This window comes from Zalophus californianus, chromosome 16 (assembly GCF_009762305.2).
Source record: "Zalophus californianus isolate mZalCal1 chromosome 16, mZalCal1.pri.v2, whole genome shotgun sequence".
In the NCBI taxonomy this organism is placed as follows: domain Eukaryota; kingdom Metazoa; phylum Chordata; class Mammalia; order Carnivora; family Otariidae; genus Zalophus; species Zalophus californianus.
Window position 1 is genome coordinate 26,370,947 of NC_045610.1, and position 138,652 is coordinate 26,509,598.

General features: G+C 36.8%; 1 protein-coding gene across 2 annotated transcripts; it reads right to left on the minus strand.

Moving 5' to 3' along the window:
- Nucleotides 1–538: 538 nt before the first annotated feature.
- MED13 (mediator complex subunit 13) lies at nucleotides 539–100,885 on the minus strand. Of its 2 annotated transcripts, XM_027624481.2 has the most exons (30): nucleotides 100,669–100,885; nucleotides 98,435–98,669; nucleotides 90,117–90,285; nucleotides 69,946–70,091; nucleotides 68,961–69,158; nucleotides 67,309–67,503; nucleotides 66,595–66,757; nucleotides 66,296–66,406; nucleotides 54,775–55,458; nucleotides 44,203–44,416; nucleotides 42,773–42,854; nucleotides 40,888–41,009; nucleotides 39,229–39,319; nucleotides 38,885–39,099; nucleotides 36,320–36,516; nucleotides 34,663–35,576; nucleotides 24,614–24,775; nucleotides 21,924–22,147; nucleotides 19,605–19,794; nucleotides 18,203–18,665; nucleotides 16,776–16,995; nucleotides 15,598–15,789; nucleotides 15,177–15,400; nucleotides 13,198–13,340; nucleotides 12,535–12,693; nucleotides 12,231–12,419; nucleotides 10,131–10,279; nucleotides 8,051–8,224; nucleotides 5,293–5,393; nucleotides 539–4,561 (listed from the first exon to the last, which is right to left on the minus strand). In XM_027624481.2, the coding sequence occupies exons 1-30, from the start codon at nucleotides 100,732–100,734 to the stop codon at nucleotides 4,429–4,431; spliced, it is 6,525 nt and encodes a 2,174-aa protein (XP_027480282.1). In that variant the 5' UTR covers nucleotides 100,735–100,885; the 3' UTR covers nucleotides 539–4,428. The 2 variants fall into 2 exon arrangements, with proteins under 2 accessions (XP_027480282.1, XP_027480283.1); XM_027624482.2 differs by lacking the exon at nucleotides 12,535–12,693.
- Between the last annotated feature and the right edge of the window lie 37,767 nt (nucleotides 100,886–138,652).

Below are 138,652 nucleotides of genomic sequence, written 5' to 3' on the forward strand. Positions count from 1 at the left end.
AATATAAACTGTGAGACAAAGAATAACTTAAGTACAAGTTCCAACCACATATATCCCCTTTAAAAGGCTTATTTTAATATTTTTGTTGGCACAAACTATTTCAAAATGAACACAACGATTTTGGGGTTTGTCCTTACTCAGCTTAAGTTTGTACAAAAATATTTAAAATGGGTGCTTATACAAAATATTTTTAATGGATTGTTCATATCTGAACCCCTTTATGTTTCAAAAACATTTATGTGATCAAAAAAATAGGATTGAACTAAGCTTTAAATATTTGAAAGTAGCTTGTTTAGACTAGAAAATGGATACCAAACTGATCAGCCTAACAGGAGTATGTACATACATATATAATTTTCCTGTATATTAATCACTGAAACAGTTAAAATCTTTTTTTAAATAAAATACCACAGATGGAGAAATGAAAAGTCCCATCAATTAATTTTTAGGTTACCCCTTTCCACTTACGATGAAAAAAAATACTAATTTTTACGTAAGTTTAAGATGGAAATATTTTGAACAGAATGAGACACCACAATGAAGGCTTCATGAATAATTTATTCCATTTGAAGTTTTTTTTTTTTTTAAAAAGTATAAACCTTTTCATTTCCTCAATCACAATTTGTACAACTCAGTGTTATGGCATTCGGCAGCAATAGTGTTTGTTCCTTATTCTTTTTTTTGTTACATTAAAAAAAAAAAGCAATTGGACCATATTAAATGTCACTGCTAAACAACAACTTTAAAACGCCCCTTCATAAAGTGACCAAGCTATTTTGAGAGAGTTGATGCTGACATGTCCAGTAATGACGTTACAATTTGTAGTTTAAACTCAGTAACTTTAAGGTCCACAAATCCAGTTACTTTGAAAACTAAAGCTATTTTAAAACTTCATGAATACATCAACCTGAGGAGTATTTTAGGTCCCAAATCCAGTTTTTTAATTAATACTCCACAAAAGAGAAAACACATATGAAAATTTAAACCACAGTTCTGGGCCCATTAAAACACCAAGAAAAACCAGAAGGTTAAGATTTCCAGCTGATTGGGGGATTGGGGGGAGAGTGGGGGAGGGGGAGAGCAGGGCCAAAAAAAAAAATGTGTGTCAAAAACATTTTTCCTTAATTTAGACAAACTAAAATCTTAAGAGGAAACCCAGACCAAAACATTACTCATGCAACATTAAATGTATTAATAGACTGATATGCGATGCCATAGTGGATGAATAGCAACTTATATGATGCGACAGCATTTAAAAACTTTTAATGTATTCAATTTGAACATTTTAAATAATGCAACATAGTATTTTGATATTACAGTATTAACATAGTGCTTGATTAAAGATCTGCAAATCTTTGTAGTAACACATTAAGTTAAAAAATTACCTCAGAAGGTAAATATGAAGACGAAAGGAGAATATTTTCATACAGTAATCTGTGCCATACTGACAATTGAGTACGAATACAGCTGAGGATAGTTGACTAAGTAGTAAGAGCTTAATTTTAGTGGTTTAAGAAAAGTTTAGAAAGATTTAAAAATTACAGCTACTTTAAAATTTAAGGATTACATATAAGTACACTTGGTGGCCTTCTGGCCAAACAATAAGGTGTACAGAAATTTATTCATACAGTGTTAATTCACAGTCCTGAAAACTGAATGGCTTGCATAAGAAAGTATGGCTAGATGTTTCTCACTGGTTGGAAGCAGACATTATGTAACTAATCTTTTTAAATGCCAAAATACTGAACTTCCACCCTGCTTGGTAATGGATAACTGCACAAAAAATAGACATTAGCACTGTAACAAAGAAGTCAAGGTGTTGGTGATCAACTGGTATAAAGAATGTATTATTTTGCTTACCATTTAAACAAACAAAAAAATACTACCCATACTTGTCTGTGACAGTACATTAGTAAGTCAGATCCATCATCCTGCACAAAAGGTTAATTTTTTTTTTCTGAAATAAGTCTCCTGACCTTTTCTAATGACTATTTAGTAATTTTCTATTTAAGTGTGAATTTATATGTGAAGGGAAGAAAAAAAAAGTCTTATCAGTAAATCCTGTATATTTGGGAACTACTCCCTGACTCCCAGATAAAAAGGAATTGTACACTGCGTTCCTTCCTTATGGCTCCATATAAAAGAAACTGTCAGGGAATAATTTTTTAAAAATCTATTTTCAAAACTGAGGTGTGGTTACTATAAGCTAGTGATATTAAACAACTGAGAATATAGTTTTTATTTTTAGAAGTCACTACTGGGCTAAGTATATTTTAAAAAGGATACTTTTTATAGAAATTCCAAATAAGCATCTTTTCCCTCAAATCTCAGACAAGTTTTTTTTTAAGTACAGAACAAAACATGCCAACATAATCTGTAGTGTGCTAGCATAATTTAAAAATGAATGCAGAGATGTGATCTTTAAATTTTAATTTCAAAAATGCTGACCACTGGAATTGCATTGTAATTTTGAAGAAGTGATTGAAAACCTTCGTCACCAGTTGTGTTCTTCATAGAAAAAACAAGACTTGCTAATGTTTTAATATACACAATTTGAAGTTATACTGTTTATAAGAAAGTGATATTTAAGCTAAGCATATAGTATTTACAAAACAAGTTTCAGTAAAAACAAAACAAAACATACCGAATTACAGTTTTGTAAATACAATTGATTTTGTCTTTGTGGAGAATTAGTGAATGTACAAATTCCAAATTTTGCTAGACTGCTTCCAAGAAAGATAGGTAGACTTGGTGACTGTGAATTCAAGTCAGCAACAAAGGTAGGAGGCTAACTTGGACTCTCCTGTGAGCAGCACTGTAGAAACAACATTTTAAGGGGGTAAAGCCTGCATAAAAGCATTTCTCTTGGCATGTGCAAACAAGAAGGGGGAAAGCTGTGTTGAAGGAAGGGGTGAATTAAAGTCCCTAAAATTCAAGTCCCTTCTTTAGGGAGGTGAGAACCTCCTTGGCATATGCCCTGCCTTAATCTGAGCTGTGTAATAGAAAAGTACAGACTCTGGTGTTTGGGACTGCCATCTCCAAACCAAGAAAATTAAATAAATAAAAAAGGCAAAAGGAAACAGGTTAAGTTTAGAAAATGGTTTTTTAACTAGTGGAATAGAGTATGAATACCAGAATTCACTGAGAATCTATTTACACCACAGTTTGATTGCACACACACACCCATACATATGCATACTCTCACACACATTCCCAATCTTTAATTTAAAAAACAAAAAAAGTCAAACAGAGTGACTGTTCTTAAAATAATTTGTAAAATGCCTAGAGCTGGGCTAAATTTCAACCTTATAGCAGATCCTGAAGATAATTTTCATAATTAATAATATTCCCATGCCTAGATGTGCCACTGTCAAAACTGAAAAAAAAAAACCAAAACCAAAAACATTTAAGCATGTAACATTAAACACCAAAATTAGTTTAAGCATTCAGTAGCAAATGTTTTTCTTGTAAAACTAAGTTTCTTTCACTGGAAATGGCCTGAAATATTAGTCATAGCCCTAAACCATAGTACAAAATATAACTGAAGAATTCTCATTTTATTCTAAGTTAAACCACCCAACAATATCACTTGTATATTGCCATCATGTTATTCTGTAAAGGTGTGATATATAAAATGCTGTAAGACCCAGTACCTTTTCAATTTATAAACACAGTGAACTTCATTACTGTACATGTACTCTGCAACTACAGCTTAGCTGTAAATCCTCCACACACAATGGTATGGACATTATTCTCCCTCTATCCCCATTAAACTGTACATTGAGACAATACAAATTTACTGTCCCACCCACCCCCTTACAAAAAAATAATACTCTAAAAGCAACCCTACTGCAACTTTTTAATTAAGACGATTACATATATTTTAGACCAATTGCTTTAAAGCAAGAAGGCAGTATAAACCTTCTAGGAAAATTTTTATAAAAGAGGTTAAGAAATATAAGACAATTTATACATTTAAAAACTTACAATAAATAAGAGATGCAGGCATTTTTGAATACTAGATACTATAATCCAATATAAGAACATCTTGATGTTCTGAAGCCGTATGTTGAAATTCATTGTTCCTCATGTTTCCTCTCCATGCTTTTAATATTCATTTAATATGACTGGGTACTATGGCTCATTACTTTTCACAAATACTGTGACTGGAAAAAAAAGGTTAATTTTGCTACGAAAATGTTATAATACGTTTTGTATGATCAGTCATCATCCTAAAGAGTTCAGTATAGTCAATGAAAAATAGCAGGGTTATAGCCCCTCCCCCCAAGTCAAAACAATATTTGTTGAAGTAATAAGAATTAGACCCCATCACAGATGACTTTCACTGAGAAGATAACTGTAACTTAATCTTGCAGCGAAATATCTTTTTTCCTTGTTCTTTTCTTGCACAGTTCCATCGAATGAAGATCACAGCATATTCATGATAAAGTTATATAACTGATTCAGCACCACAAAATGAATTGGGAGACATGAGCGTCTGTCCTGGATTGCAGGGTCACAGGTTAGCCAGGAGAGTGCATTGTACTGTTCCAAAACAAACCTGGAAAGTGTAAGTCATGTATTTACTTTCACTGTAGATTTTGGAAACAGTTCCCAATTATAGCATCTAAGATTCAAAGCTACTTTATTTTTTATTTCAATTTTTAAAGATTTTATTTATTTGACAGAGAGACACAGCGAGAGAGGGAACACAAGCAGGGGGAGTGGGAGAGGGAGAAGCAGGCTTCCCGCGGAGCAGGGAGCCCGATGCGGGGCTTGATCCCAGGACCCTGGGATCATGACCTGAGCCGAAGGCAGACGCTTAACGACTGAGCCACCAAGGCGCCCCTTTTTATTTTTTTGAAGACTTTACTTATTCATTTGACAGAGAGAGAGTGCACAAGGAGGGGGAGCCCCAGAGGGAGAGGGAGAAGCAGACTCCCTGCTTAGCAAGGATCCCAGGACCCTGGGATCATGAGGAGCCGAAGGCAGACGCTTAACCAACTGAGCCACCCAGGCGCCCCTCAAAGCTACTTTAAAAAATGGTGGAAGGTATGGAATAAAGAGTCCTTGGGGAGATTAAAGATTAACTAATTTTCATAAAAAGAACTCTCAAAAGTAGATTACACATGCTAGAAAGAAAAGCACTCATTCTGAATGATGTACTTCATCTAGAGATCCAAGGGTACACAACTGTTAATTATTGTCAAATATGAGAGAAATATGTAAGAATCAACATTATATTCTTTCAAAGATGTAATGGAGAACCTTTAACGGTAAAAAGAGTTATACCTGAGGACATCTGAAGTCTGATTTGAGTCAAGTGGGTGGGAGTGTTTACTGTGAAGCAGCTCGTCAGATTGCACTGAAGGCACGTGGAGGTGCAAAGAGGCCTAAAAAAAACAGGAAATCAGTCAGCTAAATGGAAAAGTTGTTGGTTTTACCTTATTTTCCCAAAGTCTCGTCCTTGATGAAATACATTTTAGACCTATGTAATGAATGGGCACCACTATAAAGATGCTTGTTCTCCTTGTTTAACCAATTTATTACAGAATTTTTAAGTGCATAACTTATACTGAATCTTACTTTATTTTTGTCAGCTCTATTGCTTTTGAGACCACATAATAATCCTTAAAAAGGTTATTGAAAAGTTATTTTAAAAGTCATTTAAAGGCATCTATTTTCTGAGTGTAACATGCTTAGTTGCGTAAATGTTTAAAGAAGCACTAAGCTGATAAACCTGAAGTCTGTCTACAGGTTACATAGAACTTTATGCACATACACGTAGGTCTAGCACTGAAAAATGTTAAGAGGAGTAAGTATATGCAAATATACTGCTTACAAAGGTATAAATTTTAAACAAAATTACCTATGGTGGAATTGTGAGCACTCTAGTACAGTGCATAGTGCCTTCTTTGCCCATGCAATTTCGTAACGGAGGCTTGGTGACAACTGTCACACCCATTTCGGTATGACAATGAAGAGTGGAAGAAAGGAATTTCAATTAAAGTGAATAATTTTTTGTTTATTGAGTCAATATATGTAAAGTGTTAAAAAAAAAACTATGAGAGATGGAGAAACTCTTAGCAGATCTCATTCTGTATACTGTAAAAGATACTATTTTATATTTAGGTCATCTCTTCTCCCCAACTGTTATATATATACACATATATATATAAACTCTTGTGTTATATATTCAAGAATATAACCAAAGATAGGTGTTTTTTTAACTGCCCATAAACTCTTGATTTATAAGGTATAAACAAAAGTCTCATATGGCATATCACTACAAATTAGATGAATATAGTCAGTACCAGATATTACCATTTAATTTCTATGATAAAAAGATTTTTTAATCATCTAGGTAACAATTTATTATTTTTCCAAGTAAAGAGAAACACATCAGGTGGTTTTATTGCCTATGGTATAGGAAATAAAATGGAATGTATGAAAACAAAAGGTGAACAAAATTATGGTAAATTATGCCTTACCTGGTAATTCAGACCAGAAGTCCTAATCTTGTTACACTGTATCTGAGGGTGAATGCCCACTTTACACTATCCTCTCTGCAAATAAATATTGAGTAGAAAAGAATCTGGATAGTCCCTTGGACTTTTTGTAAAGTGGTGTTTCCTAAAAAAATGTTCCGTGAAACACTAAGGTCATGAACTATTCATTGGTGTTACACAATCGCTTTCTGGTGTATTAAAGTAAGTTTGGGAAATAGTAGGTATACAATGTTATTTACTGCTGTTTTTCCAGAAACTTTAATGTGCATACATGTATTATAACAAGAAAAGGGGGGCAGAAAGCATGTGCAACATTTCCCAAAGGACCAAAGAACCCTTTGTTTTGAAGAAACACCGACAACTACTATTTTGCAGAAACACACTGGGAATATGTTCTTGTAATGAGATCTGTATAGACCACTGTACATATACTGGAAGAGGAAGAAAAGTCATATGATAAAACTTCATTACCTTGACTGCCACTCCCTAAATATATTATTGCATCAATAGTCAATTCAGATCAACAGTTGTTGTATTCTTTATGAATGTGCTACTGAAGTTCAATGCTTAGTCTCAAATGTCACTGACTCAATGGTATGTGGGCCAAGGGTATCAAGATTTAATAGCAACAGGCTTAAGAGAGGACAAGCCTATTGGTTCAGGTACCTACTAAACTATAACCCCCCAAAACTAAAGCACAGTATCCAACTTTTATCCTACATGTAAAAAGCAACTGGCAAGAAGTGAGGTTAGCATGACTTCTGGAATAAAACAGTCAACTTCTGGTGCGTGTTATGTAAGAATAAATGAATCAGATCTGAATTTCCTATTCTGGAATAGTAGTAAGCAACAGCAGTAACAAACTCTGGATAGGGCTTTCACATCTCATTTTACCATTTTATAATGTATCTCAACCTCGTTATGTCACTTGCTAATGAACTTGTTTGGATAAATAAGTCACTATGGGTCTGAGAAGCTTAGCACTTGAAAACCACTTAATAGTCTAACACAGCAATTTACAAAGCTAGAAAAAAAATTTTAAGGAGGTAGTAAATGGACCTAAATATCAAATATTCTTAACAAAACTATGAATCCTTTAATCCCCAAAATATTATGGCATAATAGCAGTATGATGTAATTCAAAGAGTAACAGTATAATCATGAAAGGATCCAGACTGTAGTCCTGGGTCTACTACCAATTTATGACTTTGGACAAATGAGTTTTTCTGAACTTTAATATGCTCACCTAGAAAATGAGAAGGTTAGATTAAAAGTAATATAAGGTTCACCCAGATTTAAACTTCCACATGTGCAGCTGCAAATAATAAGAGCAAGGGTCCCAGAAATATAACTTAAGATTAATTAAAAGTTCAAACTTAAGTTTCAATTTAAAAAGTATAGAGCTGTTTCATAATTAGGTAACTTCCTTGTGATCTTGTCATATTTCAAAATGCATTTAATAAGACCTTAGACACTTCTATTTCTTAGGAATTAAGCCATCAATTAGCATTATTTAGGAACTGGCATAGAAATGGAAATACCTTAAGAAAAAGGGGACACTGATATTGTGCTTGAGGACATGCTGACCAGAACCAGTCAGGTAACGGACCCGCTTTGGCAGTTGATACAAAGTAACCAAGGGCCAATGGTTGCTGAAGAATATTAGTTACTTCATCATGAGATTCTGTTGAAAGTAGCCGATCAGTACCCTGGCCCTTAAATAGAGAAAATTAAAAGTGTGTTAGTTCACTTGATATACCTTGGCACTAGATATACAGAATGGTTTATGGCAATCAGTCTATCTTATGACACCCATTTAAAAAAATACTAAAGGATATTGAAAAAAATCAGTTGCTATATACTTAGTAAGATCATAATTTAAAGAATGAGTTTTAAGAGTTATATGAAGAAATTAATATACCAACTGTTTAAGTTTGTATTATTATGCCAAGCCCATGTTCAGTGAATGTGTGCATAAACCTTTCCAGCCAATTGAAAAATACAAAATGTTCAATGAAATTTCTAACTTACTTCCTAATACTCCCTCAACTAATTCCTGACCACCACATCTCAATCCAAAAGGTAAATTAAATTTAGCTTTGTTCATCTAACACTATAAAATGCAGTTATTAGTTTTTTGGAAAGCATTATGGCAATAGGAAGGGACAACTATTAAGTGAGGCTCATATCCTTCAGATTTAGTCCATGTATTTCTTGGTATTTATGTTAAGGAAATAGATAAAAAGAAGAAAATGATATGCATGGAAATGTTCATTGCAATACTGTCTTGTAACAGAAAAAAATAAAATACTTAAATGTCCAACATTTTGGGAATGATATAACAAATTACGGGAAAACAATGATGTTAAAAGGTGATTATACTTATTTATATGTATTGAAAGCCACAATATAAATACATGTGAAAGGAAGGTAATCTGCTAAAAGTAAAAACGATTTTATTAAAGTGGTGAGATTACTGGTGCTTTTCTATATACATATATATTTTTTCAATAATCTCACTTTTTTCCAAGGTTTTTTTTTTATTTTTATGTAATCTCTACACCCAACATGGGGCTCGAACTTAAAACCCCGAAATCAAGAGTTGCATACTTTACCAACTGAGCCAGCCAGGCACCCTAATAATCTCACTTCTTTCCAGTTTAAAAAAAAAAGGAAAGATGTAAGGTAAAACTGGAGAAAGATCCTTATTTTATTAAGATTTTATCCATTTACTTGTCAGAGAGAGAGTGAGCGCGCAGAAGCAGGGAGAGCAGCAGGAAGAGGGAGAAGCAGGCTCCCTGCTGAGCAAGGAGACAGATGCATGACTTGATCCCAGGACTCTGGGATCATGACCTGAGCCAAAGGCAGGCGCTTAACTGAGCCACCCAGGCATCCTGAAAGATCCTTATTTTATTTTTTTAAAAAGATTTTATTTATTTGACAGAGAGAGAGAGACAGCGAGAGGGAACACAAGCAGGGGGAGTGGGGGAGGGAGAAGCAGGCTTCCCACGGAGCAGGGAGCCCAATGTGGGGCTCGATCCCAGGACCCTGGGATCAGGACCTGAGCTGAAGGCAGAAGCTTAACCGACTGAGCTACCCAGGCACCCCAAGATCCTTATTTTAAAAGGGCAGATTCTAAACATATGCATACTATAACAATCAAATAACCACTATATATAATTTCACTCAAATAAAGATGTTATTCAAATGAAGCCCAATTAGTTGTGAGTTCAAATAGAAGGACAAGACAGCCTGCTTCCCAAATGCTAAAAATTAAGACAGAGGGAAGCCCTGATTGAGTGGCATCTCTTAGAGCATATACTAATTCTCAGATAATCTGATCCTATACCTGATTAGGAGCAATGGTAAAAAGGCAGGAAAACTACAAAAGGACTAAAGCCAAGTAGTCTAGAAAAACATGAAGTCAGGGACAGCAGACCCTTAGATATTCTTTTTATTATTCACAATTCAAAGTTGTAACATCTGTAAGACAGGATGCAAGAATGTACTATTAATCTCACTTCTTGTTAATTTCCCAGGAAAAAAATGTTTTATTTCATATATCAATCCATTAATAAGTTAATGAATGACATTTAGATTAAGCTTTTATAACACAGTTACCTTGCCAGCATCACCTCCATGGGGGTAATGAGATCCTGGAGAATGTACAGGAGACCCCGTTGGAGAGGCAGGAAGAATATTAATAATATCAGGGTCAAGATCATCTCCTGTGTCTAATAAATCAAAGATACCCATTCCATCTGCTCCATCTATACAGAAGAAAGAAAAATAAATAAATCCTCCATTTTTCACATCCCGCGGTCATTTTCAGGAGAGGGTTAAAATAAATTAATGAATTTTAACCAAAATGGGTTAATTTAATTAACATCTATTGAATGTCTACCATGTGCCAAGTATTGTTTTAGGAGCCATATAAACAATTATACATTATAAACAAGCATGTGGTAGTGTGAATAATGCCCTCCCCCAAGATGTCCACATCCTAATCCCAGGAATGTGTGAATATGTTACCATAAAGAACTTTGCAGATGTGATCAAGCTAAGGATCTTGAGATGGGGAGATTATTCTGGATTATCCAGGTGGGTCCAATGTAATCACAGGGGTCCTAATAAGAGGGAGGCAGTAGGGTTAGAGTCAGTGATGGAGATGTGATGATGCTACACTGCTGCTGCTGAAAATGGAAGAAGGGGCCATGAGCAAGAGGTGCAGGCGAGCTCTAGAAGCTGGCAAAAGGCAAAGGAACAGATTCTCCCGTAGAGCTTCCAGAAAGAACCAACCCTGCAGACACACTGACTTCAGCCCAGGTAAGACTGGTTTAAACTTTTGATCTCCAGAACTGTAAGATAATAAATGTGTGTTGTTTAAGCTACTAAGCATGTGTCAATTTGCTACAGCAGCAACAGAAAACTAATACAAAACAAACATAGTATGCTGGAAATGAAAATGTATTTAAAATGGACTATGCACAATTAATACTCTAATTCTTTATTAGTATATAAAATACATTCAAGTTATTGTATAACGCACTGAAAGAAGAAAATAATAAATACTCCTTGTGATTTTGTTTCTTTTTTTTTTTTTTTAAGATTTATTTATTTGGGGGGTGGGCGGCAGAGGGATAGAAACTCAAGCAGACTCCATGCTGAGCAAAGAGCCTGACATGGGGCTTGATCCCAGGACCCTGAGATCATGACCTGAGCCAAAATCAAGAGCGGGACGCTCAAACGACTGAGGCACCCAGGTGCCCCTTGTGACTTTAGAGATGTGCCATTTTCTAAGGTACCTCAGAGCAACAATGGAATATCATTTTCTCTTCTACTAAAATGTAATCTGTAAGTTTATCTATAAGAGTTATTCCCTACTATGGCAGTTTATATAAATTATTTTGGCAAATCAATTTAGAAAGGAATATAAAATATGCTGCAAAGTCTATGATTTATGTACAGGTAGCGAGCAGCACAGGCAAAAACTTGTGCATTTTATGATCAATGTTGCCTTTTAAAATAAGTAAATATTTATGAGATAATTCACAGCACTAGTTCCAATATCAATAAGGTAGAAGAATGGTTGTATTAGTTTCCTATTGCATTTTTAACCAATTACCACAAACTTGTTGACTCAAAACAACATGCCTTCATTCTCTTACAGTTCTGGGGTCCAAAAGTCCAAAATCAGTTTTACTGGGCTGAAATCAAAGTACTGGTCATTAGAGGTCAACATCAGGAACCAGGAGGCCTATGCTCTTTCTGGAGCCTCCAGGGGAAATCCGTTTTCATCTCTTTTCCAGCATCTAGAACTACACTCCTTGCGTTCCTTGGCTCCATGGCCCCCCTTCCTCCATCTTCAAAGTCAGCAGCACAGGATTATTTCTCTGTGACTTTCCTTCCCTCCATTTCCATCACATGACCTTCTCCTCTTTTGGGCATCATCAAATTTCCCTTTGCTTCCCTCTTATAAGGATACATGTGATTGCATTTAGTGCCCACCTGCATAACCCAGGATAACCTCTCCATCTCAAGATCTTTAACTTAATCACATATGCCAAGTCTTTTTTGGTCATATAAGGTTAACACTGATAGGTTTCAGAAACATTTACCGGATAAGGATAGGTTTGGGGAGGCACTCGTCAGCCTAAAATCAGCCACAATCATCCAAGACTTATTTTATATTTGCAAACCTTTAAAGAACAATTCACCTACCATTGTTGGGATTAAAGGCTAAGTCCAAATTTTCAGTGGTATAAGTAGCTGAAGCTACTTGCACAGAAGCAGAAGTAGGGAACACAAGTATATGAGTACATGATGTATCCTGTGGGGTATTTAGCATCTGAGATGTCTGCATATTTAGAGTGGTGCTTCTTCCAAACACAGAACCAGTTGACACAGAATCTGGAAATAAAGAGAATTTATTTTTTCTTTCAATAAAAGAAGAATCAATTTTACATAATATTAGAAACACAAGCACATGAAAAATTAAATCTGATATAAACTAAGGATAGCTAACCTGGCATAATAACAAAAGAGCCTTGGGGTTCCATTGCTACCAAGCAAGCACTGAGAATGCTGGGAGAGTCTGCAGCAGATATACCACACATTCTACACATGTCTTTGAGCCTTTTACTTAGAGACTGCAAGTTTCGACGACTCAGCAAACTGCTCCAATCTGTGGGTATCAATAGTAAAAAAAAAAAAAAAACAATATCCAAAGTAACAGCACTGTTAACGCCCTCTAGAGCCAAAGTTAAAACATAATGGTCTTAAAACTAGTGAATTCCTCCAATAGGAGTCATCATCAAGCCAAATATATTGCTGATGTTACTCAACGTCCTTTATCTACCTAACTTTAATGTATGTCAACATCAATTAGTATTTGCTAAACAGGGGATGAACTGAATAATAAGCAGAAAGAGGAAAAAATAGAAGACAATAAATAAGAATAGTAGTAATAACACTGGTGGTATAGTCAAAATATAAAATGTCCTTTTAAAATTGGAATTAGGCCATTTGTGACCTAGACATATGTAATTCCTCTTTGAAAACAAAACAAAAAACTAGTTTTTATAATGTCTGCATTTTACTCAGAACATATACCCAGATGTGTCCTGACAGTATATTAAGTAACACAAAACAGAAGTTGAAGTACTTAACAATCAAAGCACAATTTTACCTTTCAATTCTCCATGACCAATCCTTCCTAAGCGGCCAATTACAACTCTCCAGGGTAATGAACTCATTTGTACAAGTCCTAAGCACCACTCCCAAAGTTTCTGTAGACCAAATCTTCTAGCAGATCCTTTTTTCCGACGAGCCCTGTTGTACAGAATAAAGAGACAATTAAATATTTCTAAAAATCATACGAGAACATTTTAAAAGAGCTCAAATTTGTGAAAAACTAGTCCCTCAGTTTTAATGCCTGACACTTTTTACATAAGTCATAAGCAAGAATATACATAAAACCACAGTGTTTAGCATGCTACTTTATGTTTTTCATAATACACATTAAAATAGATTCTTAACTTAAAAGAAAAATTGTCCATGAACCACCAAAATTCATCAGAAACACTGTTCTACACCAGAGATTGCAAACTTTTTCTTTAAAGGGCCAATATATTAAGCTTTGCAGGCCATCAAGATTCTGTTGCAATAATAACTCTGCTGCTACAGCATGAAAGCAGCCACAGATAATACTTAAACAAACGCATGTAGCCAGATTTGGCACACGGGCTGTGGTGTGCCAACCCTTGCTCTATACTTTAAGTTGAAGAATATTAAACAAAAGACTACACTTCTCAGACCAAACAACACTGTTGTGTTTTCTGCATGCATGTCCTTTATTAGGCAAGTACATGACATAAGCACTCTGTGGCTGAGCCATGGCAGCTATGATTTACTGAGCACTTAATACATAGCAAGCATTATGCCCAGTCAATTTACATGTGATACCTCATTTCAGCCTAACAAACCCTAGGAGGGAGATAAAATTATTCTCCCGGTTTTATTTATTTATTTTATTTATTCTCACAGTGGAAGCTCAGCTAGCTAAAGTAATTTTCCCAAGATCATATAACCAGTACGTAGGAGAGTTGGGATTTGAACCCACGTCACCATGACTCTGGAGTTGGACCTTTTTACCATTATCTCACTTCTACTTTCAGTAAAATGGCAATACTATCTTTGTATTGGAAAGGTGGTATTATTCTTTCTCTACTCTTTCTCATCCTTCACAGATAAGCACACTATTTCCAAAACTCACTTCATGACCATTTTAAAAAATCAAAATTGTGTCAAGGAAATAAGGTATGAAGTATTTCTCTAAGAATTATAAAAAATGGTCAATAAATCTTTATAACCAATAATGTTTCTATATTCCACTTCTTCAGCACCACTATAACCTAATATTCATTAAACATTTCTGCACATAATCAATTTCTGAGCTTAAAGAAACTGATCTTTATATAATAAAAAAATAAAGGATACAACCAAACCTCAAAATTGAACATTACTTCATCGACCTGCCTTTCAGGTTCTCTTATGCCATGTTCACTAGCCTTGAAACTAGTGTCTTGAAAATGTCTATTAGGTTATAACTTAATATGAGGCTTACCTGTTGTGATCTATTAGTTACAGCCTTGATAAATAACTGAGCATGATATCTAATTACTACCAAGAAGAATTCTAAAAATAAGGCCACCATTTTCAGAAGACATTCCAACACTTAAAAGGAAAATTTTCAGTCAACAATTTTAGTAAAGGTAGTAAACTCAGTTAATTAGGGACTATATTTTAGATGGTACCTGAGAGAAGTAAATGCTATATAGGATGCTCTTTTTTAATTGCAGAGGGCTCTCTCATTCCATTCTTTAAAATTTCTTAGGCTGAAATCATTGCCTCAAGCTTTATTACATAGAATTTAGGGACTTTAATCTCTTTTGTCTGTATAACAAAGATCACTCAAAATTATTTCTAATTATACAATATATTCACTACCCAAAAAAGTGAAAAGCACGCACAATCCCAAAACTTAATGTCCATGACCTTCCAAACAGTTTTCTATTCATTAAAAATGAAACAGTGTGTGTATTTGTGTGTGAGAGAGAATTTTTTAAAATGGATGATATAATGATACACTTAAGGAAACAGAGGTACCTATTTGGGACATCGATGTTAATGATACAAGTCTCTAAAAGTTCTCCATATAGATCTGTGCAAGATGCAAGAATCCATCTTTGATCATGTGATAAACAGTAGCCCACGAAAAGAACATTATATTTCTGTCCAGCTTCTCCAAATGTTTCTCCTAGCTCTGTCTGTTTATCCTTCACTGGAGCCAGAATAAAAGGTGGTGTATAAAGTCGAATACACTCTGGTCTCTGTAAAATAAAAAATAAAGGTACTATGGTACTAGACAATTATAGAAAAATCTTTTATTGAAAATGTGATATATTATCAATATCCAATTATAAGATAATCAGAAAATGAGAACTAAACAAAGAACTGCACTTAGTTTTGTATAAAATCATAAAATGTACAGTTATTCAATAACTTTGGTCACGGAAAACATACTTACATCAGGACTTTTAAGAGCAGTTTCCATGGCTAAGCCTGGACCAAAGCCAGTCAATGTTTTCACGTTGGTTGATGTTGGAAGTGGTCTCCGACATTGGGTAAAGGCCGAAAAAGCCAGGGATTTTAAATGCTGGGTATAGATTTGTCTATCTTCATGTTTCACAGGTTGCAACAGGTACTGACAAGGAACAATCTAAGAATTATAGGCAAATATTACAAAGGTTAAACTTCCAAAACTAAAAATAAAAAGAACCATGGGTCTAAAACTCTAAAAACATTTACTAGAGAATTTAAACAAAACCTAATTAAAACTATGTTCTAAAGAATTATATTTTATTATACAGGTTTTTAATAATCAGTTTTACTAACAGGTTATGTAAAAACCTTTTAAAATTTCTACACAGCAGTTAATCAATACTGCCACTGATTAGTCCTACTATATATAGTCTATAAAGAAATAATTCAATCTCTGCAAACAAGTTAATATCACTAATTTCTTTAATTTTTTGTTTTTTTAAAGAGTTATTTATTTTGAGAGAGTGAGAGAGTACGTGTGCGAGTTGGGGGGGGGAGGCAGAGGGAGAGGGAGAGAGAGAGAGAGAGAGAATCCTCAAGCAGATTTCCCACTGAGCATGGAGTCTGACAAGGAGCTCAATTCCAGCACCCTGAGATCATAACCTGAGCCAAAATCAACAGTAAGACTCTTAACCAACTAAGCTACCCAGCAGCCCACTCCTTTAAAATGTAGGCCCCATGCCCAGTGTGGAGCTCAATGTAGGGCTTGAACTCATGACCCTGAGATCAAGACATGAGCTAATAAGATCAAAAGTCAGAAGCTTAACGTACTGAGCCACCCCGGCACCCCCAATATCATTAATTTCTTACTTTTACTTGCAATCTATCTTATTTAGAACTCTAGTTTAGTTTATATAGATCCATGCTCTGGTCTTCTATTTAAGCTTATCAATTTAAAAACTGGTTTATAACACAAGAGAAATATTTAATGTACTTAAATGCAACCTTTTTATTCTCCATTATTATTGTGGTATGATTGTAAAGTTTATCTTTTATAAAATCCCTAGGGATTCTATTATAATATCACTTAAAGTAAAATATAATAGAACCTGGCTTTAACTTCTGTCTACATCAAACTGTTTAACTTGCAAAAATTATTCTTACCTGTACAGAAACAGTACTCTTAATATGAGGAGGAAGAGTCTGGACCATTTCCAGAAAGCATCGAAGTAGCCCCAAAGTCCATACATTAGAAGAATTAGTGCTCTCCTCTTTATTTTCATAAGTAAAAGGATCAATTATATAAACAACAATTGCAGGTGGATAAGTGATTGCATGTGAATCACCATCTGTGGGGATACCCACTTTATCCCGATCCATTGTGCTAAAATTTAAGGTAGAAATATACAGTTAGGAAAAAAGTTGTACCATACTTTTTGAGGTAATATCAAAAAGCAGGTTCTTAGTAACCTCTCCCCTTCTTCCGGTGGGGGGTGTCGGAGAGCTTCTCTAAAAATTAAGGGACATCTCTTTCTCTCCAAATAGAATAGTAAACACTGTGCACACAATTTCATGGTATACAAATACCCTTACGTTAAGAGGGCTTGCATTAAAAAAGGGAATAGAATTTTTAAAACCACAGAATATCCAAAAACACTAGAGAGCTTAATGCTTAAGTGATAAAACTGAGACAAAGATAGTTCGCTGAGCTGCTAAAGATGACAAAGCAGAGCCAGACCAGAAAGACACCAGGTTTTCAGACTTAGTCAATGTTCTACTACATTAATAGCCTATACATATTCATTTCACACTTCATAACTTTAATAGTGCACAAGCTTCATTCTTTGATGGTGATATTTTTTTAAAACTCCAAATCTCTTTAGATGTTCAAGATGAATGCATCAACCTGGGTAAATTAATAGTTTGTTTTTACTCACATAAATAAGTTTAACTTTGAGCAAAGTGCATCTGGGTAACTGAAAGATATTACTAAGCTCATGTTAACCTAACCTGTAAGTCAAAAGGGAAGCTCACTCAATACCTTCATCATAAAAGGAATAGAGAACTGCAATTATCATTGCTGTCATAAATAACTCACGTGTTTGGAAGCACTGTATAAAGCACTTAATGTACATTATATCCTACTGCTCCCATTTTACAAATAACATGCTCAGAGAAGTCAGACAACTTTCCTAAAGTCACATAGCCAGTAAATGGCAGAGCTGAGATCCAAATCTCTGTATGGCTCTTAATAAGCTCTGAACAGACTGGTTCAGTAGTGACTTCTAAATCATTGTAGTGATTTGCAAAGGCTAATTTACTTAACAGTTATGTCACAGAAGAGATTCAAACATCACAGGATAGTTGAACTAAATGGTTTTAAAGGTCTTAATTCCATGAGATTTTACGATTCTATGCTAAAGAATTTATGAAGAGTGTGCATTATAATTTTAGAGATAAAATAATCAACATTACAAAAACTAAAATTTCAAGGATAAGATCAAAAAACTTTCCATGTTCATTCACAAGGACTATCTTAGACAGAAAGAAGCATAATGTATTTACATTTCTGCAAAGAATAGTAAAGGTACCTTTCAGACACATCAGGATGAGGCTGAGTGGGAAGTGAAGATGATTCTCCAGAAATCCCTGCTGTTGGTAGAGCTGATGACTGTTGCCCTCCTAGCTGGCCATTCTGAACTGTACTTGCTTGTGTAGACATGGATCCTGTGGCATTACTGTTCATACTGCCAAAGGGTGGAAATGAGGGCAGTTTATTTGATGATACTCCACTATTCAAGTTGGAGGATGATGAAGATGAAGTTGCAGTTGTGGTCAAAGTTGAATTAGCTGTGGCAACTGAAGAAGACATGGTAACACCTGAAGTCATTGTCATAGTGCTGCTTGCTGCAGATGCTAGGGTGGCAGATGGAGTATTAGCGTTTCCAGTACTTGTCATCTGAGGTGGAGTAATCAAAGATTGACTTGTAGGGGCAACTAAATTTGGCTGGGAAAGTAGAGAGCTGTCCAAAGGCTGGGAAGCAAGATAAGGACCTAAAGGTAATAAAAACAGGCAGGATATTTAATTCTTTACTTCACTGATTGGTTCTTTTTTTATTCTATGTGAATAATAATCTATTGATGCCTTTTGGTAATTACCCTCCCTTAGCTGCATGCTAACAATGTAGGAGATAAAGCTTTTTCTTTTGCCCAGAAACTGAAGAAACAAATTTTAAATGGAACTTCATACAAAATAAAGAAATGGTTCCCATGAAAGTATAACAAAATTATATTTACTAGTTATAATTAATTGAATGAAAACAATCTAGCAAATTTTCATCAAACCATTCAAAGGGTTCCTAAATCACAAGTTGAATAAACACTGACTAAACTGAGAGCTAACTAGATATAAAATAAAAAATGTTATCATGGGGTTCATATATAGAGATGCCTAATGAGGGTCAATATTTTGGTTGTGTTTCCTTAGATTAAGTCTAAAGTCCACTGATATTTAATCCAATGTTAATTCAAGAGTGTTAAAACCAAGTCTTAAATAGTTATTTTCTTAGTTCCAACAAAGAACTGTTTTCTTGGTGTTGTAGAGGTAATACAAGTTATTTTATCTCTAAACCATTAACAAATCAAGAATCTTAATGTTAATAAGCGTAAATAAAAACACAAATTCATCAGATCCTACAGAAGCAAAGGAAATTGTTTATACCCACAATTTCTTCTTACCTGATAGGATCCCTATTTTAGGGATCAGCAAACTTTTTCTGTAAAGGGTCAGACAGTAAATATTTTGGGTTTTGGGGGTCACACAGTCTGTCTCAACTATTCAGCTCAGATCTTGTAGCACAAAAGCAGCCACAGACAATATGTAAATAGATGAGCAGAGCTGGGTTCCAATAAAATTTTATTTACAAAAACAGCAGATACATTGGGCCATACTTTGCAACCGTTGGTTTTATAAAATAAACACAAATTTAATACCTAGATCATATCTGCAGACTTGTGCATAAAGCTTGAGTTTAGAAAATGCTTCATTGTTACCATCAGCTGCCTGAGAAAACCATTCTGCTACCAACTTTTCTGATAGTTTCTTTGATGCAGTAGATCCAACTCTCATGATCCCATCCGTCAATAGTCGAGAAATAGGTCTATGCTGACCTAATCGACAGGACTACAGATATACATACAGAAAGGAGAATTAGTGAATTTATTATAGTATGAGTACACACTATAAAATAAAGCATTGAAGTTATTTATTTTTTAAAAGATATATTTCTAAGTAATCTTTACACCCAACACGGGACTCGAACTCACAACCCTGAGATCAAGCGCTCCATGCTCTACCAACTGAGCCAGCCAGGTGCCCCAAGCATTTAAGTTATTTAAATTAAGCTTTATAATTTATAATTAACATTTGGGATAAAAATATCAAGTGAAGTAGTACATCTTTTTCTTTTTTACATTAGAAATCCATTACTTTTTTTTTTTTTTTTTAAATTAAACTATCTCCAATGAAATAAAACACCTAGATAATAACGGCACAAGAACTATGTGGTTTGAATAATGAAAACTTGTAGAATACAGATAGTGAGCATAAAAATGCACATATAGCCAAGTCAAATAAAAATAAAAATTGGTATATAAATATACCATGTATTTGTCACCTTTCCCTCCAATTCTGTGGGCCGCTGATGTTTGTTACAAGTCCAATATCAAGTAAGTTTGTAATACTAAATTAAGAAAATCTAGAGGATTTTTTTTTTTTAAGTAGGCTCCACACCCAGTGTGGGGCTTGACTTTACAATCCTGAGATCAAGAGTCACACTTCCACCAAATGAGTCAGCTAGGCACCCCTAGAGAGAGGATTTCTTTACTGTTAAAGACTTTAAAAAGCTTAAAAAAAAAAAAAAAAAACCCAACTTTCAAAAGCTTTAATAATCTAATATGAATAGTGACTCTCTTAAAAAGTAAAATAATATGTAATGTTTCCCCAAACCTGTTTAATTATGGAACTTTTTTCTGGAAAGATTTTGCAGAACTAGTGTTCCAAGTAATACTCCTTGGGAAATATTTATTTCCAAAATCCACAGGACAGATACCTTGTAATTAAGTGGAACATTTAAAAGGAGCTAAGTAAGCACAAACAACTCAGACTGTAGAAGAAATTAAATTTTAAAGACTGGATTTCTAAGCATTTATGGGGAAAGGAAAGTAAAATGAAGTTAAGACTTTATGTCCTGTAGCACTTAAAATTTGTAATCACTGCACTCAGTGATGGATACAACATGAGAATTATAAGATCAGTTAAGAATTTAAAAAATCACTCAAGAATTTCAGAAATGGGGCGCCTGGGTGGCTCAGTTGGTTAAGCGACTGCCTTCGGCTCAGGTCATGATCCTGGAGTCCCGGGATCGAGTCCCACATCGGACTCCCTGCTCGGCAGGGAGTCTGCTTCTCCCTCTGACCCTCTTCCCTCTCATGCTCTTTATCTCTCATTCTCTCTCTCTCTCTCAAATAAATAAATAATATCTTAAAAAAAAAAAAAAAAAGAATTTCAGAAATGATATAGATCATAGAGAAATCTAATACAACTTTACTTTATGAAAGTGAGGCCTAGTGTCAGCACCTGAGGTCTAGAGAATCAGGACTAGAATTTTTTTTTTTTAAAGATTTTATTTATTTGAGAGAGAGAGAGAATGAGAGAAAGCACATGAGATGGGGGGAGGGTCAGAGGGAGAAGCAGACTCCCTGCCGAGCAGGGAGCCCGACGCGGGACTCAATCCAGGGACTCCAGGATCATGACCTGAGCCGAAGGCAGTCACTTAACCAACTGAGCCACCCAGGCGCCCAGGACTAGAATTTTTATAAATGTAATTTTTTTCCTGGTTATTTAATAATGCAACCATTTAAAAAAAAAAAAAACATCTTAAATGGCATACATATGTCCTCAATGGTTTTTCCCCAATACAGTGATTTCACCGAGACCCATGGCACACACATCAGACAGTCCAGGTCAAATGCTGTAAAGAACATAACTGGCTAGCATGAGAACTATACAACTAGTTTCACATCATTATTACTCTGTCCCAATCAACTGAATTGCCCAGTATATTTCATATATAAATATACAAATTATAGTTATAAAATGCCACCTCTTTTTTTTTAAAGATCTTTATTTATTTAAGAGAGAAGAGAGCGTGAGAGAGCGCGCACGCACGCAAGAGTCAGGCAGAGGAGCAGAGGAAGAGGGAGAAGCTGACTCCCCCCACCACCCCCGAATACCTCTTTTTAAACACCTACCTCATATATCGCAGTGAGGTCTCTAAAAAAGCTTTTGGCTCCATTTAACAAGGCTTCATTTTCTGGACATAATACAACATAGGCTATATCTCTTTGAGATCCATAGGGTTCCAGCATAAGTCTCTCCCAATAAGGGAGCGCAAATGGAGAAAGCACCAGAAAATCATAATCATAACCCAACAAAAATGTAGGGATTGGCAGTGGTTCTGGGGATTCATCAGTTCCTAAACAGGAAAAAACATATTTTAATATTAAAAAAAAAAAAAGGAAATACTTTAAAGCAGTTACATGTCTTCCTTTCATTTAAATGTCAAAGTTACTGAAGTCATTAGCAAAAATATTTGATTAAAGATAAAAATATCTAAAGTCAATCCATGATTGAGACTTTTCCACAGTTAGGAATTTGCTAAATGGTCTTTAGGAAACATGACTTACATTAATTTAATTTATTTAATCCTTAAAATTGTTTTAATTGTTTAAAAAATTCAAATGAAAAAAACTTAGAAGTACAAAAGAAAACATGGGAGGGGAGTTTTATTTTATTTTTTATAAATTTGGATTGGGGAAAGCCTTTCTAAGCATAACATAAAACCTGTCCATTTAAAAGCTGATCAATCTGACTATATAAATTTTAAAATTTGGCATAAAAAACATTACAAAAAAGCCAAATGATTAACAACAAATTGGAAAAAAGATTTGTAATGCAGATGACAAAAGGTTAAACTCCTTACCATATAAAGGGGACTTATAAATCCCTAAGAAAATGATCAACAACCTAACAGAAAAATAGGTAAAGTGTATGAACTAAGTTCACAGAAAAGGAAATATCTTATACATAAAAAGCTGCTCAATCTCATTAAGAGAAAGCAATTTAAAATAATTATTGGTGAAAAACTGTAACATTTACTATGTGCTAGGTACTGTTCAAGGATCTTTACACATACTAACTTTACACATATTAACTCATTTAATCCTCACAAAACCTTATAAGGCAGATACTAATATTAACCTCATTTTAGAGGTGAGAAAGCAGGAATGAAGAAGTTAAGCAACTTGTCTGAATCACACAAGAAGTGGCAGACATGGGATTAGAGGCCAGGAAATCTACTCTTACAGTCTGTGCTATGCCATTTCTCAAGCTATAATAAAACAACCATTTTCACCCATCTACTTTAGCAAGGGTTTCCCGAAACAGGCATTTTGCTGGTGGGAGTTTAAATTGATACGCAGAGAGTAATTTGGCAACAATAAAAACAACAACAACAAAACACACATCCTTTAAGCCAGAGATGTGTGCAGTATAGAAAAACAGTTGTGATGACAATGAAAGAAACAATATGTATGTCCATTAAACAGTGGATTGGTAAAGTATTATCATATGTAAAGAACAATGAAATACATGCCCATTAAAAATAAAGAAAGACAGCTCTGTGTACTGGTAAGGTGCAGAACACTGTGTGTGTGTGTGCGCGTGCGTGCGTGTGTGTACACACTATTTGGTTTTTTAAAGAATGTAAAAATATAATTAACCTGCATTTTTCTTTTTTTTTTTTTTTTAAGATTTTATTTATTTACTCATGAGAGACACAGAGAAAAGAGAGAGAAAGAGGCAGAGGGAGAAGCAGGCTCCCAAGGAGCAAGAGCCCAATGCGGGACTTGATCCCAGGACCCTGGAATCATGACCTGAGCTGAAGGCAGATGCTTAACTGACTGAGCCACCCAGGCGCCCTCCAAATATATTTCAAAAGCTCCCACCTTTCAGAGACAATCTTCAACAGATAGTTCAAGTATTTTGAATGTTCTTTGCCTTGACAGATGACCATAAATCTACTGTGTACCATACATACATATATTATTTTATTTTTTAAAGATTTTATTTATTTGAGAGAGAGAGAATGAGAGAGAGAGCACATGAGAGGGGTTAGGGTCAGAGGGAGAAGCAGACTCCCTGCTGAGCAGGGAGCCCGATGCGGGACTCGATCCCAGGACTCCAGGTTCATGACCTTAGCCGAACGCAGTCGCTTAACCAACTGAGCCACCCAGGCGCCCCATCCATATATTTTAAAGATTTCATATTTAAGTAATCTCTACACCCGATGTGGAGCTCGAACTCACAAACCTGAGATCAAGAGCTACATGTTCCACTGACTGAGCCAGCCGGGCACCCCTGTACTGTGTACCATATTTAGAGTATTCATTTGCTACTCTTACAACCAGCAAATTTCTGTTTTGTTTTGTTTTTTTAAATGAAGAACTTGGGTTGGGGCACCTGGGTGGCTCAATCATTAAATGAAGAACTTGGGGTCTTTCATCACTAGTAGTATCTTCTTCTTTTCACCCCATTCTTCATTCAACTTTGTAAAGTGATAATTTACAATGAAAGTAGTGTTCATTTATTTTAAAAATTTTGGCAGTACGATTCTTTCTTCATATAAAATCTTACTGGTGAGTCTCATCTGTAAAAACAGATCTAAGGGAAGCTGTTCTTTCTGAAGAGGGGCTGGAGAACCCAGTGAATTAAATGTTGGAAATGCTCAAAGTAATGAAGGCTAAGATTGACCACCCTGGCCTTAAGTCAAGCATATGCCACAAAAATATTTAAGGAAGACAAATGTGCTTATTCCAAGTTGGGCACAAAAATAAAGGGCTGATATAAAATCAGTCAATACACATTACTATAAACTACTTACCATAAGAGCCTCGGCCAGCCATTTTATGAAATTGTTGCCAAGTGAGAGGACCTTGAACTCCCCAAGGCCTTACTGTTCTTTTTTTCTGAATAGCATCCTGAAGAACTGGCTGAAGAGAGAGGAGCATTCGAAGTATATCCTGTGAGCACTGCATACTCACATCTACAACCATTAAAAAAAAAAAAAAAAAAGTTAAGAATTGCTATTGCCAACATGAAGAAATAAAATTTTATAACAAAATACATGAAAGTTCAACTTCAATCATCAAGATTAAGCATCTGCTTGTGCAGAGAACTGTATTAGGTTCAATCTCAAATGATCTGTAGAAATGGTTCTTCTAGATACTTACCTAGAACAGACATAAGAAAAAAGTTATTATAACTCCTCTCCATAAAAAAGTCACTCATTAGCTCACTAACCAACTTATAATCAAATAAATTTCTTCCTTTTCTCCATTTGTTTTGGTTGTTTTTGGTGCCTGTAGGTATTTTCCCAGAAAGAACTCTACCTCACACTGAAATGAGTTATAAAACTGTATACCTTAATAACCACTATGATAAAATGATCAGATAGATAAGACTGGTTACATTGATTAAAGTTTAATTTGGGAAAAATAGTAGACTGTAACAATTCTGAAATACAGAACTTTACAGTAACAGACAAACTTGCTCACACTGTAAAAAGTGTTATAATATCCATAGATATTTTATAAAACTAGATTTATAGATTTATAGATTATATTATGACCTGCATTGCTGACCAACTATCAGAATGGGTATGAAAGATGCTGCTCTTACATGTCAAATGGCTTTAAAAAAAAAAAATCACTAAATGTTACTGATATGGTTAATCTGTGCCCCCAGTACACTCAGTTGTACCACTGAAAATGTATGAGCACTTGTACATTAAATCATTCAACTTTTTTAAAAAAAGATTTTATTTATTTGAGAGAGAGAGTGAGCAATACAGAGAGCACATGAGGAGAGGAAGAGGGAGTGCAGACACCCCTGCTGAGCAGGGAGCCCAACCGAGGGCTCAATCCCAGGACTCTGGGATCATGACCTGAGCTGAAGGCAGACACTTAACTGACTAGGCCACCCAGATGCCCCTAAATCACTCAACTTTAATTCATTATTATTACTGCCTAATTTATTATTTCTGGCTTTCATTCCCTAGATCTAAATAGTGTACAGAATTGTAAGTAACTTAGTTTCAAATATACTGCTTAATAACTATTACATTTAAATAACCTACTGTAGGGTTGCCTACATGGCTCAGTCGGTTCAGCATCTGACTCTTGATTTGGGCTCAGGTCATGATCTCAGGGTTCTGAGATCAAGCCCCACTTTGGGCTCTGCACTGGGTATGGAACCTGCTTAAGATTCTCTCTTTCCCAGGCGCCTGGGTGGCTCAGTTGGTTAAGCGTCTGCCTTCGGCTCAGGTCATGATCTCAGGGTCCCGGGATCGAGCCCTACGTCGGGCTCCCTGCTCAGTGGGGAGTCTGATTCTTCCTCTCCCTCTGTCCCTCCCCCTGCTCCTTCTCTCTCTTTCCTTCTCTCTCAAAAAGTAAATAAAATCTTAAAAAAGTTCTAACCCTCTCCCTCTGCCCCTCCCCGACTCCCTCTCTAAAAATATCAGTAAGTAAACTACCTAATAGAATATGTAGTCACTAAGTAACAACAGAGCTATCTTAAAGGGACTAATGGCTTACACACTGGTAAATCAAAGCAAGTTATAAAACTATAGAAGATATTTCACATAAATAGTATAAAATATAATTATGTGTATTCATATCTGAATATTCACATAAAATGAAGTCTAGAAAAAGTTGCTATTGGCTAAGGTTATTTAACATAATCACATGGGGAACTTTTAAAAGACATATATGCAGAGACACCATGAGAAATTCTGACCTGGGTTTAGCTCAGGAATTCAGAAAGATTCTCAAATACTTTTTCATTCTTTTAGAAAATATATTTACTGAAGACCTACTATGGGCCAGGAATTATTCTAGTTGTGGGGAATACTGTGTAAATTCTTATTCATGTCTTGAGGGATTTTACTATCTTGTGGGGGAGACTGACATGAAGAAGAATTATAACTGTATACAGCCACAGGTGCCAGGTCTCTAAGCTGAAATCTGGTTGGAAAGCAATGATTAAAAGGTTACAAATGATTTTTAAGAGTGATCATAATGAAGGATAGACACACAGATCAGCAGAATAGAACATCCAGAAATCTCACAATTTATTTTTGACAGGGTGTCAAGACAATTTAATGGGGAAAGATAATCTTTTTAACAAATGGTTCTAAGACAGTTGGATATTCACATGCAGAAGAATAAAGTTGGACCCCTTCCTTATACCGAATACAAAAATTAATTCAGAATGGATTACACACCTAAATAGTGTTATAACTATAAAACTCCTAGAAAGAGAAAGAGGAGTAAATATTCATGACTTACTTAGGGTTAGGAAAAGCCTTTTTAGATATAACACCAAAGGCACAAGCAACAAGACAGTAAGTATGCTGAACTTCATTAACATTAAAAACTTTTCTGCTTCAAAGGATACCATCAAGAAAGTGAAAAGACAACCCAGAGAATAGGAGAAAGTATGTGCAAATCATATATCTAATGAGGGACTCATATCCAGAACATATAAAGAACTTACAACTCAATGATGAAAACAAAAAAGTCTAATTTAAAAATGGGACAAAGGTTCTGAAAAGACATTTCTCCAAAGATATAAAAATGGACAATAAGCACATGAAAAGCCATCAGGGAAATGCCAACCACAACCACAATGAGATGGCACTTCATACTCACTATGATGACTATAATCAAAAAGACAATGACAAATGTTAATGAAGATGTGGAGAAAGCAGAACTCTCACACATTGCTGGTGGGAATATAAAATGGTGCAGCTGCTTTGAAAACAGTTTGACAATTCCTCAAAAGGTAAACAGAGTGCTATAGCCCAGTAAGTCCACTCACGAGTAATGAAAACATATGTTCACATAAAAACTTGTACACAAATGTTCACATCAGCATTATTCATAATAGCCAAAGAGTGGAAACAACCGAAATGTCCATCAACAGATGAATGGATAAATAAAGTGTGGTATACCCAATACAACAGAATATTATTTGGCAATAAAAAGCAAGTACTAATGAATGCATGCTACATGGATGAACTGTGAGAATGCTAAGTGAAAGACACCAATCATAAAAGACCATATGGTGTACGAGTCTATGTGAAATGTCCAAAAAAATCTATATGGAAGGAATGTAGTTGACTGGCATTGAGAGGGAGGGCTTGGAGGGAATAGGGAGTGACCTATAATAGGCACGGGGTTTCTTTTCATGGTGATGAAAATGCTCTACAATTGACTGTGGTGATGGCTACACAACTCTGAATACAGGCATACCTTGCTTTATTCTGTTTCAAAAATACTGCATTTTTTTTTAACAGGTTGATAGTTTGTGGCAATCCGGCAATGAGCAGGTCTATTAGTATCATTTTTCCAATGTCTCTGTCACATTTTGGTAATTCTCCCAATATTTCAAAGTTGTTCATTATTACTATAGTTGTTATGGTGATCTGTGACCATTAGTGATCTTTGATGTTACTATAAATTTGGGGGGACACCACAAACCATGCTCTTTTAAGATGGCATACTTAATAAATGTTGGTGTTCTGACTGCTCCACAACTGGCTGTTCCCCTGTCTGTCTCTCTCTCTCCTTGGGCCTCTTTATTCCCCGAGACACAACAATACCGAAATTAGGCCAACTAATAACCTTGCTGGGGTCTCTAATGTTCAAGTGAATGGAAGAGTTGTACTTTAAATCAAAAGCTAGAAATGATTAGGCTTAGTGAGGAAGGCATGTTGAAAGCCCACACAGGCTGAAAGCTAGGCCCCTTGTGCCAAACAGCCAAGTTGTGAATGCAAAGGAAAAGTTCTCAAAGAAAATTAAAAGTGAACACACAAAGATAAGAAAAGTGAAACAGGCTGTCTGCTGATATGGAGAAAGTTTTAGTGGTCTGGATAGAACAGAACATTTTCTCAAGGCAAAACCTAATCCAGGGCAAGACCTCTTTTCAATTCCATGAGAGCTGAGGCAAGTGAGGAAACTGCAGAAGAAAAGTCTGAAGCTAGCAGAGGTTGGTTCGTGAAGTTTAAGCAAAGAAGCTATCTCCATAACATCCAAGTGCAAGGTGAAGCATTAAGTGCTGAGGTAGAAGCTGCAGCAAGTTATCCAGAAAATTAAGCTAAGATCATTAATGACGATGGCTATACTAAATAACAGATTTTTCAATGCAGATAGAACAAACTTCAGTTGGAAGAAGACATCATACAGAGGTTTTCACAGCTGAAGAGAAGTTAATGCCTAGCTCCGAAGCTTTAAAGGACATGCTGTCTCTCTTGTTAGGTGCTAATGCAGCTGGTGACATTAAGTTGAAGCCAATGCTCATTTACCATTCTGAAAATCCTAGGGCCCTTAAGAATTATGCTAAATCTACTCTGCCCCTGCTCTATAAATGGAACAACAAAGCCTGGATGACAGCACATCTGTTTATATCATGATTTAGTGAATATTTTAAGTCCACTGCCGAGATTTACTGCTCAGAAAAAGATTCCTTTCAAAATATGACTGCTCAGTCTATGGCCATACCACCCTAAACGTGCCTAATCTCCTCAAAATATGACTGCTCATTGGTCACCCCAGAGCTCTGACGGTGATGTACAATGAGATTAACGTTGTTTTCATGCCTGCTAACACAACATCCATTCTGCAGCCCATGGATCAAGGAGCAATTTCAACTTCCAAGTCTTACTAGTTAAGAAATACATTTCATAATGCTGTAACTGCCTTAGATAGTGATTCCTTTGATGGATCTGGGCAAAGTAAATTGAAAAGCTTCTGGAAGTGATTCACTATTCTAAATGCCATTTAGGAACATTTGTGATTCATGGGAAGAGGTCAAGATACCAATATTAACAGGAATTTTGAAAAAGCTGATTGCAACCCTCATGGATGATTTTGAGGGATTCAAGATTTCAGTGGAAATGTGGTGGAAATAGTGAGAGAAGTATGTGACTGAATTCTTCAATCTCGTGATAAAACTTTAATGGATGAGAAGTTACTTCTTACTCTTGAGATGAAATCTACTTCCAGTGAAGATGCTGTGAACTGTTGAAATGACAACAAAGGATTCAGAATATTCATAAACTTAGTTGATAAAGCAGGAGAATTTTGAAGGACTGACTCCAATTTTGAAAGAAGTTCCACTGTGAGTAAAATGTTATCAAACAGCACCTCATACTACAGAGAAATTGTTCGTGAATCAATGTGGCAAACTTCACTGTTGTCTCATTTTAAGAAGTTGCCACAGCTACCCCAGTCTTCATCGACCACCATCCTCATCAGTCAGCAGCCGTCAACACTGAAGCATCCAGCTAAGAGAATATGACTTGCTGAAAGCTCAGGTAATGGTTAGCATTTTTTAGCAATAAAGTATTTTAAAATTAAGGTATGTACATTTTTTAGACATAATGCTACTGCATATTTAATAAGACGACAGTGTAGTGTAAATTTAACTTTCATGTGCACTGGGAAACCAAAAAGTTCATCTGACTCACTTTAGTGTGTATTCACTTTACTGTGGTAGTCTGGGACCAGACCCACAATGTCTCTGAGGTATGTCTGCACTAAAAACCATTCAACTGTACACTTTAAATGAGTGAATTGTATGGTACGTCAATAAAGCTGTTGAAAGAGTGATCTTGGAGTGCTGTAATGGTGTTGTGAATGGGCAGGAATATGGGCAATTTTTACTTCTACTTTTCTGCATTGTCTAGATTCATTCTTTTCACCAAGTATGTATTTTTTCATAACTAGAACAAAGCTTTTCCTATCTTGAAAAAAAAATAAACACTACCATTAAAATATACAAACCATGGCTTGACATTTTTAATTCCTTCAAACAAATATTTTAACACGTTGGGCATCTACTATATGCCTGGCACTGGTCTAAGTACTTGGGATATATCAACAAGCAAAAGAGACAAAAATCCTAGCATTTTCACAGAACTTTCACTGGGTAAATTTAATGGAGAGACAATAATTAATCAACAAACTATACAGTATGTTAAAAGGTAAAACACATTACAAAGAAAAACAAAAGCAGCAGGATGGAGAACATGAAGAGGGGTTTGCAATTTTATACTGATAAAATGACACCTGAGATTTTTTTTTTTTTTAAGTAGGTTCCCTGTCGAGCATGGAGACCAACGTGGGGCTTGAACTCACAACTGCAAGATCAAGACCTGAGCTGAGATCAAGAGTGGATGCTTAACCGACTGAGCCACCCCGCCACCCCAACATCTGAGAAGATTTAAAGGAGACAAGAGAGTTACCCTTGTAAATACATGGGGGAAAGGTGTCCAAGGCAGAGGAATCAATTAGGGTAAAGGTCCTAATGTAGGACCTTTTCTTTCATGATGCTGCTATAGTTTAATAAAAGTATTCCAATATTACACATTTAGATCACAGCATTTTTTTTTAAAGATTTTATTTATCTGACAGAGAGCAAGCAAGCGTGCATGCACACAAACAAGGGGGAGGAGCAGAGGGAGTGGGAGAAGCACATGAGCAGGGAGCCCGACATGGGGCTGGATGCCAGGATCCTGAGATCATGACCTGAGCCAAAGGCAGACACTTAACTGACTGAACCACCCAGGCATCCCACATTATTTGTTTTTATATTGAAATTTAAAAATTGAAACATAAAGGAATTGCTTTTTTGTTTTGAATTATTATTATTATTATTTATTTTTTTTTTTTTTTAAATAGGCTCCATGCCCTGCATGGAGACCATTGCGGAGCTTTAACTCATGACCCTGAGAATCAAGATCTGAGCTAAAATCAAGAGTCAGACGCTTAACTAACTGAGCCACCCAGGTGTCCCTTGAATTTTTATTTTTTTAAATATTTATTTAAGTAATCTCTACACCTAACATGGGCCTTGAATTCATGACCCCAAGATCAAGAGTGGCATACTCTTCAAATGAGCCAGCCAGGCACCTCTGTTTTGAATTATTTTAATATAAGTTGTTAGGATGAAATTTATCTTTATGGCTGTGAAGTGTCCTGTTTACATCAATGTTTACTGTTACACAAAAAATGATGAGGCTCAATGTTTTCTATTTGTCAGATAAGTTGGGCCTTTGTCTGAGGTACAACTGGCATAAGCTGGTTTTTTATTTTTTTATAGAGGTAAAATTGGCATAACATTAGTTCCAGGTGTAAAATGTAATGATTTAGTATTTGTATATATTGCAAAATGATCACCACAGTAAGTCCAGTCAACATCCATCACCATACATAGTTACATATTTTTTTCTTGTGATGAGAACTTTCAAGATGAGTTGGTTCTTGAAAACAAGCAAGAGAGTACCACTAATGCTACTGCTTCTGCTATTACTACTATTACCAACTGCTAATATTTGAGTTCTTACTTTGTGCCAGCACCACTCTCTCTGTTACATAAAACACTGATCCTCTCAATACTATATGGGGTAAATACTATTACTGACACAATTTAAGAGAACTGAAGCACAGAGAGATTAAATAACTTGCCCAATGTCATAGTCTATAGTGATAAAGCCGTATTTCAAACTCAAGCAGTCTGCCTCCACAGCGTATGTTCTTAACTACTACCTACGGCTGAAAACAATCCTGCCCATTTTTTGAACATCTGACATTTATTTATACCTTTTTTAACTCTGTCCTTGAGTATAAGGAGTTCCATGAATCATCAAACTATGTCATGAACAAAATCTTAACCACTGGTCCATGTACTGCCCTCCTATATCACAAATTTTCTTTAATAATAACATTATGAACAACCATGACATCACAGCCCAAGAACTAGAACATCACCACAAAAATCATATTAGCGCTTCTCCCTATCCTAACCCCCCTTCAGCTTTTAAAAATTAACCACTATCCTGAATTTTATGTGCATCTAAAAAATATTTAGTTTTGCTCATTTTAAAACTTTACAAAAAGGTAACTTACCATATATAATCTCCTAGAACTTGTTCCCACTCTCCTTCCTCTCAATACTAAGATTCACCTGTTTGTTATATATAGTTTTATTCATGTTTAGAACTATGCAACATTCTATTTGTACTATCATAATCATTTATCCATTCTCCTGTCAATGGACATTTAGGGTGTTTTTACTTCTTTCAACCCTGCATTATAGTTTTGGTTCTCTGAGTACTGTGTAAGCAATTTAAAAATAGGTTATCTACCTATCTCCTAGAAGACCAAGCACATTGTTTTGCCTATGTGTCAAAAAAAATAACTGAATTAGTGAATGACACATGGACCAACTAAAAGTTATTATATGGAAAATATCACCTTAAAAAAGATCCTTACCCAAAACCACATTTTGAAGGAGGCTAATTTTCTATATAATAACCACGTTAGAAAAGTTAGTGGTATATTGAGACAACTTTTAAAAAGTGTTAGGTTGGTTGTGCCTGAAAGAAAATATCTAATCAGTTATTTTAATAATAATGGCAGCTTATATTATTAGTTCAGTACTATGTTACAAGCACCATGCTAAGCACTTAATATGGATTAACATATCAGATCTTCAGAACAAAGTATATGACATTGTATCTGTATAACATTATTTGACATTGATGACCATTCTCTCCTTCAAACATTTCCTATACTTGGCTTCCAGGACACCATACTCTCTTGGTTTTCTTCCCACTTCCTTGTTTTCTTGTCCTGGATCCTCCCTTTCTTCTCCACCTCTAAAAGTCAGTTCTATCCTTGGACTTCTCTCTAGTCACTCTCAAGGTTGTTTGATCCAGCTCCATAGATTTTAATACTGATAATTTACACAAGAAAATTTTAATCTACAACCCTAACCACTCCTCTGAATTTAAAACTATCTCCAAATGTGTACTTGACCTCCTCCCCCAACATTTCCCTCCTCTATAATTAGAATGATCACTTCATCCTGTTGCTCAAGCTATTCTTGATGCCTCATCTTTTCTTATGTATCAGCAAATCCTGTAGGTTCTATTTCCCAAAAATACCTAGAACCCACTACTCCTATCTCTGTTGCTTCCAATCTTGTCTAAATTACCATCATCTTTCACCTGGACTACTGTAATTGCCTCCTAACTACTCTGTTTCTACTCTTACCTTTACCATCCACAATACAATAGCCATGAAGGTCTTACATGGCCCATAAGACCCCTCCAGGATTTTGGTGTTTGGCCAGTTCTTAGATTTCATGTCTGACCAATCTCCCATCACCCAATTCATTCCAGCAACAATGTCTCTTTACTGTTCCTCAAACACATTAACCTCAGGGTCTTTGCACTGCCTGAAACACTCTTCCCTTGGTTAGCCACATAGCTCCATTCTCCCAGTTTATGCAGTTTTTTACTCAAATGCCTCAGTAATATTTTCCTTAACCATGCATCTAAAATAGTACACTCCTGTGTGTTTCCACTTTCACCTTTCTTTTTCTTCAAAGCAATTGTCACCAATATTATATAATTACTTACTTTTTTTGTTTATGTCTTCTCTACTAAATTACAGGCTCAAAAAGGGCAAGAAGTATGTTTGCTTCATTTAATGCTGTACTTTCTAAAGGAACAGTCTGTGGCACATATCAGGTGTTCAGTAAATATTTAATGACTGAAAGAATGTTGAATAAAGCAGACAACCAGCAATTTTCTGCTAATTAACATCTGCAAAGTGCCTTTTATACTCCTACGTAAGTACATAATTACAGACTTACAATAACCATACTTTTATTGGTGAAATTAAACTAAACTGCTAGGAAATTCTCCCTTTAAAAATGTCATTCTTAGAGGAGTTTTAAGTCCCAAATTTCAATGTCTGTATTAGCTACATGGAAAACTGCCTTTAATACTTTTTCCTAAGAAAGAAAAGCAGTCCTACAACTAAAGGAAAATAAACAGAAAAATTATTCCATTAGGATGCTTACCATTTCTTTTGGACCAGGGGTGTAAGCATGAACTTTTCACAAGTGCTTCATCAACTTTTCCTCCTGACATGTTATCCATGAATTGACGCCCATGTTCTAATGCAAGGTAGCAGTCATTGCAACAGTCCCGCTCTTCAACACGTACCCAATTACTAATTACACCAATTCTGGGAAAAGGGTCTTGGTCTGCTGCTCCAAAAGGTGAAAATAAATTAGTGCACTGATCTTGTAGCAATAATATCAACTCATCAGGGAATTTCTCAGATTCCTTTAGTCCTCCATTAACATGTTCAGCAGAAGTAGCCCTGAGAGCTTCAAAACGTTTTTCTGCTTCTTTGCCACATTCTGTGTTGCGTCCTATGATATCTAGTTCATCTTCAAGAAATAATCCTGAATTGTTTCCAAATTTTCTGTTCATGACAGCACTGAAGCCGCAGGTACACCTATACTGTGCTTCCTGCACTGGATCTGGAATGTAAACTCCAACATCTGCACCCTTGATATTCATGTTGCAGACACAGATACAGCAACTATCAAAGTTACAGTCTTTAAACAAATTCATAACTGATTCTGAAAGAATGAGGTTTACATAAAGACTGTGTGCTTCAGGGATGGAGGGAACAGTTGCAGGTTCAACAGAATTAAGGGGTCTGCATGTGGATGGGGTGGAAGCTGGTGAATACAAGTCTGAGTTTTCATATTTGACTGAACCTTGAGCACTAGCAGGTCCACCAGCTCGAGGAGTCCTTGGAGTCCTTGGAGTCCTTGGAGTCGGAAACCTAGGTGTAGATGGAGAAGGAAGAATTCCTGCTCCACTGTTACTAGGAGGTGCGCTGCTAGGAGGCATCCCAAAAGAAGTATGAGTTTGAGGTGTATAAGCAGGACCATATTCTTGATCAATAGTACTTCCATCACTGGTGTCACCAGGGTAAAAAATTAAACACATACATAAAGGAACATATTAATAATATGAAACAGAACTAAAAAAGTCCCAGCATTTTTCAGTAACACTGAAAAGGAAAGCACAATTAGTGCAAAAATTACAAGTATAATTAAAATATGTATCTGGTTATTATATCCACTCTAGGTGACTATTGTAGACTGTGGACCAACCGACTAGTTCCAAAATTGTAAATAAAATCTGTTTACACTTATCCCCACCTAGACATCCACATTTACTATCCATATTTCTTGTACTACAAATAACCATATTTCATTGATCCTAAGATGTCACTGTTAAAAAAAAAAAATCCTGATTTTAGAGATGTTTACATGCAATAAGGGATAATGACAATTTTAAGATCCTACCAATTATAAGACATCCCAATTTCAGAGATATTAAAATATGAGAAGTATGTGATATGGCAAAGACACAAATGGGATTTAGAATTTCAGAGCAAAATAAAGGTGCTTCTGAAGAAAAGCTCCACCCACAAATGAAGACAAATAACCAAAGCATAATGGTCTTAAGTTTTCCAACAGTTTATCTACATGCAACTAATACCATTATAATTTATTGATCAAAAAACAATTTTTAGAATTATAAAAAAAAACTATCTTTTTTCTAAGTACTAGCAAAACAGGTACTTCTATGAAAAAAAATTAAAGCTATGTAAGCACACCTACACTATACCAATAACATAAATCTAAATCATACCCCTCTTTGATGAATGGCACTGCAGGCCCTGAAGGAAGCAATTCCAATTTTCCAACAGTCCAACTCTGACGGTAAATACACTCTTCTGGCAATTTGACAGGAGGCAGACATTGGCTTGGTAGACTTTTTAGAGGTGCAAACATGGAACAGCCCACCAGAACTTGACAATTTTCAGGCTTATAGACATAAGAAAAATCCTATAATACAAAGACCATGACTTTCAGCATCTTATCTTCCAGGGGAAAAAAGCCAAACTCACTCTAGCCTTTCCCCCTGCTCTCTTTAAACAAAATAATAAAATGTAAATATTCTTCTTTTTTTTTTTAAAGTAGGCTCCGTGCCAAAAGTAGGGCTTCAACTCATGACCCTGAGACCAAGAGTCACAATCTCTACTGACTAAGCCAGCCAGGTACCCAATATAATTTTATTCTTAAATGAATTCACTCTATTTTAATTTCAATTAATTAACATACAGTGCTATATTAGTTTCAGTTGTATACTATAGTGATTCAACAATTCCGTACATCACCCAGTGCTCATCACAAGTGCTCTCCTTAATCCACATCACCTATTTCATCCATCCCCCTACCAACTTCCCCTCTGGCAACCATCAGTTTATTCTTTATAGTCAAAAGTGATTCTTGGTTTGTCTTTTTTTTTTCCTTTGCTCATTTTCCTGCTTTGTTTCTTAAATTCAACATATATGTGAAAGCATATGGTATTTGTCTTTTTCTGTCTGACTTATTTTGCTTAGCATTATACTCTCTAGCTCCATCCAAGTCACTGAAAATGACAAGATTTCTTTCTTTTTTATGGCTGAATAATATTCCTATGTGGGTGTGGATGTGTGTGTGTGCATATGCATACACATCTTTATCATCTGCTCAACATCACTCATCAGGGTTATGCAAGTCAAAACTACAATGAGAAAGGCTCCTGCCTGGCTCAGTTGGTAGAGCATGCAACTCTTGATCTCAGGATGGTTGAGTTTGAGCTCCATGTATGGCATGGAGTTTACTTAAAGTAAAAAAAAAAAACTAAACAAATAAAACAAACTACAATAAGATCATCTCACACTTGTAAGAATGGTTAAAATCAAAAACACAAGAGGGGCGCCTGGGTGGCTCAGTTGGTTAATCAGCTGCCTTTGGCTCAGGTCATGATCCCAGGGTCCTGGGACCTAGCCCCATGTTGGGCTCCCTGCTGAGTGGGGAGCTGGCTTTTCCCTCTCCCTCTGCCTGCTGCTCCCCCTCCTTGTGCTCTCTGTCAAATAAATAAATAAAATGTTAAAACACACACACACACACGAAACAACTGGTGTTGGATAAAAAGGAACCCTCTTGCACCCCAGGAATGCAAGCTGGTGCAGTCACTGTGGAAAACAGTGAAGGTTACTAAAAAAGTTTAAAACAGAACTACCCTACAGTCCAATAATCACACTGCTGGGTATTTACTCAAAAGTTACATGGGGCGCCTGAGTGGCTCAGTCTGTTAAGTGGCTGCCTTCAGCTCAGGTCATGATCCAGGGTCCTGGGATCGAGCCCCGAGTCCGGCTCCCTGCTCAGCGGAGGGAGTCTGCTTCTCCCTCTCCCTGCCGCTCCCCCTGCTTATGCTGTCACACAAATAAATAAAATCTTTTTTTAAAAAATTACAAAAACAGGGCGCCTGGGTGGCTCAGTTGGTTAGGCGACTGCCTTTGGCTCAGGTCATGATCCCAGGGTCCTGGGATCGAGCCCCGCATCGGGCTCCCTGCTTGGCGGGAAGCCTGCTTCTCCCTCTCCCACTCCCCCCGCTTGTGTTCCCTCTCTCTCTGTCTCTCTCTCTGTCAATTAAATAAATAAAATCTTTAAAAAAATAAAAAATTACAAAAACAAAAAAATTAAAAATTACAAAAACACTAATTCAAAAGGATTCGTGCAACCTTATGTTTATAGCAGCATTATTTACAATAGCCAAATTATGGAAGCAGCCCAAGTGTTCTTAAATGCATTCTTAATAGTGTCACCACTCTTTAGTCTTCAAATCTGTTAACTACAAAATAAGAATCACCATGAGTAGATTTTTTTAATACAGCAACAAACTGGGGGTGCCTGGGTGGCTCAGTCAGTTAAGCGGCTGCCTTCGGCTCAGGTCATGATCCCAGAGTCCTGGGATCAAGCCCCCCATCGGGCTCCCTGCTCAGCAGGAAGCCTGCTTCTGCTCTCCCACTCCCCCTGCTTGTGTTCCTTCTCTCGCTGTCTCTCTCTGTCAAATAAATAAATAAAATCTTTAAAAAAATACAGCAACAAACTGAATCTGTAGGAAAATATTGGGGGGGTGCCTGGGTGGCTCGGTTGGTTGGGTGTCTGACTCTTGATTTTGGCTCAAGTCACGATCTCAGGTTGTGAGATAGAGCCCCACAGCAGGCTCCACACTGGGCGTGGAGCCTACTTACGATTCTCTCTCCCTCTGCCCCTCCCCAGCCTCCCCACCCTTAAATTAAAAAAAAAAAAAAATATATATATATATAAAAAAGTATATATATATATAAAGTGAATTATTTTTCTAGAAAAATAAAATACTTACTTTAATTTCGGAAGGTTTTGGGCTACAGAATCCTTCATCAACCTCAATTTTGAACTGTGTTCCTATACTAGAACTATTTCCTTCTAGAACAGTTCCTCCAGGTGTTATATCCATACTACCATATTCTTTATTGCTCATATTCATTGGGGAAAATCCCATAATATGTTGTTCCAATGATGGTGGTGTAGGATACATTTTATGAAGATCTGCAGTGCCTATATTTAATAAAACACACATTTTAACATAAGACTAAAAAGAAGTTAATCTGTGTTTAAAAGAAAGGAGTGGAGAATTTTACTCAGATTAAAAATCTGCAGATTTATCTGGAGATTTGGGAAGCTTACTTATGCAAGATAGTGGGTCCAGATTTCCTGTCTTTGATTCCTTACTGCTGGATTTATCATCTGTTCCATTTGCAGACTTTTTAGATCCAGGCTATTAACAAAAACAAAAACACATTATTTATCTGAAATTTTAAGTCCAATGTGATCCAAGATGGTAATCATTAAGATATAACTTGAAGGTCACACCCATTCATCAAATATATTATTCTGGTTGTGCCAGAGATAAATATTGGTTATTAGAAAAATTTATAAAGATGTAAAACACTTTTTAGGCAATCAATGAACCCAGATTAATTTCTCTGTTTATCTGATAATCCTACAAATTAACAGAGGGAAAAGTTCCTCCAAGACACAGGACCAATACTTTCAGAACACACAGAAGCAAAAATAACCTACCACTTAAAGCCTATTAAAATTAAAAAAAAAAAAAGAAAAAAGGAAACCTGCAATAAGAAGCATTTGTAATATCAAAACTGCTTCTTAGTAAAATATAGCATTTGTCCCCTTAAATTTCCTATATATTCAATCACCACTCTGAAACCTAATTTACACTTTTACCTTGTTTAATAATCTCCTTACCCTTACAAAAATGCTACAACATGTAAAACAAAGCACAAACTTCAGAAAGATCTCATTTGATAACAGGATACCTAACTAAAAATTAGTTTTTAGCCTAATTTAAAGCCTCCTGTTAGCCACTTTGTCATAAATATGTAGACTGAGTTCTAATTACAACCTTTTTACCTCACAAGAGCCACAGCTGATACATGAATGGTAACGGAGAGAAAGCATAAAAGTACCAAAGTATTCGGGATATAGAATGTAAGTTTATGTATAGTTATATCTGCCTTATGTCACTTAAATGAAGACACCAAATGTGCATATGTGTATATACATATGTACATAAATATATATATGCAGTGTGTATGTGTGTATCATATATACAACAGAGAGGATTAAAAGTGTAATACAGAACAAGAATGACCAAATGTACTAAAGAAGTTTCCAAGCTACCTTTATGCAGATGAAAATGGAATTCCCTTTTATGATAATGCAGCACTCAATTAATTTTGCTAGAGACTTGACATTCTAGTAAATCTCATTTTAAATTTTCTTTTATAATCACCTTTCTCTGCAAATGGATGTTCAAAGTTAAATATTTCTCTTTCTGCATCTTTCATTATTATAGTGTATAGTTGTTTTACAAGAATGGCTAGAATGCCAAACATATTCAAAAGAAGTAGTATTCCTTAATAAACTGACAAGGCATACAATTTTAATGTCAATTATTTATTATTTTATGTATGTGAGTCAATTCCAGGGTCATTTCTCAAATGAGAGATCAAAGAACAGGAAAATAATTCTGCTTCCTAAAGACTGCAGAAAAAGACCATATGGTAGAAATTAAGCTTAATCACACATGTCCTTCAAATATAAAAAAATAAAGAAAAAAACCCCCACAGCTTATAGGTGACACTATGCCAAGACTGCTCAAATATAAGTTTTAAGAAAAGAAACCAATTAATAAAATTTTATTCCAAAATATTTCCTATTTTTCAGGGCTCAAACATACTATTCAAGTCACATATCACTTCTGAAAAGTAAGTCTATATAAAACCAAGGAAAAGAAATAACTTTAACCATTAATAAAATACTCACTGTTAGTTCATCTTCATCAGAATTGAAGAGATTATCAAGGTCAGTATAAGAGACAGCCAGGTCTGAGTCATAAATCAAACTGGTTGATGGAGGACGGGCATGACTAGTGGGGCGTGGAGCATCTATATATGTCAATCAGAGTCAATCAGAAAAACAAAATAAAAGATTCTACTACTGATCAAGTATTATTCTAGTTATTTAAACTAGATACCTAACTTTAAACTTATGAGTATTTTGCAATAAGAAACTGTGATTTGCTTAAAATCTAAAAATTTTTTCATAGAAATAAAGTTGCCAATAAACAGTAGTAATTTCTCCAGGAAGCTCACCAAAGGCTATGTAATCCATTAACATGGCTAAGTACTCCAATTTTATATATCAAATAAAAAGACATACATTCTTAGGACAATAGTACGTACACACACACACACACACACACACACACACACACACTTTTATTTTTCTGTCTTCCTGAAATGTAGAACAAGCATCGTATGATGACTAGGTGCTCTGGCTCTTGAGTCAGATGGACTATTAGTAATTTGAATTCCCAACTCTAACACTAATAGAACGACCCTGAGCAAGTTACTTAACCTCTCTGTACCTTAGTAATGGCAAGAATTAAACATGAAAGGACGTAGCTAAAGCACTTTGTCCAGTGCTAGGCACTTAAGTACTCAATAAATACTACCTTTTGGTTAAGATTCATTTTAGTTCTAGAATTTTACTTTCCTTTTTCTTCCCCCCCCCGCCCCCCACCAATTATAGTGGAAAAAATACACGATTACTCAAGAAAAAAATAAAAACACCAATGGAAGTTAAACTCCTCTTACATTCCCCCACAAAAAAAACTAATTTGCAGTTTGGTATATAACCTTCTAAAGCATCCTTGGATTATCAAATGACTTGAAATAGTCCTCATTTTCAGAAAGATAAAAGCCACTTTCCAAGTGCCTCTGCATGTCCGTTCTAAAAATTCACTGGAGCACTAATTCTGAAATTTGGTGTAAAAAAAATCACCTAGGGTACTTATTAAAAAACAAGATCTCCAAGCTCCACATCAAAAGATGCTCCAGAATGTGGTACGTGGTCCGTATTTTGAGAAAGCACAAAATAGCGATTATACATTCTCTACATCCTAGGGTAGGTAAACAGCCCAAAGAACCCAAACTGTTAACTTACCAAGCTACTCAGAATTATCAACTGATTTTGCTTCATTAAAGACCATTTCTTCCTTATTCTTGTTTTTGGTTGCACAGAGCCTGACCCTCTCTATCCCAAATACTAAAACAAAACTTTGTCCCTAAAAAAACACCTACAGAAAGAAGGACAACTTCCTTTGCCTTCATCAAAAGTTAAATAGATTTTGTTAAAGAAATAACGTGTTGTGTCTGTCTATTCCAAGCACAACAAGCACTAGTCAGATACTTTACTTTCAAAGTGGAGCCTTGGCCTCAGTGGCAAGAACTGTGCCTATATATAATACCTACTTGACAAATATTTGTTAAATTAATAATTTCAGCAACCGTTCCTCTAATTTGAGTGAGAGAGAAAAGGACAACAAAATTATAGTCAAGCCTAATTTATAAGTTTTCAGATCTGAGAGGGACCTTAAATGATGATCTTTTTAAATCTCATTTTAAAGATGAGAACTTTTTTTATTTGTGAGAAAGTATAGTTGCAACAGTTGAAAACAGAATTTCTATCACCTCAACTGCTTCTCCCAGTGCAAAATAAACAATAAATCTATCATTTTAAGATAGGTACCTCTCTATGAAACATATGAATTATGCAAAAAAGGAACAATGTAAGTCCAGTAATATCAAATTAGCTTGTAGTAATAATCCTTCAATGCAGTATTTTTATTAGGAAATAGAAGTTTTACCTTGCTTGATAGAGGGACTAAATAATGACATAGCATCTTCCTCATGTGATAACACTGTTACACTAGATGGCCCATCTTCTACCTGCAAACAATATTACATATTAGATTGAAATATATAATTTAAAATAACAAAATCTTCCAACTATTGAGTTAACTACGTATCAAGCATCTTGCCAGGTGTTCTACAGACATACTAATTCCCACAACTAACCTATATAATAAGTAAGTAAGTACTATGTTCAACTTACAGACAAAAAATAGTGTTAAAGATAACCCAGGAAATATATCTGATAAATAGTGGAGCTGGGATTCCAACATAAATCTGTCAATTTCCAAAGTCCATGTTCTTTCTACAGTACCTATAGCTTTCCCAGCTACTACTGTTTTCATATTTACAAAAGGACAAAATCTCAAGTACCAGGCACGTAGTAAGGCTAAAAATTTTGTGAAATGAATTCTCTGTATTAAACTTATTACTGGGTTCTTTTCACAATTTTATAGGTTTTAATTTCCATATATTGTATTTAAGGCAAAATTCTTATCTAACAGAGTTATCTTGTGCTTAATAGATCCTCTAATTGATTTTTAAAATTTTAATAAATACTTCTATATCCTACACTAAATATATTACTTCAAGGGACACTATAAGTTAACTCACATTTAAAAATATCATATATTTTGTAAACTAAGCATTGTGTATTTTATTGTATTTTTGAAAACTGGCAATTCACCTGTAACATATTTTAACTCAGTATCAAAATAGTTTATCTAACTAAATGTAAACAATAAAAAATCTTTTCATTACAAGAGACCGGCTATAAAGTCCACACAGCTCTTAAATTTTGTATAATGTGCCTGATTCACCTACTAAAAAAAAAAAATGTTTTCCTGGGGCACATGGGTGGCTCAGTCAGTTAAGCGTCCCAACTCTTGATTTTGACTCGGGTCATGATATCAGGGTCATGAGCTTGAGCCCCCATGTTGGGCTCTGTGCTGGGTGTGGAGCCTGCTTAAGATTCTCTTTCCAGGCACCTGTGTGGCTCAGTTGGTTAAGCGTCGGCCTTCAGCTCAGGTCATTATCTCAGGGTCCTGGGATCAAGCCCCCCATCAGGTTTCCCTGCTCAGCAGGGAGTCTGCTTCTTCCTCTCCCTCTGCCCCTCCCTCCCTGTCCCTGCTCTGATAAATAAATAAAATCTTAAAAAAAAAAAAAAAAAGATTCTCCCTCTCCCTCTGCCCTCCCCCCACCCTGGTCCTTCTTGCTCTATTTCTTAAAAAAAAAAAAAAAGTTTTCCTAAGTTACAATGATAAATCTGTTCTTTTTTTTTTTAATCTGTTCTATTTTAAAAGAAAACAATGAGAAGTGTGGTACCTATATGCAGTGTTACAAATCATCAGTCACCCTTCGGTGTACTTTGATTTCTTTTACTCACCTTATGTTTTTTTACAGCTTCTCTCTCACTATTTTGTCTCTCTTTCTTATCAGGAAAAAGGAATTCCTCATCTCCTTCAACAAATGCATATGGATCGATTTTAGATTCTTGCTCTGCATCAGATGCTACTGCTGAAAGATACTGATTTTTAATTTGATATTGCTGTACTAATTCATCAGAAACTTTTAAGGGTTTCTTACATTGCACCATTAACCTGCATAAAAAAACAAAATTAGAAAATTAATTATATTTATTTTCCATAAAAGCAGAAAAAATTCCAATATGACTTAAGAATCATAAAGTTTTCAGGATTATTTAGAGATGATCTAACCTGTAATCCTTCATTTTATAAATGAAGAAACCTAAGCATAGAAAGATTATATGATTAAACCTTCAAATTTAGCAATAGAGAAATGCAGCTAAAATCTAAGCCTCCTCTTTATATGTTCTTTCCACCAAAATACACTGTCTTTTGGTAATCCACTCTGTTCCCAAATCCTCAAATGCATTAACTTGTCCAAATCCATTCACTGAAAGGGACTGGACTGCTCCAGGACAGGAACTCTCAGAATGTGGACTAACTATACAGTGAGACAAGACAAGTTTTATACAATTTATACATTTATACAATGAAAGTGATTATCCTTTACCTACTGCATTAGTGGATAAAGTTATAAAATTTTAAAGACCTCATCTGTGTTTCACAAAAATAACATTATAACTATTATTAATTCTGACGAGGTTTTATAATGGCAAGTTTCAGTGCAAGTACCTTAGAGGCTCTTTTTGATCACTTTGGAAAAATCTATTTTTATATTATCAGCCTTATGGTTTCACATGGTGACTAATAAACATACTTTTGCATTCTCCTAAAACAACCAATAAAATGACAAAGGACAACAGAATAACAACAGTGAAGTTGGAAAGACAAACTAGTAGAAACTGACAGACCAGAGAAAGCTGAAATCTAAGGTTAAGAGAAAGAAGATACAACAAGCTGATCTGCACCACCAGAATCCTGGAAAGCATCAGGACTTTTCTCTCTGAAGACCAGGTTGCTTGGTGAGTGGGAATACTGAATGATTTGATTTTGGTTTGTATAATATAGACACTTTTTGACTCTCAAATTCATGTTCTCTGTGGTTTGTAAAGCTGAGTTTCCCATGCTGCCAGAAAGCAGCAGCTAGGCTTCTAGTCAGACCATGATCAAAATCCTGCAAGGACTATGTAATTCTGAATAAAAACTAAAGTCCTTGTAATATCCTACCAAAGCTTTCCATATCTTTCTTCTCTTTTCCTCTCCAACTTCATCTTCTGTTATTCTACTCCTTCCTCTCTCACTCTGCTTCCAAGAACTTTCTTGATGTTCCTCAAATAGGCCCGATATACTGCTGGCTGTTCCCTTTGTTTGGAGCATTCTTTCTTGAAATAAGATGGCCATCTCCCTCACTTCTAAAAGTTTTTGTTTAAATGTCACCTTATGTATGAGTCCTTATTTAAAACTGCAAAATGCCCAACTGTCTCAACACTGAACCCCCTTGTCCCACTCTATTTTTCCATTCACAGACTTATCTTTAAATATTCTTATATAACTTGCTTAAGTTCATTGTTGACTGTCACTCTCATAGAATGTAAGCCCCTAAATGGTGGGGATCTTGTCTTTGTTCACTGAATTATCCCAAATGCCTAGAACAGCACCTGGCACGTAAAAGTTACTATAAATATTTCCTAAATGAATATGTCAAATCTAAAAGTCACATAGGATAGAGACGTTGTGGTTGCACTAATAATCCTAAAATACAGTATCTTGTACTTTGAAAATAAGCCATCTTTATTCATCAGAAAGTGATACTGCTACCACTTATCTGTCCTACAATTTAGGACAAAAAATCCTAAGAGACGTTAAGATTTAGGAATGATGAAGGCATTTGCTAGCTCATAAAATCTTTGAATGAGAGGGATAGATCTTTAAATCTATTCACCAATGCCCAGCACTAGAAGCACTCTATACTCTATAAACTAAGGTTGAAACAGAGGCCATCAAAAGGATAACTGGTATTTTCTAAACCTGCTATCAAGTATCATAAATGCCATTTTTATTTCCAATATGCCCTAGATTTATCCCCAAAACTAAAATTCAAAGTCTATAAAAACCTTCTTACATGAGAACATGGTGCTATCTAGTCAACAGGGATATGTTTTAAAATTAATTGTTAAAATAGGGCACCTGGGTGGCTCAGTCAGTTAAGTCTGCCTTCAGCTCAGGCCATGACCCTGCGTCGGTCTCCCTGTTTATTGGGGAGCCTGCTTCTCCCTCTCCCTCTGCCCACACCGCTGCTCATGCTCTGTCTCTAAAAAACCCCACAATTGTTAGAATAGTTCTGTTCTATAAATGAACATTTATTTCTTAAGAGTACCTTTATACCTTACCATGTTAGACCCTAATAACTTTTTTTGATTATTAGATTCTAACATAAATACTTTGAAAACAGTGTTTCCATCTACTTTGACACAGATTTTATTTAATACTTAAAAATTAAACTTACAAGATAAGAAATGAAGGGTATCTTCTCTTTGCTATGCAAATTATGCAGAAAAAAATGGTTTGCTAAGGTAATAGATAGGAAAGTTAGGGCTAGACAGATTTTAAGTACGTGTATTCCAATAACTATTCACAGGGGAAAAGTGTAAGATCCCACTACCCCTCCCCACCACCAACCCGAAAGACACTACTACTCTGTGAAGGGCTAAATAAAACAACTCTGTTTTTCACATTAAGTTGTCCTCTGGCAGAAGCAGGAAAACTGCCACACTGTTTACATAGGTAGTTAAATTAGTGTGCAGTAGCATTAAAAGGACCAATGCTACTGCATAGGGCTCTATGAAGAATAAAAATGAGTAAACCAAATGCAGTGCCTAAAGACAACTTGTTATTTTATTGAATGGTTCTCACAAACATTGGGATATGCAAAGAATTTAAATGTAGTTAATATCAAGAGTATCAAGTCACAACAAATTTTAAAATATAATTTATATTACACATCCTTCTATATTTAAAAATGGTAGAATAGAAAAAATGGCAATTTTTAAAAGATGCCAGATTAAAAACTCAGTTATTTCATCACTATCCAATTATACAGTATACACATACTTTTGTGAAACAGGAATAACACTTCTCCTTTTCTAAAAGAAACTCTCACGTATGACCAAATGGTTAACTACAGAGAGAGTTTCAATGAGATGTAAAGCTAAATATACAGACCAGCTGGAAGAGGATTAGGTACAGCCATGAACAGGAAGCTTTGCAAAGCCCAAAGCAAACTGAAATTACTTTCGTATTATTCATTAATTGTACCTTTCCTTTTACTATGACCACAGTAACATTCTATCCTAAAAATAATTATATATATATATATTTTTTAAAGATTTATTTATTTGAGAGAGAGAGAGAACGCCTGTGCACATGAGCAGGGGGAGAGGCAGAGGGAGATGAAGAGAATCTCAAGCAGACTCCCCACTGAGCATGGAGCCTGACGAGAGGTTTGATCTCACCACCAGAGAGATCATGACCTGAGCCAAAATCAAGAGTCGGGACACTTAACTGACTGAGCCACCCAGATGCCCCTCCTGAAATATAGTTGTAGAGATTTTAACATAGCTTAGTAGCACATGCTTTTAGGTCTTTATTCAATAAAAATTTTTCCAGACAAGATATGAAAATATTTTAGGATTGACAATTATAAAAGGAGATAAGACATGTTAAGGAATAAATGAATTCAATAAATATAAAAAATCCTCTATTTTCTTTAATGGTACCTTTTCTAATATCAGCTCCAATCTTCAGAATCAATCCTTAAATTGAGTCAAGCTTGCTGTCGAAAGTACAGCTTTATTGTAGTAAGATACCAAATAAGATTTACTTAAAAAGATTTAGAATACAGTAAATCAAAGGTTTATTTCATCATAGACTTCTATGAAACAAAATAATTAGAAACTAACTTTTAGAGGGCAAATAACACATTCTATAAACCATTTAACATATACAATAAAAATTGGGTATATCACTAATACAACATAGGAGCTAGCTCTATTGATGAATGGTATGGTTAAAATATCCTGATGTATGTAGCCTTACTACCAAACAAGACATGATACAAATATGCTCAAGTATAGTTCTCCTTTCTCAGGGTTTAGAAATGTTTCCCTCTGAATCAGAATAGAAGACTATTTTAAGCAATCACAAATACTACTAGAATTAAGTGCTAAACCCTTGAAAAATGATATTAAAAACTGTAATGTTTCTTTGCAGAAACTTTGCTATCTTTAAAACTTAGAAGGTCTTAAAAGCCACTATTCTAAAATAGATGCTATCATTAACTAATAGCGAAACTAAAAATAACTAGAAGCAAAAAGAGGATAGCCACAGATGTGTATATCCTGTGTGTAGGCTATGCTATGTGCCACCCCAACCTCTCTCTCTCTCCTTGAACAAATTCTAAGAAATTAAAAAAGGAATTTTGCTTTAAGGTAGTTACTAAAAAATCTGGCATCAACTGCTGCACACTGACAGAGTCTAAGAATAGGGAAGGTGCTAGAAATGATGAATCCTATTACTCTGTACTAGTTAGGCAGCCAACACCACCTAAAATTAATTAGAAAAACCAAGAGTATTGCTTTCTTTTGTTTATCCACCTATTATGGAAGCACACTGCCACCCTTTAACAGCAATCAATGGAAAATTTAATTTATACAAAAGGGAAACTGAGTTTTCACGTAACATAAATAAAACAAACCTCCAAATTTCTCCTTCATCACTTTCTAAAAAGACACACACCTGTAAAAGCCAATTTTTATTTAAAAAATGTTTCTTTTTAAATTTCTACTGATACATTCTTGCCTCTCTTTGCCTCTGTATTACTCCAACTGGGTTAATATTAAGTTTTCTCCTAAGCTTCAGACACTTGACAACTGCCTGATTGCATCTTTAAGCAGGCTCCTAAAATGAAGTCACAAATTTACAATGTATATGTATTACAAGCACATAGTTAAAAGTCATATTGTACACTAAGGCATGACTGAGACATACAAATTTCTCAATCCCCCTCCTTCAAGATAACAAGGGATTAAGTTTCTTTCACTTTAAAAAAAATTGTAAAATTAAGCTTAAGATCTAAAGTAAGTAAAAAAGTAGAAAAGAAGCATTCAAATCTGTTTCTCCTCCTCTTTCCCTCATAATTAAATATGTTGGTCTCTAACTCTTCTGTTACTCCCCTACTTTAATATTCAATTGGCCGTAAAGTTCTTCAGTCTACTCTGTATCCACAAAATCCATACATCCCTAATGATCTCTTTCTAATTTTCCTTGGGCCCTCAATTACCTTATATCTGAGCTATTCAAGATGTCCAAACTGATGTCCTTTCATACATATATATCTCTTCATTTAAATAATAAATCTCTTCATTTAAGCAATCTTCATTTAAACAATGCTACTTGGTTAATATTTCTAAAATCCTTATTTTCCAAAACCCTGTTATTTTTATCTACCTCAAAAAAAGCTTCCAACAGTGCCCCTATCATCTCAAGGATAATACTACATTAATACACAAGCTTATAAACAGTATTTTGCTATTCCGTTATATAGCACTACCCCACATTTCAGGTCTCCTTTCTTATCATGACATACCAAACTAGTAAGCAACACCAGATAATCTATCCATACCAAACTACATAAAGCTTCTGGATTTCATAAATGGAATTAAATTATTCTTTATTCTGGTTCTCCATCCCTAATATATTTTATGTATACTTCTATCAGAGAATTTAATGTTATTTTCCATTAGATTACAATTTCATTTAGGGTCAGGACCAAATTTATTTCATACTCTGACAGTGCCTTACAGCATCTTGCATATTAGAGAAACCTCAGTTTTATTCAAACTGATAAAATACATCTTTGAGGAATACGAATTCAAAAAGGGTGAAAAGAATATAGGAGTTACAACAGCCCCCTAATTAACTGCCATATATTTAAATACACTTTCAAAACTCAAGAGTATGGAAAAAGATTAGAAATTTACAATGTCTAATAAGAATTCAGAAGTTTATTTATATAAAAAAATCTAGGCTTCTGAGTGGATTACGCTGACTAGAAAAGATCATATCTTTAAAGCTATACAATGCTTCTATAAAAAATTTAAGGTTGTTTAAATGCCACTGAGAGAATATTAATTAATAGAATTTATTTTAATGACAGGGGTATCATCTGACTGATGATCCTCATGACATCCTACCTCAAGTAACATTAATAGCAGGACCAGAATCACTAAGTTATCCAAACAAGATCCTTTTAACAGAGGAAACAAAACAAAACAAAACTTCTGCTTTAGCACAATGCAAAGCCAATGCCAGGTATTTTACTGGATAATAAAATAGTATGGGGAATCTCCCTCGTAAAACTAATCAGTAAACAGGTTTGGCCTATCTAACTTAATAATTTATTCTAGAGCTCAAATTTCTGTTAAAAATGATTCATGATATTAAAGCACTTCAACACTATTAACATTTTGGGCTTTGTTGTACTATATATATATATGGTAGGGTACTTAGCAGCATCCCTCCAAATAGCAGCATGCCCCATGTTGTGACAATCTAAACTGTTTCTAACACTGCCTAATGTCACCTGAAGGTAAGCGGGGGAATAAGAAACTGCCCCAATTGAGAAACTACAGCCATAGAACAGTTAACTACAAAAGGAAAGAATAAAACCAAAAAACTTGTAACCTATCAAGTAGAGAACAACTATATTCCATAAATGTTTTAGTTCATATTTCAAGCAGCTAAGCTGAGGGTTGACTTTTTTTGTGATATTTTTCATAGTCTAATCTACTATAATAATAAAAAGGATTCATCTAAAAATAAGTGACACAATACACATTTTAGTAGCTAATAAAACCAAAACAATACTCACATAAGACACAGAATTAAAAAAAAAATCCTTTTATTCAGTCTTTTCCGTTCTTTTTATGAAGCAGAAAAAATGGTGACCAGGAACAGATAGAAGCATGTTATTTCCTTAATTTACATAATCATGACCCAGCACCATTCTACTCTGCATGCTACCTTTCTACATTATGCTTCTTCCTTCTCTTATTCAGTGAGAAGAATGTCAAATAATTTCAGAACGGATTCTAACATTAAACAGTATTAACTTCTAAGAGACCTTCATTCCACTTCACTTACAGATGTTCATGCACACAAGCAGCTAATACACTTATTTAAAGTTATGGCTAGGATTCTTGGATCTTATGAATATGATGTGCCCATAAAAACTCACCCTTTAAGTTTACAAAACTAAAAATATTATTAATGCTACATTTTATATACATTAAATAAAAAATTATAATCTAGAAAAAAACAAGTTCTAAAATCATAAAGTAACACTAGGGCCATACTGTTGTTTCATTTATTCAAACATCTGCTCAATGTCTACTATGGACCTAAAATTGTTCTAGGGGTGTGGGGGTGTGTGTGTGTGTGTGTGTGTGTGAGTGTATGTATGCTGGAGGAACACAGCAGTAAACAAGACAGAGTCCTTGCCCTCATGTAGCTTACATTTTAATTGGAAAAAGATCATTAACAAATACATAATGTAATTTCAGATGATATATATATAAAGAAAAAATGAAAGCAGTGTACAAGATAGGCAGTGATTTGGGAAGTGAAGAAAAGCCATAGTTTAGATAAAATGGTCAGGAAATACTTCCTGAGAAGGTAACTTTTCAGCAGGGCTAAATAAGGGGTGAGCTGTTTCCCCATCTGTAATACAATTCTAAAGGCCATTAGGAATGAGGTTGGCTTTCTGAGGAATAGCAAGAAAGCTGATGTCATGAAATCAGGAAGCAAATAGGACAGTGGTAAATAAGAGTGAAGAACTAGCTAGGCAGGAACTGGGTAGAATCTTACAGATGAGGAAAAAGTTTGGATTTTATTCTAAATGTAAAGGGAAACTACTCACGGGTTTTAAAAGGAAATGAGTAACGTAACATTTAACTTATAATGACCATTCTACTGTGTATAGAATATATGTAGAGAAATACAGAAACAGAAAAACCAACAGTAGTTTCAGACAAGAGTTGAGGAATTTTATATTACATCCAGCACAAATAACATTAAGATCTTTTGAGATTTGTTGCCAAGGCATCATTTGCTTTCAAGAGACCTCCTAACTATTAAATAATCTAGTTTTCTTCCATGATCATAAGGGTATCCTAAAGTCCCTAAATTTCAAATCCAGATTAATTTCAATTAAAAAAATACTAGAACACTTTAAAGATTCAAAGAGCTAGATAAGGCACACAGGTTTGTTTACTAAAATAATAAAGAATATTAAAAGAGAATAAATCTTTAACAGTAAGGAAAATGGGAGAGGCTACAAGTGGGCCAGACATTTTACTTAGTCTCAGGGAAGCTCAAAATCAATGAAACACAGCAGAGAAAGGTCATGGACTAGAATATGCAAGAGGGGGCTATAGGAAACCTACATAAACAACAGGAGAGCTAACTTTCAAAAAAAAAAAAATCAGAGGAAATTTGCACCTGTATCTCCGCACAGAATTGAAAAATACTAAATTATTTACTGAATGAGTAAGGAATAGGGGATTCCTTCATTCTAAAATGTGTATGAAGAGGGGCACATAGGTGGCTGAGCTAGTTAAGCGACTGATTCTTGACTTCAGCTCAGGTCATGATGTCAGGATTGTGAGACTGAGCTCCACGCTGCCCCCCTCCCCCGGCCCCACGTTGGGCTTGGGTTCCATGCTGGGCATGGAACCTGCTTAAGATTCTCTCTCTTCCTCTCCCCCTCCCACTCTTTCTCTCTCCCTCTTGAAAAAAAAAAATTGTATGAAGAAATAATTATAAAAAAGTGATAAAAGCACAGTAAAAAGATGAAAATAAAGTAATTCTGAAGAAAACAATTACAGAACATTAAACAAGGGGATGATATTTTTTAGAAAAGTTTAGAAATAAGAAAACATGAGCAACAAATATTAAGACTTCAAGAAAGGGTTAAAAGAAATTTGAGGAATCCCCTTAGAATACAAAGGAAAAAAAGATGGAAAATGAGAGAAAATACAGAAATTCAACATATGCATTACAGAGGTTCCAAACAGAATGCGGGAAAAAAGCAGATATTATCCAAGAAGAAGAGAACTTCCCAGTAGCAGGACAAAGACTTCAAACTGAATCAGCCCACCGCAAATGCCCGATACAAAGAATGAACAAAAGATCACTACACCTGCACATATTCTTGTGAAATTTTAAAATTCTAAAGAGAAGACCCTAAATACTTTTGCTGACAGCAGACTAATAGAGAAGAAATATAACTTTGCACACTACTTGGTCTTGCACTGGTAAGAAGACAGACAGTTTTAATGAATATAATGGTGTTTTGTTGGTTGATTTTCACCTTTTAGAAAAATCTACAGATAAAAATGCAAAAGACTTATGGGACAGAACATAAATTTAATCAGAACAACATAGTAAAGGGAGACCCAAAAAATCTTCCCACCCAAAGTATGTCACACATAAAGTGGACAAAGGCAATCCATAGAATGGAGGAAGATACCTGTAACACATGTAACTAATATAAGATAAATAGCCAGAACATGCAAAGAATTGGGGGGGGGGGAAGGGAAAGAAAAATAGACTAAAAAATATGACATACAGACAGTTCACAGAAGAGGAAATCTTAATGTCCAATGAACATTTTAAATGATGCTTAATCTTGCTAGGAATCTGGAAAACATGTATTAAGACAATAAGATGCCATTCTGTATACAGGTTAGCCAAATTAAAAGTCTCATAATACCAAACACTGAGGAAAATACCATTCTCATACTCTGCTGGTTGATGAGGGTGTAAACCGGTATAGGTGGAGAGCCAACGTGGCAACAACCCTTAATGCAGAATATGGACATACCCCAAGGCCCAGCAATTCCATTTTTAAACATATTCCCTAGAGAAATCTTATACAAATACATAAGGACATGTGTACAAAAAAGTTCACTGCTACAGCCTATGTAACTGAAAATAACCAACTGTCCATCTTTAAGAAAGTAGATAAATTATGTATTATTCATAACAGAAACACTATAAAACAATTAAAATGAATTAACTAGAGCTACACATCTAAAAACATGTATAGAACACCAAATTTAGGACAGAGGAAGAAAAAAATGGAAGAAAAATAGTACACAGGAGTTCTAATTATATGCAAAATCCTTAAGTTGGTTGATGGACAAGTGCTATTATTTTCTCCACTTTTTTGTGACTAGTATTTCAAAGTAAAGAAGTTCCCTGAGGAAAAAACACAGTAAAGAAGTTATGCAAAACTAATATTTATATTTATATTTATATGTATTTTATTTATAATAATATAATAATTAATATATTATATATAATAATATAATAATAAAATCCTACCCTGAAACCAATTCTGGAGTCCTAGTATCAAGAACTTACATCATTCCTACTCTTAAATGATAAATAGTGACTATTAAAAAAATACATACTCTGTAACTGATGTTACACTTTCCTGTCCAAAAGGTCCAACTGGATCATCCTTGAATTTATCACTTGGAAGCTGAGGTGGTAAAAACTCTACATCTTTTTTCTTTGGGACCTTGTAATACTTCCAGGCTATATTAGCTTCATCTTCTTCCAAGTTTACTGCTGTACCAACATACACTGTAGGTTCTACAGCTTCCTGGAACTGAGCTGGGAAAGATTGGGATAAACCATCTATCCTATCTTCCATTGGTTTAGAAGGAACCAAGGGATCTGGTGTTGGCATTTGATAGAAATGCTGACTTTGAGGAGTTGAAGGTGTTTTAGTCACTCCTTCATCAACCACGTCACATGGGTGAGGACTAAGTGGAGGTGGTTGAGGTGAATTTGCCATTTCGGTGCCATGCATCTGAGGAGTCTTTGCTACATCATTAGTTCGGATGTTTGAAAATCTCACTTGACTATCTGGAGCGGAAATCACAAGTCTTTGGCTAGCTGAATCTGTATCCATGCCAACATCATCACTAACAGATATACGATGGTGAAAAGGAGTCAAGGGGCGTTTCTGTGGTTTTTCACTCTTTTCTTGCTTTTCATTGGTCTTGTGCTTAGGAAGTACTTGTTGTTGCTGACTTAAAGATGGTGCCTGTCCTTGTTGTCCAGGATTTCTTGGTTTGAGATTTTTGTGCCTAAAAAGTTAAAAGAAAGGTTTAACTTATATAGTATGGCTATTACATCAAAGTACACAAGTTAACACTATTAGACAATCATGTATTTGTTCTTTTACATATAAATCTAAAAGTAAATGATTTGAATTTACAGGGAAAAAATACTTTGTTCAGCAACCTGAAGCTAAGAACTGCAGAAAGATTCATAAGAGCCAATCATCTTCTCATGTACTAGTATGTGATTAGATAACCAAAGATGATTTACCTTATGTAACCTAAGTATTTTAGTATCTGAATAGAAATAAAATTCTAGTTATTTTAAGATTAAAAAAAAAGTATAGAAAGATCTGAAATTCATTCATGAATGTACCTGATATTTCAGAATAATTGTGATAAATCAATGGCTTGGCTGAGCTCCCAATCATCATCTACAACCCTACAGTAGCCAGCCAAAAAACTTACTCTACAGAAATAGAGTTAAATCACTCTGGATAGCACTGCAACTGTCTGATGGACCCCACACAGCATCCCACCTTCCTTCTCCCAAGGCTTACCACTACAGAAAGAGAATCAGCTAACTAGAAAAGAAAATGCCTAAAAGAATTATTTTCCTCATAATGTGAAGCAATTCTGAAACTGAAAAACTTAAAACTATATACATACCTAAAAACCTAGTAATTTTGTTCAGAGTTAAAGATTTCTTTAAGTGTAGTAAAAATACTGTGCACCTTGAGATTTCTAAACTCAACTGACAGTGGTGTATATTGACATGTTTTTTTAACTAAGAAACTAGGCAAAAAATGTGGAGGAATATGAAGTAAAAGCATTCAGTATTCATTAGATTTTTTAAGTTTTCTTTTAAAATTTACTTTACTAATGGTTTTGTTATATCAGAGATAACCAAAAAAGAGTATGAAAAAGCAACTGTAGGTACTTTTTTGAAGAACCCTCTCTATTCAGGGAATATGCTGAACATCCTTCTGTACAGAGTCTAGGACATATTATATGCACGGGGGAAAAAAGCATGAAAGTTATCAAAGAAAACTGGAATTATGTCAAAAAGACACAGGAAAAATCCACCATTAACCTGGGAACAAAATCAAAGACATTATAAGAAAAGGAAATCATAGAACAATATCCCTTAAAAGTATAGATGTAAATCATTAACAAGATATTAGCAATCTAATAATATACAAAAGGATAATACATTATGACCAAATGGTATCTGTCCCAGGAATATAAGGTATAACATTCAACAGAAATCAACATTATTCATCACATTAACAGAATAGAGAAAACCATATAGATACCGCCATAAGTACAGAAAAACATATGGCAAAATTCAACACGTAATTCATTATAAAAGGACTCAAAATGCAGACTAAAACTTAATCTGATAAAGGACATCTATGAAAAACAACTAATATCATACTTAATGATAAAAGGCTGGATAATTTATCCCTAAAACTGGGAACAAAGCAAAAATACTAACTCAACATTTCTATTCAATAACTGTATTGAAAGTTTTAGCCAATGTAATAAGAAAAAGATTTCAAAGAAAGAAGAAAAACTGTATTTATAGTAAATATGGTAAACTTTACAATGAGGGGTCAGGCTGATCATCACCTTCTCAATCTCAACCAATTATTAAAAGTGGAACAACCAGACATTTGTCTTCTGATGTGACACAATACAAAGCAACACAGCACCACTTATGATGAAGTATTCTCCTCAAAAATACTGAACCTGAGGGGTGCCTTGGTGGCTCAGTCGGTTGAGTATCTGACTCTTGATTTCAGCTCAGGTCATGATCTCAGGGTCCTCAGACTGAGCCCAGTGTCAGGCTCTGTGTGCTGGGCATGAAGCCCATTTAAGATTCTCTCTCTCCCTCCACCCCCCCACCCACAGCTCACATGTGTGCTCTCAAAAATTAAAAAATAAAATTAAAAAATTTTTAAAAATTGAACATGAATCCATTAAGCCTCTAGATCAGCACTGTCCAACAAACTTTCTGTAATGACAGAAATGTTCTATAAGTGGCTATTGAGGACCTGATAATGTGGCTAGTTCAACTGAGAAACTGAATTTTTAAGTGTATTTAAATCCAAATACTTTAAATAGCCACTGGTGGTTACTAACATAGATAGAACTGGACAGCACAGCTCTAGAACTAACTTCCATTTACAGAAATGCAAGGGATAAAGGAAGAAATTAAATGGCACTAAAAGAACAAGTTACAATATATGACAAATTGAGAAATCAAGAATGAGGAACATTCCACAGGATAACTGACATAGCTTCTCCAACCAAGTCAATGGCATACAAATGAGGTAGGGGATTACAAGAGAGACCTAGAAGACTTAACAATCAAATGTATACTCCCTGTCCAGATCCTTGTCAAACAAACCAACTACAAAAAGACATTTCTGAGACAAATCTGTAGAGGATATGAGATGACACTAAGAAAATACTGTTCTTTTTATTAGGTGTGATAATGGAATTATAGTTATGTAAAAAAAGAAAATATTAATAATTTATAAAAATTAAAATATTAGAGTTGCATACTGAAGGAGTGAAATGATATTTAAGATTTGCTTTAGAAATCTTCAGCATGGTGTGCCTGGGTGGCTCAGTCAGTTAAGTGCCTGCCTTTGGCTTAGGTCATGATCTCAGGGTCCTGGGATCGAGCCTGTTCAGCGGGGAGTCTGCTTCTCCCTCTCTCTCTGCCCCTCCCTCCTGCTCGTGCTCTGTCTCTCGCCCTCTCAAATAAATAAAATCTAAAAAAAAAAAAAAAAAAAAAAAAAAACTTCAGCAAGAGTACAGCATAGGGGAATGCCAAAATAAAGTATTATATTTTCATAGTATTACGGAGTAGTATAAACTTAAAAGAAACACAGAGTTGGGGGGGGGGGCCTGTGTGGCTCAGTTGGTTAAGCAACTGCCTTCAGCTCAGGTCATGATCTCAGGGTCCTGGGATCGAGCCCCGCATCAGGTTCTCTGCTCAGCAGGAAGCCTGCTTCTCCCTCTCCCACTCTCCCTGCTTGTGTTCCCTCTCTCGCTGTCTCTCTCTCTCTTTCTGTCAATTAAATAAGTAAATAAAATCTTTAAAAAAAAAAGAAAAAAAAAGAAAAGAAACACAGAGTAGGGTCTATATGTGCTAACAGAAAAATACCCATGATTACTGTTTATCAAAATAAGCAAGTTGCAAAACAGTATACATAGCATGATTCCATTTGTACGAAAGAAAGCAGGCAGATCTATATACATATATAGGAGAGGGAACTCAGTTTTTAATTTTATTTCATGTGCATTACTTGAATTCAAATTTAGCATTTAAAAAATTTTTAATAAAAAATTGGTCCTTAAAAAACAAGCAGTAGTTTATTCCAAAGTAGAATAATCCCTTCTCTGATCATCCTTTGAATACTTTCATGACAAGGCCCACATTACCTTATAAGGAAATGCATCACATTGTTAAATAGCTCCAGTTGTTGAAAAAAAAATTTTTTTTTTAAACTTTTTTTATTTAAGTAATCTATCCCCAGTGTGGGGCTCAAACTCACAACCCCAAAATCAAGAGTCCCAAAAAGCCAGCCAGGCACCCTATTAAAAAATAGTTTATGTTAAACAGAATCTTCCCTTTTCTGTACCTTCCAGTCATTAGTCCTAGTTCTATTTCTAAACTTACGCTAACAATGGTATCCACAATCACACTGACTACTAGAAACTCAAAATGTGTCTAGTTTAAATTGAGATGTGCTACAAGTGTAAAATGTAAACCAGTTTTTGAAGACATGAAAAAAATGATGCCAACTATCTCAAAATTTTATACTGATATGTCAAAATAATCATTTTAGATAAATCAAGTTCAATAAAATGTTAAAATTTTTACAAATCTTCAATAAGAGGTCTACATGAAGCAAATGTAGTAAGTAAATATGGATGGCTGCTATATAAGAGTGCATGATCCAATTTTACCTTTCTGCACGTATGAAATTTTTCACAACAGAACAAGGTAGAATTAAAATGCAAAAAACAACAACACAGAAAATAACTGGAGCAAGATTAAAGTGTCTAAAGGTCCTTTTATGTTCCATAAAGAAAACAGACATAAAGATTAACTTTAGAGTTGACAGAAAACAAATGCAATAAATGTTTGATTCAATTTACAGAAGAGTAAAAATAGAGTATCTAACTTCTAAGCCAGCTAAGGAAAAGAAAAAAAGGACGACAGGCAACAGTAACAGCAGGATAAGGGAAGGAAAGCAAAGGAAAAAAACGGGAAAAAAAATAGAAGGCGGCGCGGCAAGAATAAGTAGATACCATGACAGTTTTTATTCATTTATTAATTATTCAAATATTTTAGTGTCTACTACAAAAGTCCTCGAAATATGGTTCACGGACTCTTTCAGAGGTTGTATGGGGTTCAAACCATTATCATAATACCATCAAGACATTATTTGCCTTTTTCATTATGTTGATATTTACAATGATGTTACAAAAGCAAGGGACAGTACAACTGCTGGCAACCAAACATGAATCAAAACAGTGGTACTATTAGTAGTAAAACTGTGTTCTTTACCACCATACATTCAATTTTTTTTAGAGCCAGTTTCACTTAAGAATGTCCTTCAAAAGACAGTAAAAATGAGTAATTTTTATTAAAGTTCAATCTTTGCATACACAGCTTTTCATATTCTATGTAAAGAAACAGGAGGGGCACCTAGCTGGCTCAGTTGGTAGAGCATGTGACTCCTGATCTCATCAGGGTCATGAGTTCTAGCCCCACCTTGGTTGTAGAGTTCACTTAAAAAATAAAAACAACTAATTAAAAAAAAAATACACATAAAGCATTTCTGCTACATATTAAAAACAACAGGTGATTTAAGGGAAAGTCCTTAAATAACTGAGTTGCAAGCTAAACTAGCCATTTTTTCACGGAACACTATTTTCATTTAAAAAATGAATAATTGACTGATAAACCTTAGTTGCTCAGATCTGGTTATTTGGCAGACTTGGTTATTTGGGTCTCAAAAATGAACAAAATGAGTTTGTCATTTTAAGTAAGAACAAATAAATGTGAGTTTTTAAGTAAGAATTAGAATTTGGAAAATTTTATCTGCAACAATAAGCTTCCCAACTTCCCAATATTAAAAAGATTTTTCTGATGAGATCATTGGTGATATTAACAAATTCAACTTTTTTTATACCATACAACAAAATGTGCTAACGTTCAAGAATCCGCATAATGCAGTGACTTCCTATTTTCCAAATGATGAATGATGTTACAAAATCATGCATAAGTAAAAGATCCATCTAGTTATTATGGAATATAAGAATTTGATTAATATGGGCTTCAGATTACACATTAAGACTAACCTTTAAGAAACTACCACTTGTCAAATTTTGGTGTAGTATCAAAGCACATCTACTATTACCTGAAAAAGCTATTAAAATAAACTCTTCCCCTTTTCCAACTGCATAGCTACGTGAGGCTGGATTTTCTCCACATACTTCAGCTAAGACAATATGCACAAAAGATTGATTGCAGAAGCAGATGAGAATCCAGATACCTTCTATTAAGCCAAACATTGAAGAGATCTGCAAAACCGTACAACAATGCCACTCTTCTAGGTTTTGTTTGCTTTGAAAAATATACTTGATTTCTATAAAAGTATTTTATTCATGTTAATATGTACTGGGTTTTTTGTTATTTTTTAATTAAATAAACTTTAAAATTTCACTAACATATGGGGTGCCTGGGTGGCTCAGTCAGTTAAGTGTCTGCCTTCAGCTCAGATCATGATCCCAGGTTCCTGAGATGGAGTCCTGCATTGGGCTCCCTGCTCAGTGGGGAACCTGATTCTCCCTCTCCCTCTGCCTGCCGCTCCCCCTTACTTATTCTCTCTCTCTCTGTCAAATAAATAAGTAAAATCTTTAAAAAACAAATTAAAAATATAAATTTCACTAAAATAGATATAAATAGATGTAACCCACATAAATAAAAGCACTCTGGGATTCTCGATAATTTTTAAGAGTTTAAATGAGTGATGAGACCAAAAGTTAAGATTAATCAAGTTATGCAAGGCACTAAGGAGAAATAATATCTCCAATAATCTGAGGGGAACTATTAGGTTATATTCCAAGTATATAGGGAATGTGAAAAGTACACAGCCATAGGTTCATTTACCCTTCTATAAGGGTAAGAAACTATTAATTTGGAACATATACTAATAGCAGTGGCTCTCTAAAATTTTGATAACATTAAATCATAGTCCCTTTCTTCTATATGGACACTTGCCTTTTTTAAATTATTATTAACATACATTATTTGTTTCAGGGGTACAGGTCTGTGATTCATCAGTCTTACACAATACACAGTATGGACACTTTCTTTAAAACTAGTCTCCTTTAGGGGCACCTGGGTGGCACAGTCGGTTAAGCATCCAACTTTTGGTTTCGGCTCAGGTCATGCAGGATTTTCGCTCTCCCTCTCTAAAAACAAAAAAATCTTAAAAAAAAAAAAAAAAAAAGCTACTCTCCTTTAGAGAAAACAACTGAATTTCATAAAAGAATTCAACTAATTTGGGAAATTGTCCTAAAAAAGAAGTTGTGTTCTTAAAGCAAAATCCAAAAGAATGATCCCTTTAGATGTGTCTTCCTACTGATTAAAGTTCCCAATATTTTAGTGTTAACATTTGAAATTTATTTTATCACTTTCTATTTATATAGCTTGCTAAGTGCTAATTTTCTTAAGAACACTCTATCACACTAAAGCTTAATTTCAATAAATATGCAATATTTAATGTCATTAATAATTGAAAGAAGCCAATTAAAACAATTTTATGCTTTTCAATTACTCTAGTAGAAAAAAAATAATTTTGAGGACCGTTCTCAGATCAGTGAAAGCACAAGAAAAACCAGCACTTCTATATATAAAAAGTGGGAGTAAAATTGGTAGGATCTTTTTGAATTCACAAGTATTTAAATAGCCCCCTCTCCCACAACTCTGTATCACATCACCCACCTAATTTTTTTCCTTCTTAGCACTCATCACTTTTTTTTAAGATTTTATTTATTTATTTGACAGAGAGAGACACAGTGGGGGAGGGAACACAAGCAGGGAGAGTGGGAGAGGGAGAAGCAGGCTTCCCACGGAGCAGGGAAGCCAGATGCGGGGCTCAATCCCAGGACCCTGAGCTGAAGGCAGACGTCTAACGATTGAGCCACCCAGGTGCCCCAGCACTCATCACTCTTAAAATCTAAAAAGATTAAAAATTCTTTTTTTTTTTTAATAATTATCTACCCCATTAGTGTACAGGCTTCATAATAGCAGAGGCCTTATTCACTAGTGTATCTGAGCGTAGGACATCTCCTATCACAGAGTAAGTGTTCAAAAAAATCTAATAAATAATTGATAGTCCTAGAAGTGTTACTTTGTTTTAAAAGTAAACACAAACAAAAACTTTTGGAAACAACCTATCTGTCCATCAAACCCAGAATGATTACATACACTATGGTACTTTCATTCAGTGGAATACCAAGAAGTTTTTAAAAATAATATGGCAGATCTACAAGTAACAAGAATGGAAAGATCTAAGGCACATTAAAATGAAAAAAATAAGTTGTCAAATACATCCGTATTATATTTTTGTGTTGAGAGGAAAAACACATACACAAAATTACAGAAAAACTATGGAAGATAATACCTAATTGGCAAGTAGTCAATTCTAGGGAAAGGTAGTAGCATTTGGCAAGAGACTGAGAGTGGTCAAAGGTAACTTTAGCTCCATTTGTTTAATTTAAATATTCAAATCATACATTACATACTCATGCAAATTGCTTATATAACTATGCACTCTTTTTCAAATTGATTTCTAAGAGAAATCAACGTATATCAGTCAGGGTCCAATCCTGTGTCTCACATAGAGGAAATCTACTATAGAGACTGAGTTACAAAAAGAGGAAAGTGAGTCAACTCATAGACAGTTTCTGGGACCTCTTGAACTAAAAGGGCAGTAAGATGAAATAGTATCACCAGATCAAAGAAGCTTAGGATGGTGTTAGAACCACAGTGGGGATCTGGTCAGTGGTAAGTTGGACCACAGAAGAAGGGGCCATTAAAGAACTGCTGCTGGAGTTGGCTCAAAAAAGGGGTGGAGAAATAAGCTGGCTTCCTTCCTCATTTCATCAACCAATCTTCTCTTAGCACCTACCATAGCCAAATTCAGAAAGCAAGTGAGTCTAGTCAAATCATCACACTGTATACTTTAAACTCACACAATGTTATTTATCAATTGTATCTCAATAAAGCTGGGGGTGGGTGGGGGAAACAACAAACACATGGAGAAAGCAAAGGAGCCTAGGAAATGTAATCCCCTGCAATATAGAATAGAGTAGGGAAAAGGCAGGGATAGATTTGACAGCAAATTGGCTGACTAGCATAGTCAAATTATCAAATGTGTGCCCTACTTCCTATATTCTATGGCAGCAGATGATACTCATGTGGCTCAACATCTATTTTAAGCCTTCTTTAAGAAGTAAATAAGAGAACCTGGTTTGAGGGAAGTGGAGAAGGAATTAGAAGTACAAAATGCAATAATGAAAAAAAAAGTAAATGATCAGAAACACTGTATTATTTCCTAGAACAGCAAATATGCCAAAATAAGTCACATGTATAATGATACAAAATTTCATTATTGCAAATCTCTATACCTGGGAGGAATTTCTGGAGATATGAGACACAATAAGTTTTGAAAAATAAAAGTTCAGCTTAGGAAGCAAGAATTTAAACTTAAACTTATGTTTACCAATATGCATTTTGAGGGTCTTCCTCTAAAACCATTTTAGGGGCACCTGAGTGGCTCAGTCAGTTAAGTGTCTGCCTTTGGCTCAGGTCATGATCCCAAAGTCCCGGGATCAACTCCAACATCAAGTCCCGCATCGGTCTCCCTGCTCAGCGGGGAGCCGCCTTCTCCCTTTCCCCCTGTTCATGCTCTCTAATAAATAAGTAAAATCTTAAAAATAAATAAAACCATTTTAAACAAATATACTTAAAACTCGCATCTTTTTCAAAAAGAATAAAACAAAAATCTAGGTAGGGAGCTAAAAAAGAACAGCTTAATAAAAATGTCAATATATGGAAAGAAAGGCCTAGTTTCATTTAAGCATTCTACTTATCTTAGACTACGAACTGGTAAACTTTTTCTATAAAGGACCAGATGGTAAATATTTTAGGCTCCAGAGGCCTTACAGTCTGTGTCACAACTACTCAACTCTGTGAAAGTAGCCATAGTTGACATGTAAATGAACAGATGTGACTCTGTTCCAATAAATCTTTATGGACATTAAAATTTGAATTTCATTTAAGTTTCTCCACACATCACAAAATATTCTTCTTTGATTTTTTCCAACTATTTAAAAATGTAAAAGTCATTTTCAGCTCACAGGTCATATGAACAGAGGCAGTGAGCCAAATTTGGCCAATGGATCATAGCTGCTGCTGTCTGGTCTCAGACAAATAGTCATAGAGCTCTACATTTGAAGATTAGGTTTGGGTCCCCCCTGTCCAAGTGGCTATGGTGTTTAACTATTTTAAACTATTAAACAAGAGCTAATCTATCGATATTTTTATTCCAATGTATCAGCAACAGACAAGTTTTTAACACAGTTGTCAGACTATAAAATATTATACGGTCTCTAATGCAAAGAATCTATGTAAGTACATTTAACCTCTGCAAAAACAAACCAGAACACTTGAGAGTCTGTCACTATATTCTATTTTTTTTAAGATTTTATTTATTTGAGAAAGAGCACAGGCAGGGGTAGAAGCAGAGGGATAAACAGAACCCCCCCGCAGAGCAAGGGGCCCAATGTGGGGCTCGATCTCAGACCCCGGGATCATGACCTGAGCCAAAGACAGCCGCTTAACCGACTGAGGCACCCAGGTGCTCTTCTGTCACTGTATTCAATCAAACAAAGCTAATGTAAGAAAAACCTTGGTCCTAACATACAGGCACTCCATTCCTTTGGCTCACATCTGTGACAAAAGAGTAACCAACTATTAGCTCACAAGTTCTGGTAAGGGATGTCAGTGCCATTATTTGTTTACAAGACTGCAAAAGCATATGATCTACCTTTCATTTTAGAATAAAATAGTAAACTCTAGGCAATATAATCTGAATGCCTCTGACAACCAAATCTCAAAGTCTCCAATATAGAAATACAATTGCCAAAAGAATTCCAAGTTCATCCATTGTTCTACTAATCTTTAACCAATACTGTCTATTAGAAAGTTTGTATTTTTACAGTACAGCTTCAATCCCTTGTAGAATTGTACTTTCTGAATCTTATTTCAACATATCCCTATAGTTTTGCCCAAAAGGATAAGAAATTGCTGCATAAAACCTAATACCATATTTACTATAAAAAGGATTACAGAAATTTTCATCTAGTGTATCATATATGACCTTTTTTATGAGAACCTATAGGAGAAATTTCTCAGGCACAGTGCCATCTATGAACTCTTTTCTCAAGAGACTTGTGTGCCTTTTACGTTATAGATACTATATATACTATAATCCAGTATAAAATTCTCTTTTATTTAGCTGTAAAACCAAGCCTTCAACGATTCAGCTCTGGTAACTGTGTAAAGACTATGGCATACGTTTGTATGTACTTCTATAATCAGCTCAAGTCACTAAATTTTTTCCCCTCAAATTTTCTTTTGAAAAAAATCCTCACACATTATGCTTAGGTAAACTAGCTCAAAGTGAGACCCAAGTATTCAATAGCATAAGAAGCTATTACACACACGTAATATAGACATCAATCAACTGGGGGGGAAAAAAAAAACTACCTCAAACAACTGCAATTTGTTCTTTGTGTGGCTTCAACAAAATCCCAGGATGCTACTTTATCAGGTATCTCTTCTTCAGACAGACCACCTGATGAAGCTGAATATTTCCTCCTAAGATTTGAAATTATAAAATTCTTTAGAATTCATAAGGTTTTCTATAACCACGAATAAAGCATTAAAATTGAAGTTAAAAAAATCAGATTTTTAAAGTCATACAAATGACTTTTTATACTTTAAATATCTATATACAAGTAACTACCAACATGCAATATTTTAAACTTGAAAATGAAAACACGTACTTGTTCTGTGCTCTGTTCATATTGCATTCTTGCCAAACTCTATCCACCACATGATTTGCTAATTTTCTGGGTATTTTCCCACCGTGATGGCTAGTACTATCAGAGTTGAAGCCATCAGATACTGAAGAAAATTTGACCCACTTCTGGGCAGACTGAGGATCAACTGAAAACAAACAAAAAAGAACAGGCTATAGGAGAATAAAAGTACATTTAAAGTAACATTATTTGGGTTTGGGGTTTTTTTTTTTTTGCTTGTTAATTTGTTATACAATGTACTCCACATCTATCTGGTATGCCTCCATATATTTTGAGACAAAAAAATGTTACTTTAAATACAGAAAGCAAAAAATCCAAAGAGGATGTAAACTTGATGGTAGTGTTATATCAAAGCTGACTTCCTGACTCTGAGGATTAAATGATAGTTATATAGGAGTGTTCTTAAATTTGGGAAATACACTCAGTACTTGGGCGTAATGCAGACGCATTGTGTCTGCAGCTTGTTCTCAAATGGTTCACAAAAAGGCCAATGATAATGAATGTATACATCTAGAGAGGGTGATGGAACAAATGCTGTTTTGAAATCTGGATGAGAGAGTTCTTTGTATACATGGAAACTCTTCAGTAAGTCCGAAATTACTTCAAAATAATTAAGTGCTGATATATTCAAAACAACAGATTTATAACTAGTGCTAATGAAACAGATTAATATGATACCTGTTTGGACTTCCTCAGGAGACGTAGGTGGTGTAAGAGTAACTGAAGACATAGCAGGATCTCTTGTGGAAGCAGGCACTTGGTGGACACCCAAGCAAGAAGCTGAACAGTGAGAGGATCCCACAGAGCTAGGAGTAGGAATGTCTGACTGAGGGACTAGAACAAAGCATGCTGGGTAGATCATTCGGACACCAGCTGAAAGGAAAAAATAATGGACAAGAAAATAAATTACCACTGTGACTATAGTGGGATTAGTTTCATTCAAAAGTACTGTAATGGAAAAGTACATACTATATTTGTTTAAATAAAATAAAAATATATTTAATGTATTTTTATAAATATATGCTCCTTTTGGCAGAAGGTTTTTGGAAGAAACCGTAAGAAAATGTTAATACCTTTAGTGGTAACCTTCAGTGAGAGACTTCGAAGCAAGCAGCTTTCTCTTCATTTTTGGATTTTCTAATCATGAGAGTGTATTACTTTTAAATCTTTATTTGTAAATTTGACAAACTATAATGTATATTACTTTTTAAATTTTGTTAAAGTTTAACAAAGGTAATCTGGACACCTTTATGGACCATTTTCTGCTTTCTTCTTTACAGGTCTTTTACTGAAAGCCTAATACATGTTTGTGTTTTGTTTCTGGTTTTTTCACAACTACCCTGGTAGTAAAGTATTTATTGAAGTTCAATACTGGTATTCTTTTTATTAAAAAAAAGAAAAAAAACAACAACAACCCGTGAATAAGACAATCTTCATATATATAACATTGCCACATGTTTCTATTAAATACTGCTGCAGATTCTAATCCTAATTACCTGCTCAATTATACATTCCCCACACCTCCCCCATCTCTCTAACATGGAGTATACCTATTCACTCCACTCTTAGGCTTGGCTGTGTGACCTGCATATGATATACACCAGATCCCAACAGAAGCTTTAAATGTGCTTGCAAGATCAGTGCAGCCTCTCTTATTCCTGTCCTTTCCCTAAGATGATGTCTTTTCCCAAATATAGTTTACCTTGTTAATCTGGGTCCCTGAATGAGAAGACACAGAGAAGAGCCAATATGAAAAGAGCTGACCTGGGCAGAGCAGATCAAAGCCGTGAGTTCTTTAGGTGCACTTTCTACCTTTTAAAAATTATCAGAGGCAACAGTTTCACCAAATGTTAAAATACTACATAACAGGTTGTCAACTTTCCAGCTTCCAAATGTTACTCATTCACAGTTATCTTCTTCCCACCTTTAGCATGCTTACCTCTAGGTGGTATTTATTTCCTTGCCCCAATGACTTTGGCATGGCAAAGTGACTAGTTCTGTCTAATGGAGTGTGAGCAGATGTAACATACATCACATCCTAGCAGAAGCTTTAAATACACTTACATAGTTACACTCAGTCCTTATTATTCCTCTGTTCTTATAAGAACAGCATGTCCCAGAGAGTGGGTAATCATGGAACCTAGGTTGTAGAATGACAAGATACAAGGAGCCAAACCACAACCAACTTGTAGCCCTTATGTAATGTGAGGAGAAAACAAAGAAACAAACGCTTACTGTTGAAAGCCACTAAGGTATGGAAATTATTATTCAGCAAAATCTAATACACAGTCACATATTTTTCTCTTAAAATTAATACTCAGAATCCATACCAACAAGAACTTCTACTGCAGCTAAAGAGTCATCTTCCCAATCCATATCTTCCTGTTTTTCTTCAGACATCTCCTTTAAGCAAGATGAGATAGGATAGAATTGCTTCCATTCACCAATCAATTTTTTGGTAGCTGAATCAGACATCTTGAATGCTTGTCCTGTGAGAGTGCCATTTAGTCCAAATGGGCTTAAGATTACTAGAGACCCAAAAGAGACATCGAGTAAGTAACTAAAGACTGGTACACCAGATAAGATCACACTGAATAGTTTGAAAAGTAATTATGCAATCTAAAAAAGAAAAGGAAACTCTTAACAGTCATTTCAGAGAAAAATTTATTATACTTCATTATTGTGAAGATAAAGCACAATATTTATTATAAAATCTTAGTATTTTGTCCACCCAAAAAAATCTCACATGGTTAGAGTTTCAACATGAGTGGGGTTATATGTATATCCTTTACTTCTCTTGATTTCCAGTAAGGAAAAGCAATTTGAGGAAAACTGTATGTGTGTGTATGTGTGTATAAATCTAAGTACTTTTATTATGTACTGCCATGTAATTTTTAAAAAGTAAATACTAGGGTTAGAATTAAAACAAGAACACCTTGTCCTTAAAAACAAATCAGCAATCTTGTATAAATATCAAAGTCCCCGTGTACCAACGTTAAAAATGGCTTATGTGACTGGACACAAAATATGACCTTGAAAACATAAACATATATATCTGCTAAATGTTATTTAAAAGAACACTTTAAAACACGCTATCATTCATGTACAAGAATTTTATTAAAAAAATATTTGTATTAAAAAACTTACTTCATTAACTTAAAACTCTGGAAGAAGAAAATAAACTACATCAGAATCATCACTAGGCTAACGATCATGGGAAATCTCATTAATACCAAAATTTAAAATTACCAATTGCAATTAAGAGTTTTCTTGAAACAGTAAGAGATCAAATATCTAAGCCAGTAAATAATCTACCTTGAAATGGGCTATTAGACTGTTGAGCAAGGGTGATATGCTCTTCACTAAGAAGGTATACAGGTTGATGTTGGTTAATTTCCACACTGGTACAAACATTGCTGTCTCCATGCAAGAAAAAGGTGAAAGAGCAGGACAAGTGTTCACTAATAAAGAAGAAAAAGTTGTATTTTAGTGATGATTAATAGCCAAAATATAAGTTAACTTGCTTTTCTTTATTAAGAAGCTATACTATAAAAATGCACATTTCTCTTTAACCCAGAAGTTCTACTTCATCATCTGAAGGGGGGGATGAGAAATCACAGATATAAGCAAAGATTTAGTTTTAAGAAATGTTCTTCACAGCACTGTTCATAGTAGAAAAAGCTGCAAATCGAGGAAATCAGTAAACAACTTAAGTACACCCACACATACCCTTATAATACAGCCACCAAAATAAGTAAAGGTAAAGGGGAAGTGGGTTTAATGGAAAGGGTAGGCTACCAAAATAGTACAGTTACAATTTTTTTTTTAAATTGACTGTAAAAAATCTAGGTGTGCAATCAAATTACGGATGACCTAATTTTTATTTTCCCTTGTAATTAAGAAATTAAATACAATTATATTTTCTTATTTTATTATTTCTGAAATTGGGCTACATTCAATCAGTCAACCATTTAATGTACTGCCCTCCTCTGACCCCCAATAGTAAGTTATTTTTAAAAAATGATGGATCTTACAACTGAAGGCATCCTAGAATCGAAGCTATATGCAAAGCAGAACATCTTATGAAATTTAGATATGGCTGGGAAAATAAAAGTTCCCAAGAGGAAAGCACAACGATCTTTAGGATAAAATATAGAAAGGTCAAATGGCCTAGAAGAGGAGACTGTACAGTAAGAAGAATCCACTCTTATTTCTTTTCCACACATTTATCTTAAGAATTTGTCTTGGGGCACCTGGGTGGCTCAGTCAGTTAAGTGTCTGCCTTTGGCTCAGGTCATGATCCCAAGGTCCTGGGATCGAGCCCCACATCGGCAGGGAGCCTGCTTCCCCCTCTTCCTCTGCCTGTCCCTCCCCCTGCTTGTGCTGGCTCTATCTCTCTGTGTCAAATAAATAAATAAAATCTTAAAAAAAAAAAAAGAATTTGTCTTAAAGAACCAGTTCTTTAAAATATAACCATTAATAAGCTGAAAACCTGTTGTATCTATCTATAAAGCCCTCTTGAATTATTTCTGGACAAGTCAAGCGCACAAAAAATTAAGTTATAGTAAAAGTAATACTATAGCTAACAAAAGTGGGAAAATAAAAAAGTCAGAAAGAGGTGAAGAGTAATGCAGAGCTGAGAATTTCTTCATTTTATATATAAGGGAGCCAAAAGATTGTCTGAAGTTGACAGAAAAATCAAGAAACAAATTTAAGCATATCACTCAAGTTAAAAAGATAACCAGAAAAACTGACAATACTATCACTAATAAAGCAAATCTTATCTTTCATGGTAGAGAATCAGTAGATACTGTCTAAAGTTGATTAATCAAGGTCTAGAGGTATAAAGCATCTCTGTAATTATGGCAGTAACCACTAGAAGTAGGAAGCAAAAAAGTTAAAAAGATGGAAAACTAAACCTGGTTACTTCTAAGGAATGGGACTAAAGCAATTAAGCAGGGATTTTTAGAGGTTTTCAAAATTTGTAATACTCTATACTGCTTGAACTGTTACTTTTAAATTTTTAAAAATTATGAATTCTTGGGGCGCCTGGGTGGCTCAGTTGTTAGGCATCTGCCTTTGGCTCAGGTCATGATCCCAGGGTCCTGGGATCAAGCCCCACGTTGGGCTCTCCCTCTCCCACTACCCTGCTCGTATTCCCTCTGGCTGTGTCTCTCTGTCAAATAAATAAAATCTTTAAAAATAAATAAATAAATAAAAATTATGAATTCTTTGGGTGCCTGGGTGGCTCAGTTGGTTAAGCATCTGACTTTGGCTCAGGTCATGATCTCAGGGTTCTGGGACCAAGACCTGCATGGGGCTCTCTCTTCAGCAGGAAGTCTGCTTCTCCCTCTCAAATAAATAAAAAATCTTTTATAAAAATTATGCAATGATTACTATATCTTCCCTCACCTCAGCAGCTTTTGTTGCTTTTTTTTTAAATAAACTTATTTTTGGAATAACTTTAAATTTACAGAAAGTTGCAGAAGTATCATAGAAAGTTCCCATATACCCTTTACCCAGTTTCCCCTGAAGTTAAACATCTTACATAACGATGCTACATTTGTCAAACAAGTAATTAACACTGGTACATTGATTCCAGTCTTTATTTAGATTTCACTAGATTTTCCACTTAACCATTTTTCTGTTTCAGGATCCAATCCAAGATACCACACTGCATTTAACCAATACATTTTTTTCCCGCCAGCCTTGCTGAAGCATAACTGACAAAGCCAAACAGTTTTTAAATAAGAAATAAAACTAATTATTTCAATTATTTATTAAATATATTAAGCTTGTTACTCATCTGGAACAGCTATTGGTTGAGTAATTACAAAGCCACAGACATTTGCTTTGGTATAAGAGTAAAATCTAAAATAATCCCCAAGAGAAGAGATTTAACTAATAACGTTGAGAACTGTCCATCAAAAAGCAGACCATTGCTAATGCCCATTTAAAATAAAGACAATTTTATTATTGCTTTCCAGCAGTGGTAAGGCACCCATACTGTAGAACAGGCGGAAAAATAAAAGTACCAAACACAAACCTAATTCCAAATGCTTAAAGCAAAACACGCACACACATTCAAAAGAACTCTGCATTAAACTTAGTATTATATTCAAATCTAAATGCACTATATACTAAGCCACCAAGCGAAAGCAAGTATTACTCCTTTATTAAACAAGTGTTTTATGGCTAAGCATATGGCACTATACTAAATACCCATTTAATTTCAGTTATGTTAAGTGCTATTTAAAAACCAGGTACAGGATCTATGAGAATGTCTCAACAAGACCCAGATAATGAAAATAAACTTTAATTTCCTAAGTGGAAAAGAATCAAACCTGGGTAACAATATAAAAGTTAGTCTTATGTCTCATGTAACATTACATCAGCCTACCCCCAATACCTATTTCTTCTCCAACCTCATCTCTTACTAGTAAGTCTTCCTTTAATACTTTTCCTCCTCAACTGGCCTCTCTACAGTTCCTTAAACACACCAGGCCTTTGCACCTATTGTTACTCAATCTGAAACACTCCACATATCCACATTCACCTTCATTAGGTTTTTTGTTCAGATACCTTGTAGTAGAAGTTTTCACCAATCATTCTAATTTAAACTGTCCCTTAATTCCTATTCTGGGATAGATTTCATTGGCTAAATAATCACAATCTAAAATTTTAGTTTATTTTTTTCTTATAGTCCCACCCGAATGTAAGCTCTATTGGAGGAGCAATCTGTCTTCTTTATTCAAGGCTGTCTCCTCAGGTTTTAGAATAGGTCCTTGACACATAGTAGGTATGCACTAAATACTGTAGGACAAGGTCTGTATCTGAGCAACTTATTTCTAATCAAACATTCCTTTTCTTATCAAGTCTGTACCTATATAGTTGTCCAAAGCTAGAAAAGTGAATCATTCTCAACTTCTTTTTCCTAAGCTCTCTATAGTCAACTAATCCATCACCAATTCCTACTGATTCTAGTTCTTAAATATTCATGATTCGTCAAGTTGTTTTTTCAAGGTCTGAATAACTATTAAAATCTCTAATTTATCTTCTTGCTTTTTACTGTTGCCAGCAATCTTTCTAAAAATTAATTCTGATCATGTAACTGGCAGGCTCAAAATCAATAGTTGCCCAATGCCTTAAGGAATAAAAACAAAACAAAACAAAACAAAACCAAAAACCTTAGTATAGCATTTTAGACCTTTTGTTATCTGATCCTTGCTTAACTCTCCAGGCAGAGGTACTTAATCTACCAAGAACTCCTTTGTTACCACAAAATTCCTCCCCACTTCTTAATCTTTCTTCAACACTCCTTTATTTTTTTTTTTTAAAGATTTATTTAGAGAGAGGGAGAGGGCATACAAGGGAGTGTGGGGCGGGGCAGAGAGAGAGAGACTTTTCAAGCACTCCCCACTGAGTGAGAAGCCCTTCCCTGGGCTTGATCTCAGGACCCATAAGATCATGACCTGAGCCAAAACCAAGAAGAGTTGGACGCTTAACTGACTGAGTCATCCAGGCACCCCACTTCTACACTCCTTTAAACAATATCTCTGTGAGCTCCCATAATAGTCTATGCTTATCATAATATTTATAACACTATTATTTAACTAATAGAACTCCCTGCCAAGTTGTAAATTCCTTGATAAAAAATAATTATAACTTTAATATTGGCAGAAAATTAAGTTAGTGGTCCTAATTCTTCAACCCCTTCTTTCTCATTTATTTAATCATGGTAAAAAACACAACATAAAATTTATCATCTTAATCATTTTTAAGTGTACTGTTCAGTAATTTAAGTATATTCACATTGTTTTGAAACAGATCACCAGAACTTTTTCATCCTGCAAATCTGAAATTACAGCCATTAAACAACAATTCCTTCTTTCTGCTTCTCCTAGCCCCTGGCAACCACCATTCTACTTTCTGTTTCTATGACTTTGACTACTTTAGATCTACTTCATGTAAGTAGTCATACAGTTTGTGTCTTTGTGACTGGCTTTTTTCACCTAGCATTATGTCCTCAAGGCTGATCCATGGTGTAGCATGTGACAGGATTTCTTTCCTTTTAAAGTGTGAATAATAATCCACTATGTACATAACACAGTCTGCTTAACCATTCATCCATCAGTGGACATTTGGGTTGTTTCCACCCCTTGGCTATTGGGAATAGTGCTGCTATGAACATGGGGTATGGAAATTTCTTCAAGATCCTGCTTTCCCGCAGTCATCAAAACAGTATGGTACTGGCACAAAAACAGACACACAGATCAATGGAACAGAAGAGAAAACCCAGAAATGGACCTAAAACTACATAGCCAACTAATTTTCAACAAAGGAAAAAATATCCAATGGAAAATAGACAATCTCTTCAATAAATGGTGTTGGGAAAACCGGACAGCCACATGCAAAAGAATGAAACTGGACCACCTGCCTACACCATACACAAAAATAAATTCAAAATGGATGAAAGATCTATATGTGAGACAAGAATCCATCAAAATCCTAGAGAACACAGGGGGCAACCTCTCTGACATCGGTTGTAGCAACTTCTTACTAGACACATCTCCGAGACAAGGGAAACAAAAGCAAAAATGAACTATTGGGGTGCCTGGGTGGCTCAGATGGTTAAGCGTCTGCCTTCGGCTCAGGTCACGATCCCAGGGTCCTGGGATCGAGTCCCACATCGGGCTCCCTGCTCGGCAGGGAGCCTGCTTCTCCCTCTGCCTCTCTCTCTGACTCTCATGGATAAATAAATAAAACATTAAAAAAAAAATGAACTACTGGGACTTCAACAAGATAAAAGGCCATCCCCCCCCCCAAGATTTATTTATTTGAGAGAGAGGAGAGAGACAAAGAGTGCATGAGCAGGTGGCAGAGGCAGAGAGAGAGAGAGAATCCTTAAGCAGACTCCCTTCTGAGTGCAGAGCCCAACGCAGGGCTTGATCCCAGGACCCTGAGATCATGACCTGAGTTGATATCAGGAGTTGGTCGCTTAACCTACTGAGCCACTCAAGTACCCCAAGATGAAAAGTTTTTGCACAATGAAAGAAATGATCAACAAAACTAAAAGGCAACCTTCAGAATCGGAGAAGATACTTGCAAATGACATATCTGATAAAGGGTTTAATACCCAAAATCTAGGGGCACCTGGGTGGCTCAGTCTTTAAGCGTCTGCCTTCGTCTCAGGTCATGATCCCAAGTTCTGGGATCAAGCCCTGCATCGGGCTCCCTGCTCAGCGGGAACGCCTGCTTCTCCCTCTCCTACTCCCCCTGCTTGTGTTCCCTCTCTCACTGTGTCTTTCTCTTGTCAAATAAATAAAATCTTAAAAAAAAAAATCCAAAATCTATAAATAACTAATCAAACTGAACACCCCAAAAACAAATAATCCAGTTAAGAAATGGGCAGAAGACATGAACAAACTTTTCCAAAGAAGACATCTAGATGGCTAACAGACACATGAAAAGATGCTCAACATCATTCAACATCAGGGAAATAGGAAACAAAACTACAATGAGATGCCACCTCACACCAGTCAGAATGGCTAAAATTAACAACAGGTTTTGGTGGGGATGCAGAGAAAGGGGAACCTTTTTCCACTGTTGGTGGGAATGCAAACTGGTGCAGCCACTCTGGAAAACAGTGTGGAAGTTCCTCAAAAAGTTAAAAATAGAACTATCCTATGACCCAGCAATTACACTCCTAGGTATTTAACCAAAGTATACAAGAACACAGAAACTGATTCGAAGGGATACACGCACCCTGATGTTTACAGCAGCATTTTCAACAATAGCCGATTATGGAAAACAATCCAAAATCCATCAACTGTGAATGGATAAAGAAGTGTAGTATACATATACAATGGAATATATGAGCCATAAAACAGAATGAAATCTTGCCCTCTGCAACAACATGGATGGAGCTAGAGTGTATTATGCTAAAGTGAATTAAGTTAGAGAAAGACAAATACCGTATGATTTCGCTCACATGGGCAGTTTAAGAAATAAAACAGATAAACATGGGGGGAGGGAGAGAGGCAAACCATAAAACAGACTCTTAACTATAGAGAACTGAAGGTTGCTGGAGGGGAGGTGGGCAGGGGGATGGGCTAAGTGGGTGACTGAGGGCACTTGTGATGAGCACTGAGTGTTACATGTGATGAATCACTAAATTATACTTCTGAAACTAATATTACACTATATGTTAACTAACTAGAATTTAAATAAAAACTCACAAAAGAAACAAAAAAAGATCCTTTCAATTCTCTTAGAAGTAGGACTGCTGGATCAAGAAAACAAAAAAGATCCTTTCAAATCTCTTAGTAGCAGGACTGTTGGATCATACGGTAGTTCTATTCTTAACTTTTTGAGGAACCTACATAAATGTTTTCCATAGTGGCTGTACCATTTTACGATCCCATCAACAGTCAACATGGGTTCCAATTTCTTTGTCCTCACTAATACTTGTTAGTTTTCATTTTTTTGATAGAAGCTGTCCTAACAGATGTGAGGTAGTATCTCATTGTGGTTTTGACTTGCATTTCTCGGATTAGTGATGTTGACTATCTTTTTACATGTTATTGGCCATCCCTGTATCTTTGAAGAAATCTTTTCAAGTCTTCTGCCCAATTTTAAGTTGGGTTACTTGACTTTCTGTTGTTGAGTTGTAATTCTTTACACAAGCTAGATATTAACCCCTTATCAGATAGATAATTTGCAAACATTTTCTCCTATGCCATAAATTGCCTTTTTACCAATGCACAAAGGTATTTAAGTTTGATATAGTTCTATTTATTTTTGCTTTTGTTGCCTATGCTTTTGGTGTCATAACCAAGAAATCACTGCCAAATTTAATGTCTAAAGCTTTCCCCCTATGTTTTCTTCTAGAAGATTTATAGTTTTAGGTCTAGGCTTTTAACCCATTTTGGGTTTTTGTATAATAAAGTAAGGAAAAAGCCAACTTCATTCTTTTACATGTGGATACTAAGTGTTCCCAACACCATTTGTTGAAGAGACTACCTCTTCCCCACTGAATAGTCCTGGAACCCTTGTCAAAGATCATTTCAATACATATGTACATACTAGCTTATTTCTGGACTTTCTACTCCATTGGTTTACATGTCTGTATGCTAGTACCATACTGTTTGATTACTGTAGCTTTGTAATTATGTTTTGCTCACCCTCTCTTCATTTAGGCTCTTTAGTGTAAGGAGGGGAAATATACTTCCCCAACCTTGACTCAGGTTTGCTTTGTGACTTGCTTTGACCAAGCAAGCTTCCAAACATGCTTATGCAATCTGGACTGCCCTCCAATGCTTCTTTCATTGCCATGAGAATCATATGAAATATACCTTCACCCAAACTATAGTTTACAGTGTGGGCTAGATTGGGTAACACCCAGCTGACCAGCAGATACATTAATGAGAATATGTAACTGCTGTGTTAAGCCTCCACATTTTGACGGTGCTTTGTTACACAACAGTGGCCAAAACAGAAAATGGCACAAAAAGGGAGATCTACCACGACAAAAATCTAAATATGTGGCATTGGCTTTGGGACCAGATGACTGATAGCAAGGAACATAAGACACTGAAAAGTGATGAGGAAATCATTAAATGGTGACCCAAGTTATGTAATGGAGAGATACATCATAGAGCTGTTGCCTAAAGGGGCTCCTGGGTGGCTCAGTAGGTTAAGCATCTGCCTTTGGCTCAGGTCATGACCCCAGGGTACTGGGATCGAACGCTGCATCGGGCTCTCTGCTGAGCTGGGAGTCTGCTTCTCCCTCTCCTTCTGCCCCTCCCCCCTGCTCATGCTCTCTCTCTCTCAAATAAGTAAAATCTTAAAAAAAAAAAGAACTATTGCCTGAAATAATCTAGAAGGCAGGAAATGTGCCTAATGAATTCTCAGAGTTGGAGAAAAAAGATCAAGTCAAAATGTAATTTGATTGTTACTAGTTATACTTGATAAGGTACTAAAAGAAAGAGATGAACTCAGAAAAAGACCTGATGGTTTACAAGCATCATTTAGAGAGAATACAGACAGCCTGTAGGCTAGAAAATAAAACTATTTCTCAACAAAGTGATGGTATGGCCTATATATAACACAGATTCAAGGAAAAGACCAAATCAAGAGTGTGATTCTAATACCCTTTGTTAAAAATACATGATTCTTGATACCAACTGAAACACTAGGATTTTCAAAAATTACTCCTAAGCCTCCATACATTTTTCTCAAAAAAGGTATCTAAAGTAAACAAGCATATATGGGGTGCCTGGGTGGCTCAGTCGTTGAGCATCTGCCTTCAGCTCAGGTCATGATCCCAGGGTCCTGGTATTGAGCCCCGCATTGGGCTCCTGCTTAGCGGGAAGCCTGCTTCTCCCTTTCCCACACCCCTTCTTGTGTTCCCTCACTCACTGTGTCTCTCTCTGTCAAATAAAGAAATAAAATCTTTAAAAAAAAATAAACAGGCATATATGCAATAATTTTGTTACTATATATGTGGGAATGCATATATAGTCATATTTGTACTTTTCTTTGTCCTCTTTTCTGACGCAGTTCTTCTATAATTGTTAAGGTTGAGTAATAGAGCATATAAATACATAATTCCTAAATAGTACTTTTGTCTTAGCAAACCACTAATGTTTAATTTCTGAGAGGGATATGCCCATTTTAAGTATTGACATAAAACAAGCAGATCAATTTTCAAAGCATTTCTCTCTCTAAACAACAAAAAAAAAAGAATTTAAAAGCAAGACAAAATGCTTTAAAAAAGTTAAGAAAAATTCATATTCAATTGGTTAGAATGACTATTTCTTACCATTACAAAGGTTTTTTAAACATTTTTCAGAAAACTTTAGAAGACAAATATTTCTTAATGAGGGGGAAAAATTTAAAAGAGTTTAAAGGGGAATTACTGACTAAAAATACTTCTGTCAAAGAAAATATTTATTAAGAAGTGACTCCAGTAAGAATAATTTATTACACAGAGAAATTGTAACTTGATTAGTTTTAGGGATCGAGTAAGTATTCTATAAAAATGATTATGAGAGGGGCGCCTGGGTGGCTCAGTTGGTTAAGCGACTGCCTTCGGCTCAGGTCATGATCCTGGAGTCCCGGGATCGTCCCATGTCGGGCTCCCTGCTCAGCAGGGAGTCTGCTTCTCCCTCTGACCCTCTTCCCTCTCGTGCTCTCTATCTCTCATTCTCTCTCTCTCAAATAAATAAATAAAATTAAAAAAATAAAATAAATGATTATGAGTGCTGTGTGCTTATTCAGTAACTAAATAGATTTTAAAATCTGAATTGCAAATATTTCCAAGAACATTTGCAAGTATAAGCAACAACCTAAAACAGTCTCGTGTTCTTTATCTTCAAAAAGACAAAGAGGAGGGGCTCAGTTGGTTAAGCCGCTGCCTTCAGCCCAGGTCATGATCCCAGGGTCCTGGGATCAAGGCCCGCATCCAGCTCCTTGCTCAGCAGGGAGCCTGCTTCTCCTCCCTCTCCTCCCCACTCTTGCTCTATCTCAAATAAATTAAATCTTTAAAAAAAAAAAAAGACAAAGAGGCTTCCTCATATTCACTGTTTTTAATCAATGAAGTATAGTTCTTAAAAATAGTTTGTTTCATTTCATATGTAAAATCTTAAATGAGAATTAAAAAGGATATTCAAAATGGATTTTTGCCATGACATATAAAGCAAATAATATAACTAAAAATTTTCCTAAAAAGATTACTATAATTTGGAAAATGTTTTTTTTAAAGTACATTACTTATAGTCTATTAAATATACAAAAACCATGGCCCATAAAACGAAGGCCCAATATAGCCTTTCCATGTGTCCAATGAGTACTTGACCATCTTAACTTTCAAATCAGAAAAATTTGACTGACATGAAGTGAAAAATTTGTCTCCAAGGGGTTTTGTAAAAACCCAATTGTACATACAAAAGTTTAATATGTATACTGATTTAGGAGGGGCCATATCTAATTTATTTTTAGCACCTGGGTTAGGTAGGTACAGAAAGATGATATCCCATTTTGCTATCAGGGAACTCAAGGCATAAAGAAGTTAAAGGGTTTGTCTTAAATCATAAAACTAGTTAAAAACAATGTTGACTTAAAACCCTAGTCATCCTGCAGCCCCTGGGTGGCTTGGTCAGTTAAGTGTCTGACTCTTGATTTCAGCTCAGGGCTGTGAGATCCCCATGTCAGGCTCTATGCTAGGCATGGAGCCTGCTTAAGATTCTCCCTCCCAAAAAAAAAAAAAAAAAAAAAAAAAAAAGATTCTCCCTCCCTCACCCTCTGCCCCCAAGCCCCTGCTTGTGCGTTTTCTCTCTCAAAAACAAAACAAAACAAACAAAACAAAACAAAAAAAACCCTAGTCATCCTAACCAAAACGGGCAAAGGACTTAAACAAGTATTTCTCCAAAGATACACAAACGACCACCAAGTACATGAAAAGATGCTCAACACTAATCAGTAAGGAAATGCAAATCAAAACTATGATGTACCATTTCAACCCACAGGATGGCTATTATTACATTCTAGAAAACTTGGTAAAGATGTGGAAAAACTGGAACCCTCTTAGTGGGAATATAAAATGGTGCAGATACTATGAAAAACTATAGCAATTCCTAAAAAAGAAAAAAAAAAATCAAACACAGAATTACTACATGTTCCAACAATTCCATTTCTAGGTATATTCCCAAAAGAACTAAAAGCAGGGATTTTAACAAATATTCACACACCAATATATATAGCAGCATTATTCACAACAGACAGAAAGTGGAAAATCCAATCATCCACTGACAGATGAATAGATAAACAAGATGTGGTATAAAAATACAATAGAGGGATGCCTGGATGGCTCAGTTGGTTAAGCGACTGCCTTCAGCTCAGGTCATGATCCTGGAGTCCCGGGATCGAGTCCCGTATCGGGCTCCCTGCTTAGCAGGGAGTCTGCTTCTCCCTCTGACCCTCCCCCTTCTCATGTTCTCTCTCTCTCTCATTCTCTCTCAAATAAATAAATAAAATCTTAAAATAAAACAGAATATTACTCAGCCTTAAAAAGAAATGAAATTATGGGGCGCCTGGGTGTCTCAGTTGGTTAGGTGTCCAACTCTTGATTTCAGCTCAGGTCATGATCTCAGAGTTGTGAGATAGAGCACTGCGTTGGGCTCCATGCCAGGGCTCTGTGCTGGGTGTGGAACCTGCTTGGCATTCTCTCTCCCTCTTCCTCTGCCCCTCCCCAACCCCCCCAAAAAGACAAAAAGAAATGAAATTGTGGTGCGTACTACAAGGATGAGAACCTGAGAACATTATGCTAAATGAAATAAGCCAGACACAAAAGGACAAATACTACGTTAATTCCACTTATATAAGGTAACTAAAACAGACAAATTCATAGAGACACAAGGTAGAATGGTGGTTACCAGTGGCTGAAAGGAGGGGAAAATAAGGAATTCTTTAATGGAGAGATTTTCAGTTTGGGATGATGAAAAAAACATTCTGTATATAGTGGTGATATCGGCACAAGGTGAATATACTTAATGCCACTGAACTATACACTAAAAAATACTGTGTTGATTCCATTAATTTCAATAGTTTCCCTGTTTTTTATTACAATTGGAGGTCTCTTTTTAAAATTCCAAAGCCTAGGCCATACTCCCAATGTAAAACATGGGCATCAGTATTTTTTGAATCTCTCAACATTATTCCATATCCCAACAAGTTTCACTACTGCATTATACTGTATTTCTGTAGCTCTCAAAATAACATTTTTAATTTCTTAAATTCATAGTTATTAACTTCAACATTAGGTATTCTGAACATATCTCCATGAACAAGATAACACCTTATCTGTGAATCTTGGATATACTTCTGCTCACTTAGTGAACACATTACTTACACTATAAAGAATACTTAGAAAACAATGATATTCTGGTTTACAGCTTCAAGTGTTCCGCAAGTACTCTTTATATTCCTATTATTTCCCCAATATAAGAAATTTTTAGGTATTCTGTTTTACTACTTCCTATCACTTTAAGATGACGTAGGTAGAGGAGCACTTGGGTGGCTCAGTTGGGTAAGCATCTGCCTTTGGCCTAGGTCATCATCCCAGGCCCCTGGTCAGGGGTTGGGCTTCCTGCTCAGGGGGGGAGCCTGCTTTTCCCTCCTCCTCTGTCCCTCCTCCCGCACGTGCGTGGGCATGCACACACTCTCTCTAATAAAGAAATAAATAGAATCTTAAAAAAAAAAGATGTAGAAAGAAAAGATACAGTTGGTCTACAGGGTCCAAAACCTGTCTCATTTTTCATGCCCTATAATCCTGCTCCAACACTGGCAAGCTACATGACCTTGGATAAGTGACTTAGCCTCTCTGTGCTTTAGATTTAGCAATTGTAAAACTGGAGTAACAAAGTTTTAAGAATTGAGTTAATGTTAAACCCTAATTCTAAACACAGCCTGGTGAGTTCTGCTTAAGCAAAGGTTTCTCCCCCTTCAGAAACAAAACTTCCCTATTATTATTCATAACTAAAACCAATAGTTCAAAAGGACAGACTTACAGGAGTCTATGGCAAAAATCATATAAGAAAAAGAAAAGCTTACCAGAGAGGAAAAAAGAAAGAAGTCTTAGCACTTAATTTTTCTCATAAGTGAGGGGCGCCTGGGTGGCTCAGTTGGTTTAGTGACTGCCTTCAGCTCAGGTCATGATCCTGGAGTCCCAGGATCAAGTCCCGCATCAGGCTCCCTGCTCCGTGGCGAGTCTGCTTCTCCCTCTGACACTCCGGCCCCCACCATGTTCTCTGTCTCATTCTTTCTCTCTCAAATAAATAAAATCTTTAAAAATTTTTTTTTTCTCATAAATGCTTTTGGAAAGTATGAGAATGTAGAAAACTGATCATGCAAATCCTCACGACTCAAGCATCAAGAGAAATTTCATGGGTCGTAAGTAATATATCACCACTTAAGATTTCAGAAAACAGGACGTGTAATAATCTTGAGGAGACATTAACAACAGACCAACATAGGCTGCAGAGAGGGAAAAAAAAAAAAAAAAAAAAAAGACAGTAACTATGCCCAACCGGACAAATAGTGGGTACCTTGACATAAAGGTGAAGGTTTCCCCTATATTTGAGATTCTAGATCACACTCAAATTTTAGCATATGGGGTGCCTGGGTGACTCGGTTGGGTGTCTGACTCTTGGTTTCAGCTCGGGGGTGGTCTCAGGGTGGTGGGATCGAGCCCCACACTGGGCTCCTCATGCTTGGTATGGAGCCTGTTAAGATTCTCTCCCCCCTCCCCCGCCCTTCCCACTGCTTGCACACTTGCACTCTCTCTAAAATAAATGGATAAATAAAACCTTTTTAAGTTTAGCATACAGGGCGCCTGGGTGGCTCAGTTGGTTAAGCGAATGCCTTTGGCTCAGGTCATGATCCTGGAGTCCCGGGATGGAGTCCCACATCGGGCTCCTTGCTCAGCAGGGAGTCTGCTTCTCCCTTTGACCCTCCCCCTCTCATGTTCACTCTCTTTCTCTCATTCTCTAATAAATAAATAAAATCGTTAAAAAAAATTTTAGCATACAATTCCAAGAGGATTCGGAAGACCAGTTAGAAAATACTTTTTTTTTTTTTAACGATTTTATTTATTTGAGAGAGAGAGTGCATGCACGAGAGCACAAGCAGGGCGTTGGGGATGGAGAGGGAGAGCAGGGAGCCTGATGTGGGGCTCGATCCCAGGACCCTGGGATCATGACCTGAGCCGAAGACAGAAGCTTCACTGACTGAGCCACCCAGGCACCCTAGTTAGAAAATACCTTCTACCAATAAACATTATACCAAGCTCAGCTGGGCTTAAAGCCCTAGAACAGCCAATATATACACGTGACTCTTGAGCACGTGAAATGTCGCCAGTCCAAATGGAGATGTACTCTAAGTATAGAATATACATTAAACTTCAAAAACTTCTTTAAAAGTAGTAAAATATCTGAAAAAAGTAAAATATATCATTAATATTCTTTGCATAATTAATTACATGCTAAAATGATGTTCTGGATATACTAAGTTAAATATATTTATCTCACCTGGGTTTTTGTTTTACCTCTTTTAATATGCCTACTAGAAGGTTTAAAATTACATATGTGGCTCACATTGTATTTCTACGGGACACTGCTACCTGAGAAGGCAGGAAGAAGAAAATTGAGTCCTTAGAAGACGTAATGATGATTGCTCTTAGCTTCCCTAGAAGTTCAAGTTTTCAGAAGTATTGAGGGACCCAACCAAAGGGCATCCTAAAGCTATATAAAATGGTTAATAATGTATCTCCAGAGGAAACTTAAATCTTGTATTGTTCACATTTAATTAAAATATTAGAGATAAAAGGACTGTGTAAAAGCCACAGGTATAGAAGATAAAACACAGTTTTATGGGTGAAATTTAAAGTATATTCTTTCATCTATTGCCTTAAAAACAAAAACAACTTTGACCAACTTCTTTAGTAAAGCTCCTGAAGTATTATTTTAATTATAAGTGTAAAGGCTCTGGTGTAAATAACACCAAAAGAACTTTCTGCAATGATGGAAATACTCTGTATCTATATTACCCAATACTCTGTATCTGTAATACCCACTAGTCACAGGAGTACTTGAAATGTAGCCAGTGAAACTAAGAAACAGAACTGTAATTTCACTTTTTTAAGTAACTGAAATTTAAATAGTGGCTACTATCCTGAACAGCACCGTTCTAAAACGTCTTTAAAATAAAAAAAAACAGGGATGCCTGGGTGGCTCAGTCTTTAAGCATCTGCCTTCAGCTCAGGTCATGATCCCAGCGTCCTGGGATCAAGCCCTGCATCAGGCTCCCTGCTCGGTGAGAAGCCGGTTTCTCCCTCTTCCACTCCCCCTTGCTTGTGTTCCCTCTCTCGCTGTCCTTTTCTCTGCCAAATAAATAAATAAAATCTTTAAAAAAATAAAAAAAACAGGGATTAAAATTCCTTATTTTGCCCTAATATTCTAGTTACAATTAACTCTATAAAATACTTAGGGATATACTCCTCTCCTTCCTGTGAACTTTGCCTGCTTCATCTCACAAGACAAAAATCTCTTTCTGTGGGTCAGGCTCTTTGCTAATACTTAACCCTTAATTTCAGAACCCAAAATAAGGGCATAGAACATACAGAACCTGGGGCGCCTGGCTTAGTCAGGTAAGCATCTGACTCCTGATTTTGGCTCAGGTCACGATCTCAGGGTCATGGGATCAAGCCCCACGTGGGCCTCCACATTCAGTGCAGAATCTGCTTGAGATTCTCTCCCCCTCCTCCTCCTCCTCCACACACACACACACACACACACACACACACACACACACATACGTGCTCTCCCTTTCTCAAAAAAATAAAATCTTTAAAAAAAACATACAGAACCAGGTATCTGATCCAATCTCACACACACACACACACACACACACACACACACACACACACACATGCTCTCCCTTTCTCAAAAAAATAAAATCTTTAAAAAAAACATACAGAACCAGGTATCTGATCCAATCTCCTTTATGTTATATTCAGCAAAGATTTATTCTATCCTATTTATATACACACACATATATACATGATATATAGATATCCTATTACCTTTTAAAATTGAAATTAAATAGTAGAGTAAAAATCTCAAAGCAGATTTACCAACTGAACAATATATTTTTTTCCATAGAAATTAATTATATGGCTATATCTGTAGTTGAGGGAACAGAGTAAAATTAAAATATATATTAAATGTTCCCTATTAATTCTCTCCTATACAATCTCAACTGCTACTAATTAGCACACCTATGTAAACACATAGTGTAAGATATTAGACTAGCAGTCTTAAAAGAAAAAATCCTTATTAATATCTTTCTACTCTGTGTGTCTTCCTATAAGCATTTAAAACTCTTACTAAATATACAAACTTAACTGGCCACTCAGCTAAGCTGCTGTAATAGATTAAAATGACAAAAAACTAACTAAACACAAACAGGTTCTTCTTCAAAATAATCTTATCCTAATGTACACTCAAACATCACAAGTTTGTAATGTCTTTTTGCTAAGAGACTACTTAAAACCTACAGTAAGTCATTGGTATTTATTATAGCCATTTACCTGTGGTTTCACTAGCAAACACAGCAACTGCATCTGATCTAGTTTCCTACACTGTAGGAAAACATCTAAACTGTTAAGACAAAACACTGGTCATTCTTTTAACAATACCTGAAGATGGTAGATTTAAAAGTAATTCTTTTAAATTCTTTGTGTTAATTACCCTAATAACATCTCAAATTTCTGTGGTTAATTACCTATACAGTTGAGGGGTTCTTTACAGCTAACCTAGCTATACCACTAGATTTAATTCCATTTCCTCTCTTTCAGTCCCTGAAGGTTGTTTTAGTTAATCAGACAATTAGCTACATTGAAATTCAGATTATTAGAAGATGAGAATCTATATTTAATGGGGATAAAGGGAGGAAGAATAAAGAAAAGGTCAGGAATATTATTTTCTCCTTTGTTCAAATGAAACCAGCTTCACAATACCAATTTCCTTGACAATTGTGTTCTTTTAGGATTTTATTTATTTATTTAGAGAGCATGTACAAGAGAGCCCACAAGTGGGGGGAGGGGCAGAGGGGGAGAGAGAGGGAGAGAGAGAGAATCTCAGACTCCCCACTGAGCACAGAGGTCTTATGTGGAGCCTTAAGTGGCCAATCTCATGACTGTGAGATCATGACATGAGTCAAAATCAAGAGTTGGGTCACTTAACTGACTGAGCCACCCATGCACCCCAGACAATTATAATTCTTTTTAAGAATGTTTATACAAGTTCTTGGGGCATCTGAGTGGCTCAATCAATTAAGCATCCGATCTTGATTTCGACTCAGTCCATGATCTCAGGGTTGTGAGGTGGAGCCTGCTTAAGATTCTCTCTCACCCCCCACCCAATCCCCCTGCCTTCTCTGTCTTAAAAGAAAAAAAAAAAAGCTTATGCAAGTTCAACAAAAAGTGACTTGATCATTAAACAAAAATAGTATATATGATGCTTAATGGTTTAGCTTCATAATAGGTTAGAAATGCAATTTATAATCCAATTGTTATCTACCTTCCTAGTATCATTCCACTGAATTCAATGGAAAAGTAAGTAGTCCCAAACCGTAATTAAAAGCAGTTGAGAGACTTATCTGCTTGATTTTTCTACTTGTTTTTCTAAAGGGAGGGGAGGTAGCAGGAAGTTCCTATGAAAAAAGGTTTGAGGGAGAACATTTATCTGTCCTGGATAAAATCAGTTTTGTACCACAACTATCCTTCAAGAATAACTCAAAAGAGCATATACTATTTCTAGTACCACTCCACTAATAAAACACAATTTGAATTTAGTTCCCCTTCTAAATGGGTCAGCCCACAGAAAAACACTACTGCTCAATTACATTATGTAAATAACAAGCAGAATCTATTGGATTCATGAAAATCTCCAGTATGAAAAGTTGCATCTTCTATTAATAAAAGCCCACTAAGAGAGCTTCTTTCATGAAGAAAATAAAGATACTTCCAGTATCTCACATGGCTCATTGAACACATTCATTTACCTCTACGTCTTTGTGAAACACCTTCCATATAGACAGCAAAAGAGCACAAAGAGAATGGTACAAGTGAATGCAAAATACTGGCCACAAAATTTGGGGAGCTAACAAGCAAAGGCAAAAATAGTAACTAGCTTAGTAGATAACGGCTAAGGGGAAGAAACCAAGATGCAAACTGAATCAAAGCCACAGAAATCCCAGAAAGGCAGAGAAGTGAAGACACTGGTAGATCTCTTAAGGTGTATGGTGTAACAAAAAACAAAAAGAATGAAAGTTCAAATGAGTAAGTCAGACTCCTAGACCCACTTCTCTATCCTGTAGACAGGCTCTTTATATTACTGATCCAGATCAGTAGAAAACTTAGAAGTTCACTCTGAATTGGATGAAACTCCTTGCTACCGAGAAAAATCAATTCCTACATAAGCCAAGTAGTTAGGTGTTCTGTCTTTTGCAACTGAATTCATTCCTAACTTGTACAATTTGTTTGTTGACAGTAAAGGTTTATGTTCATTTTCAAAGAGGAAGAAAATGAAAGAGCCTTGATTTGTCCAGGCTTATCTACTCATCCATTCTACTAAAACTAAAAAGAGAAGTTTGAAAAGACTCCAGAGTTACACACTGAAAACAATGTGTACATAAGACATAAAGGTTGGGGGCGCCTGGGTGGCTCAACGTCTGCCTTTGGCTCAGGTCATGATCCCAGAGTCCTGGGATTGAACCCCGCATCAGGCTCCCTGCTCAGCCAGGAGTCTGCTTCTCCCTCTCCTTCTGCCCCTCCCCCCCACAAACACACTCGTGTGCTATCTCAAATAAATAAAATCTTTTTTTAAAAATATGGAAAAAAAAGACATAAAAGACGGCATCTCAACAATGATAACATAACTAAATGTTTCCTTCATATCCTCACATCTTTCAGGGAAAGCTAAAAAATTTCTTTTTCTCTCACATCCCATCTTACGGTTTCATCTTTCTTAAAGCCTCACCAAGTGCTTAGGACCAAATCTTCTAAGAGATCGTATCTTATACCATATCTAAATCAAAAACAACTGGGGAGCCTGGGTGGCTCAGTCGGTTGAGCATCCAACTCTTGATTTTGGCTTGGATCATGATCTCAGGGTCGTGGGACAGAGCCCCGAGGTGGGCTCTGTTTTTGGCAGGGAGTCTGCCTGGGATTCTCTCTCTCCCCCTCCTTCGCTCCTCTCCCGTTCTCACGCATTCTCTCCCCCCCAAATAAGTAAATAAAAATCTAAAAATAAATAAATAAATACTGTAGCAATCTAAAGCTTTTAACTGCACAGGAAAAGAAGTTATCTTAAAGTCTTCTGTGTCTCTATCTGCAACTACTCTACAAATTAGTGTCATAAATTTGCTTAATTCAAAGTTCAAGAAAATTACACTCTAAGAGTAAACATGTCATATAGAAAAACACAAATTTAAATTACTTTAATTAAAGCAAAATTAGAGATTTGGGAATGAGAAGGGTTAACTCAATCCAAAACACAACTATAGATCACTATCTTTAATAAGTATTAATATCATTTAATTTTAACAGAGTACTGCAGATATATTTGCACTATTATTAAAAAAGTATACTCTTCATTGCTTAAGCCTCTGCTTTCACCCCACATTTTTCTATCATCCCAAATAAAAATTCAGATCACTAGACATCCAGCCTATTCCCACCTCAAGAAAATTCTTAAAATGCATAAAAGAAAGGGTGGAGGGGTCAAAGAAAACTGAATACTTATAGTACTTTGCTGAACTTAACTTCCTGCATATGTAAGACAGCTTATTTCCGTCCACATTTTCTGTAAAGCTATAAAAATTAACAAACCTAAAGAAATGTTAAGAGTTTATATGAGATAGCTTACCTTTTATTTATAGGTTTTTCATCTTTTTCATAAGGCTTTACAAACCATTTGCCAATGCGTACAAAGTTCCGGTTCATTAAACACCGTTCCAACAGATTGTGAACTGCTTTAAATAGCAGAGTACGACATTCATAGGAAAGTCCATTCTCCCACACTCCATCTTCCTCTTCTACAAGAGAAATGAAAGAAACAAAAAGTAAAGTAGTGGCACTATATCTACTCAGAGTCAAGTAAAAAGTGTTACAGTTTAAATTCATAAACACTACTATACCTACTACATAAACCCAACTAAACCTCAGAATATTGAGCTACCACCACTTCAATATATCTCCAGACATTGAAATATCAGGTTTCAAAGTTACTCCATTAAGGAGCAAAATGCATAAGTGTCATGTATTCCATTAAAGTACCTGAAAATTATTTTCCCACTGCATAAAAAGTCAATGATATGTTTCAAACATACTGATTTGGTTTCTGTATCAATGCAAAGAACATCTGTATAAGCTGGTAAACATTAAAGACACGCTATACCTAAGATGCCAATTTCTAAGCTGGCTCACTTGTTACTTTGTCCTAATTCCTCCAGTCATTCAGCCTGCCAAAAAAAAACTAGCCAGTTAATAATTAACTCAAAAAATGTTATGTCCATCAGCATTCTAATCCACTACTCAACTATAAAAATAAGTGATGAATAAAAAGGAAGCTTTTGGCAGAGAGGCTAACAAGCGACGCATTATTAGCCACCTTCGGTCTCATTTCAACCAAATGATTCCCATTACTCTTCAATATAGGATCCTCTACTTGACGAAGAAATTTTAAAATATAAAGATTTAAATTTTTTTTAAAAGATTTTATTTATTTATTTGACAGAGAGAGCGAGCACAAGCAGGGGGAGAAGCAGAGGGAAAGGGGAAAAAAGCAGGCTCCCCGCTGAGCAGGAAGCCCAACATGGGGCTCTATCCCAGGACCCCGGGATCATGACCTGAGCGGAAGGCAGACGTTTAATGACTGAGCCATCCAGGTGCCCCAGGAGTTCAATTTAAAATTTAAGTCTTTAGTGGTATCTGGGTGGCTCAGTCGGTTCAGCATCTGCCTTCCGCTCAGGTCATGATCCCGGGGTCCTGGGATGCAGTCCCGCACTGGGCTCCCTGCTCAGTAGAAAGTCGGCTTCTCCCTCTGTTCCTCCCCTGCTCGTATTCTCTCTCAAATCAATAAATAAAATTAAAAAAAAAATAAATAGAACATCCAATACGAAGTTATAACTACCCTACTAACTATACAGCCTCAATTTTGCCAGCCCATTAACCACTTTAACTTACCAAAAAAATGTTAACATAACATAGTTATTTCTAGATAAGTCTAGAAGTAGTTCAAGAAAGTTTATTCTCTATCCATTTCATATCTTTAACAAAGCATCCAAGGAATTCTGCTACAAATGATACTTAGGCTTTTAACTTATTTCAAATATAATTTAGTATCATTCCATAGCCTGTATACTTTTATAAACATTTTATAAATATGGGTCATCTTTCAGTATAAGTAAAAAATAAATGATGAAACCTTAATTCAACACTAAAAATGTCTACACTATACCCATAGAATAATAACAAACTATGATGGGCTTTTGAATAAAAGCAGAAGCATGTATTAAGAGGGACACATGGTTTATATTCATAATCTACACAACAAATGGATAGACTAAACATTAACTAAAAAGCATAGTGACAGTGGACTTTAACTGCACTAGAAATCTGTGCCACTACAAAGGTTAATGTTGATTTTATGTTGTTCTTTAAAGTGTTTCCTAAATTAGTCAAGTCTTTTAAGTCAACTAATTATTTTTCCAAAAAGGTAAGCTTTAAAAAATGACAGTACTTGAGAGTTGGAATAATTTTAAATCATTAATATTAAGCATTAATTTTAAAGGAAAAGAGGTTTTATATCCTATTATATTGTAGACCACCTTATATATGTCTATATAAGCCAAAACTTCACAAGTTTCACCTTATTAAAGAAAACAGTAGTCTAGGAGAAAAGGGAAATGGCACACAGTGACTTCACTTTAATTATTTAACGGTCTAGATCACAAGTATATTCGTGAGTTGCTGAGAGAAAAAAAATAAATCTTAATCAATCTGCTTTCAGCCTAATCAGAGTGTGTCATTTCAAAATTAGTCACATTAAGAGTTTTACCTCAAATTGTCATCTATGATTACTAAAAATATGCATGTTTTTAACTTCCAGTTATGCTGGGAATATCTCCCAGTTCTTCATTTCTTTGTAATCTATTTAGTATACTTTATTGCCTTCTCAAAAATCCTTACCTTCTGAGAAGCACAATGGTTCTAACATTTGTCCTACAAAACAAACGTTTACCAAAATCTTTTTAACTAGTTCTAAGTTTTAAAGCCACAAAGATCCAAGATACAGAGTTGTTACCATTACATATCAAAGTTGTTCAGTCGCTATAAACTTTAATTATCAGAAAATTATTCACTTAAAACTTGAGAATGAATTTGTCTTCTTCCCACAAAGAGTAAATAAAAGAGTTTTTGGAATAGTAAAAGCCTGTAATACAATAATTTGCATACATTTTTTACATAAAATTCTGAAGATTTTTATTTTAAAAATCTATCTCAGTTAAACCTGAAGTTAAATGATTTAAGAATACTAAATATAGTTTAAAAATTTCATCAGTGCTAATTTTCAAGCATTTCTCCCTCACTGCTCTAAAGTTTATCTAGGGAAATTCTAGTTCTAGGGAACTTAATGCTTTTATCTAGAGAAATTTAGGTGAACTTAATCCTCATTTTACATTATATCCTCAAACGCCCACATTTTCATTAACACTAAATGGGCGTTATGCATAAAACAAAGAAGAAAGGACACCTGTTAGGATTTTTCTAAGCCAACAAATATCAAGTATATCTTCACCTATATAGCAAGTAACTAAGCAACTATTATACTAAAGCAACAATTTCATTTTTCACTGCTGAAGAAATAAGTCCAATAACACTCAATGAAAAGCCTGAAGATTTTTTTGTTGTTGTTTTTGGTGTGTGTGTGGCGGGGGAGGTCACCTAGAAGTAAGAGTCTACTCAGCCAAGCTTCTAATAGCCTGTTATAATAACCATAGCAAAAGTACTTCTCTACATGTGTATTCAGATATGAAAAGTGAAATGGTACAACCAACCCACCCAAGATAGTGATATGCACCTCTTACACTAATTAAAACCAGTCCCTGAATCTCAACACCAGTATCATAATAGAGAAGGGAGGTAGAAGGGAACATATAGCAAATCTTTACCTAGCTCTTTTGAATTTAATCAACCATAGCCTAAAGGAAAAAGTCTGCTTAATGCATTTAAATAAATGTTTTTCTCCTCTTGTATCTGTATCCCCAGAGAAAATAGGTTCAATTTTGTTTATAGTAATTTTCCATTAGAACTCTTAGCATTAGAACTCATCATCATGACCTGAAAAATTTTCACAAAATATCTGAAAACAATGCAAAAGTTCAAATGCTAAATTTGATTACCATAAAATATTTTCCTGAAGATACAGATTATAGTGATGACAAACTATGTGATAGGTCATCAAAACAATTCTGAGTGGGGGGAAAAAACGAAAAAATGAAAAAGCTGACACTCTTAGTACTCGTATTCAACATTTTTCTCAAAACTGACATCTTTAAATATCTCCACAGTAATACACCAGTAAAAATGGACTCTTTTCCTAAATAATTCTGCCAAGCTTTTAAAACACAACATATACTAATGAATAATGAATGGGTCAAAAATGATAGAAAATGAGAAATGTTTAAATGTCTAATTCAGTGTTTGTCTTAAATAATTGCCCATTCATAGCCATTCATTCAACAAATAGAGCCTTAAGCTGGCAGCATCACTGATCTACGGCAAAACCTGAAAAACTCTGGTTTAAAAATCCCCTGAATATATGTTGATGATTATCTTTGATTTGAAGATTTAAAAGATATATGCTCTTGCTCAAAATGGGCAGTACATAGAAGAAATATGACAAATAAAAGTGTTCCTAGAAGACTAGTCAATACAAAAAGTTGGTCACAAGTAAACTATGGAACAGAAGATAGAAATGAATTAACTCGCTTCAGGCCAGCTGGGGCACACAACAATTTTTTTTTTATTTGGCTGACACTAGATTCCTATACTTGGCTGCTATTTAACTGTTTGTCAATCCTGTTAAAGCTGCCACTTAAGGTTAAATTCCACTATAATATCCTTCAATAAAAGAATCTAAAATTAAATTCTAAGAGCAACCAATGGCCCATTTAGTTTGACAGTATTATGATGAAATTCTGGTATAATGAAAGTATTTGGACAAGTTGCTAAAATCCCATATATACACCACAGGAGCCAGAAAAAATAACAAATATTTTTAGCCCTGAGTCTGTTTTTTTAGTTTCAAGGTATCAGTTTTCTCAAAGAGTCTCATCACAGTCTAGTTTGCTATGAATTTTTTTTTTAAAGATGCAACCTCAGGAGAGGGAGTAGTTTTTGTTTTTATTTTTGTTTTAAGGGAAAGACTAAAAGCCAATAATGACAGCAATAAAATTCCAAAAAGGTTAAGGCACAAAAGAAAAATACCCAGAAAACTCTTCTCCATCAAGGACACACTAATGGTAATAAAACAATCTTGGCTTTGATGCAAACTTAAAAGAACCAGTCCTACCTATTACATAGAGACTTGTGAGCAGAGGAATTAAGCTAAAATTTTCCCAAAGCCAATTTTACACCTCTATCATACAACCACTAAATGAAGTCTGCTACAAATTTTAAGTTAAAAAATATATATATAAATAAAACTTAAAAAGCTGTAATCAGAGAAAAGTTTTGTTCCCTAATCCTTCTTCTATCAAAACATATTAATTCAACTACCCATTGTCTCAGAGGAAGCAGAGCAAAAAGTTAAAAAAAAAAGTTAGTTTTTGACTTTGGGATTTAAGGGGTATTTCGAACAAATCTCTTCCTGGAATGTTAAAGTTAGGCAATACTAGTTAGCAAAAATCCTAACCCAAAAATCATTAGGTCTGTGCAAATCACCAAACAGTACTGACTACTACCGCTACAAAACAAGTACTGAGGGTTTAAAGTGTGTATCAAATTAGGTTTGGTTTGCTCTAACAGATTTTTACCAATTAGCAATAAGGTAAGTTTACATTCTGTTTCTGTATCTTGAAAAGAAAATGACCTAAACAAATGCTACATTATATTCAGACAGGCAAAATTTAAAATGCACTATAGAACCTGATCAGACTCTTCAGAACTATCAAGATCATCAAAACAAGGCAAGGCTTAGAAAATATCACAATCTGGAATAGCCTAAGGAGACATGACAACTAAATGTAGTATCCTGGATGAGAACATAGGATAGAAAAAGAACTCTGGGTAAAAATAAAGGAAATCCAAATAAAGTACAGGCTTTAGTTAATACCAGCATATCAGTATTGGTTCATTAGTTGTGAAAAATGTATACAACATATGATATTAACAATAAAAGAAGCTGGTTGATGGTTATACAGGAACTCACTATACGATCTTTGCAAATTCTATGTAAACCTAAAACTATTTTAAAGTTAAAAGTTTATTTTTTAAAATACACTATGGATGACACAAAAGAAATAAGGGGGTTGAGCAAAGGCAATTCTGTACTTTTATCACTGGATATTCCAGTTAATAAGAAAAACAGAATTCTAATCTTTGCAAAATAGAATGCCTTCCCTCTTTCCCTCATCAAGAAGGGAAATAAAACCATAATCACAAACATTTCAGTAATAAGATGTGGTAGGTGCTGAACCAAACAGAAGGGCACTGCCTGTGCCTGCAAAAAGCAAGCTCATACTAAATTAACCAGCTTTTTAGTTACCACCTGGGTCCTTCCGGTTCCCTTTTCCTCAGTGCTACACCTCCACTTGGAACTCAGGATTGCCTCCTGCAGCTGATGCCACCCCTACTGTCCAGCTGCTCTCTTCTCAGGGGAGCTTAAAAGAAGGGAATAGAGTGCCACAGATGGGAAGAAATGAAAAAGGGGTTAGCTAGAGAGACAGAGGCAGACTAATTATCCCAAAAGGGAGGCAGACGGTGTCCCTGGAGCAAAGAAAAGGGCGAGACAAATATACTCCATCTGAAAAGACCTTATTATTCTTTAAGATATGTCTGATTTAAGTAACAACATTCTAAAGTAAATGACAAGTTGGGGGGGGGAGCTAAAACATTACATAAATACCACTGACTACACACATTGTTTAAAACAGTACAGAACAGGCTTTGGAATGGTAATTATGATTATACATACTACTAATATATTTTGCTTTGCTATTTCAATTGCTTTCACTCTGATAAATGTTTTAAAGTTAATTATCATTCAACGGCATTCAGCAAAATCTAACAACAATTAAAACCTAATCTTCCAAAATTATATTCATTCACATTCAAGATCAATATTTTAAACTACAGGTATTACCATTTTTTTTTAATTAGCAAAAAAGCAAAGTTAAACTACAGAAGCAATTTTTTAAACTGTAGCCCAGTTTTAGGAGAAAACATATTTAACTCGTAACATGAATCTAGGGGGAAAAAATCCACATAGTGTTTTAATATACATCAAAACAGCTCACATTTAATTATAATAGGCTTTCAAAATACTAGTCCTATGATGGTAAAACTAAATACTACACATCTGTTAAAATTATCTTTGATTCTACAAAATGTATTACACGAAATCTGGAAGAAAAGTGGTCTGTTCAAATGCTCTGCCAACTTTATTAATACTGAAATCCCCAAGTCAGCATTATAGTTTATCAACTAGTTTATATAGTTTATAGTTTATCAGTAACATTAAAACAGTCTCCAAACATTTTAGTTAAGGTGGTCTTTATGACCACTTAAAAGAACAAAATAACTCCAGCATACCAAAGTGAATGGAAGGAAAAAGGAAGCTGGCAAGCTTAATAAAGAAATTTCATATCCTGACATATATATATCACATATATATCATATACTTGTACATATACATACATATGTAAACACATCACTTTACATATTTAGAACTACAATGCATACTCATAACTAAGGACTAATATCTCCAACAGGGACCTTATTAGAAAAGTAGCAAAGCTGGAAAGCATTTATCATAAAAGAATTGTAATCACTCTCAAAGATTAGCAGTGAAGGGTTTGTTCATTAGAACGTAAAAGGAACTATCAAAACAAATGTAACACATACATTCCTACAGAAACATTAGTCTTACTAAGAGCTTGTTTAAGACGGTCACCTGGATTACATTACATCCAAAAATAAAATAGGTCTTATAGGTCAAATGGACAATAATAGAAACTTCAGAGTATTCAATTTCAAGTAAGAATGCTTTTTTTAGTTATCAAAAAATCCTAAATTTACCTGTCAAGAATCATTACCAAACATCTTGCTGAAGTCATTCGTACCTTGCAGCAAATAACTAATCATTTACATTCCTATCATCAAAGATTCAGTTAACTTTGACTCTTAAAAATCTAAAGGAACCACAAGCTTCAGTGACTACATGAAGAGCTACAGTTTCTCTTTCTAAAGTAACATTTGGTCGTAAAAGTCAAGAAATTAAGATAGAAGTAGTCTTATTGATAGGTTCATAATAAAATTATTTTTTGTGTAACTTTTCAGAGTATGATTCCACGTCCTATAAAAGCTAAACAAGTTGGCACTAGTCTCATTTTAGTGAGTGTTTGAAGGAACAGTACCTAAAACAAAAAGAATCACTCTCCAAGAATAACAAAATTAACATATGCTTTCATATGTTTTACATGACAATTAACAACAAAATAAATATATACCTTGGAAAAAAACATGAGAAAGTTACAATAATATTTCTAGATACTCCTACAACTGTCTGCATATTCATACGGAAGACAGCAGTGGCAGAATGGACTCAAATGGTGAATTCCATGTGCCTGCAAATTACTTTGTTAGGAACTTTATGCTCCCCCATTTCATTTTTCTTAGGTAACATGCCTCCCCTGTGCCCCGTCTGCATGAAATACACAAGGAACCTGGCTGGTGAAAGAACAAAGTTACTCAAGGCTAAAGCCTGACATAATATGGATAACTTAGGTAAAATAAAATAACCACAGTGAAATATAACAGTAAGCTAAATTTCTATCTGGCTTCACACTTAATAGTGGTTCACACACACACACAAAAAATCTTAATTTGTAATATAAATGATTTTTAGAAAAAGTATACAATGTTGTTATATATCATTAGTTAGAAATAAGTTGCTTTCACCTGACAAGTCATGGTGAATAAGGTCAGCAAAATTGGGGTCTTCACCCCACCAAAATATCCACAATTCTCTTCTTCCAGGCCTTTGATCTCGCCGCCAAACACCAAGTACATCTGCCTTAAGGCAGCGACTAAAACTGCTCAAAATTGGGTCTTCCTCTGTCACCGGAAACAGAATAGGGGCAGAAGTTGGGCCTTGCCATACATATCTTTTCCATTTAATTCCCGTCAAGTCAGCCTAAAGAAAAGAAAGCATGATTATTACTGCATATTCATTCAAAGTCAGTAGTAACTTTTTTTTTTATTAAAGACTTTATTTATTTATTTGACAGAGAGACAGCGAGAGAGGAAATACAAGCAGGGGGAGTGGGAGAGGGAGAAGCAGACTTCCCATGTAGCAGGGATGCAGGGCTCAATCCCAGGACCCTGGGATCATGACCTGAGCCAAAGGCAGACATCTAAAGACTGAGCCACCCAGGCGCCCCAACAGTACTCTCTCTTAAAGCCCCTTATTTCATTGAGACATTACAATTTTTCAATATATATTAAGATGTTAAAGCAGATTGACCAAAAAAATTATTCTTTGATCATTCAACCAAAAATTTAAAGGAACAAAAACAGCTAAAATATTAACACTGACATGTCACTGAATAGCAATAAATGTGTCCCAAAGAAAAATAAAAGAAAGTTAACAATATTAAATATAATGTACTTTAATACTGCACACGTAGTAAACATTTCCTCTAAGTTCTGTTCCAACTGGTCACGTTTACTCCCTGGTGTCACACTTGTAACAGAAAATTAATTTTTAAAGACTCATCATTTCATGTTTATAGAAGTGATGGCTCTGATGAAACGTGACCTATACTGAAAAAATTGTTAGTTCTTCACATATCCCTTTTAGAAGTGAAATAGGTGCTCACAAAGAACTGTCAGATTTGTACTAGTCTATTTCCAAAGAACTTGATCCTAAAAGTACCAAAAATAGAGTCAGAGAAGACAAATGTAAAACCTGCTGTTATGTTTTACTGCATCTGAAGAGATGCTGATTAATGGACATTGTACAAGAAAACATTTTATAAGAGAGAAGGGCATTAAAAATTCCAATTTGGCACAGTGAAAGAAATTCAACAGAGGGAATTCAGTAATTCTTTAACTTAGAGGTGCAAAGCATAAGGTGCCAAAAATGAAACTGCTGATACATGACTGGCAGTTTACACTTGCCAACTAGTTGTGCTCCGCCCACTCAGTTCACTTACCTATCACATACTCTGTTAATATTTCTCCTAGCACACAAAAAATGAAAAGTCACTGAAACTTTAAATCATGGATGAAGCTAAGCCACTGTCCAATTGAGGACCTAAATATTTGCAACAGTTGGTAGTTTTCAAAGTCTTAACTGTGGATGTTCCCAGAACTGGGCCAACCTATACAATTGTCATTCCTGCCTCCAGCTTCCCTAGACTTTTCAATAAAACGAGGGAGCAGCCTGCTCAAAGCATTCTAAAAATGCAAGCAAAACAAATACGAAAAAAAAATTAGTGCAAAACCACAGAACCTCCTCCATTAGTCCGTTTCACTCTCACACAAACATGTTCTAATAAAAGCAAGATGGCTAGAAACTGTCAAAATGGCAAACTGTTTTCAAAGTTTAAAGAGAAAACATGTGAAATGGCATCTACTGGTTTTTACAGAGAGATCTGAACTCATCGAAGGGAGAAACTAATCTTCTGTTAGCTTGACTCATTAGAAAATGTAAAAGGAAGAGAGATTTTTAGTACCTAAGTTCCGGTGTCCTGTTTATTGGGGAAACCAAATTAACAGAGTGAGGAATAAAGACACTGGGAGAATGGCAATAATGCAAAGTGTTAAGAAGGGATACGGGGTCAATAAGGAGAAAAGCAGTAGTTAAAGCAAGAAACACAGAGGCAAATGTGAGTGTCCTGCCAGATCAGGAGCACAAGTTGAAGACAAGACTACGGTGAGGAAGAGTCGGAAACAAGAAAAAAAAAGCCAGCACTCCTAAACCAGAGCCTAGGATGGTGGGTGAGCGAACGTGTTTCCCGGGGTTGGTGCGGAGCTCCGCCGCCGCGTCGGCTCCGGCTGGGCCTAGCCTGGGGACTCGGGCATCTGGATCAGACCCGGACCCCCTCCCCCACGGCCCAAGGGCGCACCTCGCGGCCCCCTCCCCCACCGCCCCGCTCGCCGCGGCCCCCGCCCGCGGCCCCTGCACTCACCAGGCAGAAGAGGTTACAGTGACAATCTTCCAGGCTGGCCCCGTTCGGCACGAAGGAGGAACTCATCGTCCCTCACAGCAGCCGCCGCCGGCGCCACAACCCACCATCCGCCATTACCGCCGCCTCCGACCAGAGAGAGAAACACAGACACCGGGGAGGGCGGGGGGGTGGTGGTTGGGGGAGCGGTGGAAGAGGAGGCCTCCGGGCCGCCCGCCCTCCCCACCCACCCCCCCCGCCGCCGCGAGCAGCCCCCGCCGCCCGGCCGGCACCTAGCCGCCCGGGGCCCAGGGCCGGCGGGAGTGCCGCGCCGCGCTTGCCCCGCGGGCCGGACTGCGGCCGCCGCGGAGCCCGCGGACGCTCGTCCCTCTCTGGGGGACAGAGGGGATATGTGCCCCTTCCACAAGAAAAAATAATAAATTAACACAATAAATAATTAAAATGGAGTCCGAGAGGGCAGAGCCCAAGCCCTGGAGGGTTCTCCCGGGCCGGGAGGCGCCCGTAGAGGGGCAAGAAGGGCAAGAACCGGGAGGGAAGCCCAGGCCCCCGGCCCGGCAGCGGCGATGTCCTTAAGCCCAGAATCTCCTCAGTGGCGGAGGTGGTGGCGGCGTCTGCGGGCTCAGACCATTCTCTGGCTGTGTCTTCGTGTCGTCCCTGGGCCAAGCCGGCCTAACGTCTGCTCTACTGCGGCCTCACCGCCCGGACGCCGTAGTCTCCCCCATTTTGTGGGCCCAGCGGGCGGTGTTTTTCCCCCTTTAATCCGAATTCACGGGTTTTCCCTTCGCTTTAATGGCGGCCACAGGGACCAGCTCGCCCTCTCTGCTCGCCCATTGGCCGCCTTGAGGTCACGTGGGCCCGGGCTCCGTGGGGAGGAGAGAGAAGGGAGTGAGAGAGGGCCGGGAAGCTTTCGGCGGAGGCGGTGAGCCCTGGGGACCGGACAGCCAGCTGGCGGCTACTAAGATAGCGCCATCTGCTGGGTACCCCAGCCAGTGTAAGATGACCCCGGCCCAGGCCCTATCTTTCTCCTTGCCGGGGAATTTACGGTGCAAGAGGGTTCACATCACAAATCTGAGAATTAAGTGGAAATTAGTTTGATTTCGTCGGAAGAGAAAGTGTTGCAAAAATTCCCAGGCATTTTCAACTCGCAATCCCCTGAGCTTGGGAGTCAGACGATCTGAGATAGAACTTGAACACTTAAAAGTTGTGAGATGAAGAAAGAAATGTATGAGAAACAATATAGCCTTATGGTTAATAGCCTAGGAGTTACAGCCACACTTGCTTGGGTTCAAACCTTGAGTCAGTCAGTTGTGTCTCAGTTTTCCTCATTTGTAAAATGGGGAAAACATACCCCCTCTCTCATAGGGGTGTTGTGATAACTGAGTTAATACGAATAAAGCACATAGCCCAGTGCCTGGCACAGATATACATTGCTAAGAGTTATCTGTTACTGTTGTCATCGTTACCTCATAAGATTATTGTGAGGAATTGAACCAGTCAGTGTATGTAAAGTGCCACTAGTGTAATCTCCGTGAGAACCAGAACTTTGTTTTGCTTACCACTTAGTGCTTAAAAAAAGGTTCCTAGCACACAGTAGGTGCTTGGTATTTGTAAATTTGCAAATGAATGAATGGTCAGAAGTGGGAACCAAATAAAATGTTACTTCTCTTTCCTATAAAACACTCAGTTCTTTACTAGGTTACACTTCAGTATATGAGTTCAAACATTCTCCCTGAGAGTTTTGGAGAGAGAGACCATGGGGAAGGAAGGAAGGAAGGGAAGGAGGGAGGGAGGGAGGGAGAAGTAAAGGTGATTTAAAAGTTAGAAACATTAGTGAGTTAGGATTTACCACAATTTGACATCATAGTTGCCTTTGTAATATAAATGATGGACTGTTCCAGGTCACTTCTTTTTAAAGATTTTATTTATTTTATTTTTTATAAGGTTTTTTTTCCCTTAGATTTTATTTATTTGACAGAGAGAGAAAGCACGAGCAGGGGGAGCGGGAGAGGGAGAAGCAGGTTCCCCACTGAGGAGGGAGCCCAATGCGGGACTCAATTCCAGGACCCCGGGATCATGACCTGAGCTGAAGGCAGACACTTAACCATCTGAGCCACCCAGGCGCCCCCAGGTCACTTCTTCAGCCTTGGAATTAAAAGCATTCCTCATCCACCCATTCGTTAATCTATGATGATTAAGAGCCCAAATCTTGAAGCCAAAGCCTATAGAAAAAGTTCTGCCACTGTTTCATTCGTTTCAAAGTAAAATTTAGTCCAAAATGAAATTAATTTCTCTTACTCTCAGTTTTCTTATTGTAAAACGAGGATAATAAAAGTACTTTTCTCCTAAAGTGTCTGGTGAATGAAACAGTGTAGGTATAGGGCTTGCCACAGTGCTTACTAAATGTTAGCTATTAAAATACTTTTAAAGGGGCGCCTGGGGGGGCTCAGTCATTAAGCATCTGCCTTCGGCTCAGGTCATGATCCCAGGGCCCTGGGATAGAGCCCCGCATCCGGCTCCCTGCTCCGCAGGAAGCCTGCTTCTGCCTCTCCCACTCCCCCTGCTTGTGTTCCCTCTCTCGCTGTGTCTCTCTTTGCCAAATAAATAAATAAAATCTTTTTTAAAAAAATAAAATAAAATACTTTTAAAAATCATTATTGAGCACTTTCGTGCTCAACTGAGTGTTTTCCTGGTCTTTGCTAGGCCTGGGATACAAATATGAATAAGATACCTGTCTGTCCCTCAAGATTCCTGAAGAGAGGCAATAAAGGAAACATTTCCCACAGAATAAGATAAAATACAAAGGAGGTAATTGCTTGAATAAGGTGTGTATCAACTATGGCACAATAGGAGCTCTGGAGGAGGAACACCAAAGTCAGAGAAGGCGTTTTAAAGTAGGTAGCATTTGAAATCAGATTTGAAGTATAAAATGAATTCTTATAAAGCCCTTTGAAGCAGTTAAATCTTATTAAGCCCAATTCAGATCCAAAGGCCACATATCAAAGTCAATTATACAACCAAGACTAATTTAATCCAGGAGCTAAAATCAGTTGAAGTCCATATCCTTTCTAACTGAGTACCAGCACCAGGAGACAGCAATCCCCAGACCCCATAAGGTAAGAACCCCCTCTCATCTCTCTTTCCCTGGTAGAATCCTCAGACCTTTGTCTCCACTGCTTCTATCACTCTGAAGTGTCCTCCCCTACCTTTTATTTTATCTAAATCATAGCCGTCCTCTTTAGAAGTCTTGCCCTCCATTGCTCAGTCCCCAACTTGAGCACCTTCCTCCCAACTCTAGAGGCAGGTATAACCTCCCAGAAACCTACCAGGTGCAAAGTAACATTTGATTGACCCTTCATTTGAATATCAGTCTTCTCCAAAAGAAGAGAGAGAGAGGAGATAAGGGAAGAAGACCCAGGGGAAAACATCTCAGAGAGGATCCTGAAAGAAGCAAGACAGAAAGAAAGGGGTGAAAAAGCAGGAGAGAAATTGAGAGAGAGAGAGAGAGAGAGAGAGAGAGAGAGAGAGAGAATGGAGAAGCAAGTGGAGGAAAAGGACACTAAATGCGAGAGGAATGGAAACATCATGGGGAGAAAAGATCAATATCAGCACACAGACAACATGTCAGTAACCACCTACCTTCTCTTAAAATACTATTTTGTGCAATTTTAAAAGTAACGGAAATAAATTAAAACAGTATACACACATCGTCAAAAAAGATACAGAAAAGTATCTTGTTTGGAAAATGCAGTAAAGTATAAAGATGAAAAACATGTAAATGTACATTATTTTAAAAATGTAAAAAATGTCCATAATGTCACCATTCATAATCAACCATCTTTTAACATTCTGATGTTTTTCTTTCCAGACTTTTCCATATATCTATATCTATATCTATATATCTCCTACACAGTTGAAGTTATACATTTTACTACACATACTCACTATCTAGTGTGTCAGGTCATGTATAGACAAGGCATAGGATATACAAGGAGCACATAATCTTGCTAGATATTTCAATTGGCTAGTTGGATCAACTGGGATCAAAACACACCACTGCCTGCTAACTCCCTAACTTCCAATTGCTCATTAGTAAAATATGTATGCAACAATAGCACCTAAATGTTAAAAAGTTGTTGTGGCAATTAAAAGAAATAATCTAAGTAAAATAGGAGAGCCAATCAGGAACATTAAGGTGAATGTTAGATGTTGCCTTGGATAATCACCTATTGTCTTTGACTCTCTGAAACATGCATTTGCTCAGTGATCTACATTTAAAATTGTTCTTTAACTCCTCCACCCTTTTAAGGACTCCATTCTGAATGGGATAGTGGATGTACCTGGCCTCCATAAGGGTGACAGTTACATCACATCGTCTAAGCAGAGAAAGTCCAGGAAAGGGCAAAGTCTGACCTTAGGACTAATGTTCCCCACCTGTTCTGAAAAATCCCAGGGTCTAGAGCAGAGGTATCCAGTGGAAATATAATGTTAGCTAAAGAAGTAATTAAAGGGGTGCCTGAGTGGCTCAGTTGGTTGAGCATCTGCCTTTGGCTCGGGTCATGATCCTGGGGTCGGGCTCCCAGCTCAGCGGAGAGCCTGCTTCTCTCTTTCCCTCTGCTGCTCCCCCTGCTTGTGCTCTCTCACTCTCTCTCTGTCAAGTAAATAAATAAAATCTTAAAACAAAAATAAAATGAATACTTTGACAGTTAAAAAAAGTAATTAAAAATTTTTGGTAACTACATTAAAAAAGATAAATAGGTGAAATTAATTTTAATTATATATTTATCCCAATATAACAAAAATAATATGATTTCACATATAATCAATATAGAAAATTATTGAGATAGGGGTGCCTGAGTGGCTCAGTCAGCTAAGCATCCGACTCTTGGTTTTGGCTCAGGTCATAATCTCGGGGCGTGTGATCAAGCCCCTCATCGGGCTCCATGCTCAGCACAGAGTCTGCTTCGGATTCTCTCTCTCCCTCTCTCTGTGCCCCTCCCCCTACTCGCACATGCTTGCTCTCTCCGTTCTCTCTCTCAAATAAATAAATCTTTTAAAAAAATTATTGAGATACTTTGCCTTTTTTTGTAACCAAACCTTTCAAATCCGTGTGTGTATTTTCACTTACAGCACATTTCATTTCAGACGAGCCATATTTCAAGTGCCCAATAGCAACACGTGATCAGTGGCTACTGTGTTGGATAATACACATCTACAAAAGCTGCAAGTTAAGGACCAATTAAGCCGTGGAGTGAGTGGTCTTGAGCCTGGGGACAATATTGATTTTCTTAAGGTCATGTTAATGGTTTAATGTTGTACTTAATTCAATTTTTTTAAAAAGGCTGAGTGAATGCACAGATACTACTTTGTTGAATTTAGAAATAAACAAAGTAAATTAGCAAGTTGAGCCAATTAAGAAAACATTTCAGTTCTAAGTGTCAAATATCCTAAACTCTTAAAAGTTGGCCTGACTAGCCATTTTTCTTAGTGGTGTAGCATCTACTCTCAAACTCAAGTTTCTCAATAAATATTTTATTCTAATATTAAATTTGAAATCAATTCCCCCTAATTTCCTCACTTTGAAATTTGGTTTGTAAACCCTCATAAGCAAATCAGATATCCCCTTCCTCCTATCTTTATTCTACTTGAGCTGGTCATTTGACTGCTCTGGATCTCAGTTCTCTCAATTATGAAGAGATTGGGTTAAATAATTGTTATGATTTACCACATAATATGTAACACTTCATATATGTCAAGCATTGTGCTAAGTATTTTGCATAAATTATCTATTATCCTTTCCACAGGCTTCTGAGGTAAGTACTGTATTATCCCACTTTTCTAGATTGGGATACTGAGGTTCAGAGAACAGTTTGCCCAAGGTCTATAAAAGTATGCTAATGGAGCCTAATCCATAGTAAGGGTCTCAAGAGAAACTTCCTGCAGGGACAGTTGAAACTGAATCTTGAAGGATGAGTTGAGTTGAGCTTGGAAAAGATTTGGGTGAAAGGGGAAGGAGAGGGACAGAAGGAAGGGTTGGGGAGGCAGCTGGGAGTGGATAATAACTGGAAAGCTTGGTGTTGGTAAGAAAAGATATTTGGCTGAAGAGGTAACCCCAAGGCCAAATTATGAAGAGTTCAGATTTCATCCAAAAGAGAATGAGTAACCATTGAAGAACTTTAAACATGAGAGTACCGACCTAAGATTTGTTTTTAAAAGCAAGGTGCCAGGAGACTTGTTGGGGGCATTATAGAAATCCAGGCAGGAAGTGAGGAGGCCCGAGCTAATTAGGAGGGGCTTATCTAAAGTGAGATTGAGGGGCGCCTGGGGTGGCTCAGTCTGTTAAGCATCTGCCTTCGGCTCAGGTCATGATCCCAGGGTCCTGAGATTGAGCCCCACATCAGGCTCCCTGCTGGGCGAGAAGCCTGCTTCTCCCTCTTCCCCTGCTCGTTCTCTCTCTCTCTCTCTCTCTCTCTCTCCCTTTTTCAAATAAACAAATAAATAAAATCTTTAAAAAAAGAAATGAGATTGAGCCCCACGAGATCGAGCCCCATATCAGGCTCCAGGGTGGGTGTGAGCCTGCTTAAGATTCTCTCCCTCTCCCTCTGCCCCTCCCTCACCTCTGAAAGGAAGGAAGGAAGGAAGGAAGGAAGGAAGGAAGGAAGGAAGGAAGGAAGGAAGGAAGGAAGGAAGGAAGGAAGGAAGGAAAAGGAAGGAAGGAAGGAAGGAAGGAAGAAAAAATCCTTTCTGCTTCACATTTATTCCCTCTATTAAGGCATCAGCAAGGAAGATAGGGAAGTAGAGAAAATTGCTTTTGCAAAATGCTGAGCATTCCTTTCTTACTAAGCAGATGATTTTTCTCAGAACAGCCAATGTTGAGAGAGGAGACAAGTGCAGTTCTCTGAACCTACTCCTCCTGCTAAAAAGTTCCTGACAGGACTTTGATCTCACAGGATAATTATTCCTACCCAGATATAAACCAGTTTGCAATTTTATTGTTCCCTTCCCCCAAGAAAAGTTCACAGGAATTCAAAAGATGTAATGAACCAATAAAATAGGAAGATTATTCTAGAATGTCTTATTTCTACCATATAGAACTTACATGTATGTAAGGGATTTAATAGTAACATACATAGACAAAGGTAATAGTTTCATACCATTTCTATCACTAGCTTTGACATTCATTCATCCACTCATTCATTCAATTAATACCTATTGATATTTACTATGAGCAGCGTTCTGTGATAGGTGCCATGATGATAAGGCATTATGCAACAGTGCATCAGAAGCAGATCTGATTCTGAAGAAGCTTATTAATTCTCAGACAGTAAGATACATTAAATAACTGTAAGTTGGGTTTGAAAATGCCTAACATGGGTGTAGACAAAATATAGTGGAATTGAAAGAAGATGGGGCTACCACAAGTAATGGGGAACAAAAGGTTAGTGGAGTAAAACTTTGCATTTAAAGTGGACAATAATTTATGCATAAGATTTGGACTTGCAGAGATTTGGGGAAGAGCAAGTTAGGCCACTGTTTCCCAAACTGGACTTTGAAAACAAGGTTCTGAAGAATATTGGAAATTCCACATAAAAAGCATTCTTGATTGTGCTGGTAACTGGCCTGTTTGTTCTCAAATTGATTTCCTTCTTTCCCTCTGCCATGTTTTGTATTTCAAGAGGTGGCTCCTTTCCCTTATCAATTTCCCTGTGGTTTGGTTTGGCCAATGAAGGCAAGGGTGGCAGATGAGGGGCCACGGAGAGGGTGGGTCTTTCCTTCTCCCTGTACTTCAGACAGTATCTCCAGTGGTGGTTGCATCCTCTGTGGCTCCAACTGTAGAAGGACAGTTCCTCTCTTGGCGGTCCCAGCTTCTGCTGGGTAGTCCTGGCTCTTGGGCCCTGCATTTCATATCCACTGATGCTTATTAAATACCTTGAAACTTCACAGCTTAAAACAACAAATATTTTATTATCTTGCACAATTCCTGAGGTTTAGTAATCTGAGAATGACTTAGCCAGGTGATTCTGGCTCAAGGTCTCTCATGAGGTTGCAGTCAAGATTTGGCTGGGGCTACAGTTATCTCAAGGCCAGAGTAGGGCTGAAGAGTTAACTTCCAAGTTCATTCACATGGTTGTTGGCAGGACACAGCTCCTAGCTGGCTATTGGCCAGAGACTTCATTATTCTGCCAGGTGGCCGCCTCATAGCTGCATACAACATGACAGCTTGTTTTTCCAACAGGAAGTACCCAAGAGATAGAGATAGCCGAATAGAAGCTGCAGTCTTTTTAATACCCTGATCTCAGAACTAACATACCATCACTTCTGCCACATGCTGTTGGTAACACAGACTAACTGTGATACAGTGTGGGAGGGACACCAACAGGCAAGGATAATTGAGGGCTCTCTTGGAGGCTGGCTACCACAGTCCATCCTCTGGTGCCCAATGATTCATGTCCCTCTCACGTGTAAGATATACTTGCTTTCTCCCGAAGTCACCAAAAGTCTCTTACAGCATCAGCTTGAAGTCAGCATGTCATCATCTAAATCAAGTTCCTGTGCAGTTGAGGCTCCCTGGGTATAGCTCCTTAAGTATATCTCCTTGAGAACAGTCCTCTCTGTAGCAGCTAAAGCAACAACTAGCTGCCCTCCATTCACCCAATATACAGTGGCAAGACAGGTATAATTGGGTAACTGCTATAGATATTCCTGCTTAAAAAGAGGGAAAATGGCAGGCACAGAGGAGTCAGTGGTCCATTGTAGTTCCTAAATCCAGCTGAGCAAATGTTGAAATTTCCTTGATTAAGTCTCTAGGTCTCAGAATAATTCTCCCTGGCTCTGAGCTTCATGTTCTGTGGTCTTGGTTCTGACTTCTGAGTCATCCTTCCTTTTTCATGAAAGCTAGCCTATGTTTACAGCTGAGGAGTTTTCTCAGCCTACTTCTTGCCAGTAGAACTTTGAGAAACTAAAGGCCTTTTTTCATTTTGTACTATCTCTAGCCGTTTTGGTCCAAGATGGCGATGTTTCTGCATACACACTTCCTTTAAAAATTTTATGAGTTTTCTGTGAATCTTATTGGATTCACTCCAGTTAGACAAAAGCTACACCTACAAATATCTTTCTGATGAGACAGCTGAGGGATCATGACCTTAAGCTTCCTAGATGCTTTATCATTTTATTGAGAGACTATGTGCCACATACCTGTAATCTCCTGAGAGGACATTTCATCTGAACAGAATAATACTCTGACACACAACCTTAAATCTTTGTGAGACTTCGACAAAAGATTTTACAGTCACACCACTGGCTTCATCTTTGGACTGTGTTTTACTGGCAATGCCCTGGACGTGATCTGTGCTCAGAAGCTGTATCTTAATGTTACCATTGTTTACTATTTGGAGAGGCGAGAATTTTCAAAATCAGCAAATCTTTTTTGTTGAAAGTTCTTCCTTTATTTTACCCCTCTCCTCTCACATGTTCCTATAGGCAACAAGAAGAAAGCTTTGCCTGGAAATCTCCTTTGCTAGATCACCCAGTTCATTAGACACATTTTCTACCTTTTAGTTATGGCAGGCAACAATGTTGCTGAACTTTTTGCCACTGTTTAGTAAGGATCCCCTTTCCTCTAGTAGCCAATAACATAACCTCATTTTCTTGCAAGTCTTCGCCTGCAGCCTTATCAAAGATCATGATACCTCTATAAATGGCACTTTGGACTTTCACTAACACTATCTCCAGAGTCCAGCCCCGAGTTCCAAAGTCACTTCTGCATTTTAGGATTCTGTTACAAGAGAATCTCACTTCCACGTAACAATATTAATTATCTGTTTCTATGTAACATATTATTCTGAAACGCAGCAGTTTAAAACAAAAATGTTTATTATCTCACACACTTTCTGAGGATCAGGAATCCTGGGACCTGGCTTGGCTATGTGGTTCTGGCTCAGGCTTTTTCATAAGGAAGCAATCAGTTTAAACGTCAGCTAGAACTGCAGTTATCACAAGGCTTAACTGGGGCTGGAGAATCTACCAAAAAATGTATTACCACATCTGGGCCACACTACCTCCTCCCTTAGTTCCTAGAGTCTAGGGAGTAGCATCTCCCTCATATTGCTCATCTGTGGGCTATACCATTATTACTCTTTGAATTCCTCTAAAATGTTAAAAACTGGGTTCTCATGTCAGATTCCTTTTATTGATGCCCTGCCCTGGCATAGGTGCTGTTTTCTGTTCTGGATCCTGATTCATATGTTAGTCAACTAAGTCTTGTTGAGTTGAACAAAGTTTTGGTTGAGATGAACAGATTTCTTTACTGCGGGACTTTTCAGAGCCCTCAATATGCTAAATACAAGGTAAATCTCCCTGAGAAATCTACAACAGATAGCATTTCCCAAATTCTTTTGATCACAGGCCCTACTTTTGTTTTGTTTTGTTTTGGTTTTACATGCACCTAATAGCTAGGATGCAAAAACCATGAATTAGAAACATCATAGTTCAATTTGACTGGAACAATGAGCTTGTAAAGGAAAGCAGTAGAAAACATGGTGAGAACAGGGTGGAGGCTGAATCACACAGGGTGAGGTGTTTGAACTTGATCCTATAGGCACTGGGGAGTCACTGAAGTTTGCCTCCTGTTGGGTGCAAAGTTCGAATTGTTGAGCTGAACTGTTTAATCATAGCAATACCCTTCATTTTCCTTTTATATGCAGACTTACCTAGTACAATTAGTGAAATAGAGAAAAGAGAATTGCATTTCCTCAGGAGGAAAGAAAATGCTTCAACATATGCCCCTAAGAAACAGCTTTGTCAGGGAAGATAAAAAATAGAGGAATTCTTTTGAAAAGAATCGGTGATAAGAAAAGAAGATGGAAGTATATCTCAGGAAAATAATGAGCTAGTAATTAGGAAGAGAATAGACTGCTTTTCAGAAAAGCAATATTTAAATGTTAGTGTGTACATGAGTTACCTATTTCTGCAAAACAAATTATCCCCAAACTTTATGGCTCAAACAATAACATCTCTCATAGTTTCTGTGGCTGTTTGGTTCTAGCTTAGAGATTCTCATGAGGTTAAGTCAGAAGTTTCATGAGGTTAAGTCATCTGAAGACTTGACTTAGGCTACCAATCTGCTTCCAAGGTGGCTCACTCACACGAATGGCAACTTAGTGCTGGCTATTGGCAGGAGACCTCAGCTTCTCTTCACATAAGTTAATTTTCAGGGGTCCTTGCATTATGGTGACTGCCTTTCCCCAGAGCAAGGGATCGAAGGGGCCATGGCAAAAATTATAATGCCTTTTATTGTTTAGCCCCAGAAGGCCTCCATTGTCACATCTATAGTAACCCGTCACAAAAATCAGCCGTGATTCAATGTAGGAAGGGAATACCAAGATATGAGGATCAGTCTAGGCTATCTTGGAGGATAGCTACCAGAGCATATTTTCTATCTTTCTAGATGCCTCTGTTAATACTCTTCCCCTCAAACAAAGCTACTTTCAAAATAGATACATCTTGGATAGCCAAATCATGTAGCCATACTGAAAACATCATATTGTCTGGTCAAATTGTAAAGAATTTCAGCGCAAGGTTAGCCAGTCTTCTAGATTCCTATTTTCAAAAAACGTATGGGATTTCCTATTGCAAAAGTTAAGCAAGTCAGGAATCTCTCAAGAATAAAGGTTTATCTGAAGGCTGAAAATTCATCATTGATAAAGAAAAGTAGTTTGTGGTACCAGTTATTTTATTCCTCTACTCATTGTCAACAAATTCATCTTTTGGGCAGGCAGGTATATATAATATCTTGATTTTAGAAGGCATCTTTTTAAAAACATGAAAATTATATAAATAATCTGTAACTTTTTTTCTTTTAAAAGCCCAAACTGGGTGCCTGGGTGGCTCAGTCGTTAAGCATCCACCTTTGGCTCAGGTCATGATCCCAGGGTCCTGGGATCAAGCCCTGCATCGGGCTCCCTGCTCTGCGGGAAGCCTGCTTCTCTCTCCCCCGCTCACCCTACTTATGTTCCCTCTCTCGCTGTCTTTTATTTATAAATAAATAAAATCTTAAAAAAAAAAGCCCTGCATTCATTCAAAATCTGTATCTTTTAATGTGGGATAAGTTCCTAAAAGTATATGACCAGAATAAATGTTAACATTTTAATTAATAAAAAGACGTATTCTTCTTACAGGAACAACTTGACCTTTATATAGTTCTCCGTGAGACTATTCCAAAGGTAAACTACTGACCTTTCCCTCAGTGATTTGCCAAATAGAGGCAGTATGGTATATGAAAAGCATAAACTTTGGAATTAAAGATTTCTATCTGACTCTGCTAGCCATGTGACCTTGTGCAAGTTACCAAACTTCTCCAAACCTCTGTTTACTAATCTGTAGAAATGGGGGTAATATAACCAAACTGAGGATTAAATGATATAATATATAGAGTACATAGCAAAATAACGGCTCAATGAATGATAGTTACTATTAACAATTTGGGCAAGCAATGTTACTACCCATGAGTTGACCTTTCAGTCTTCAGTTCTTATTTACTCCTGGTGCTACATAGCATCTGTGATTAGTGACTTTTTTCAAGTTTTTATTTTCATTCCAGTTCATTAGCATACAGTGTTATATTAGTTTCAGGTGTACAATATAGTGATTCAACAATTCCACACATCACTCAGTGCTCTTCTTGACAAGTAAACTCCTTAATCCCCATCACCTATTTAACCCATCCCCCCATTTGATAACCATCAGTTCTCAATTAAGAGTATGTTTCTTGATTTCTCTATTATTTTTTCCCTTTGCTTGTTTGTTTTGTTTCTTAAATTCCACATACGAGTGAAATCATATGGTACTTTCTTTCTCTGACTTATTTCACTTAGCATTATACTCTCTAGCTCCATCCACATGGTTGCAAATGGCAAGATTTCATTCTTTTTTATGGCTGAAAAATATTCCAGTGTGTGTGTGTGTGTGTGTGTGTGTGTGTGTGTGTGTGTGTGTGTGTGTGTGTGTAACATCTTCTTTATCCATTCATCAATTGATGGATGCTTGGGCTGTCTCCATATCTTGGCTATTGTAAATAATTCTGCTATAAACATAGGGGTGCATGTGTCCCTTTGAATTAGTGTTCTTGTATTCTTTGGGTAAATACCCAGTAGTGTGATTGCTGGATCATAAGGTAGTTCTATTTTTAACTTTTTGAAGAACCTCCATACTGTTTTCCACAGTGGCTGCACCAGTTTGCATTCCCACCAACAGAGCCCTTGGGTTCCTTTTTCTCCACATCCTCGCCAACACTTGCTGTTTCTTGTGTTTTTTATTTTAGCCATTCTGACAGGTGTGAAGTGATATCTCATTGTAGTTTTCATTTGCGTTTCCCTGATGATAAGTGATGATGAGCAACTTTTCATGTGTCTGTTGGCCATCTGTATGTCTTCTTCTTTTTTTAAAAAAAGATTTTATTTATTTATTTGAGAGAGAGAAAGAGAGCAAGCACATGAGCAGGGGGAGGGGCCGAGGGAGAGAGAGGGAGAGCAGACTCCCTGCTGATCAGGGAGCCTGAGGCGGGGCTCAATCCCAGGACCCTGGGATCATGACCTGAGCTGAAGGCAGACACTTAACCAACTGAGCCACCCAGGTGCTCCCATCTGTATGTCTTCTTTGGAGAAATATCTGTTCATGTCTTCTGCCCATTCTTAATTGGATTATTTGTTTTTTGGGTGTCGAGTTTTATATATATATATAAAACTATATATATATATATGTATATATATATATATATATCTCCCTTTATCAGATATGTCCTTTGCAAATATCTTCTTCCATTCTGTAGGTTGACTTTTAGTTTTGTTGATTGCAGAAGCTTTTTATTTTGATGTAGTCCCAATAGTTTATTTTTGCTTTTGTTTCCCTTGCCTCAGGAGACATATTGTGATTAGTAATTTCAAAATGTTGAAATAAAGGAACTACAAAAATAACAATGATTTAAAAGCTTAATTTATGGTTGTGTTGCTCCTTACTTTTCAGTTTTCTCTGGATGCAAAGCAGTGTATTCAATACCCAACTCAAACATGAACTAGATGTTTTTTAAAATCTGCCTTTTTTCATAATAATGACCTTCAAGAAAAATAAGACACTGCAACACCACAAAATAATCATTACATTATAAATCTGGGCTTAATTTTCCCAAAATTGGGCTTTGGAAAATAAATGTTATAAATCTTGAGACATTTTGAGAAGTATTGAATAAATTTTGGAAATTCACCTTTGTAAGACTCTTTTCCTCTATTTTCCAGATGGAAAGGGAAGAAGAATAATACTTTCTAAAGTCTTTTTCAAGTTCAAATGCAGAATGGCCATGATCAAAAAGACGAATTACAAAGAATAATCAGGAATCTAAATATGTACACATTTTGAATCAGTACTAAATGTGCTCGACAATTTTAGATGCAAACCTATCTCATATTTTGCATATATTTATACCTTAACCATTTTATATACTTTAAAAAACTTAAATAAGAATAATACTTAGAAAATACACAAAATGAGCAGGTCTCCTTCTAAGAAAGAAAATATGAGTAAACCAGATTAAGAATCTATGATTTTGGGGGGCACCTGGGTGGCTCAGTCGGTTAAGCATCCCAGGGTCCTGGGTTCGAGCCCCGCATCAGGCACCCTGCTCAGCAGAGAGCCTACTTCTCCCTCTCCCACTCCCCCTGCTTGTGTTCTCTCTCTCTCTCACTGTCTCTCTCTGTCAAATAAATAAATAAAATCTTTTAAAAAATCTATGATTTTTTAAAACATAATTTACAAAGCATGTATAGATTTTTTTTATTAAAAACCATTAACACAAAGTATTAGTCTTGGCTTATATTCCTTTGTGCAACTCAGTGATGATTCGTAAAGGACCACAGCCTTATCTGGATATAATGGAATGCCATGTAGCTATGATAAGAGCCTCACTTAGATCTGTACATGGAAATGTGTATGAGCAATATAAATAGGAAAGAAGAGACACAAAATAGCATACTCTGATTAAACTATGGAAAACATATGCCTCTATAATGCAGTACAGTGGAAAGGGCAGTGGGAATCCGAAGAGCTGAGTTCTAGTTGTGACACTTGGCTGGGTATTGATATCTCAGCAATTTATCTGCTTGTTCTCAGTTTCCTCAGGAGTGAAATGAAGAATTTGACCTAGAATCAGTCTATAAAGAAGGCATTCTCAGTGCTAAAGTTTAGTGATTCCATAGTTCAAAAATTTGGAGGGACATAAATATAGTTGATTGTTTATTACCTTCTTTCCCATAAAGTTGTTTAGGTTAATAATAATTTTATTCTTTTCTTTTTTTAAAGATTTTTATTTATTTATTTATTTGTCAGAGAGACAGAGAGAGCACAAGTAGGGGAGCAGCTGGCAGAGAGAGAAGCAGGCTCTCCACTGAGCAAGGAGCTGGATGCAGGACTCGACCCCAGGACCCTGGGATCATGACCTGAGCCGAAGGCAGACGCTTAACCGACTGAGCCACCTAGGCGTCCCTTTTATTGTCTATTTAACCCTCCAGAACGTAAATTCCTTGAAGGCAGAGAGTACCATGTATATAATTACTCAATAAATACTTGCTGAATAAGAGAATAAGTGAAAATTATATTGAATCCCCTAGACAGAGTCAAACATCTTTTCTGGTATATTTCTATGGCCTTGTAGTTCAGGCTAATTTAGCAGGAAAGGCCCTTACAGACCCTCCTGCTGTGTTTATGATAAGATTAACTGATTAACTTAAGAAATTATTCCTATGACTGCTCTCCTTTCAGCTTACTACTAAAGTATTTCCTCATAAATTTTGCTTCCCTTCTATTCAGAAATTCTTCTTTCTTTGATACAAATGAAGCTAGAAGAAAGAGATGATTGTCTGTGCTTTATTCTCAGTTCTTTCTGAGTTACTTGTATCCAGATATTTGATTATTAATTTGATTCAGTGGTTAAATAGCCATTAGCTCTTTTTTTTTTGCAACTTTGGTTTACAAACTTGGCTGAAGTTAAATGATACCAAGCACCTCTTTCAAAACTGTTGGGTGATGGGACAGAGGTGAGGGTCAGAAGCAGGGAGGAGCGTTCACAAGGCCAACAATTAGCAATGTGATCTCTATCCCAACACCTGTGGTTTTTATCAGCTTTAGAACTACTCATCTCAGCCATGGGGCTCCAACACTTCTCTCTCTGAGCAATAATACTTGAATCTGCTTCCCTTAAAAGTAATAGCATTTCGCATTTGTAGAGCAATTAAGACTTTACAAGATGCTTTTTATCCCCATGATCTTACTTAAATCTTATTTAATCTCTTTATTCTCATGCAGGTTATTTATTACACATTCTTCTAGGAGAACTAAGGGGAAAACTTGAGTAAGATGTGGGAAAAGGAAGTTCACAGTTAGTGAGTTATGAACTGACGAAATGGTAACACCATAATCATGATGAAACCAAAGCTGTTTCAACTGGCTGAGGTTCTTCACTCTGGATAAAGTTGATTTGTTACCTTCTGAGGGCTGATGTTCTCCTTTGTCCTCTGCTGTCTGGCATCCGTAATTAGTTGTGTTGGAAGGCTGACACTACTACAAAGGGCATGTAGGATCTACTTGTCTCTCAGTCTAGTTGGTACCTGGCTCTGTCTTCCTTGCAAGCTGGTAACTGGCAGTTCTTCATCTCATTTCCCCCCTCCAGATAATCTATTAGCTTGGCCTTATCGCCTGTTAGGGGCCTATTGCTGCCTAAGAAATAAATGATTTTTCCTTTTGTTCTGACATCTCCCCTCTAAATTATTTTTCCTATTCTCTTGACCTCAGACTATTCTATCTTTTCCTTTTGTTGCTTTTGTTTTTCTGATATTTCCTGCAACTGTACTTGTTGATTCTCTTTTCATCTTGTATGTGGGCAGCTGATAACCTGTTCGGTCCCATAATCTCAGCTTCATGATTCCACCCACTTTCTTGGGTATTAATCACTCAGGAGCCCTGGGGAACTGTGACTTCCCAAAGTCATCTCATTACATTTTTATCAAGGCCAGTCCAATACCTTAGGGACCCTGGTAATAAAATAATAATAACAATTACCATTACTGAGTACTTACTGATGTGTATTGCCAGGCAATTTACACAAATGATTCTATTTAATCCTCCACACAACCTTATGAGGTCGAATTTGAACAGGTAGGTCAGCAGAGGCTTTATTTGCATGATTGTAAATAAAACCACATACAAAAGATAGTGACTGGTTATGTTGGGGTATATGACTAGTTCTATAGAGTAAGATGTCCATGCTCTTAGGACACACTTAATGGAGATTGTACCATATGTAGAAAAAACTTACCCTGAGTGGAGAGAGAGAGATAAATCCTGGTGTATATTTACTAAATCTAGAGACTGCAAATAAAACCTATCCTAATATTTCTTATGGAAGATAGTTACATTGGTAGCCTTCAATCAACCATACCTCCTGCCATTACACCCTTATATAGTCCCTCTCCTCAAGGCTGGGCCTATCACTTGTTTCTAAGAATAGAATACAGTAGAAGTGACACTGTCCTGTTCCAGGCCTAAGCCTTTTTTTTTTTAAGATTTTATTTATTCATTTGTCAAACAGAGGAAGAGAGAGAGAGCACAAGCAGGGGGAGCAGCAGGCAGAGAGAGGGAGAAGCAGGCTCCCCACAGAACAAGGAGCCCGATGTGGGACTCGATCCCAGGACCCTGGGATCATGACCTGAGCCGAAGGCAGATGCTTAACAGACTGAGCCACTCAGGCATCCCCAGGCCTCAGCCTTAAGAATGTCTGGCAGCTTCCATTTTTATGCTTCTAGGAGCCCTGAGCACCATTGTATAAGTTCACATGGAGGGGGGAAAGCCCTGGGACTACATGGTAGGAAAGAGAGACCTTACCTTGCCAGCATCCCAGCTGAGTCTGGCCTTCCAGACATGCCCAGTGAGGGGTCAGATACATGAGTGAAGCCATCCTGGAGATTTCCAGCCTCAGCCGCCGGCTGACTGCAGCCATGTGAGAGACCCAAAGGAGACCAGCAGAACTGACAAGCAGAGCACCAGCCGTACACTCATGAGAAATTAAAAAAAAAAAAAAAAAGATTGCTGTTTTAAGCCACTATCTTTTAGGGTGGTTTAGTAAACAGTAATAGACAACCAAAACACTACTAAGATTAATAATGTTAAAGATTATGATTACTTTGGGGGCGCCTGGGTGGCTCAGTTGGTTAAGCGACTGCCTTCGGCTCAGGTCATGATCCTGGAGTCCCGGGATCGAGTCCCACATCGGGCTCCCTGCTCGGCAGGGAGTCTGCTTCTCCCTCTGACCTTCCCCCTCTCATGTGCTCTCTCTCTCTCTCATTCTCTCTCTCAAATAAATAAATAAAATATTTAAAAAAAAAAGATTATGGTTACTTTGGAGTTCCATTAGATAATATTCAGTCAAGAGGCTTAAGAATACCAGAATCCTATCTTAGACCACAGCCACCCCCTGCCCCCCATCCCCACCAAGGTCTGGAGGGAGAAATATATACAAGAGACAGAGGCAAAAGAAAACAACACTTGCATTTTAGCTAGGCTTGCTCTCTCTGGTAAGGTAGTCTGAGGACACACGCCTAGAGCTGGAGGCTTACAAGGCCTTTTTTATTTTAAATTTTACAGAATAAAATTTAAAATATTTAGCTCCCAGGAAAGCCAGGAACCTGCCTAATCAAAATGGACACGAGCTGAACCAAGCTGTACCTTTACAGTGTAACTCCAACCTGGTTGTTCCCTCTCTCTAAGCCTGAGGGCAGGCCGGGGCTGGAGTGTCACTCAGTACTATGGGGACAAAGACAGAAGAGCCCAGAGAGATCCATACCCATGTGTGATCCAAGCACATTGGGCATGATCTTGACTGCAGGGGAAAATGACCTGGTCAATGTCTTGGAATCTAACCAACCAAGTTAGCCACTTCTGTCATGGAGGGTAGGGGAAACATGACGGGTGATAAGGAAGAAACTGTGAAAGTGTCCCCCTCCCTGGACCCTTTACATAATATCTCATTTAATTCTCACAGTAACTCTGAAAGGTAGAAATTTTTCTTGCCATATTACCCAGGAGAAAATTAAATATTAGAGAGGCTGAATGACTTGCATTAGGAATTACATGAGGTGGGTTGGAGGAGGTGAAAAAAGGAGAGATGATTTTTTGAGTACAGCACATTGTGAAGTTACTTACATTGTCATCTCAGTTGTTTTCTGTTCAAGTGAAAAAACAAAGTCAAAGGAAAGTTCTGTACTGTTAGAGGCGACCAAGGAAATAGGGCCCAAAGTCACCCTTTTTTGTGGCTTGATTATAGCACAGGTGGGAAGAAGGCATCTCTTTCTACTTCAGCAGAGAAGTAGCTGCACACCAGCTGTGGTTGGTGATCTGAGTCAGTGTATAGCCACTCAGAAATGCATGTGAAACCCCCCTTCCCCCCATAAATACTTGAGAGATACAGAAGGGACCTGAGGTTCTAATGACCTCCTTGTAGAGGCTCTTCTGCCCATGTTATCCATCTGTATTGTCGAACTAGAGCGCTGAGAGAGATGTCTGCTACACAAACATCACATCCCTGACAGAAAATTCTATATTTGCTCCACCCCCACATGCTCCATTCAAGTTCCCAGAAGTTTGCAATTATCCTCAAAAGATGTTTCCAGACAAGGCTTACTCAGCTTTGGTTTTCAGTAGGATAAGATTATTTTGTTTTGTTTTGTTTTCATTTCTTTGAACTTGGCTGACCATTCTCAGTCCACCCTAGGCTGGTGTATAAAGGCCAGTCATGAACCACATACCTGTTCCCATTCACTTTTCCCCTGCTTGTTCTTTCTCTCTGAATCCTTGATTCTTGGCCCTATATGTCAATTTGATATCTGCATCTCTCTCTTTCTTTGGGTCAACCCCACTTCATTCTCCAATGGGTTTTACTTTCTCCTTCGGGCTGCCTGGACTTTGACCTCATTTTTTTTTTTACAAGTTTTTTTTTTAAGAATTTTTATTTATTTATTTGACAGAGAGAGAGAGCACAAGCAGGTGGAGTAGCAGGTAGAGTGAGAAGGAGCAGGCTCCCCGCTGAGCAAGAAGCCAGATGTGGGGCTCAATCCCAGGACCCTGGGATCATGACCCCAGCCAAAGGTAGTCGCCTAACCAACTGAGGCACCCAGGCGCCCCTGGACTTTGACCTCTTGTCCAGCTTTCAGTTAGACTGATCCCTTTGGCTTGGTATCCTATATTGACTCACTGAAAATCTTTGTATCAAGCCCCAGCACTGCAGAATTTCACCAGCCAACTGCACCTGGGTGGTACCTGGTGGCACGTATTGTCCAAGCCCTATTCCTGGGGAAAGAAAACTATCTGACAAAAACAACAGCAGAAGAGAGGGAAGAGTTGTTTTTAACCTGCACTTACTGTCACTGCCAGCCAAATTTCTACCTGCCCGCCTCTGCACTCTTTTTCTTCTGGCTCCAAGAGATTTAGGAAGGATTAAAAAAAAAAAAAAAAAAAAATATATATATATATATATATATATATATATATATATATATCCTTGGTTACAACAACTTTGGAAACTGTTTGGCAGTATCTACTAAAACTGAACATATGCACATACTTTTACTAAACAATTCTACTCCTAGATACATTCACAACAGAAATGCATACATATGTTCACCAAAAGGCATGTTCAAGAATGTTCATAGCGGGACTATTCATGATAGCTAGAAACTGGAAATAATCCAAATGTCCAAGAGCAGTAGAACGGATAAAGAGTAGTAGATTCATATATTGTGCTAATATAACAACGAAAAAGAACAGACTCCTGCTATGCATGACAATGTGGATAAATCTTACATACATGATGTTGACCCAAAAAAGCCACACACAAAAGAATACATAATATATATTCAATTTATATAAAGTTCTAAAACAGACAAAATGATTCAGTTTTGTTAGATCAGAAGAGTGATTACCATATGGGGAGTGGTAACCAGGTGGGGACACTGGATTGGATGCTGATAATGTTTGTTTCTTAATCTGGGTACTGATTAAACTAGTGTGTTCACTTTGTGAAAATTCATCCAGCTGTACACTTGTGATTCATGTGTTTTCCTGTATATGGTCTACGTGAATAAAGTGAATGACAGAAAAATTTCCCTGCTTTCTCCTGAAAATGTAGTTATAAAGGACACTTAAGTTTAGTGGCTGAGTAAATGGGTTTCCTTGTGTTCCCACTTGTCATTTTGAAAGACCTAGCAATTCCTATTAATCTATAAAACCTATAGATTCCTCTGCTATAATGAAGATATCCTCCCCACTCCACCCCCACCTCCAAGTGGACATCATGGTATTTGGCAGGACATGATCAGTGGTATGGCACACAGCCAATACTACACGGGTCTCCACCTCTTGGTTCCCAGGTGGAATGGAAGAAACATAATTGTGGACCTACCTCTAAGAAGGAGTCAGGGGGTATTCTGGAATGACTTAACCAGTTGGCTGGATAAGACAGCTCGCAGGCTGCAGAGCATGGGGCCACAGCAAATTTGGATGCTGTCAAGGGTTAAAACTGTAATAGATGACCACAGAGATTATCTTAGTGAATTACATGGCCAGTGACACTAGGCAGGGAATCAAAGGCTAGGTTTAGGACAACTGGATGGAAACAGAGACCATCAGGACAGATCAAATAGTTTGGTTTAAAAAAAAAAAAGACCATGGGAATGAGCAGCCACAGGCTTTTAAAAAATTTTATTTATTTATTTGAGTGGGGAGGGGCAGACGGAGAGAGAGTCTTAAGCATACTCTGCACTGAGTGCAGAGCCTGATATGAGGCTCAATCTCACAACCCTGAGATCAAGACTTGAGCTGAAACCAAGAGTCATGCACTTAACCAACTACACCACCGAGGCACCCCTACAGCCATAGGCTTTTTTTTTAAAGATATTATTTATTTATTTATTTGACAAAGAGAGACACAGCGAGAGAGGGAATACAAGCTGGGTGAGTGGGAGAGGGAGAAGCAGGCTTCCTGCGGAGCAGGGAGCCCAAAGTGGGGCTCGATCCCAGAACCCTGGGATCATGACCTGAGCCAAAGGCAGACACTTAACTACTGAGCCACCCAGGTGCCCCAGCCATAGGCTTTTAATAGGGCCTTTACAACCTCTGTGAATTGGGAAAGAACTAAGAAAGAGCTGAACTGTTCTAGACAAAAATCCTATACACTTTCTACTACTATCCAGCTTCCCTTTCTGGGATCTTTGTTTTGGTGACATCCCTCACTCACATTCTACCTCTCAGCTTCTAGGATTTTGGTTCCTTGAACATTTCTCAGCCCTGATGGCTTCTATAATTTGGGCATTTCCCATCATCTGGGGTGAGAAATCCCACACTTCAGCCAATGGCCTCCTGCCCCCAAACCCTGACTCTCCTAGCCCCTTATAGGTCAACAATACTCCTCTCCTTCAGTCACCATCACCCTACTAGGGTGGGGATTCTGGATAGAAAGAAAAAGAGCAGCTGTAACCAAGCAAGGCTATCTCCTCAGAACTCAAGATCATGTCTTTGTTGCTAGAGCTACCACACACCTCTGATACTCTGTCCCTGGTACAGTCTGTTTCCTTTTGGACTGTGTTGTTGTACTTGGCAAACCCATGGAAATTTATAATGAGGTCCACTAGTGTCTGTCTGCCGTGTTGGGAATTCCTCCAGGCTATAGTTCCTTCCCGTCCCCTTTGCTTCAACTTATTCATTAGCCCCCTTGTTTTCCCACTTATATTGGTTCCACGCCTTGGCACCACTCTAGGACAGTGACGACAATAGGCGCTCTGTTCTGGTCCCTGTAGGATGTCACCCTACTTGGCCACCTTGTCCTATTTTATCCTACCAGGACAGAATAATCAAAATTCTCTTTGATTCTATAGTATTTCTTGCTGTTTACGTGGCTATTTGACATTCTATTTCTTAAAATGTTGCAAATTGAGATCTGAACCAACAGCAGCAATACAGGGTAGTGGAAGTCTGTATTTTGGAAACTGATAAAATGGAATTGAATTCCTGGATCTATCTATCACCTGCTAGCTAGGAGACTTTGGACAATTTACTTGACCTTTTTAAGCCTCAGTTTTCTCATCTGTAAAATAGTGATCTAGTCTTGAATAATTGTTGGGAACATTAAATAATATTGTGTGAGGACAATATCTGTTCATATAAACTACGAAATAAATGCTGGTTGTTATTGTTAGAAGATTTGTTTTAAGAACAGGCATTAACTACCTTCTAATTACTGAATAGCATTAAGCATTAAGCATTAGCAGAGCGCCTATTGTCGTCACTGTCCTAGAGTGGTGCCAAGGTGTGGAACCAGTATAAGTGGGAAAACAAGGGGGCTAATGAATAAGTTGAAGCAAAGGGGACGGGAAGGAACTATAGCCTGGAGGAATTCCCAACATGGCAGACAGACACTAGTGGACCTCATTATAAATTTCCATGGGTTTGGAACCAGAGAACCAGAGAGAGTCCAGCTGATCTGAAAAAGAAATGCATTTGCTGAGAAGAAAACAAATGAATCCGTCTACCAAGAGAAGCATACACAGCAAGCTCTGCAAAGAAGCACATTCTGAGGTGCAGAAGAATGCAATTCAAGAATACAAATTAAGCACCAAAATTACATTGTGTATTAAAAAACACAAATATTAAGAAATTGATAGAATCAAGAAAAAGTCACAGTCCTAAGATGGTGCTGATCTCAGTAAATGACTTTTGACTGTGGAAGGACCTAAAAGAAGCTGGCTCCAAAGTAGTATATGTATGGTCTACCTATAAAGAATTCTAGAAAGAAATAGTATTTATGTTGAATGTTGCAGCAGACCAAGGATATGAGAAAACTAGGCCACAACAAGAAATGGAAGGGTTTGGGCAGCAATAAAACAAAGGCCAATTAATCAACAAAAATCAAAAGTGAGTAAATAAATTTCCAAGGGCAGAACAAGATAAGATGACCAAAGTACATACAGTCTGCAGGGAGGAGAGCTATTGATCAATCAAACAGTTGGCCTCAGAAAGGGTCACAGGAAATGTGGCAGAGGCAGAGTTAGAAGAAGACAGTCCCCAGACCCAACAGAGAAGGACTCTCAGTGTAGAAGCAACATGCTCTTTTAGCCTCAACAAAGCCATTACAGTTCTCTCGCCCTGGTGAGAATGCATCTTTAGTGAGCCTGGTCTGTAGCCTTGCTGGTCATTTACCTAACTACATGGTTAGGAGAGGGAATGAGACTGGACAAAGTTCCCTGGGAAGGTATTTCAGGGCTGTCTTGGCTAGTTTCTTGGATGCAGGCTTATCTGAGTGTCATTGATCTAAAGAGAGGACTTGATTGGATCATGGATCTGATCAGTAAATCCCCGTGGGTAGTACTCAGGTCTACAGCCTTCCCAGTTAATAAAATGGCAAGATTATCTTTCTAAGAAAAATATTTAGTGTGTCTAGCAGTGTCTAGCAGTCTTCCTGGTAATACACCACAGTGGGGAAATAGAAGCAGCATTCTGTCCTTGGAACATCTTTTCCTTTTAGATGTGCAATGCCAAATACATCTTAAAGAGTTCCAGAAAGTCAGTCTTAAAGCCCCTGAAGGAATCTTTTGTCTGTTTTTATATAGATGAGCTAAGTTAAGTTCCACAGAAAATTTGGGAGGCCATGTAACATACTGGAAAGGGTACGAGTTTTAGTGCCTGACAAATCTAGTTTGAATTCCAGCTTTACCACTTACCAGCTGTGTGACTTTGCACAAATTATATAATCACTCTGAGTCTTACTTTCCCCAACTATGAAATGGAGATAATATCTATTGGAGAGTTGATTAATATGTATTTCACTATACCTGACACATTGAAGCTAATGACACTCAGTAAATGGTAATTCTCTTTCCTTTCTGCTCATTTTTAACGGACAAAGCCATATCTCATTTCTTATAGTAGGGTTCCCTCCATCTAAACCTATTTGCACTTTTTATAAACATACTTGACTGCTATCTTTATCCTAAATGTTCTTCCCTTTTTAAAAAAATTTATGTATTTATTTAAGATAGAGAGAGTGAGCGTGTGCATGAGAGAGAGAGAGAGAGAGAGAGAGAGAGAGAGCATGAGCTGGGACGGAGGGAAAGGCAGAGGGAGAGGGAGAAGCAGGCTCCCTGCTAAGCAGGGAGCCCGATGCAGGGCTCGATCCCAAGACCCTGGGATCATGACCTGAGCTGTAGGCAGACACCTAACTGACTGAGCCACCCAGGTGCCCCATGATCCTACATGTTCTTTTCTTTTTTTCTTTCTTTTTTTAAAGATTTTATTTATTTATTTGACAGAAAGAGAGAGAAGAGCAGGGGGAGAGGGAGAAGCAGGCTTCCCGCTGAGCAGGGAGCCCGATGCGGGGCTCGATCCCAGGACCCTGTGATCATGACCTAAGCCCAAGGCAGCCACTTAATGGACTGAGACACCCAGGCGCCCCAATCCTAGATGTTCTTATAGGAACATAAAAGGATGTCTAACTTGAGTGTGTAACTACAGAATAATTGCTTCCCCAAAATGTCCATCTCCTAATCCCTGTAACCTGTGAGTTTGTTACCTGACTTGAAAAAAGGGATTTTGCAGATGTGATTAAGGTTAAGCACCTTGAAATGGGGAGATTATTCTGGATTATGCAGGTGGGCCCAACTTAATCACAGGAGTCCTTAAAAGCAGCGAACCTTTCCCAGCTGAAGTCAGTGAAAGGGAGATGTGACTATGAAGAAAGGTCAGAAAGATTTGATATAAAAAGGACTCAATACACCATTGCTGGTTTTGAAAATGGAAAAGTGTGGGGCGCCTGGCTGGCTCAGTGGCAGGAGTTCTAGATGGAGCATAAGCTTTGTCTCCACTCTGAATTCAATCATGTCAGGACATCTCCATCACTGGCCATCATTCTGTTCACAGAAAGAGAAAATGTGCTTCATGGGAAAAATAACTAGATTCCTTAAGGCTCATGTGCTTCCCTCAAGTTCCCAAAGCTGAGACTCCCAGGAGTGGCAATTCACTCAAGTTACCTTTAGTAATAAATGGTTTATTGTAAAGATGCATATTCATAAAAACCCAGGGAAGGATGAGCAATCAAGGTCAGGAAGAACAGGAATAGGAGGGTGGCTGTGGATTCGAGGAAGTTCCAAGACCCCAACCAGAGGGTTTTGTGAATCTTTACTCTTAGGTGACTCAGCTACTCCCTGTGCGTCTGCGACACTCTCCACTCACTACTGTCTGGCTTTCTTACCATCTACTCTGTGTGTCTTCTCTGCATCACAGGTTCTGTTTACTCCTAACTTGGCTTACTCATAACCTGACTTAGTCAAACCTTTGACTCATTCAAGTCCCCTCCTGACTTCCTCAACTTCTCTTAACCCCATAGCCTTTCCACTTTATTCATGCATTTATTAATTTGAAAAATATCTTTTGAGCAACTACTATGTGCTCCCATACAGTTTACTGTCTAGTCAGAGAGAAAGACATTAATCAGATAATCACAAAAGGGCTTCTGGTACATTCTAATTGCCTCAGCTCATTTGTTCAAACCAGGCCTTGGGGTCAGTTGCTAAACTCTCCATGAGCTGGCCATCTTCAGGAGCAGCAGTGATAGGCTGTCATGTCTACATGTCCACAACACCCAGACAGAGCTGATTGGACTAAGGGTTGGCATTTGACCAAGGACAATTAATACACTGGCTGTTCAGCAACCTGTAGTTTAACTCAAATTAATAAGCTTCCCTTGGAAGAAAGAAATTACAGTGCAGCAGACATTATATAGAATGGACATGTTTACCATGGAGAGATAAACCTTATACTCCAGAGCAGTAATCTAAATGCAGAAGGACTTCACCCACAGGGAACTTTCTCATTCATGAGATAGAAAGTTAGAGGGCACTTGTTTGGTTCAGGGACTCTGAGTAGGGTACAGGGCCGAGAGCAGGGGTGGTTCTGAACATAGCATAGAGCTGTGTTAATCACACAAATGATGACCAGAGTGAGGCTTCAGGAAATTCTGCCAAGTTCCTTGCAGGAAAGCAACATAGTCTTAGATAGGGGTAGATCAGTGATAGTTTCCAAGAAATTTGCTTCCTGGGCTGATGAGGACAAAATGACAAGAGCAAGAGTCCTTTGGGTTCTCTGGGAGAGTCCCTAGTCTGGGCCTAATTGCCATAGGTTTCAGCATAGCACTACCTCTTATGCCAGACTCAGGACCATTGTGAGTTAGGCAGTTCTCAATGAAGCATTTTAGACAAGCCATGGTATGCAAAGGCATCATGGCACAACTGTAGTACATGACCTTGACTTCCCTGCTGGAACCCACAGACAGGAATTTATGTGGAGAAAGATTAAGCAGCAGCCCCCCATACTATTGATTATGGGTTAGCAACAAAGTTGGCATGATTCAGTTACCTAGAGGTGCTGTGTTGTGTTACTGATGTGGTTGAAAAGGAGGTCAGGACCGAGGGATGTTGAATAGTAACAGCACTTTCTAGAAGAAAGATTGACTAAAGGGCTGGTGGTTCCTGAGAGTTTGTGTATTTTGGTTTTTGGAACAGGATGTTAGCACATTTGTTCTGTTGTCTGAAGATAGGCTTGATTTTGAAATAAAAACACATAGAGAACTGAGTTTTCTCTGGGACCATCTGGTAGTGTGTCCCAAACCTTGGACAGAAGTATTTGGTGTTGGTCCGGAGTTACTTGGGGTTATTGTGGTTCATGAAGACCCTAATCATGGTCCTGGAACAACAAAGCAGAAATCCAAGAACCATAGATCTGCCAGGAGCAGAAGAACACTGACCAACAAATTGGACGTATTAACATTCACTGTGAAAGCCCAGGAGTTGAGAAGTGACAAGCATGAAGACTACTTCACTATCTGGAAGACCTCTGGCAGCTAGAAACCACTGGCATCCCCCATCCTCACTTTGTACTACATATTAGAGGTCATCTGGTTCAGCTTTTTCATGTTACTGGTAAAAATACTAAGGTCCAGAAAAGCCAATTAATACTTGAAGCAGGAATAGAATTCAAGGGATGAACACCCTTTAAACAAGGTCTGGTAGGAAATGATACGGTCAAAGCTGAAAAATAGGCAGTGACATGTCTTTAGTGTGAATATCATATTTACATGCATGCTGAGAATCTATGTGTTCAATGGTTTCTTAGCATGTAGTGATAAAATTGTTCTAGATGTTCTGCACCAACTGTTGAGTGACATCATTTAATCATCAAGTTGGGCAAGGTAGAAATCTCAGTGGCCCTTAATCCCCAACCCATATCCAGTCCTTCACCAAGTCTTGTCAATGCCACCTTGTATCCACTTCTCTCCTTTTTTCCCATAGCCACTCTGGTCTGAGCCACCATCTTCTCTCGCCCGGACTTCTGAGATAGATTTTTAATAGTTTGTCCACATTTCTTCTTCCTCCAGTATACTTTCCTCGTAGCAGCCAATGGTCTATCCCATCCCTCTTATTTAAAAAAATTAGTTAGTAGACTTTATTTTTTAGAGCAGTTTTAGGTCCACATAAAAATTGAGCACATAGTAAAGAGTTCCCTTATAACCCCTCTCTGTTTCACTCCCAGTTTCCCCCATCATTATTATTAACTAAAGCCCATTATTCATATTGGGGTTCACTCTTTGTGTTTTACAGTTCTATGGGTTTTGCAAATGTAGCCACCATTACAATATCATGCAGAACAGTTTTACTAACCTAAAAAAGCCCCTGGGATCCACCTATTCATCCCTTGCCAGTGGTCTTTTCAAAATGCAGATCTCACCCTGTCATCCACCCTGTCACCTCATTCAGTCTCATTTTGCTCCACTCTCTTTCTAGTTTTCTGTCTCCAACCATTAGGTCTTTTTGTTTCATTTCCATTCTGCCCAGAGCTTTGCTCATGCTGTTTCTTCTTCCTAAAATGCCCCTTTCTACCTCTCAGCCCTATCCCCAGGTCTTACAATGGTTTATAATAATGTTTATGAGTGTGATTATTGGATTCAAATCCCTTTTGACTGTGAGCTTATCACTGGCAAAGCTGTGCCATTGTATCCAAAGTACCTGGCACAAAGTAGGTATGTAATGAATATTTGTTGAATAATATTGATTGATTAATTAATTAATTAATGCCCAGAGAGTTTCACCTGATCGTGTGGAGCTTAAGAAGAGTAGTGAAGGTTTGCAATGACTATAGGGGATGAAAGGAAAAGCTGATGGGAAACAAGGAAAAAGGTTTATCCAATAGGCTGAGAACACAGTTGAAAATTTGTAAAAGCCTCAATCCATCAGATTGTGTCAGCAAAGAGGGCTGGATGGGTAGTTATAGTGATAGTTTAAGTTTTCCAGAGTAGAACTGTTCTGGTGGTGACAAAGTACAGAGTATGGCCATAGGAGGACACTACCATGGACTAGAAGTGAAGATGCTGAGTTTGAAAGGTCCAGGAACTACTGGGCCATTAAATGGATGCTCCACAGAGTCAACAAAACCCCCCTCCCCACAGGATGAAGTAATAAGCCAGGCATTTAATAAATATGAAGGTGTAACCAGGTTGTTAAATGACAAGAGAGAAAGTGACTAGTTGAATAGCATGAACTTCAGTGGGACAGAGGTTTTTCATACTACAATAGAAGAGAAATTATTTAGAAGAGTCTTGGGGAGCTAGAAGACTATTGCTATTGCCTCTCTGTATGTGGGGTATGGGTGGAATAAATAGCTTCTACTTGAAAGGACTGCAGGGGAAGTGGTAACCTCAGGGGAAAGCCAGGTTTCAGTTCAGGCTAGAAGGTGAAGAGAGATTAGCTAGGTCTCTGGTTGCATGTAACAGAAATCATCTCTAGCTATCTGTGGTCAGTACAGAGTGGATGATGGGGGGTGGTATACAAGGGTATCTTGGACACACTGAACAAGATGATAGCCAGAAGTCCACCATTATGGGTTAGGAGAGGTGCTATGAAGGTCTTTGTGAGCTGGGAAGATACTCCAAAAGGTGTCTGCTATAGATAGTTCTGTGAATAAGTAGAGGAAGTAGGGGAATTTGTTCACCAACAGACAAGGGGTTCCATAGAACACAAATAGAAATGTCTGCTGGGGTAAAGAGAAGCAGAAGATTACAGTGGCTTGTGGGTTCCAAACAGTGGTGTCAGGAAGGTGGTATCTAAAATGACAGCTATGGGGTGCTTAGGTGGTACAGTCAGTTAAGCATCTGATTCTTGGTTTCAGCTCAGGTCATGATCTCAGGGTCATGAGATTGACCCCTGTGTTGGGCTCTGTGCTCAGTGCAAAGTCTGCTTAAGACTCTCTCTCCCTTTTCCTTTGCCCCTCCCCCTCTCTCTAAAATACACAAATAAAATCTTTTTTCAATTTTAGAAAATTAAATAAAAAATAAAGTGATAGCTATAGGAGGACCTATAAGCACATGGTGACAGTTATCCCATTTGTCCACTGCCTGAACTCCTGTTCCACTCCAGATATCTGTTTTCTTCTTGATTTGTCTTTACCCATTGAATTTGAGTGTCTGATCTCCCCCGTTTCATCCTCTTCCTTTGCCCCTGAACATCTCTTAGATCCTTCACTAAACACTCTGTTACCTCCCTAAGAAGTTACATCCTGGATTTTATATTAAACTAATGCCCAGTGTGTGGGTCTAATGCTGACCCAGCCTGCCCCTTGAGCCCTCTCAATGCCCCCTATCTTCCAAATTACTGCATTATATTGTAATTGTTTTTATATGTCCTCTCCTCTTCTAGTGAGTGTCTACAGGACAGAGGCAATTTTTTGTTCTTATTTATATTCCTCCCCTATAATGCTTAACACATTGCCTGTGACCTAAATAGGGTTTAATTGTTGAATGAATGACTGAATGAATAACTGAGTGAGTGAATGGACTTTGATCTCTTATTGCCCTGTTCTCATACCCTATAAATGTTGGGCTCTACGAGGTGGCCTCTTTGACTGGACTTTTCTATTCTTGCCCACCCTTTTCTACAATTATCAATTTCCTAACCTGGATTCCATGCTTGCCAAATATAAGCTATCTGCTGGCCTAGACAAATCCGGCTCATGAGACACCCTGGCCCAATTCTTTTCTTTTTCTTTTTTTCCCAAAGATTTATTTATTTATTTTATTTTTTAAATTAACATATAATGTCCTATTTGTTTCAGGGGTACAGGTTTGTGATTCATCAGTCTTACACAATTCACAGCACTCACCATAGCACATACCCTCCCCAATGTCCATCACCCAGCCACTCCATTCCTCCCACCCCCCTCCACTCCAGCAATCTTCAGTTTGTTTCCTGACATTAAGCGTGTCTTATGGTTTGTCTCTCTCTCTGGTTTCATCTTGTTTCATTTTTTCCCTGCCTTCCTCTATGATCCTCTGTCTTGTTTCTCTAATTCCTCATATCAGAGAGATCATATGATTAATTGTCTTTCTCTGATTGACTTATTTCACTTAGCATAATACCCTCTAGTTCCATCCACATCATTGCAAATAGCAAGATTTCAGGGTTTTTTGATGGCTGCATCATATTCCATTGTATATATATCACATCTTCTTTATCCATTCATCTGTTGGATGAACATCTTGGCTCTTTCCATAGTTTGGCTATTGTGGACATTGCTGCTATAAACATTGGGGTGCACATACCCCTTCGGATCCCTACATTTGTATCTTTGGGGTAAATATCCAGTAGTGCAATTGCTGGGTCATAAGGTAGCTTTATTTTCAACTTTTTGAGGAACCTCCATACGTTTGCCAGAGTGGCTGCACCAGCTTGCATTCCCACCAACAGTATAGGAGGGTTCCTCTTTCTCCGCATCCTCGCCAACATCTGTCATTTCCTGACTTGTTAATTTTAGCCATTCTGACTGGTGTGAGGTGGTATCTCATTGAGGTTTTGATTTGGATTTCACTGGTACCCAGGGATGTTGAGCACTTTTTCATGTGTCTTTTGGCCATTTGGATGTCTTCTTTGCAGAAATGTCTGTTCATGTCTTCTGCCCATTTCTTCATTGGATTATTTGTTCTTTGGGTGTTGAGTTTGATAAGTTCTTTATATATTTTGGATACTAGCCCTTTATCTTATATGTCATTTGCAAATATCTTCTCCCATTCTGTCAGTTGTCTTTTGGTTTTGTTGACTGTTTCCTTTGCCGTGCAAAAGCTTTTTATCTTGATGAAGTCCCAATAGTTCATTTTTGCCCTTGCTTCCCTTGCAGTCTGGCCCAATTCTTTCTAGTCTTCTTCCCAACATCCCTCCAGAAAATGGGCCTGACACATACTGACTGTTTTCTCCATTTCCTAAAATTTCCCTCGACAACATGGCTTGGGTCACCATCCCCAAACACTTGGATCAGGGCCAGATCACCTGGTCCAAACTCCCCAGACTGATTCTTTTCCCACTCTCTACATCTCTACCATTCCAGCAGAGGGAAAGCCCAGGGTAAGTGTATAGAATGACTGAGAATTTACACAGCCATGATAATCACTGAATTCAGTAAAGTGATTACTTCTGGAATTAGAGGGAGGTGGGATCAGACCAGGGACAGGCTATGGGGGTTTCAACTGTATAAGTGATAATTTATTTCTGAAGATATATATATAAGCATTCATTATTCTTTATACCTTTTTGTAATTCTGAAATGTTTCCATTAAAAATTTCAGAAGTAGAGGTACTCAGCTTTTACCTTAGTGGAAGGCCTGCAGATGGATCTGGCATAGAGACAGCACTGGCTGATGGACTCCTGAAGCTAGGAGGAATTCAATCAAAATGTTCAGCAAAAATAGTGTAGTGATAGGCAAAAGAATTTAGAGAAGTGAAGATGCTTAAGAGACCTATTAGACAACATCAAGAAGAAAAACATTCACACTATAGGGGTCCCAGAAGAAAAAGAGAAAGAGAATGGGGCAGAAAAGTTATTTGAAGAAAAAATGGATGAAAATTTCCCTAACCTGAGGAGGAAAATAGATAGCCAGGTCCAGAAACACAGAGAGTTTCAAATCAGACGAACCCAAAGAGATCCACAACAAGACACATTATAGTTGAAATGTTAAAAGTTAAAGAATCTTAAAAACAACAAGAGAAAAACAACTTATTATGTACAAGGGAAACCCCATAAGAATATCAGCTGATTTTTCAGCAAAAACTTTGCAGGCCAGAAGGAAGTGGCATGATATATTTAAAGTGCTGAAAGGAAAAAAAAAAAAAAACTTCCAACCAAGAATGCTCTACTTGGTAAGGTTATCGTTCACAATTGAAGGACAGATAAAGAATTTTCCAGAGAAGCAAAAGCTAAAGGAATTCATCACCATTAAACCAACCTTACAAAAGATGTTAAAGGGACTTCCTTAAGCTGAAAAGAAAATGCACTAATTAATAACAAAGAAATATATGAAAATAAAAATCTCACTGGTAAAGATGAATATATAGTAAACATAGTAGATTAACAAGTTATAAAGCTGATATGAAGGTTAAAGGACCAGAGTATTAAAATTAAATATAATTACAATAATTAGTTAAGGAATACACAAATAAAAAGATGTAAAATATGACATAAAAACAAAATGTTGGGGGGGCAAAAATGTAGTTTTTAGAATGCATTCAAATTTAAATTGTTATTAACTTAAAGTAGACTGTTATATGAATAGGTTGTTGTATGTGAACTTCATGGTAACCACAAAGCAAAACCCTATAGCAAATACATGAATCTAAACATGACACTAAAAAAAGGCATCAAACCACAAGGGAAGAGAGAAAGAGAAGAAGAAAGTAACAGAAAGGAACTACAAAAACAGCCAGAAAACAATTAGCAAAATGGCAATAAATACATACCAATCAATAATTATTTTAAGTATAAATGGATTAACATCTGGGGCACCTGGGTGACTCAGTCATTAAGCGTCTGCTTCCAGCTCAGGTCATGATCCCAGGGTCCTGGGATCAAGCCCCACATCGGGCTCCCTGCTCAGCAGGAAGCCTGCTTCTCCCTCTCCCACTCCCCCTGCTTGTGTTCCCTCTCTCGCTGTGTCTCTCTCTGTCAAATAAATAAATAAATAAAAATCTTTAAAAATTTTTAAAAAAAATGGACTAACATCTCTAATCAAAAGACACAGAGTGGCTTAACGGATAAAAAAAACCCACCAGATTCATCTTTATGTTGTCTAAAAGAAACTCACTTCAGATCTAAGGACACACAGATGACCAGGAAAGGGATGGAAAAATATATTCCATGCAAATGGAAACCAAAGAAAGCTGGTATAGTTATACTCTTTTCCAGACAAGATAGGCTTTCAAACAAAGACTGTAATGAAAGACAAAAGAGGTATTACATAATAAAGGGGTCAATCCAATAAGAGGATATATAACATTTGTAAATATTTATGCATCCAACATAGGATACCTAAATATATAAAGCAAATATTAACAGACCTAAAGAGAGAAACACAATAATACAGTAAGGGACTTTACCATTATTTTACAATAATAATAAGAGACTTTAATACCCCATTACATCAATGGAGAGATCATCCAGACAAAAAAATCAATAAAAAACATTGGCCTTAAATGACACATTAGACTAGATGGACTTAATGGATATATACAGAACATTCCATCCAAGAACAAGAGAATACATTCTTCTCAAGTGCACATGGAACATTCTCCAGGACAAATCACATGTTAGGCCACAAAACAAGTCTCAAAATTTAACAGTGAAATCATATCAAGCTTTTCTCCAACCACAATGGTATGAAACTAGAAATCAATTACAAAAAGAAAACGGGAAAAATCACAAATATGTGGAGGTTAAAAACATGCTACTGAACAACCAATGAGTCAATGAAGAAATCAAAGGGGAAATCAAAAAATAACTTGGGACAAATGAAAATGGAAATACAACAACCCTTTGGGATGCAGCAAAAGCAGTTCTAAGAGGGAAGTTCATAGCAATACAGGCCTACTGCCAAAAACAAGAAAAACCTCAAATAAACAATCTAACTTTATACTTAAAGGAACTAGAAGAACAAATGAAGTCCAAAGTTAGTAGAAGGAAAGAAATAATAGGGGCGCCTGGGTGGCTCAGATGATTAAGCGTCTACCTTTGGCTCAGGTCATGATCCCAGGGTCCTGGGATTGAGCCCCACATCCGGCTCCCTGCTTGGCAGGGAGCCTGCTTCTCCCTCCCCCTCTCCCTCTACTGTTCCCCCTGCTTGTGCTCTCATGCTCTCTGTCAAATAAATAAATAAAATCTTAAAAAAAAAGAAAAGAAAGAAAGAAAGAAAGAAAGAAAAAGAAAGAAAGAAGAAAGAAAGAAAGAAAGAAAGAAAAAGAAAGAAAGAAAGAAAGAAAGAAAGAAAGAAAGAAAGAAAGAAAGAAAGAAAAAGAAAAAGAAAGAAAGGAAGGAAGAAAGAAAGGAAGAAAGAAAGGAAGAAAGAATAAAGATCAGGGGTGCCTAGCAGGCTCAGTGTGAAGAGTATATGACTCTTGATTTTGGGGTTATGGGTTCAAGCCCCACACTGGGTGTAGAGATTACTTAAAAATAAAATCTTGGGGTGCCTGGGTGGCTCAGTCAGTTAAGCATCTGTCTTCGGCTCAGGCCATAATCTCGGGGTCTTGAGATCGAGCCCCACATTGGGTTTCCTGCACAGCAGGGAGCCTGCTTCTCCCTCTCCTCCCTGCTTGTGCTCACTGTCGCTATCTCTGTCTCTCTCTCTCAAATAAATAAATAAAATCTTTAAAAAAATAAAATAAAATCTTAAAAAAATAATAAAGATCAGAGTGGAAATAAATGAAATAGGTACACACACACAAAAGAAGAAAGAAAGAAAGAAAGAAAAGATTAATGAAATTAAGAGTTGGTTCTTTGGAAATATGACCCAAATTGATGCATCTTTCTTTAAACTCACCAAGAAAAAAAGAGAGTCGTGAGTTTGAGTCCCACATTGGGTGTAGAGATGACTTTTTAAAAAATTAAATAAATAAATAAATTAATTAATTAATAAAAAATAATCATGAAGAAATAGAAAATCTGAGTAGACCAATTACTGGTAAGGAAATTTATTTTAAATATTTTTTTAAGATTTCTTTATTTTTTAAAAGATTTTTATTTATTTATTTGAGAGAGAGAGCACAGAGGGAGAGTGAGAGGTAGAAGCAGACTCCCCACTGAGCAGAGAGCCTGATGTGACACTGGATCCCAGGACCCTGAGATCATGACCCAAGCCAAAAGCAGATGCTTAACCAACTGAGCCACCCAGGAACCCCAGAATTTTTTTTTATTTGAGTGAGCAAGATAGAACAAGAGAGAGCACAAAGGGTGGGGAGGGGTAGAGATAGAGGGAGAAACAGACTCCCTGCTGAGTGGGGAGCCCAACACAGGGCTCAATCCCAGGACCCTGAGATCATGACCTGAGCCGAAGGTAGACGCCTAACCAACTGAGCCACCAAGGTGTCCCAACTAGTAAGGAAATGTAATCAGTAATCAAAACCTCCCAATATGCAAAAGTTCAGGACTAGATGGCTTCACTGGTGAATTCTACCAAACATTCAAAGGTTTATTACCTATCCTTCTCAAACACTTCCAAAAAACTGAAGAGAACAAAATGCTTCCAAACTCATTTTATGATGCCGACATTACCCTGATACCAAAACCAGACAAAGACACCACAAAAAAGAAATGTACAGACCAGTATCCCTGATGAATATAGATGCAAAAATCCTCAAAAAAATATTAACAAACTAAATTCAATAATACATTAAAAGAATCATACACCATGATCAAGCAGGATTTATTACAGGCAGGCAAGAGTGGTTCAACATCTGCAAATCAATCAGTGTGATACATCACATTAACAAAATGAAGGATAGAATTACATGATCATCTCAATAGATGCAGAAAAAATATTTGACAAAGTTCAACATCCACTTATGATAAAAACTTTCAACAATGTGGCTATAGAGGAAATATACCTCAACATAATAAAGGCCACATGACAAATGCACTGCTAACATTATATTCAACAGTGAAAAGCTGAAAACTTTTTGTCTAAGACCAGGAACAAAATAAAGATGCTCACTCTCACCAATTTTATTCAACATAGTATTGGAAGTCCTAGCCACAGAAATCAGGCAAGGTAAAGAAAAACATCTAAATTGAAAAGGAAGAAGCAAAACTGTTATTATTGCAGATGACATCAAAATATATGTGGAAAACCCTAAAGATTCCACCAAAAAGCTCTTAGAATAAGAATAAGAATAGAATTAAAGTTTCAGGATGCAAAATCAATATACAGAAATCTGTGTGTTTCTATATACTAATAACAAACTCTCAGAAAAAGAAATTAAGAATACAATCTCATATACAATTACATTTAAAGAATACCTATGAATAAATTTAACCAAAGAGGTTAAAAACCTGTACTCTGAAAACTATAAAACATTGATGAAAGAAGTTGAAGACAATGCAAATAAATGGAAAGAAATACCATGCTCATGGACTGAAATACTTAGTTATTAAAATGTCCATAATACTCAAAGCAATCTACAGATTCAATGAAATCTCTATCAAATTCCAATGGCATTTTTCACAGAAGTAGAATAAATAATTCTAAAATTTGTATGGAACCAGGAAAGACCCCAAACAGCCAAAGAAATCTTGGGAAAGAAGAACAAAGCTGGAAGTATCATGCTCCCTGATTTCAAAACACTATTACAAAGCTATAGTAATAAAAACAGTATGGTATTGGCATAAAAACAGGTACAAAGATCAATGGAACAGACTAAGAGAGCCCAGAAATAAGCACACAAATATATGGTCAATTAACTTATGACAAAAGAGCCAAGAACAGGGAAAGGATAATCTATTTAATAAATAGTGTTGGGAAAACTGGACAGCCACGAGCAAAAGA

Coding starts and splice junctions, on each gene's coding strand:
- MED13 (XM_027624481.2), bottom strand. CDS start 100,734: ATGAGTTCCTCCTTCGTGCCGAACGGGGCCAGCCTGGAAGATTGTCAC. Junction 16,996..18,202: donor CATCCTGATGTGTCTGAAAG/GTACCTTTACTA, acceptor CTTAAATTTTAG/CACAATGGATCGGGATAAAG. Junction 8,225..10,130: donor ATGGAGGTGATGCTGGCAAG/GTAACTGTGTTA, acceptor TCTCTATTTAAG/GGCCAGGGTACTGATCGGCT.